The sequence below is a fragment of the Hippichthys cyanospilos genome, chromosome 6 (assembly GCF_059441005.1).
Source record: "Hippichthys cyanospilos isolate Australia breed blue-spotted pipefish chromosome 6, RoL_Hcya_1.0, whole genome shotgun sequence".
Taxonomy (NCBI): domain Eukaryota; kingdom Metazoa; phylum Chordata; class Actinopteri; order Syngnathiformes; family Syngnathidae; genus Hippichthys; species Hippichthys cyanospilos.
In genome coordinates this window covers 19,783,504-19,927,682 of record NC_142374.1, presented here as the reverse complement: position 1 = coordinate 19,927,682, position 144,179 = coordinate 19,783,504, and the positions used below count along the sequence as shown (strand labels likewise).

The 144,179-nt window shown below is 39.3% G+C and overlaps 4 protein-coding genes, 1 long non-coding RNA gene and 4 other non-coding genes across 14 annotated transcripts in view; 6 read left to right on the top strand and 3 right to left on the bottom strand.

The window, feature by feature from the left end:
• Window positions 1-58,525, bottom strand: part of LOC148422703 (semaphorin-4B-like) — an 85,927-nt gene extending 27,402 nt beyond the window's left edge. The window contains exons 1-4 of one of the 3 annotated variants that reach the window (XM_088418138.1): window positions 58,485-58,525; window positions 55,483-55,561; window positions 43,145-43,310; window positions 4,832-5,188 (exon numbers count right to left, since the gene is read on the bottom strand). In XM_088418138.1, coding sequence (XP_088274264.1) covers window positions 4,832-4,940 — 109 coding nt within the window. In that variant the 5' untranslated portion in view covers window positions 4,941-5,188; window positions 43,145-43,310; window positions 55,483-55,561; window positions 58,485-58,525. Of the gene's footprint in view, window positions 1-4,831; window positions 5,189-25,904; window positions 25,978-35,445; window positions 35,590-43,144; window positions 43,311-55,482; window positions 55,562-58,484 lie in introns of those variants that run through there. The other 2 variants (XM_088418136.1, XM_088418137.1) reach the window with 2 other exon arrangements.
• Window positions 4,804-5,272, top strand: LOC148422705 (uncharacterized). Its single transcript, XR_015865983.1, has 2 exons — window positions 4,804-5,019; window positions 5,104-5,272. It is a non-coding gene; the product is annotated as an uncharacterized LOC148422705 (long non-coding RNA).
• Window positions 45,739-45,820, top strand: trnal-aag (transfer RNA leucine (anticodon AAG)). Its single transcript has one exon. It is a non-coding gene; the product is annotated as a tRNA-Leu (tRNA).
• Window positions 58,526-77,621: 19,096 nt separating the features above from the next.
• On the top strand, window positions 77,622-87,220 carry znf710a (zinc finger protein 710a). 2 transcript variants are annotated; one of them, XM_088416175.1, is made up of 5 exons: window positions 77,622-77,666; window positions 81,255-82,703; window positions 84,615-84,806; window positions 84,891-85,065; window positions 86,706-87,220. In XM_088416175.1, the coding sequence occupies exons 1-5, from the start codon at window positions 77,622-77,624 to the stop codon at window positions 86,879-86,881; spliced, it is 2,037 nt and encodes a 678-aa protein (XP_088272301.1). In that variant the 3' UTR covers window positions 86,882-87,220. The 2 variants fall into 2 exon arrangements, with proteins under 2 accessions (XP_088272301.1, XP_088272300.1); XM_088416174.1 differs by having other exon boundaries at window positions 84,891-85,077.
• Window positions 87,221-91,564: 4,344 nt separating this feature from the next.
• On the bottom strand, window positions 91,565-103,101 carry idh2 (isocitrate dehydrogenase (NADP(+)) 2). The gene is made up of 11 exons (XM_088416945.1): window positions 102,903-103,101; window positions 97,716-97,807; window positions 97,240-97,405; window positions 96,694-96,854; window positions 96,476-96,619; window positions 96,023-96,159; window positions 94,854-95,005; window positions 94,663-94,775; window positions 93,622-93,719; window positions 93,450-93,542; window positions 91,565-91,982 (listed from the first exon to the last, which is right to left on the bottom strand). The coding sequence occupies exons 1-11, from the start codon at window positions 103,018-103,020 to the stop codon at window positions 91,898-91,900; spliced, it is 1,359 nt and encodes a 452-aa protein (XP_088273071.1). The 5' UTR covers window positions 103,021-103,101; the 3' UTR covers window positions 91,565-91,897.
• Window positions 103,102-112,322: 9,221 nt separating this feature from the next.
• gpr22b (G protein-coupled receptor 22b) lies at window positions 112,323-142,532 on the bottom strand. 3 transcript variants are annotated; one of them, XM_088418099.1, is made up of 8 exons: window positions 142,515-142,532; window positions 130,043-130,133; window positions 122,323-122,470; window positions 120,953-121,112; window positions 120,695-120,778; window positions 119,582-119,694; window positions 117,988-118,726; window positions 112,323-115,523 (listed from the first exon to the last, which is right to left on the bottom strand). In XM_088418099.1, the coding sequence occupies exon 8, from the start codon at window positions 115,517-115,519 to the stop codon at window positions 114,200-114,202; it is 1,320 nt and encodes a 439-aa protein (XP_088274225.1). In that variant the 5' UTR covers window positions 115,520-115,523; window positions 117,988-118,726; window positions 119,582-119,694; window positions 120,695-120,778; window positions 120,953-121,112; window positions 122,323-122,470; window positions 130,043-130,133; window positions 142,515-142,532; the 3' UTR covers window positions 112,323-114,199. The 3 variants fall into 3 exon arrangements, with proteins under 3 accessions (XP_088274225.1, XP_088274226.1, XP_088274224.1); XM_088418100.1 differs by lacking the exons at window positions 120,695-120,778; window positions 120,953-121,112; XM_088418098.1 differs by lacking the exons at window positions 120,695-120,778; window positions 120,953-121,112; window positions 122,323-122,470; window positions 130,043-130,133; window positions 142,515-142,532 and having other exon boundaries at window positions 119,582-119,842.
• Window positions 125,888-125,959, top strand: trnag-ucc (transfer RNA glycine (anticodon UCC)). The gene has a single exon. It is a non-coding gene; the product is annotated as a tRNA-Gly (tRNA).
• Window positions 126,270-126,341, top strand: trnag-ucc (transfer RNA glycine (anticodon UCC)). The gene has a single exon. It is a non-coding gene; the product is annotated as a tRNA-Gly (tRNA).
• Window positions 126,549-126,620, top strand: trnag-ucc (transfer RNA glycine (anticodon UCC)). The gene has a single exon. It is a non-coding gene; the product is annotated as a tRNA-Gly (tRNA).
• Window positions 142,533-144,179: the final 1,647 nt, after the last annotated feature.

Here is a 144,179-nt window from a genome sequence, read left to right as displayed (position 1 = left end):
TCTTTTTATAGTAAAAATTAAAAAGAAATAACAAGCATGTGCAGCAGAACGGTACCTTAGAGTCTACTGAGGACTCAAAAACGCAGTAATTGCCATTTAGACAAAAATAGAACCACACCTACTCGCAAACTGCCTACGACAAAATGGACTTGTTCCATGTGGAATAAATGCGCTGAGGTAACTGGTGAAGTGAATTCATGCCATATGAAATACAAAATTCAGGTGTGGTTTTTTTTTTGCTCAGTTGTCTTTAACCGGAACACAAAGTCCATTGAATAGAAGACAAAAATGTGGAAAAAACAGTTTAGTTTGTATTCTATTATTTTACATTCTCTTTCTGTCGTGTAGTGTTTTCAATATGTATTTGTAGCTATATTATTTAGCGCCAGCTATCATGAAGACAAATGAGGGAGAATGCGTGGATAACTAATTGGATTTGATTCCAATTTTTTTTGGTTTATAATTCTATTCAGAATCAAATTTCGATTCAAAACTATTTGATTTGAATTAATCAAAGTAATGTATTGATGCAAACTCCGCTTCTCTGATTTCAAATTCATCATAATTTCATCGCGTTTGTTTCAGGAATTTGAAGAACGTGTCTCATTTCCTGTTTACGGAGACACAATCTTAGCTCAAGGTTGTTTTTTTTTTAATTATCAATTTTAAGACATTTTGGACAAATCAGTTGTCAATCAAAATAAATGAGAAATGTGAATCATTTTTTTGGCACACTCCTACTTACTAGCTAAAATAGATTCCAAAGATTAGCTAGCTAGCTAGAATAGATTCGAAAGATTAGCTAGCTAGCTAGAATAGATTCGAAAGATTAGCAAAATAGCTAAAGTAGATGACGTGCATTAGCTAGTTAGCTAAAATAGATTACATGGATTGGTTAGCTAGCTGATATACATTAAAAAGATGAGCTAGCCAGCCAGCTAAAATTACTAGATTAGCTAGATGACGGATAGCTGGATAAAACAAATATAATAAAATGAATAAGAGGAAAACACTGATCAAACATACAGTAGCATGACATCGTATGGCATTTTTGCACGATACGTCATCGCCACCGGCGCACCGCATAGAAGTTTAGCTGTCATTCCGAATTTCTCACGAGCGGTTGGAAAAACCATCTTAGACGAGACAGTTTTTTAATAATGAATGAAGCGGCGCTCCCAGAGAGACTTGAAATATTGCGGCCGTCCACAAGTGGGACATAAACCGTCTCTTAAGGTGCACGTTTGAGGGACGTTTCCCTCTTAAGTCACGCAGCGCGGTCTGCAATAAAGCCCACAAGTGTTGCGGGAGAAAAGCAGATGTGGGGTTTTTCCTCAGCGAAGCCATCCGCCGTGTTCATAATTAGAAGCAGACAAGCGTTCAAACCATAACACACATATCTTCATTCATTATTAATAGCAGATTAGTCTCCTTATTAAGGCTAAGGCGGGAACAGGGAGACAGCCAGGATGAAGGGGGTGCAAAAATGTTACCAGATGACGGGCGGCTACCGACACCAGCCAAGCTTCCGGATAGAAGTAAAGGCATGCGGACGGTGTTTCAAGTTGAGGTCCCAATGGCTTAACACATGTTATTCTCTTTGATACTGTAAACACAAGTTGCAAAACGGCAGCCTGGGAAACGTCTGCGGAGTTAAATCTGTGTTTCCCACAATCTAAATACAAGTGACAAGTATTCGTTTTTACTGTAGGAGCCATCAGGTGGCAATGAACACGTCACCGGGTTACCGCCACGTCTAATAAAATGGCTACCGTAATTGGTGGCTTTTATGCGGTGGTGGGTGGCGAGTCAGGACCATAAAGTCCTGCTTTGCTGGACTAAACACTATCAGATGCACCGGTCTAAATCTACAACTTCAATTTAAAAAACAAAGGTTCTAATCAAATGAGTTTTTGGAAAGAGAGAAAGAAAGAAGAATTTAAATCAGTGCAATGAAAAAAGAAAGAGAAAGAAAGAAAGAAAAATAAAAGAGAGAAAGGAAGGATTAAAATCATTGAAATTAAAAGGAAAGAAAAAAGAAAGAAAGAAGAATTAAAATCATTAAAATTAAAAAGGAAGAGCGAGAGAAAGACAGAAAGAATAATTAAAATCATTCAAATTAAAAACAGTGAGAAAGAAGGAAAGACAGAAAGAAAGAAAGAAAAATTAAAATCATTAAAATAAAAGACAGGGAGAAAGAAAGAATTAAAATCATTCAAATTAAACAGAGCGAAACAAAGAAAGAAAGCAGGAAAGTAATAAATAAATAAATAAATAAAATTCTAAAAATTAAAAACAGAGAGCGAGAGAGACAGATAAAGAAAGAAAGAAAGACTTAATATCATTAAAATGAAAAAGAAAGAAAAAAACTCATATCATTAGAATTAAAGAGGGCGAGCGAGAGAAAGAAAGAATTAAAATCATTCAAATAAAGCGTGAGAAGAAAGAAAGAAAGAAAGAAAAACAAAAGAAAGAAAGAAGACACTCTTCCTTCACTAGAAAAAAAATATGCGTTTCAGTCTTTTTCCCTTATTTAGTAATGAGCAGCAGAACATGAGTTGGTTCCACCAAAAATGCGCCTTCTGACCAAAAAGCTGAGAAAACACCACACGCTTTTTTGAGAAGATACATTTCAAGCAGACCTGTGACTAAAATTCATATTTTTTTTTCTCCTTTGTGAAACCTTAACCCATAATATAACAAAAACAAAATTGAGAAAAAGCATAATGAACATCATGAAGTCAGCCAATCAAAACTTCAATTTCAAGAGCGCTTGATTCGATTCAATTCAAGTATTGCTGCGGCGTATTTCACAGCGTTTAGGCCGCATACCCCAAAAGCAAATATCTCTATGACGACGGTCAACTCTTATTCAGTGAGTGATTAATGGCGTGTGTTGAAATGCTCCGCCGGGGCCGAGCTGCGGGTTTTGTTGTAAGAAAGATTACCTGATGGAGCGATGGTTGGAAATGAGGAAACATGCGAACGCAGACGGGATGTAATCCGTATCCATAAAAGACGACTAACCCGCGTTGATCAACGCCATCTTGCGTGACTCTAATGAGGCCTGAGTCATTTACTGCTGCGCAAATGCTGAAAGCCCGCGCTGATGTCTCAATCCATCATTCTCCATCATTTCCCCTGAGCCGTACTAAAGCGCATTAAACCTTTTAATCCTGTTTGGCATCTCACTTGGGGCAATGTGTGGCTTTCATGAAGACAAATGATGCTGTGAAGTTCAAAATTTAGACATACAGGCCTATGGAAGGATGAATGCCTGGAAAATTAGCTAAATTAGCTAGCCTGATAGTAAGATATGGAAATAGCTAGCTAGCTAGCTGACTACTTTAAAAATGACTAACTTAAAAATGATTATCATTACGGCATTTCTTCATTTGTTTTTTGTTATACTTTAAAGTTTCACAAAGGAAAAAAAAATAAGTCACAGCTCTGCTTGAAATGTATCTTCTCACAAAAGTTTGTTTTCTCAGCTTTTTGGTCAGAAAGCGCTACTTTGGATATAATGGAAAAGGACTGAAACAAACATTTTATTCTAATGAAAGAAGAGTGTATTTCTTTCTTGCTTGCTTGCTAGTTAGATAGAAACTAGCTAGCTAAGCTAGCTAGCTTGCTAGATAGATAGACAGCACCTAGCTAGCTAACTAGCAAGATAGATAGAAATATAGCTAGATAGCTAGATAGCACCTAGCTAACTAGCAAGATAGATAGATAGATAGATAGATAGATAGATAGATAGATAGATAGATAGATAGATAGATAGATAGATAGATAGATAGATAGATAGATAGATAGAACCTAGCTAGCTAAGCTAGCTATCTAGCTAACTAGTAAGATAGATAGATGGCACCTAGCTGGCTAGCTAGCTAGCTAACTAGCAAGATAGAAAGAAAGAAAGAAAGAAAGAAAGAAAGAAAGAAAGAAAGAAAGAAAGAAAGAAAGAAAGAAAGAAAGAAAGAAAGAAAGAAAGAAAGAAAGAAAGAAAGAAAAGATAATAGAGTGGGCATTAGGACCATGCCTGTTACCCCGCAGGCAAGTTCGAACGAGCCTTTGAAGCTTTGAACCTTCTGACTTTGATGATTTGGACAATTTTGTACCGTTTTGTGTTGGCATGCAAAGAGTAAAGACATATATTCTTGAACAGCAACATGTGTTCCTGCGTTTTGCCACACTAGCCTATTTATCCAGTCAAGCTAGCTCCAAATCAATCAAGCCAGCCCTAATGTGACAGATAGCGCTCAAGCTCACCCTAACATTGGCGGCTGACGCATTGAGCTACCATGGGCCAAATTGTGGTGGCCCTGGCTCCAAAACCGGCACTGGCTCCGATTTAAAACAGTACTTAACAAAACTCACAATAGAAAGTCAGAAATTCATAAAAATCCACACACTGCACTCCCCCAAAATATAGATGTGATTTAAAACAATACTTAACAAAGTGATACAATTTGACCAATGGGATCGACTAATTCAACCATTCAACATTACGTAACATTTCTCATAACAGTAAGAAGTATGTGCACCTTTTCTATTTGCTGTAAATTGTTATGACGCCACAATGCTGCCCCAAAACTTCCCATCCAGCCTTAGTAAACAACATCCATCCAGTTTGCCAACTTCCTCATAGAAACTAAAGACCCTCCCAAAGCCAACATTACAATAAGTTTAGTCAGCCCAAATAAAGCAGCTGTTTATTTACATTGCCACTATTTGCACTAAGAAATGCCTAACTGCAGGGGATCCAGTTAAAAAACAAAAACTATGCCAAGTCACAGGCGTACAACTACAACGACGAGCACCAAGTTTGACTTACCGTAGGAGAAGCTGAGTCGAGGAGTGACGTCATGCTCCGCGGCAATCCAGTGGAGAGTCAGAAGAAGTAGAAAAATGCAGAGAGGCGGACAGAGGTGCCCCATGTTCATTGTCCACGTGTCAGAATTCTGAGGACGGGCGAGCAACTTGCACTATTTGCCTTTCATGTATAAGCGGAAGGCATGAAAGGTTTGCTGTTTTGAAGCCGGCCTTTATTTTCTTTCGTCTTCCAAGCGCCTTGAAAGGAAGCTCTATGCTGTTTGGTGTTGGCAGGTGATGCTGGTTTGAAGGGACGGCCTGCTCCTCAGCCTTTGCTTGGTCTCCATGCGGACACGCTGATGAAGGCTCCCTTTGAGATCTGCAGAGAAGGAAACACACACAGATTTTAATTGCGTTGGCTAATTTGAGGTTTTCTCAATTAAACCAATGCAGATTACACTGATTACTGTGTCATGTGATTATTTTAACCTCTCTGGCATGTTTATTTTATTATTATTGTTATTATTATTATTATTATTATTATTATTATACTGATGGGACAAAGAATCCCAGGGCCTGTTATATAAGGACGTGGGAATTTTCAAATTCATTTTCCAAGTATCCTAGACTTATAAACAAGAAATATATGCCATAAGATTTATTTTTTGGGGCAAAAAAAATGGTAGTGAAAGGGTTAAAGATGCAGTGGAAAATCAATTCAATTCCATTATACTACAAGCATTTACAGGGGCACCATTTAGTGGAGTAAATAATATTTTTACTGTATACTGTCACAAGTTTTTCATGGGGCTTCATTTTTATTATATTTATTTGAGGAAATAGCACCTTAGCTCAGTGGTTCTCAGCCTATATATTTTTTTTCAATACCAGTTCCACTGTAAAACTTTTTTTTCTAGCCAATTCATACCAAACAAAATGACTTAAAATAAAGAGATGTGCCAGCCACGTACGATTCATTATACCTTGGAACTACATTTGCAATAGTATCTCAAGGCACATCCATATAAAAATGATCAAAGGCATACAACATCTTGCAAAGAAATCCCTTAAGATTTAGTAACAAACTGCTCATTGTTTCAATTGATTTGCTCTTAATTTGGAAAGAAAACGGTCCCGTTCCTGTCACAGCATTAAAAGGAATTCAATTAGCTGATACTTGCAAAAACATGGTGAAAATTTCATGTACTCTTGAAGTGCTTTCTCGTACCCCCCATTTGAGAACCACGTACATAATTCAAATCCTATATTTAATCACATTGTTACTGTTTAAACAGCAGAATTTTGCTATCAAATGTTCCTCTACATATTAAAAAAAAGTACTGTTCCTGTCATGGCGTTAAAAAGCGTTAAATTAGATTTACTGATACCTGCAGAAACCCTGCTACCATCACACGAGGCTCTTGAAGTGCCTTCACAATACCCCCAGGAGATAACTACTTCCTTAGCTGCTTGGTGATTAGAAATACAAAGTAGCTGGAAGTACCTGTTGGGCAGGTATCAATAGCATCGATAGCGAGTTAAGCCAGATAGCTGCTGTGTCTCTAATTAGGAGGGAAAACGGTCTAAATACTAGTCACAGACATGTTTGTAGTCTATTCAATTTTAAATTTTCCGAAACTTCACAAATGTAGATGTTTATCTGCCATGCATGTTTTTGGGATGTAGGAAGAATCCAGAGAACCCACGCAGGCTCGGGGAGAACATGCAAACTCATAAACATAGACGAATCCCAATCTCAATATTGATCCCTATATAAGGCGCATCTGATTATAAGGCGCACCATCGGCTTTTAAAAAAACATAAGGCTTTTAGGTGTGCCTTATAGTGCGGAAAATAAGATATGCAAAAAAAATTAGTTGTTTTTTTATTGTGAGTGTTCATAAAGCACGGCTTTTTTATAAAGTGTCATTTTTTTTCACTTTGGTCAACAGTGCTGACGGGCCAAATATAGTTAATTTATGCTAAAAGTTGCGAGCTGGTAGAAATTGGAGCAAGGACCTCATCTGGCCCCCAGGCTGGATTTTGGGTATGTTTGATGACACATGATTGCCCCTGCATTTAATTATCGTCATTTTTAAGATCGAAAACTAATTTTGAAAAAAAAAAAAAAAAAAAAAACCTGTGACAAGCTTTCATGGGCCACATCAAATAATACGCAAGGCCCATTTGGACCGCAGGCTTTTGAGTCAAGCTGCCATTTTCATCACAGGCAACAGATGCGAGGTCGTACCGCTACCGGTTCCTTCTCAGAGGGCCACTAAACTAAAAGAACGTCTGCGATGAGTATCTGAATATTACAGATGGTGTAACATTGCTGCAGGGTGCTTCCAAGGTCGGGTTTGTTTGAAAGAGTCGGCCGCTGACTGCTTTATGCCACCGAGGCCGCTTATCCGCCCATCGGAATCGTTGTTATCTGCTCTATCGTACGCCTCGCCGCAGAGACGAGAAATCTGCAAATTCTTGGAAATGTTTGCTGATCTCAAAGAAAAGTGGTTTCACTCAGATAAGAGTAAAAAACACACATTGTAGTGCAGCGGGGACATTCTTTTGGCTGAACATTGTCGAGAAGTAAGAGAGTACAGTAAATATGGTGGCACTTAAACCAAGTGACCCAACTTTGCAACTTTTATGAAATGTTAGTCGTCCAATTTTAGGCTCTGTATTGCTAGCAAAGATTTGAGCGAATTCATAATAACCAAAAGTAAGTCGTTGTAGGCTACTTGCATTAAGACTGCAACTAAATATTATTTTAATATTATTTTATTTTAAGATTCATCTGTCGATTGTTTTATTGATTGTTCAATTGTTTGGAAAAAAATAATTATATATGTGTATATGATCTCTATTTACTAAAGTGAAAGCCAATTAGAGCTGTCAAAATTAACTAATCGGTTATCAAATTAATCTAACTTTTAGGAGAGGCGTAATCGTCTACAGACTTTTGCAAAAATGGAAATTAATTTTTCTTTTTATGAAAACAGACTGCTTTCTTTTGTTTTTAATCAAAAACCTCATAAAACAATAACTGCAACGGTAGCTGAACAAGTTTAAAAAATATTAGTGAGTAGGACATTAATCCTTCTCGTTTGATATGAGTTAACTGATCTTTAGTTGTTAATCATTAAATAATAAGCAAATAATAATAAAAAAAAGAACTTGGTAAGCAGCGAATGGGAATTTTTGATTTGTGAAAATAAAATGTTATCTGCTTGCTTAATCACGGGAATAATTGATAGAATAATAAATTCGAAAAATATTTGATAGCGACAGCCCTCAAGCGAATATTTTCACGTGTTTTATTTTGAGTGGGCTTTCATTCAAGACTGAAGAAATCAGAGATTATTTCCATTCCAAGGTCTGAAATTCTGATCATTAGATAAGCTTCAGAGTCGGTCTTAAGTGATGAATCAAGTAACAAAAAAATGAGTCGATTTATCAATAAATTGTGGCAACCCTACAATCAAACAATGCCACTCCCAGTTGATGTTTACTGCATAAAAACACAACAAACCAGAAATAAACATTTAACAAAAAACACAATTTTGCATTATCAAGCTAGCATGCTAGCTTAATGCTAACATGTGATGCAAAATGCCATGGAGGTGCGCACAAAACTAGCATTAAAGTTGCATTGCATGTTGATCTTTGTGTTTGAAAAATAATATACCTACGTAGGGACTGGCCAATAGCATTATCAATTCAAAAATGAGTACATCGGAAGTTTCATTCAAAATTCAAATGAAAAAATGTCTTGTCTTTTCTGAGGTGGCTGGGAAATCACGACTTGAAATATGAGTGATTTCAGTTGCCGCTCATTCAACATCTCAGCTCCATTTGTTTGCTACTCCACCATTGATGGACTTCCAAGTCAATTTGCACGCCGCGGCGCTTGCGTGTGGAAGGAAATTCAATAGAGACATCCCACTTACAAGTGCAAAGCCTCCATTACAGCTGCCTCGGGGAGGCCCTAATTAAAAGCAACCGACAGGAGGTTTGGTTTTATGCGAAACGGGGCGATCGATAGCGAAAGCTATTCCGGGTCTCCTGGACATGAGACATTTCCATTGAGTGGAAAGCGGCTGCAGAAAACCTGTGCCGTGTGCTTTTTTTTTAAAAAAGACTTAAGAATTTTTACTTTTTGGCTGCGTGTCAGTCAAAATGTCCCACATGAGCGAGGCTGAGGAGAGTTGGAGCGAGCCACAGCGAGAGGAAACAAGGCTCCCTCTGACAGCATAACAATCTATATGCAACTCTGCACTTTGCTGCTCTCTCCTGCATCATGCATCAAGTCAATCCTCCCTTTCACTCTCCACACAGGCCTGATAGTGTGCTGGGCATTAGCGCCCATCTTGGATGCCACCCTATAGCCCCCAAAGGAACACAGATTCCAGCCTTACTGGTTTAAACACCAGCGTTTTTAATGAGGGCGTTTCTGAGCTCATATTTGACACCAGCTAACAAAAATGTCACATTTGTGTATTGAGTGACTCACCAGATGGATTTTCCAAAACATCATCATCATCATCTTCAAAAAGCGGCTTTTTATTGCCACTTACTACTCGCGGTTTACAATCTGTCTACAGGTGATAAAACAGGTGGTGTGGTTACGCAATCTATCTTCAGCAGTTCCTGAATAAAATATACCACTGCAAAAGTAGCTCCATAGTTAAATAAATCAGAAAATTATTCTTTTTTTTATTAAATTAAAAAAAAAAATCCTTGCAAGAGCAGGATGTACTTAACTGACAAAATATTCACAATACAATACTACACATGTGGTATTGTATTGTGAATATTTTGTTGTCTTTTTTGGTCTTATCAAGAAATTGATATTTCAACACAAAAAGGTACAGAGAAAATATGACAACAATCAGTCATTTATTCTTTGTTTTCTGCTAAAGTATGACTGATAATATTATCAGTGTACCCTATGTGTACCCTTACGTCTGTTCTTTACTGACCCCTGGTGGCGGGAGCACACCAGAAGGAGCAGCACAATGTCCAGTGACTTAAAGTAAAAACGTTATGCCATATCTACTAATTAGCAAAAAACTAAAAACGGATTGTTCAATTAGCACTGACTCAACAATTTGTGCCTAGAGAAGTGTGTGTATTGTGAATATTTTGTTGTCTATTTTGGTCTTATCAAGCAATGGATATTTCAACACAAAAAGCTGCAGAGAAAATATGACAACAATCAGTCATGTATTCTTTGTTTTCTTCTAAAGTATGACTGATAATATTATCAGTGTACCCTTGTGTCTGTTCTTTACTGACCCCTGGTGGCGGGAGCACACCAGAAGGAGCAGCACAATGTCCAGTGACTTAAAGTAAAAATGTTATGCCATATCTACTTATTAGCAAAAAACTAAAAACGGATTGTTCAATCAGCACTGACTCGACAATTTGCGCCTAGAAAAGTGTTTGAGGGATTTTACAAGTCCAAAAAATAAAGATGAGAGTGAATCCCCAAGTAGCACAGATCTGACTCATTAACACATGCGAATGTGATAAAGAGAACTCCCCACATTTGGCAGCTGTCAACTGAAAGCGGGCCGAATAACAAGCTGAGTTTGGAACTGCCGTTACAAAGCCTTTGATGAAGAAGAACAACAAATGTTTTTGCATTATCTTCTCTGTGTGGTAACAACGTCGCGAGGAAGAGGAAATGTACATCCTACAGTATTTAGCCATGCAGGGTAATTCCCAGCAGTCGCTGCCAGCGCTTCCTGGAAGGCAGCTGCTACAATTCCGTCGTAAAACGATAATATATGATCGCATGGCGAGGACGGAAGAACGACAGCGCGGCTTAGGGTGAGTATTAAAAATAGCAGAGATGAAACAGGTGGCGGTGTTCTGATTCAGGTCATCTGGGCCAGCTGGAGAAGCATTTGCAGAGAAATCGAAATGCTCGCAAAAGCATGCGGGTCTCTTGCAACACAAGTTTGGGACAACCCTGGTCGCTGGCCTCCAGATGTGGCCTTCAACCTGTGAGCGCCGTTTGTGACCCTGACGACACCGCCGCCAGATAAGGCGGGAAGGACGTCGTCCGGTGGCAGGGTCGTAAATGGGGAAGAACTTTTTTTTTTTTATCCTTGTGCGTTATTTTGTCCAATTCTTTGATCTTTACGTCAAAGGAAAAAGCATTGAAAGATCACACTAGGGAGCTGAAATTTCACCCATATAGTGACAACACGCGACCGGGAGTGTGCCATCCCTTGGCGAAAATATTGCGAGAATGATGTGGAAGAAAATGATCCCAAAAACGGGTCAAAAAATTGCACAAGGGTAAAACTGTCATTATGATTTGACAGTAGAGCATAATAAATATGATTTGTGAAAAAAATGCGATTCACAATGGTGCCTAAATCAAAATTCAAATTCTATTGGAATATAAACCCAGTACGGTACCACGCTCGGTAAACTGGGGTCAATTAGTGGAGCCCAAGATACTTTTAGACCCACCTTTGCCAAACGCTTGTAAACTAAATAAAAATAAAATATTTAGGAACTTAGGGTTGAATGTCTAGACTCAAAAACAAAAAATGCGTGTTTGGGATTGAATGAGTCGATCTTTGGTTAGGTACATTTTAACAGGAAAAGTTTTCAACTTTGAAAATTCCCAGAATTGCGCAACAATACTTCCTGGGTGAGGCTTTAGTGACATACAAACTGTAAACGGACCGAACTTCTGATTCCAAGGGCGAGTCGTGCGGAGGTGTCGACGTGGTTCTGCTTCATTACAAACGTCACTCATATTATTTCTCAACCGCTCAAGTAGGAGTAAAACAAGTCCGAGTAATTTGAGTACCTCGGTTAAAAAATGTGAGGCATTTTTTTTTTCTCCCTTGCCTATGCGTTTATTTAGTGTACGCTTTCAGATGAGGTCAAGTGTTCCCGCAATGCGTGACAGTAACGGAGGCCAAAGGGAAATCAAAGCCTTATTTTGGAGTAGATGACAAAAATAAATTGCAGCATAGCAGCTGATTTTGACTCATCACCGATGTCAACAACACTATGTTGTCCTAAAATCAAGTTCAAATAAGAATGATTGACTTGAAAAAGTGAATTATGCTGACATTGTATTATATGGTGCCATTTGCCGGTGATTAGCTATGGCACCAATGCTAGCGGCTAGCAGCACTAGCCGCAGCTTGCATCAGTAGATGCTAGACGAGTTAGCATCAACCCCATACAAGCTGGTGAGAGCCATCAGATTATTTTTCAAGGACAAAAATGGTAAAAATGTGATGATAGCAAAAGTAACTAAGCTGTATTTTTATGAAATTGAAAATTGGAATATTTATTATGTCATAATTATAGTGTTAGGACTTTTGCATGATGGGAGTCCAGGCTAAGCCAATCATTGAAGTCTGAAAGGTTTGCAAATGTCACAAATTGGCCGCTAGCGCCACCAAGTGGTTTTGGGGTGTCAACACAAAAATTTCTATCACGTCCCATTCGAGAGTTGCCATTGAAAGGATTCATGCAAAAATTGGGGGGAATGCATGATAAAACTGGGTTTTCAATTTGTCCAAAATTGACAATATTTCGAATTTTGAATGGCAGTAAATGAGCCCGACATGGGCTGATGGGTTATATGTGTTGTTTTAACTGGCAAAATTGCTACTTTTGTTTTGACGTCACTTAATTTCCTAAACCAAACCAAAAAATAGTTAGGGTTAGGGTACCAAAATTGCACCACAACAAGATGTCAACAAACCTGACAAGATTCAGCCACTTTACCCGCAATGAGAAGATTAAACATAAACGCTTTCATTACCTTTTTGTGACCGGAAGTGCAGAGCCGGAAGAACGCATTCCAGAATTTAAGTGCAATCCCCTGACCCGGCTAAGATTAATTAATGGCTCGTTTTCCGCAGAATGAAGCATACAGCGGTAATTATGAGCATATGCTATTCCAAAGACTTTTAATTGGCTCATTAAAATCTTATTTAACACCATAACAGAGATGGGAGACATTTTGAACTGAGGGTTCAAGGGAGTTAACTTCATCAAGTCGGCTTCTCCGCAGGGAAACGTGACAAACGGGCCTGCGAAGACCATCGCGGCGGAATCTCTGGAATTTCAAGCAGTATTGACAGAATCGTGCCAAATGTAGCCGCAAAGGCAAATGGCTATATTTTATCACCTCTGTCGCGGAAAACCGATACAAGAGGCGGATGGCGGAAGTGCAAATATTCCTAATGATATTCCATTTCATTCCTCCCAGCAAATTTCCGTAACAGATGTGGAGAAGTCAGAAGGAGCTTGCGGATTAAATGTAAAGTAGTTCCTGGCTGTTTTTGCTATTAGGGCCCCGAGTTGGTGAAAGATGAGAAATCGAGGTAGAAAATTGGAGGAAAATTGGAAGAAGAGACAATAAAGAAAGCAGAATTTGTTGATCATTTTAACTAATGTAAAGACATGGATTCCATAAAGCGGATGTGGGCGTTTTTAGGTCATTTCAAGAACTATTTGTTTTTATATACCGTTTGGTTGCTATTAAGACAAGCTGATTTTACAACTATATTGTAGTAACCAGATAAGCTTTTTTTTTCATAAATAGTTTTTCACTTGCAGTTTAAAAAATGTACAGAGTTAAGTTACTGACTAAAAGCTTGCAATCTGTTGCCTCATTTTAATTGAGTTCATGTGATGTGTTTTCTTCGCTAAATATTAGCCAAATCAACACAAATTAGGTGACATTAGGTGATGTATATAATTTTAACATTACACATTTTTTTAAATGAATAATATACATACACAAGACAAAGAAAATTTAAAAAAAAATAGACTATACAGGGGACAGGCAAAAGAAAGCTGAGCTAACAGTTAGCCTAGCTCCCTATTTACCACTACTTTCTTCTTCTGTGTAGTTTTAAATGGCTTGTGGCAGTGTACTGCCTCTCACAGGTCAATCTTGGTACAACAACATACATTCATTTCAGAGGATGAGACTTGATTTTTGATGGCAATATTGTTTCAGTGTGGTTTTTTTTTTCCATCTGTTTACTACCAGGAGTTACTGTACTTTACCGTCACACTGTTTGGGGCAAACCTGATTTGCAAGTTGGATCGGATCGACAAAATACCCATCTGGTCTGAGGCTTACTTTTGTTAATATGTTCCTATATGACCGATGGGAAAAAAATAACTTTTTTTGGATAAAATGGACCCGAGTTCTAGAGTGAGAGGACCCTAAAACTTTACTTAGACTAGACCCAGCTTCACATCCTCGTTGGAGGAATATAGCTAATTGCTCTAATTTCCAGTTTGTGAAAGGAATACAAAAATAATAACAAATCACCTAAAAGTAAATAATCCAACCGTAAAAAGAACTCAATGTACTCTAATTAACCCAGATTGAAAATTCTCCATTTGCTGTCATGAGGCAAGAAAATTGGCATGAATTACAATCCAGTGACACATTTGTGTAAAAAGTGATCCGTTTATAGGGGGCTGACAGAGCTGGAATGACCTATTTCATGACTTGGGGCTGTTTAAAGAAAAATAAGAAGGGGACTCCCAAATCCATCGGAACGGCTGTTACTCAATAGCATCATCGCACACCAGTAGGCGAACAATGTCAGATATGACAATAAAGCAGAAAATGTGACGTGATATGTCCATAGATCCCCATTGTTTTCAAGCATACTAAAGACTTCAGCCTGCAGAAAAAACTGAACGTTACAACACAGTCACTGAATAAGATGGCTTCCCTCGTTCTTTCATTAATGTTGTTATTATCCACAATTTCAGTTTACTGCTTCCTCCACCACAATTTTACGATCCAAATAAACACTATAATTAATGTTACTCAAGCTTTTTTTTTCCCCTTCTGCCTTGAAGGCTTGAACCACAATTCCCTTTGTTGCAACAGTGGGGTTTTGGACTTTGCTAATCCTCTTCCAAGTGCATGCAAAATACAAGCGAACCATGTGATGATCGATCTGTCATGGCCTGCAAATGGACGTTAAATCCTGCAAAGTGGCCGCGAGGAAATATTCCTGGCCGTCACAATAAGTAGGGAGGGAAAAAAAAACAATCAAGCGGACCTTGCAACGGCAACGCTAGAAAGTGACATTTGTGAAGACGTTCCCATGTCAGAGTGCCCTACCGAGCAGGGAAAAGCCCATTTGAGTGGGCCGTGATGAGATGCGCAGATGAGCTTGTCATAGGACCCTTTCCATTTGTCGTTTCCATTACCCAAATGGAGAAAACACCTTTGGAATCTATAAGAAGACTGCTGACTTCACCTTGACCAGAAAGAAAAACTTTGAGAAAATCTTATAGAAAAGCTGTATTCATGAGTCTGGTTTTGGATGGCACTTTGTGAAAATCAACTCCTCGATATGAATTTATTCCCATTCATCCATAAGGACAATTTCGAGGGATCAATTACCTAGAATGCAGTTTTTGTTAATGTGGGAGGAAACCGGAGTATCAGCGAAAACCCACATGCACGATCATGGCCAAAATGATAATCACGATTATTTTGGTCAATATTGAAATCACAATTATTCATCAAGTTTGGTCAAACATGTCTATTTATTGCCCTTTTTAAAACAAGCAGTATATAAACAAGCAGTATATAAACAAAGCTTCAAGGCTTAATACTTACAAATAATGATAAAAATAAACTAAAATAAATAAGGTTAATAATTCAAGGGAAAACTTGGCACAAACGGCAACACAGCTAACTTACTTGCTGAGTGCAGACTAATGAAAAAAATCAGGCCTACTTAGAATCAAGCACATTATTGACTTTTAAGCAAATTTAAATCAATGAGCAATCAAAATGTCATTTTCGGTCATTTCACATCGAACGTATTAAAATTTTCAGATTTTTCAAAATGGGTCTCAATTGACAGCGAGCACTGTATATATGAGGAATCAGGTGCGAAACTCTCACACTAGTAAATAGTATATTAGGGTGAGAAAAGCAGAGGCTTTTGCGATGCAAACATGTGGGAAACATTGCCCCCTGGCGGTCATATGACAAAGTGCTTGATTAGACAGTGATTGATTAGGCTTTTTAAATGTTAATATTGCCAATGATCAGCATTAATCGTGGCAGTCAATATGGTGATCATGATTAAAATTGTATTAATTGTGCAGTCTTACCACATAGGCACGGGGAGAACATGCAAACTCCACACAGGAAGGCTGGAGCCATACGTGCTAACCAGTCTTCCACCGTGCTGCTCAAATCTCATTCCAATGATTTAAAAAATATTTAATTCGAAGTCATCTATATGCTAAATTAAATTGAGAATCATTTTTTCGTGAAATTGCGATTTTATAAAAGCGTCCGAATGCTGGATGGCTGGTGTACAAGACTTTTACAATAGGTACTAACAACTTAATAATGGCATTTAAATGGAGAGTCCAGTTATTTAGCCATTATTGGCAGTAAAAGTTAATAGTTTCTCGATAATTAACTCTTTTAACAGCAGCCATTTTTAGATACTCCTTTAGCTTAAAGCTTGAAAACGTAAAATGACATCTTTGGGATTGATTTAGTAAATTATGATAACTGCATTTTGATCACATACAATATATATTTAAAAAAAAAAACTACTAAAAACTAAATACCAAAAAACAATCAATCGATGACGGTTCGGCTTATGAGCATCACATGACCAACTGGTGAGTCATGATTGGTCATTATACAAGCTTTGAGCACAGGTGATGTCATTTTCATTTTAACCCTAACCCTAACCCCTAACCCTTCAACCGCAATTGTGACAAATGCGATTTTAAAGGTATCAATTGTACATAGAAAATAATTTTATCCTCAAATTAATTATAAACAAAATATGAACAGTTTTCATTATTTTTGTTTGATTACCATCCAAATTTTCTGGCGGAATTCAGATGCTATTATCGGCGGGCTCTTTTTTAGTCCGCCATGATCAAAACGGGATACCCATACATTTTGAGCGATTTTCGATCAAAGAGTAAACACAGAAAATTCCGATTGCTGACCTGGACTATTCTTGGCGAGAAAGGAAAACGATACACGGGTTTGGGCTGCCTAGCGCCGTGTTTTGAGATATCGGAGGTCTTTGTTTTTGCGAGGGGTCACATGTCTGCCAGGTGAAACACTTAAGTAGGTCAGGCCTGTTCAAACACTCCCACTATGAACGTCTCTGCTTGTTTAGCCTATAAACACGCTTAGCGGAGTGGAATATTGACACTCACGGAGGCGGCGCTGACGAAAGCATGATCTCAACACAATTGGAGCCCGCGGCACTTTATGCTGTACAGAGTTCATCAAAACTATAGTTGAATTAATTCGTTATTGTGCAACGTTTGGACGTGTGCCTAGCATTGGGGTACAATAAAAGATCACTCTATGTTCGAATTAGACGATTCTAGAAGGGAATGTGGAATCTCGCAAAACTACCATGAAAAGCTTGTGAGTGATTTGAAATAGGGATGGACACTAAATCAAATTAATTAATTAAAAATTTACGAAATCGTGAACTCGAGAAGCGGCGGAATGGAAGGGTGAACGTTGGACCGATACAATAGAAAACAAACATTACAATAAGCGGATGACGCGTTCAAATGCAGTCGGACATCTGAAACTCATTGAATAAAAGGCCATGGATGCATTAAATATGAATAACCGTTCGAAGATAACGATTCTTAATAACCGGAACCAAACCGTTGCTTCGGGTCCCTTGGATAAATGTGAAATATGTCAAAACATGTTTACAGTGGGGACTAACTACTTAATTGAGGTATTTAAAGAGATAATCGAGTATAATTAAGTGACACTCCTTGAGCCTAACACTTAAAAGTATTTGGAAAAAATATGAAAAATAAATTGCACGTCTGGACCCATAAAACATAAAATGATATCTTAGACATTTGATGAGTTAATTTGAGAACTAAATTATCGTTCATGTGTAATTAAGACTTTGAAAAACATTTTTTTCCCTCGTTATCGACTGAAATTCAATCACAGTTCAGTTCATGAACGTCACATGACCAACAAGTGGGGCCATGATTGGTCAGTACCAGAGCCTTGAGCAAAGTTCATCCTTTTGATGAAAAAAATGAGTTTTTGAAGAAGGTATTTGCAAGAAATTAAAAGATAATTTAGTTGTCAAATGATTTCTTATTTAGAATTACTTATTTAAGATCAAATAATAACTTTTAAACTGCTAAAAATGGCAAAATAAATGGAACCTTTAGAATGATAAATTTATCATTATTTTTGTTTGAATATTTTCCACAGGTTTTTTTTTTTTTGTCAAAACTTTAAATAAATAAAAAACTTGGTATATAATGCCCATCTTACTCCAATGAGTTTCCAAAACTTCTTTTTCAAACGACCTACGGAACTCAACATAAAAGAACGATCCTGCATTATTATTTGCAAACATGTTGACCTCCGGACCGTTCATTCAGTAACGAGGCGCTGAAACATTTCGTCTGCTTGAAATTGATTAGGCCCGTGTGATGTCCATGAAAGGCAGTAAACAAAGCTCCCCCCTTGATGTCCGCAGCTCCAAGCTGCACACATTCCTCTGGCTTAGAGGCTCAGACACAAGCTCGGGCTAGAGGCCATTGGGCAAAGGGCCGCACACATCCATCACTGTGTGCGGCTGATAAAAGGCTGAGCTTGTCAATTTTGTCCGCATGCCCGTCAATGACACCAACCGCAAGTCCGCTTCGCATGGCCAAGTAGACTGCTTTGAATCACACACTAATATATATATATATATATATATATATATATATATATATATATATATATATATATATATATATATATATATATATATATATATATATATATATATATATATATATATATATATATATATATAACGCACACACACAGTGGGCCCCCGCGTTACCGCGGTTGGGGTTGTAAGCCGAATTCGTCGTATGACGGGCAATCCAAACCTATGTTAAATAGCTAATGCGTTTAGAAGGCCAGGTAAAAACATCAAAATAGTACATACATATGAAAAAAATCTATATATATAGTAGACACGTATACGATCAGAAAACATCATAAATAAAGAATATAAAAATGATTTATTTACCTTTGAGTGGCGGTTGTTATGCCCATATTCCCTAATATGAAAGGTTAAGCTAGGCTAGGCTAGCTTTAGATTTCTTGAATATCTCCAGCTTTCTTTCCTTCATTCAATCTTGGGTCCCGTGACTAACCCTTTCAACTTTGAATTAAGCAGTAAAATGCACTATAAATATGATTTTGCAACCACTCGGGACAGAACAAAGGTTTACCGTTCCGCCATTTTGAAACGAGTGAGGCCGGATAATAGCAGACCAGCATTTCCATGAGGAGACGCCGACCAGCAGACCAGCGTTGTAGTGACGCGTTGTTTGACCGCAACAGAAAAATAACAGCTGCAGATGGAGACAAAACAACACAAATAAAGCCATCCGCTGGGGTCATGACAGTTGCTTTGGGGAAAATACCTTAAAGAAGGGACGAAAAAACTCAGTATTCCACATCGCAACATGAAAAAAACGTAAGCCAGGGACGCTGTAACACGGGGGTCCACTGGTGACGTGAGGACGTATTTTAACAAGGCTATGTCAGCACGTTGTGTTTGTACATTACAACGATGTTTCCAAAAAGTAAAAATGACAGCGCCAGTTGAAGTTTTCCTTAGTACTAATACACATTTTGAACACGTCGACACTTCATCCAGTCCTAATATCCTGTCTTCAAATGTCAGGAGCACAAGTTAAGTTTTCCTCTTGAATTCCCATTCAGACCACATTGAAAAAACTTTGTGGGAGAAGGCCCGTCTCCTTTATGTGGGGTCTGAGGAGTGGGCCCACATTCACTGACCCCACTTAGCGAGGATCAATAGCGGGGACGGGCATTCCTCCGTCTTGGGGAGTCACACTCAGACCTCGGCATCCCAGTCATCCGAGCCCTTTTAGCAGACAGATATGTCGAGTAAATTCCAATCATTGATATCCAGAATCCCGGACGACCAGATGTGACCTAGGAGGCCCGCGTATCAGGAGAACCATACGGGGCAGATGAGTTCTTGTCACTCAAGAGCGCCCCTCATTTGGAAAGGCTAATGCAGTCAGGCTAATGTTGTCCTTCAAGGGAAAACTAGGTGGGCCTGCCTTGCTCATTTTTGCTCTTTCGAAACCATTGGTTTGTCTTCCTAGAAAACATTACTGGATCTCCGGCAGTCTGACTGAGAACATCTGGCCAAAAAGTAGCCGGCTCAACACTAGTGCGATGTCATTTATCAATCAAGTTGGAAAAAAAAACTCCTGGATAATAAGTATCGTAATTCCTCGAATATGAGACACACTTGTGTATAAGACGCATCCTTAAATTTGGGGTCAAATTCTGGTATTTTCAGTATTATTATGTAAAAAACACACCAAAACTTTGGCAACAATGTAAAAACTGGAGCAAAACAGAATAAATCTCATCTTCCTAAAGCTCTTCATATTTTCTTGCGTTCATATCAATAAATTATGTATTTGTTACAGGTGTTACAGATTTCCCACATTGTGAGCAGTCAGTGAACGCCTCGTGAATGCGCCTGAAGTAGTTTTCCTTCTCCTCTTAACGCGACTCGAGTTCATTTTACCATAAATATCCGAAGTTGTTTTATTCAATTTATTCAGCGGTGAAATTAACACATCTGTCTTAATGTATCGTATTTTTCGGACTATAAGCCGCGACTTTTTCCTCATGTTTTGAGCCCCACTGCGGTTTATCTGTGTGTGCAAACGTAAGCAAACGTGTGCATCAGTTCGAGGTGTCAATGTATGGAACAAGTATCAAATAGAACTAAAAAGATGTGAATCAAAGGCTGTGCTCAAAAAGAGTTAAAACAATATATAATTTAAAAAAATATATACGTCTAAATTTATTAAGCGAACGTACAAAAGTTTGGGTAAATTTGTGATGTGTAGATTCTATATACAGTACACAGGATGTGACATTTTATTTATGTATTTATGATTGTATGTGAATTATGTAGAATGGGTTATGCTCAATAAAATAAACTAAAATAAGATGCTATTTTCCATCCATTTTCTATAAATCCGTTGGGAATAAACATGCAGGCATATTCCGTCTGTTAAAGAGAGGATGTTGCTGTTGGCAGGCGATTACAAAAAAATTAAATAACTAAAAAATTTCTTCAAATACCATCTTTTTGTGTAAAGATCTGATGTTATTACCAGCGGCACATAGCCCAGTGCGGCTTATCCGTGACAAAAATCAATTTTTTGCTCATATTTTGCTGCTGCGGTTTATATACCAGTGCGCCTTGTAGACCGGAAAATGCGATAAATTATACGTCTAAATTATACGACAAAATAAACATGCCCTACAATTACACTCGGGAGCCGAAGATGTCATATTGATAGAGAATTTCCCACCTTGAGTGCCATTTTAATGCCCAATGTTTTTACACCCCGTTTCCCCTTTCAGTCAAATTGGACACGCTCGGGAACAGAAGAAAATGATGGGGCCTGCATCGATCCTCAGGCGAGATGATTTAATGGCTGGCTGGCTGTTCTATTAAAGCAGACAAGCATAATAAGTGGATTAGCAGCCTATCAGATGACAGAGTTTGGAGCGCTGGCTTATAGGTAGCTCATGATATCACATGATGAGATGATCATCAACGCATAAATGCATTCAAAAGAGGTACAAAAAAAGGTCATGTTAAACCCTCAAATTTGCCAGAGATTTTCCATGCCGTGACGCTCGCACGCAAAAAATTAAGAAATTAGTGTGTGAACACTTTTTTTCCCACATACTCCTGTGGGTTTGAGATGCTATCTCAGTTGTAACGTGTCCATACTTCAACCTCGACAAGTGGAACCACGTGGGTGGGAGATGATGTCATGGAGAGATAGCGGTAAATGATCTGTTTCTACGTACTTGCAACTTGTCAGTGAGATTCAGGCAGGAACCACAAGGTGTTCTACCGCAGTTTTACATCGACATGAGTGTTGCAACCACACAAATAAGACGTGATGCATCCCCCACAACCACATTTTGTATGAAACAAACTCTGAAGGGAACTTTTCGACAGTGGAAACTAATGGTGACTGGCTTTGTGGTTGGAAGATTCATTAACTTTTACTTACTTAGCTTTTACCTGCCAAAGTGGATATAATAAATGTCTACACATCCCTGTTCAAATGTCACCTTTGTGTGATATTAACTTATTCAATCCCAAAGATGTCATTTCACGTTTTTCAATCGTCCAGACATTCAATCCAATAGACATATGTTTTCTCATTCTGGTGTCCTTGGTGAGGAGAAGTGGCTAAAGAGAATCAATCAATCAATCAATCAATCAATCAATCTATCTATCTATCTATCTATCTATCTATCTATCTATCTATCTATCTATCTATCTATCTATCTATCTATCTATCTATCTATCTATCTATCTATCTATCTATCTATCTGGCAGCTTGTTGAGTCAACTCTGCAAACACCATTGATACCGTATCTATCTATCTATCTATCTATCTATCTATCTATCTATCTATCTATCTATCTATCTATCTATCTATCTATCTATCTATCTATCTATCTATCTATCTATCTATCTATCTATCTATCTATCTATCTATCTATCTATCAGGCAGCTTGTTGAGTCAACTCTGCAAGCAGCATTGATACCGTCCCTATCTATCTATCTATCTATCTATCTATCTATCTATCTATCTATCTATCTATCTATCTATCTATCTATCTATCTATCTATCTATCTATCTATCTATCTATCTATCAGGCAGCTTGTTGAGTCAACTCTGCAAGCAGCATTGATACCGTCCCTATCTATCTATCTATCTATCTATCTATCTATCTATCTATCTATCTATCTATCTATCTATCTATCTATCTATCTATCTATCTATCTATCTATCTATCTATCTATCTATCTATGTATCTATCTATCTATCTATCTATCTATCTATCTATCTATCTATCTATCTATCTATCCATTCATCCATCCATCGTAACACAACAAATGTCCTTAAAACGGCAAAAAATAAATTTGCCATTTCTAAATTGTTTTTACTGATTTACTGAGCGTAAACTCGCCACAAGCGGCTGGCTAATATTGGTATCGGCTACCCTCACGAGTATCGAAATGTTGAAATAAGGCTCTTATCATCTAATAAAAAACTTGTGTTGACACGGGCTGTTAAGCCTGCTGAATTGCTGTGCAGTATTTATTCCAATCGTTTGACCTTTACATCAAAGGCATTTCACATCAAAGGGAAAGCATTGAAAAAAGTTACTAGGAGCTGAAATTTCACCCAGATGATGACATGTCAAAGTACAACATGTGTTATCACACTACCAAGGATCGTGCCATCCCTTAGCTAGAAAAAAAAACAAGTAGAATATGGAACAAGGTGTCCGAAAAAAAGATTAAAGATTATATGTTTTTAAGAAACAAGAAACCTCATGTAAAGATGTATGTGACACAGAATTTAGATTTAGATTAGGTTATCTTCTTTTTACGTGCTTAACCACTCAACAGTTTAAATTTCCACGATAGTGACTGCGTGACTCATCGACAGATTCACTATATTTCCATTATTTCATATGGGGGGGGGGGATTAGAAAACCCAAGCAACCTGCATGTCAGATCCCTAAGGTTCCATTGTACAGTACTGTAAATTGGGCCAAGGGATTAACAGATTTTATTTATGATATGGCTATAAAAGTTAAGTGGTTGAAAAATGAAATGTCATAAATACAAAAGCTCCACACAGAAGCTCGACTGTACGAAAAGCTAAGCGATTCCCGCAAGAGATTTGCTTGCGCGGCTTACATTGTAGCGGTCGAACGACGTCAACAGACCGATTTATCACATAAGCAGGCCTTTTATTGGAGATAACATAATCCACCCTTAAGCATGCGGAAGCCCATTTTTGACGTACATTTAACATGTACACGATCCAAACAGGAAACAGTGACTATTTTCACCCCAGTTATTGATCATAAAATGATACTCCGAGCGAGTCTAAGTGCACCTGTCTAGCGCGAGCGTGCGTCGCACCTGCCTGGCGAAGAAGCGCCGGATTGAAAAAGCAAGACGACCACGTGAGCCCTGCAGCCACTCACGCCGCACACAAAACCGAGCGTCTTAAAATATCACATCTTCCAGCCGACAAGATGAATTATTCAGACCTCGCTATCTTCCTGTGCCTCTCCTCTAAAAACACGGGCCGGTCTGTCAGCTTTGCAACATGTCCTTTTTCTACCACGGGAGAGCTTTTGGGTCACGGTGTACATGAGCCAGCGTTCCTTTGTGTACTTTCATCTCTATTTCCAGCCACATAACCGTAAGGAAAAGAGATTGTGTTACGGCGTTGAAAAGGGGAACACACTGGACATTATTACATGACATCACTGCATTTGAAATGAAGTGAAAGCCATCGCAAGGACATTTGATACCTTCCGCAAGAGAGTCGTGCTTTCCGCTTTCTTTACATTCTTTTGCTAAAGTCTGGACCGCGTCGCTCAAGTGAAACGGCAACTAAATAGACTTGCGAAACTTGGCATCGTTCAAACAAACAAAGTCTTCAAATAGCACAGTTTTTTTTTTTTGCCTCAGTTACCCGTTTATTTTGTCAGGCAGAGGTCAAGCTAACCACAATAACAAGTGTTTATGGTCTGTACAATGCTAATATGCTGCCAAGGTGGGGAGAATTTCAAAATAAACTTCACCTTTACAATGCCTTGGTACAATTTATTTAAAAATAGATCCTCGAAATGTGTCGTGGCAGACTTGACTCATCACCAATATCAAAAACGCTACCCTGTCATGAAATCAGGTTCATTTGGTAATTATACTAATTAAGGATTCTGAAACGTACTTCATTATGCTGGCATTGTAATATTTGGCGGCCGTTGCCAGCGATTAGCAGCAATTTTAGTGTTAGCAGCTAGCAGCAACTAGCAGCATTAACAGCAGCAAGCAGCACTTGAATCAACTGCCTCATAAACTGCGAATGATGTCTCGATTACTTTTCAAGGGCAGTTCGATAGTTCGATGGATGTAAATGACTCATCTGAAAGTTCCCGTTCCTACTGATCACTTTTTAACAAACCAGGCTTTTTTAAATGTGCCGTTTGATCCAGCAAAAATTGTTACTGTGGTTTCGATATGAAGAGATATTTGTCTAAAATCTCAATGTTTCTCAAAAATAAAAAAAAAATCATTAAACTGTAAGTGTGTTTTGCTTTCTTCTGTATTCATAAATGTTTTTAATCAAATGCCTGATTATTCAAAAGAATTGTCAGTAGGATATACGAATACCAAAATATTTGATAGCTGCAGCACTAAACGAAAAAAAAAATACATGAAAATAAATCGATAAAATATTTTGTTAATACTTTTAAGCTCACCTCTGAACAATCCATTCATCCATTTTCTAGAGCCGTTTATCCTCACTAAAGTCGCAGGCCTGCTGGTGCCTATCTAAGCTGACTATGGGTCCATCATTCACGCAACCAATCAAAACCTAAGGACAATTTAGTATGTCCAATACACCACTCATGAGTGTTTTTGGAGTGTGGGAGGAAGCCGGAGTGCCCGGAAGAAACCAAGGGCTCGGGGAGAACATGCAAACTCCACACAGGAAGGCCGGAGCCAATTTTGGCCATGATCCACTTTGGCGTCTTGCATGAGTTGCCTCTCACAAATAAATTTTTCACTTTATCCCTTGTGCGGTATTTTGTCTAATCCTTTGATCCGAGAAGACACTAGGGAGCTGAAATTTCACCCAGATGATGATAACATGTCAAATCTCAGCATGGCATGACCACTTAGTTATCACACTACCGAGAGTGAGCCATCCCTTGGCGAAAAAACAGTTAGTAGGATGTGGAAAAATGTGTCGAAAAAATTGACACAATAACGAAACTGTGAGAATAACGCGGAAGAAAAAAATCCTGCAAATGGGTTCAGGGTTAAATATCCTTAATCGTGACAGACTTGCAGATGTGTTCATAAATCCGCATGAAATCACTTTCACCGAGGGCATGATTTGAACTGTACCTCAATTCCTAGTTGCGCTGCAAAACAACCTCAGGCCTGTTCTGTAGTAGAAGCTTCTTTGACTTTGGCAACTCTAGAGAAAAAAAAAAAGTCTTCAAAAGTGAGAAGTTGAAGTGCAGTTGTTTTGGTGCGTTTGAAGGACATGAATCATATGCTTTGGACTCAGCGGTCACAAGATCTGTAGTTGGGACACGTAACAAGGAGAGTTTCACTTACATCATTATTACACCTAATGGCTGTTTCTTCGCCAGAAAAATGACTTCAACAAAAAGTGCCGTACCAAAACGTCTTCTTTAACCGAGATTCACTTCAAAAATGTCATTCAAAATGCCTTTTTTTTTTTGCAGCTTGATTCATTCCATTTAACTGCATTTTAGCGAGCGGCACATTTCTATTTCTAGTTACAAATGCCCCACGGAGACCTTGCGGCACACATTTTGGGACGGCAACGTGAGGAGTGTGCTCGGGCTGCTTGGGAGGGTGAGAACAGGTGCACACTGCACCGCGCTCCTCCTCCGATTGCAGTTTTGGCATCTTGGATAAGACCGTGAGATGCGAGATTCTAGAGCTCACTTTGCATTCTCAAAATGTTGGTTTTGTCTTGTGTCACCTGATTTGTAAATCATTTGGTTCTGCATATATCTATTTTTTTTTTTTTTTTGGAAAGATGATAGAATAACCGAGGTGCGACGGGATTTATATTTAATACATTTAATAAAAGTCAACTTGTCTTATTGATGGAAACGGAAATGGGGAGCAGTCGAGCTGCAATCGATTTAATGGCCTGGAATAAATCAAAACAAAGATGTATAAATTCACGTAAAAAACAGAGATGCTGTTTATCATAGAGAGAATAAACATTTAGCCCTTTTCACCATTAAAAAGTTAATATTTTAATATAAAAAATACCTCAAAAAGCACATTTTCTGTCAACTGAAAATAACATCACATGCCCAAAGCTCGGCTAACGATTTCACAGCTCAGCTGGTGAATGTCACATGATCAACATGTGAGTGGTAATTCGTCGTCACCTGAGTTTTCGGCACACGTGACGTCAATTTCACTTGCCAGCATATGGCAAAATTTTGATTTTGAAGGTTTTAATCGTATTTGAAATTCAGTTATCAAATTTACTTGACAAAAAAGTTTAACTCCATTTTTAAATAACTTTAGCTTCCCTTTAACAACATACATTTCTGCATATTGAGATAACTATGTCTTGCTCGTCAAAGTTTTACTACGTTTTTTACCAATCAGAGGGTGGAAATTTGAAATTTGACTGATTAAATAAACAGTCCCATTGCTAATGTAGTTAAAGGTTCTGGGCAGATTAGACTGACATGGCAACAAAAAAAAAGCTCAAATTTAATTGGAGAGAAAAAAAAATCTATTATGTTAACGTAACAAAAAGTTTAGCCAAGGAAATACCACAAAATGAAGAGTAAAAGTTATGGAATAAATCTTCCTGAGACCTGGCCTATTTATTTGTCTCAGCTGTACTGGACATTTGATTTTGGTCTATATCGAATGACTCTTCGAATCCTAGCGTCCTCAATAGAGGACATTCTGGACTTTCCAACAATATCTAATGTTTTTTGATGGGATGCAAACAACCTTGCTGTCTTGCTGACACAAAATGGACGCAACTTCTCAGGAGGATATTGTTCCATTTGGTTATATTAAATTGTTACAATTTGTTCTTATTACTATTCAAACAGGTTGCAAATATTGATTCGACTTCTTGACTTGGAGGGCAGAGGATTGCAAATCCAAATCCAAACAAACTGCAGCTCTCGCTCTATTAATCAGATCCGCTCTCGCACAAAAACAAGTCAGACGGCTTATAACGGCCCCGAGAGGTCAAGTGTCAACAATGGCAGCCCTTTCTTATCTAACGTGCAACAAGTGGGGCAGGTGTGAGGAAAAACATGGTTATGCAAACCCGCGCATGGGGGACAGCGCTGCCATTCTGTCATGGAGCATACACACGTGCGAACATACCCCACGTGGTTGCCCCACGCTGCTCACCAGTTTTCTGGGATTGGACATGTGATCACAAGCTAAACTGTGATTGGTCATTACCTGAGGCTTGAACACGCCAGTTGACAGTAAGTGCAAAAATGGGGTTTTAGAGGTATTAAATGTGCATGGAAAATAATTTAGTTATATAATTAACTCTGGGCAAAATATTCCCATGTTACAGCTGAAAATGGCTAAGTACATTTCGTATATTGTTCCCTCGTTACATCGCGTTCGGTTATTGGGACTCTTATTGTGGATTTTTATTTCTGACCATAAATTTTGCAGGTTTACGTTGCTATTTTCTGACAATTTTGCTTCTTTTTAAGTCCGACCAGTCAAAAGAAAATCACAATTTTATTATTTTACTTATTATTTATTCAGTTTATTTATAAAAACAAATCCCTACTTGCCACATTGATTACATAGTATTTTGCAGGTTTCCCTTGCTGTTTTTCTATATAGTTTCCTGATTCTATGGTGAAACAGACAAAAAAAGATGAATTTGATGTAATTGTATTTTAACAAAACAAACAATCTAAAAAATGGAACAAAAGATAAAAAAATGTTCCCTCTTTTGCAGATTCCGGTGAATCTGTACAATACATTTGGGACTGTAGAATGCTGTAGCCCATAAAAAAAAAATTACCGTCTGGAATAAGTCCACATTCTTAATACTTGAACTAATAATGCAAAACAATAGACAGGTTAACAAAACTAGCATCAATGTACAGGTAGGTTGAACACTTAAAGCAATGGAAATGTGAACACAAATCGGTGCAGCAACACATGTTGATCGACAATACAACAATGTTCACGGTCATTTTCAGAATTTAAGGTGCAATCCCAACAAAGCAGACCTGTTTTCATATACAGGTCGCAATAATTCTCGAATATTCCGCAGTTTAGTTATGATAGCGACATTTCTCCGTGTCGCTTGAGTTACAAGTGTGATCACGGAACAACTTGAACCCTTAAATCAAGGCAATAATACAATACAGCTACCTGAAACACCCACTTGAACGGAGTAATACCATATTTGTACTTGGTCCGTTCCCACCGTCGCAGTCATGTTTCAAAAGAGCAATGGAAAAGATGTATTCCAGCGACTTGGCCCGCTTCCACATCCGCGGCCGTTTCCCACATCGCCAAACAGCGCTGGAGTGGGAATAAACACAGAAGCCCGCTGTGCTCCCAGAATGCATGTTTGCAGAGTTCCCATCAGAGAGTACACGGTAATAGGACTCCCTCAAGGCCCGCGTTTAACCTTTAGGTTACAAGTGCATGGCCGCTCGGTGCTAGCGGGCAGCCCGCCTTGCAAATATTAACCCTTTCCTGTCGGTCCTTTCTATTAGCACGCGTTGAAACATTAACGACGATATACAGAATGTCACATGAAAAAAAAAAAAAAGCAGCAAGATTAGGGGCACTTAAGTTGTCAGCGTCTGGGTCTTTTTTTTTTTTTTTCCAGTGAAATGTATAGCGGAGAAGTTCTTTGGGCATTCGACCTAAAGAGAAGCCTTGAAACCAGCAAAACTAACATTTTTTTACTGGTTTACACCCTGTGAAAAAAACATTTCGGACAAGTAAGCGTTAACTAGTGCAGTGCTTCTGAAATAGGGAAAAGGCTCTGGTTTTGTAATGAAATTTAATTGCAATTAGGAATTTTTATCTTTTTTTAAGTTTCAGGCACTTTGATGCGCTGGGTTATATTTTTTCAGTGTTAGACTAAGGTGTAACCTGTATAAACGCTGTAAAATATAATATAGAAGCACTGAACTAGTGCAAGGCACTTTCGGATTAAAAAAACAAATAAATAAATAAACTTTGAAACTACCTTTTATTGTTGTCTCTTTCTTCAGCAACACCAAAAGCTAGATTGTGTAGCATCATCTTTTATTTTTATTGGGGAGTCACTATTTCGCAGTAATTTGCTTCATCTTCCTATTAATTTGCTCTTAATTTGAAAAGAAAAAACCTGTTCTGCCACAGCATTAAAAGCATTGGTTTGCTGATATATGCACGAACCCCATCCCAGCGCACTGTTTTCTAGGTTTGGTCAAGTTGACATTCACAAGCTAAGCCGTGATTGGCTGTTACCTATGATGTCATTTTCAGTCTATAGTCTTTATGGTAATAATTGTACATGAAAAAAAATGGTTATGAAATCAAAGGACAAAATATCAACTTTTTACGACTGAAGTTTAGCATCGTTTTAAATGGCATTAAAAAATGATTTTTGTGTTTATGAAGATAACGCGGCATAACATAGATTTGGTCATGTGACATTCGCAAGCTGAGCCGCGACCGGTTGTTATGTGAGCATTGAGCACATGCGAAGTCATTTTCAAATCGATAGCAAGTGGCAAAAATGTGTTTTGAAAGGTATTAATTGTACATATAAAGCATGAAAAACTATCAAATTCAAATGTGACGCGTTTTAACAAAAGCTTAAAAATGAAAACTGAGATATTGATATTCCACTTCTACACCCAATTCCATATAAAATGAGTTATAATACACGGGATAGTTAAAAATAAATAAATAAACAAAGTTACAGTAATTTGAACAATGCCAAGTTGGAATCGCTACTGTAGTTTTAAGAAAAACGTGTTTCATTCTTCTTTTTATGGTGCACATCGTCTAATAATCCTTTTACTTCGATGACGATTTGAAGCTTTCGTCCGGCGGGAAATGAAAGCCGAGGTTGTTTTTGTCGAAATCCCATAATGGACATCTCTGTTGATAATTTGTATAAAATAATCTGTGAAAACGCCTCACAATTCAAGACAAAATATCGCGTTTTTACTGCTGTAAATGCCTACATATTTAAAAAAAAAAAAAAAACGCACATTTTAGGTCCATCCTGAAAAGTCCAAGATGCGTAAAGTATTTTGAGGCTCCATCACAGTAAGTAGAAGATAAAACACTTGAATAGCACTGCGCTGTGTTCCATTAAGAAGAGCGAGGCAACTCCAAGTCCGCCTCAGGACATGTGGTGAGAAACGCTTTTTATTTCCTCTAATAAACTATGCCCCTTAATGTTTCCGATCAAACCAAATGACACAATCTAATTCAGGAGGGATTTCCACTGTAGCCAGGAAATTTTAATCGCATGTGCTCTCTAAGCCTTTGGGGTAAAAATAGCGTTTTGTTTAAAAAAAACTATTTGAAAATGATCTCTCCTGGAGTCAAACTGACAAAAGAGGGGGAAGTGCCCTTGGGATGCGCTGACAAAATGGAAACGCGCGCATATGGCGCCAGCGTATGGGATTAAGCGACGATAAAACACTCAGTGATTTATTCGCTTTTGTCTTTTCCGTTCCCGCGGACAGATTTAGTCGTGTGCAACAGGTTGTCCACTGCTTTGAGTTACTTGGAGAATAAGAAGAACTTAAAGATAAAAACTTACTCCTTATCCTCCGTGTATACTAAGAAGGGAATTAAAAAAACGAGCCAATGAAATAACAGCAATTTTCATCTAATTATTTTCAGAGGCGGCTTGTTGAGTCAACTCTGCAAGCACTATTCATATCGAATCATCATGGCAATCTTGGAAAAAAATCTTTTAAAATAATGATGTGATATACTGTATTTTCAAAATAACGTTGAATGCTATCACTTGCAAGCCTTAAAATTATACAGAAAGCAAATTTGCAGTGTGTTTTTGCACTTTTGTTTTGAGTTTTTGAAGACCCATTTTCAGAACCATCTTGTAGGATTCAAAAAAAGGGACGGAGGATATTTCGATTAAAGCTTCATCTAATCATCTAATATCATCAAAATTCAGTGTATTTATTGGCTTGTACATGCAAACGTGTCAAGTCCTTGAGCATGCTGCTTAGGTACTAGGGGGTTAAGATAAAAACCTCACTCTTATCCCCCATGCATGCCAAGAAGCTAAAAAAAAAAAAAAAAAAAAAACAATTGCCCTGTAATTATTTTCAAAGCGGCAGCTTGTTTAGTCAACTTTGCGAGTCGCCAATCATATTCTGCTCCGTTTAAATGCCCCCTTTGTTAGATTAAGCCAGAGGTGTCCATAGATTTTCATTTATGGGCCGCACACATGCAAACGGATGGTACAAGGGCCACTAAAATTATTCTTGCGATTATCCAATTAATTAAACAGTATGATAACATTTTATTTCTCATTAAAATGTATTGCAAAGTGATTTATTTCCAATGTAATCTACTTACTAAATTAGATAAGTGTAGAGTGGTTAGCACATCCGCTAAGTTCAATTCCAGCGCGCTCTGGCCTCCCTTTGTTTGCATGTTCTCCCCGTGCCTACATGGGTTCTCTCCAGGCACTCTAGCTTCATTCCACATTCCAAAAACATGCATGGCAGGTGTATCGGACATACTAAATTGTCCTTAGGTGTAATCGGGTGCATGAATGGGTGTTCGTCCCTGTGTGCCCCGCAATTGGTCGGCGACCAGTCCAGGGAGTCCCCTGCCTATTGCCTGAAGACAGCTGGGATAGGCACCAGCAAGCCTGTAAACCTAGTGAGTAAGAAAATGGATGGACTTTGTTTTAACATATGTTGTGGGCCACTGAAACACAGATAGGGGTCACAAAAGGCCCCCGGGCCGTAGTTTGGACACACAAAGCAAAACAAGAAAAGCGCTTATTACTGGTTATGGACAGCATTAGCGTTTATCGACATTTTAACACGGCGGTAAATCGTCAAACGACAAAGAAGCCCTTGAAAATCCCACTCAATGCAGGGAATCACCCAAAACTAACGGCGACGGTGCCACGCGATACCTTTTTCCAGCGAGGCCCGGATTTTCCAGCACTGACATAACAAGGAGCGCGCTTCCCCGACCAGCCAAAGCGTTTCTGACAGCATGACACAAGGCGGCTCATTGTGGAGGCCGTCGGCATCCAGAATGCAACTGCCAGCTGTTTTCTTTGTGGCTCCCAGCAAAGGAAAACAGCAGGCCAAGGTCAGCACAGACGGGCTTTTCTCCAGCAGGAGACAACAACGCTCCATCCACGGGGAACTAAAACAAAAAGGCTCTGTCGCCGGCCACATGTTTATTCCGGCTTTCTGCTGGAGTCATCAGCCACTCCCAAATATGCGTTGAGAGCGCCCCCGGTGGCCGCGTAGAGCTTTGGAGGATGTTATCGCCAAAGTTCATGCACCGCAGGCTTTGAGAGGGGTGTCAAGCTGTCCTCTATAGACGACGCTAATGCGCAGTCTCCTCTTTATGAACCGCGTGCTAACAAAAGCAGCTAGAAAGCGCCCGTTTTTGGCGAGCCTTGAACATTTGTGAAATCAACGTGGCATCAAAATACAGTAGTTGAAAGAGGTAAAGGGTTCATCCGGATCCTGAAACTGCAGATAATTAAAACATTCTTAATGTAGAAAGCGGGGCTGAAATGAGTCCGTAAGTAATTCGAGTACTTTGGTTCGAATAAACACTCCAGGCATTTTTTCTTGCCCTGAAAAAACATCTGCTTATTAGTAAAAAAATATGTCAAAGATAAGCCAATCGCAGCAACAGTGAGACATACTGCACATAGACGCAGTTCTTGCATGTTTGCGTGTAACACAAACAGGAGTTTTACGTCATCGCTCTCCTCTACTTCCCGCCAAAAATACCGACGATGATGGCGTTTAGACGCGGAAGTCCTTTCTGATTGGACAGAATTTGGCGAATTTATGCATGCTCATCAATGAATAAAACCACACTATGCTGATTTGTGTAGCAGCATTTCTTGTTTTTATAGTAAAATAAGCTATATGGACGTATTTTTTTTACACACGAAGAGGAGAGAACTAATAACTAATAAATAATAATAATGTATCACTTTTATATGGTGCTTTTATAGACACTCAAAGATGCTTTACAAATAGCCCTGGTTATGTGTTGTATCTGTTGTAAAATAAATCTTAGTTTACCAAAATGTATATGGACAAAAATGTCTTGGTATGCTTTTATTTTGTAAAAAAAATTATGGCTGCATGTTGCAGCCTAACAACCGATGCTCAGGGCTCCAGATACAAACAACACAATACTGTTCAGAAATCACATTCAATCAAAGGTTAGGGCACTAAAAAAAGACTTAATTATGCTGACATTGACGTTGCCAGTAGTTACCAAAGGACTGGGCGCCATTAGAGCTGCATCAAGCATGAATTAGCAGCTAGCAGCGCCAGAGTGCTCGATATAGGCTGGCGTGATAGATGTAAATGACTCTGCACACGTAGTAGTGAACTTTGTAATAATTTTTTGAGTGTTTTTTTTAATTATTGTACATAGAGAAACAATGCGTTGAAAACCCAAAATAGCAATCAAGTTTTGTTTTTCTCCATTTTTTTTCTTACTCCATAGCGCCAAGAACCCCCGTTCTGCGAGAAACTCAAAACAAACTTTTAAAGCAGTGACTTTCATAGAAAATAGCTTGAAAAATAAATTCTTCACTATCTTTAAAATAACCTCCTGCTTTTTCATCCTTTTGCCATTTCACCAAGGGGTTCTATTGGTCTGTAGCCATATATTTAACAAAAATAAAAGCAAACAATGCAATGCAAGCCACTAGAACACAATTTAGCAATACCTTGCCTCATGTTCCAATGCATTTGCTCTTAATTTGAAAGGAAAACATAGTGTCCCTGTAACAGAAGAAAATCGCAAGCATTTAGCTTTGCAGATACCTGCAGGTTCTTGTTAAAACTGCAAATACACCCTGAAGAGCATTCAGGTGCCCCCACTTAAGAAACCGCTAACCCCAACAACGTTTGTATCTACAACCGCTTCCACTTGTGGAAAGACAAAATGTTGGTGTGTCTCATTATTAATTCTGCTTAACTTTACAGACCAAAGCTGCAGCTCAAGGGCCCCAAATTTAAGAACCATCCTACGAATTGTTTACAGGAATGATTTCGAGACTTTTGTTTATATTTATTGCACACATATAATGATGCAGCAGAAAACACACAGTAAATGCTTCTCCAGTAATGCTACAGTGTTTATTGTCAGAGCCTGTATGGCTTTAGTGATAAAGTCAGCAAGAAGCTGCTGCTTCATTTCAGCTCACACCCACTTTCACCTAACACCCAAACGCACGCTGTTCCTTCGCCATATTAAATCGCTACTTAACCATTATACGGTATATTGTCAAATCCTTTGATCTTTAAATCGCATGCATTTCACATCAAAGAGAAAGCATTGAAAGAAGATACCATGGAGCTAACATTTCACCCAGATGTCATATTTCAAAACGGCACGACCAATTTAGTTAAAACACTTTTAGGAAAGTCCCATCCCTTGGCTAAAATACTGCGAGAACGATGTGAAAGAAAATGACCCCATAAATGGTCAAATAGTAATAATATTATCAGAGAAGTGGTTGGACGGGCTGGCGTCATTTCCACCCCAGGTAAGCAGAGCACTCAGTCACCTCGGTGCACATCAATAATTCATAATGCCCCAGCACGCACAAGTTACGAGCACAAGGTCTCTCTCTCTCTCTCTCTCAGATAGAGCAGCAAAACATACAGTATTTACTTACACCCTGTCAAGCCAAAGCTCACTTCCAGAAAGCCACACTGGTCTCTTTTTCCTCCAACAGAAGGCGCGCTCCAAAGAAAATCCTCAGAAAGCGGCACTGCCTCAGTGAGACACAGAGCAGGTCCACATCGTCTTTGCGTTTTCTCTCGTCTCCTCCCGGACACGGTTGTGAGCTTCCTACAACTTCAGCTCTGTCCATAGCCTGCACTGAGAAGCCACGCCCCCATTCAGAGTCCACGCCCACACTGGGAGCCTTGAGTGCCACTCACAGCGTGCACATTTGGCCCTAGAATTTCAGTTCTAACAACCCAAGCACAAAATTCCGTAATAGTGAGATTTTAACAGGGTTTCTGCAGACATCATCAGACTTAATTTAATACCGTGACACGAACAATGCAATTTTCTTTTCAAATTTATAACAAATTGACAGGAACATGACACAAGTTCACAAAATGTTTATGCCTGTTTTTTTTGCTTTTATGGCTCTGCATTGACATTAGTAATGCAAATTTCTACTAGATGAACAACAAACAAACGCTGCTTTATCATCTTGAGTTACTGAATAAAATACAACTACAAATGGAGTTTCAAAGTTTTAATTATGTTAAAAAAATGCTTCCCATTTGTTAGGCCAGTGGTTGTGAAAGTACCCATCGATGTCATTGAAAGCATTTCAGGGGGTACATGAGATTAGAACATGGTATCTGTTGGTGTCTGCAAAAGTAATTTCATGCTTTTCAATGCCATGGCAGCAAGAGTATATTTTTCTTTTCAAGTTAAGAGCAAATTAAATGGAAAATGATGAGTTCATTTTGTCCTAAAACAATTTATTGATTCAATAATTACTAAAAGCATTTTTTGCATGTTTTTTGTTTAATTTAAACTCTCAAGCACCCCCTGGTGTTCCTTCAAGTACCCCCAGGGGTACTAGTACCCCCATTTGTGAATCACTGGCCCAGAGAAACCACTAAAAATGTGACAGTTTCATTTTTGTTTTGTTTTTCCATCAAAAAATGCTTAGTGCTGTGTACTTGACTAAAAAAATGATTCATTAAAAATAAAGGTTGACAAACACTGCCCCTGACAATCAAGACCAACAAGTCTGCCAACTTCAAACTGAGCATTTTACCGGGGAAATCTCATTTTACAAACATTGATGCGCATTTTCCTACAGTACTGCAACTTGTTGAAAGGGCTTTTTCAAGTCAAGCGTTCTCCAGAAAACATTTCCCGGGTAAACAGAGAAGTGTGGGCTGGGCACGGCTGTTTCTAAAATAGCAGATGCTAATTATACATTTCAGGCGCGCGCTGAGGAAGACGAGGCGTTTGAGGGGTCGGGGTTTTGGAATTAGCGCTAAGTGACAAAAGCCCGCCTGTTGTCGTTGGCTGTCACGGGTCACGGCCGACGTCTTCTTCTCTGCCCAATCGTTCCTGTGAGCACACCTCTGTTTGAGCGCTAACACCTGCTTCAGAGATCCGACACAGCTTCTCCCTCACTAGACGTCTAAACACACACCGTAGACCAAACAACACGCAATGCCTGGACTTTTTTTTTTTCCACACAGATTTTTGACCCTGCTACCGGAGATAATGTTTGCCACACTCTCTCACATTGCTACCATCTGTCCCCCTTTTTTTCCGCAGCCAGTGAAAACAGACCAGACTGTACTACTAGAGGTGGAAATTGCACGACTGCAACAAACAGGATGCAAGTGTCAACATCAATGGCGTCCCCGTGATGATGCTTGACCGTGTCATTGAGATTACCATATTTTCCGCGCTATAAAGTGCACCTAACAGCCTTCAACTTTCTCAAAAACTGACAGCGCGCCTTATAATCCGCTGCGGCTTATAAACTGCAAGTTTTCACTTTTAAGAGATGAAAAAATAAAATAATCGCCATGTAAATTCTTCAATTTTTACCTCTGCTTTTCAGTTATGAATGTATTTTTTGCAATTAAAAATTTAAAACACCTTGTTTGAATGTATATGCTATGTATGCTACAATTTTGATGGAATTTGTATTTGTAAAAAAAAAAACGAATTTTATAAACAATATATATTTTAGAAACAATATATTTGAAAGTTTTTGGTTGCAATTTCATTTAAAAAAATCATATTTATTTTAATCATAATTCTATTTTTTTTAAACTCTTGATGCCTCTTGACAGTGATCCAAACAGTCTTTTCACAGAATCAAGAGGTATTTTTTTTCCCCAATTCTTCAGATAGTACAAAAATAAAATGTCTGTTTATTCATTTTGTGTGTAACCAAGTTGTGAGAACACTTATATACTATTAATAGCGTTTGACAACTTATGATTGCTTTGTTGACATTCCCTTTAGCGCAGCTCCATCTAGTGGATGCATAGCGCAAGCCCAGCCACTACAATAGCTTCTATTCTATTCTATTCTTCAAAATCATACGCTTGTAAGTTGAGTTGAGTTCACGGCCATCCTGCAAGGCTGGTGGCCCAAATTAATGCTTAAAAATCACAGCAAAAAAAAAAAAAAAAGTCCAAACACTGTTGGGTGACGTCTATCCGTAGGCACCACTGTATCGACATCAGCATTAAATTGGAATTTAGTGTAAATCCACCATCAGAGATGCATACACCCAAGGCTAGATCATTTGGAAGATTTTTGTTTTCGTTATCACCGGGGGAGAAATTGTATTTGTGATGGCTCACCTTAAGCACCTGTATGGCAGAAAATGCCGAATGGCCCTCACCCACCCACGCTGGCAGGGAGGTAATCCATCCAACCATGTGACTCACCTCGGGGCCTTTCATTAGACTGCTGCACACATGCTCATTTTCACTGTGACTATTACTCAGCAGGCTGAAACTACGCCCGGAGTTCCAGGCAGTGCCAGTCACATGTCACACTGTGTGTTTTACTATCCGGTCACTATGGGCGTAAATAATGGAGGCAGGCGGGGGGGGAAATCCCTCTAATTTGGGTTTTTGATTGGAAAGATGGAAGAAAATTGTCAAATACCTTAAAATTTTAATAATTACAGTAAAATTCACCCTGATTCCTTAAGCCAGTGCTTCTCAAATAGTGGGGCGGGCCCCCCTGGGGAGGGGGGGGGGCGCGAGGTGATGCCAGGGGGGGCACGGATGATCCCAGGAAAAAGGCTTTGTTTTTGTCATGTGGAATGTAATTGCAATAAAGTAATCATTTTCATCATTTTCTTTTAGTTTCAGGCACTTTGGTGCACTTGCTTCTTTTTTTCCGTTTTAGACTAAGCTATAACCCGTATAAACATGATAAAAATAATTAACAGTTGTTGAAAGTTGATTTATATTGCGTTTTTTTGTTGTTAATGTTAAAAAGGAATCATGTGTAGGTATAATTATGAAAAATTTCATCAAAACACTGGTTTAAACCAATCTATAGTGTTTTGCAATTTGTGCTAGCAGACAACTTTAAGGTTAGTTGATGAATTCCGTTCACGTTAACTGATAAAAACTGGCAATTAGGGCCAAAAAAAATGTCCTTAAGTAATCGTTATTTACCGAACTTCTTTAGAAAGAAGACAAGCTAACCACATGCTAATTAGCATGTGGTTAGCTTGTCTTCTTTCTAAAGAAGTTCCAACTTCAAAATAAAGTTTACTTCCCCCAGAAAAAATAGGGGTATAAATGGTTTGCACACTTTTATTTTGACGTAGATCCCGGCAAATTGTTGCCATCATTGTGTTTTTCAGTTGCTAACTATTCTTATTAAGAAGGCTCAAAAAAAGACCTACGAAGTTATGGTGACATTGTATTAAACGGCGCCTGTTGCTAGCAACTAGCGGCAGCACCAACGTTAGCAGCTAGCATCTTTCGAAGCGGCGCGCGGCAATAGATGCTAGCTGTGTTAGCAGCTAACAACACTTAACTCATTCTGTGCCATTTACACGAATTCTCGTCCTTTACAATAGTAATAACAATAATAAATAATAAAACTGTAGCGATAATTGTGACCATTGGATGGCAGCGTTTCTACACTTATAACACAGCTATTATCTACATGTAATTCAAAGGAATGGAAGTCAACTTTTAATGTAACACCACCCATATTTACATAGACATGTCACACAATATTCCGTTGGCTTTGAAAGTTTAGTAAAAATGCTAAAAATACTGGCCCTCTAGAGGTTTCATTTTCCAGTAACACTTGGCACTGAAAGAGTTAACATCTCCTTGTAACATCTCCTGTGGCCTGTTGGATTACTTTTCAAAGACAGTATAATAGATGTAAATGAGTCAACTGGCAATGTTGCTGTTTCTACTGATCAATATTGAACAAACCAGCTTTACGTAAATATGAAGTTTTATAAGAAGCAAAATTTGCTACCGTGGTTTTGATGTTACTTTATTTCGCGAACCAAATGGGGAGATTTTTGTCCAAAATCTCCAATGTTGCTAGGGTGTAAATTAGCCTGCTGCTACGCACAGTTATATTCAAGTTTTTAAAACATAGTGATTATCTAAAAATGATGGAAAGGTATTTTGTTGTTTTATTAAATTTTTGTTGTTTTACGCTTTCATCACTAACTAACTTCAGTAGCATATCTGAAAACAAAGATATTTGCTAGCTAGACTCCCAACAGTGCTCTTTTTTTCTGCCCTTTGATAGTCTCCTTTATCAGCGTTTAATCTTTGCAAAAAAAAAAAAAAGACAAATATTTTCACAGTCAAGCCAATCTATTAACTGGATTAACAATTTGTTAAACAACAGCCGCTAGCGGAAACAAGTTGGCAACTCAAAGGCCACCAAATAAAACAGGAGGAAGGGCTCAGATGCTCTTTAGGTGGCCCAACATGTCCATGGCAGCCGCTCAACATGCTTGTATGGTCTGTGTGGGGTTTCCCCTCCCCCACGCATTCACGCACCGAGAACAGACGATCGACATGGGGGGGCATTTAATCAAGCATTTTCACAGAGGGAAAAAAAAAAAAAAATTGGATTCAGCACTGTAACGTTCAACCATTTCTCCGTGTCTAACATCTATAAGCTGAAAATTGGATTTTAATACAAGATGGCCATGTGATCTTTTTTAATAACGAGATGACACAAATGTGCTGCCGCTTTTCCTTTCATTTGCTTACTGCAGTGTCAAGGCAATTAACTCGTCTACCCGTAAAAAGAAAAGTATCAATTAAGCAGTTTATCAAGCTCAACTGACAAAAGGGGATTTTTACACTCTTACTTTATTAATTACGCGATCATGACTCATTAGGCAAACAAATTCCCCATTAAGTAAAAATAATGACTATAGTAGTACAAAAGAGTGATAGACAAACGCTTCTATCAGTTGGCCAAGTAATTGGTTATAGACCACCATCAATAATGACGATCTTGTATAGCTAATTATGGAGCCTTGAAGGGATGATTATTATATGACGCATACACTGTTTGGGTCATTGAAGGCTTTATAAAGCAAAAATCTAACTGATACTTTCAAATAAGTTGACGCAAGTAGAAGTTAGAAAAAAATATTCCCCCCCAAAAATACTTAGTCCTATGTATAAGTTTTGAATGTGATAATATTAGAGTAGGGCTTTTTGAGAGGCTCTTTACAACAATAATCGACCACATCGTTAACTGCACTTGTATTTTCGTGACGGTTGTATGATATTGTTAAGTAATATTGTAAAACTAAACTTAATATTATATTACTTTAGGGCTTGAGTTATCAAATATTTTGGTATTTGCATATCCTACTGAAAATACTATCAAATATGGTTAGGTATTATTCTAAAACCAAACATACAGTAATAATATATTTTTTAGGGGTGTGGCTATCAAATAATTTGGTATTTGCATATTATACTGAAAATTATATGGAATAATGAGGTAGTTGAAAAAAAATGAAAGATAGAAATATTTTAGCTTGGTTAAAAACAATTATGAAAACACAAAACACATTTCCACTTAATAAATGTAAATAATTCATTTTTAGATAAGTTTTTTTTCCTTATTATTTTAGTGGGAAAGCGAGAAACATTAGTGAGATTTTAGACGTATTTCTACCTGTTTGGTTTATGGAAAAAAAAGAGGCTCTTTACAACAATAATCAACCACATCATTAACTGCACTTGTATTTTCGTGACGTTATATGATATGTTTAAGTAATATTGTAAAACTAAACTTAATATTACATTACTTTAGAGCTCGAGCTATCACATATTTTGGTATTTGCATATCCTACAGAAAATTCTATCAAATATTGTTAGGTATTATTGTAAAACCAAACATTCAGTAATATTATATTTTTTTAGGGGTGCAGATATCAAATATTTTGGTATTTGCATATTCTACTGAAAATTATGAGTCTAGTTTAACTGTTACGTGATCTACTTCAAAATAAAAGTGTCCCAAGGCATCGATGCCCCGATTTTATATGGTAACGTAGTTACAATCTACAATTAATTTTGCAGTTCACACCAAGTTTACAGTGCGTTACTGCTTAGTGTTCCTATCCGCGGACGCTTAAATGAGTATCAGACATAGAAAAAAAAATGCTTGAGCATTTCTCAACTTACTTGACGGCTCATTTTGCCCCTAATTGAGAACAGCGACAGTAACGCTCCACGCTTTGCTTTTTTTTAAGATATGTAAATACACATTTTCAATCAAGTTAGGTATAATTATAAACCCATACATAATACTGTATTATTATAAGCTGCTGTGTATATTGAATCAGTCAATAGTCAGTTCTCGGGGCACATTTAAGAACAGACCGCCACTCTTTTATTACCACCGAGTGGAAAGTGAACCCACACTGTCTGCACAGGAGTCAGTCAATGAACCATAAAACCATCAGTGACCTATTGTATGCATACATACAGACAGGCTGTGGTTACATGATTTGTTTGCAAAAGGAGGCTAACGTGTTAACTGGAAAAATCAATGACCCCCCAACAGGAAACCACCGCCTCCCCGCCAATGGCTGTAAAAGTACAAATCCCCCTATATCTTTTCCGTGAAGTACGCTCAACCCCAAAAGCTTTATTTCTTCGAGTACATGAGAAGCTAAAACAATCAATTGAAGGCTTCAAACAAAAGAAGGTTAAAAAAAAAAAAAAAGTGCGATGTCAAAGAGGGAAAATCCTGAGGATGAATTAGTCATGACCGTCATCTACATGTGGGGCAGACGAGCCATGAAATATTAACTCCGCATCTGACTTGAAGGCAAAAGCAACTCCTGACTAGTCAAACGCTCCGCGAGGAAAAGTGAGCGAGAGTTGACGTAATGCACCAAAGCGCGTCCCTCGTTTGTGCGGCTGTCAAAAAATCTGCATGCAGATAACGACGCACAAACCCTCAGCTGGACTTCTCTTTGCACACGCCCAGTTTTTTTCTTTTCTTTTCTTTGCAGGGGACATCACCAAACAAGTCACTTCTAAAAAACCTTTCAAGTGCTGGACAATGATGTCATCTCCTAGCGGGCGCTTGAAATATGCAAATTAACACCATACTCCACAGCGGAGTAGTTGCAGTACGAGCAAGCAGGTCTCATCGTTTACCATGGAAACCAGAAAGCACACACACACACTCACACACACACACACCGGGGAAGTGATTGCCATGGCAGCCAACGCCGTGGCGACCAAAAGCTTCCAGCGACTGGACCGATTCAATCAAACCTAGTCTAATACCGCCTCTTCCATTTTTTGCATGCAGAGGGTTCCCCCGAACATTACCTTTTAGCAGAACAGGTGTGGGGCAAGCGCTCAAGCGCTGACAAGCCGCCAAGAAGCTCCCGCAGTCATCCCCGAGAGTAACCCGGCGGAGGCGGAGGAGGATGCTGCTGCTGCTGCTGCTGCTGCTGCTGAACCGGCGTCTCACACATGCATCCTCAACAGCAGACTGGAAAGGGGAGGGGAGGGAATATATAAAAAAATAAAAAGCAAAAAAAAAAAGCAAGCAAGCAGGAGTGGGGGATGCTGGAACATCAGCAAGAGCATTACATCATAGGCTGCGCTCAGGATGGGGAGAGGAGTGGACGTAGGCGAGGAGGCACTCCTTTGGAAGCGCTCCAAATCCAATGTATCCAATAATAACTGTGAAATGCCCTCAGTGGTCAAAAGTAGACCGGCGGATGAATGACATCACCTCGGACGTGCGCTGTCGCAATGGATTATTCAAAGCCTGTTTTGAGGAAGATGGTTGCGTGACCGGTGGTCGCGAAAGCGCGCGGATAATCAACCTCTAAATAAGGTCATCTGATTGACGATGTGGAGTCAAACGTTTGGATTGGTAAACTCGCTTGGATATGCGCTGGGTGTCAACTGTCATTCGGGTCTCGAAAGTAAACTTTGCCGTCGAATACATTCCATTTGCAACATTTAGGAATTTAGGTTTTGAATCGCTGTAATTTTATAATCCATAGTCAATTTTAGTCTCAGTGTTTTTTATGCTTTTTTATTCAATGTGTCTAGATTAGCGGCCAAAACCGGCTCAAAATCGACACCAAGAGGAAATATTTGCAAAGTCCTTCAAATTTACTTGCAGGCTGATTGCTAAACACTTTTTTTTGTCATATTTCCACCAGAGCATTGGCTTGTGCACACCCCATGGCGTGGTGTCAAAAAAAATTCTAACAGATGTAAAGTGGCAATTTTTTTTCATAATTTGATCGGGGGTGCGACTTATACTCCAGAGTGATTTATATATGCAATTATTTCGCTCATTATTATATAATTCCGTGCTATTTTCACACTGAAAACCACAAGATTGCGCTCTAGGGGTGCTAGGTACTTTAGGACTGAACGAAAATGGCATGGAAAACAAAAATCATATTCTACAGATTACAAACTACAAGTAGTGAAATATGTAGCCAAAAACGGTGATCGAGCAGTAAAAAGAAAGCTTGGAGTGAGTGAGACAATTGTAAGTTAACTGACAAAAAGCAGAGGTTTTCTCTTACTTAAATAAAGAAAACAAAAAAAAAGCTCATCACGTGCTAAATGCTTGGATGGCCACAGCTCTATTCTAGTTTTATTTTAAACTGCCTTTCAAGATAAAAAGTCAGTTCTTTGTATTGGATTTTATATAAAAAAAAAAAAAATCCTCCAAAAACATACTCCAGTGCTATTTTATATTTTATACTAATTTGTTTTTTTTCTCTTTTTATTATACATTTACTGGCTCGTGCAATTTATACTCTGGAACAACTTATAGTAGAAAATTGCTAAAACCATTGCTAACTAAAAAATGATGGTACAATGCTAATGCTAACAAAACTCCTTTTTTTATTTCCGTAAGCCATGATTGGTCATTGGCCTTGAGCACATGTGATGTCATTTTCAGTCAACAGCAAATTGAAAAAATATGTTTTTAAAATAAAACATACGAGAAAAATAAGTTAGGTGTCAAATCAATTGTGGACAAAATATTAGCTAATCAAGTTTAGCATCCCTTTAAAACATCTTTTCTCAGGCAGGTATGAACATTTTCTCACATTTCTCTCTTTTTGAACACCCTAGTTCAAACCTTCATAGGAGGTAGGTAAAATTGCACTAAAAAAAAAAGAAAAAAAGCTGTGAAACTGCGAAAACAGCGTTATAGCAAGCAAACACCATACTCCACATTGGGAGCTCCACATTTCTGTAATCTGATGATCTCTGTAGTGAGCAGTGAACAGTTGTTAGTGGGTTTGCATATTTGACAACACAGTTGTCAGGATGAGCCTTAAACTGACTACACACACACACACACACACACACACACACACACACACACACACACACATCCCGATTTTGAACATGTGAGCAATCCGACTCATGATGACGTACTTGACTGGACCGACCGGAAAATTGTTGTGTTTGAGGTTGTGCAGATATTCCCCTAAAGGTTTAGATTTTTCTTAAAAAATAAAATCATCAATGAAGAATAATGCAAAAATCATCATTCAAGATACGTCGGCCATTTTCTCCCTGCCTTAGTCAGGTAACTAGGAAGGTCTGCTTACTGGTGGTGCCATCTGATATCACCAAAGCTTCTGCCATCCGATCATAGTACGTATGACTTTGGGCGATTTCAACAGTTGCCAACAAGCTGACTAAGACCTGCCTAACAATGAGGTACATTTTTTTTTTTTTTGCATTTGTAAAACTAGATCTGTTACAAACCGAGGTACTATTCATAAAGTTTCTCTCACAAATATGTTTTTGTGAACTGTGAGGGCTATGAAACCCCTTTGAGAAAACATGGCTGTAAATGAACGTCACGCAACTTGAAATTTCTCGTTGCATTTTATTGGAGTGTGTAAATGAAAGGTCGAGATTAGCATTAAGGTAGCGTGGCCGAGCGGTCTAAGGCGCTGGATTAAGGCTCCAGTCTCTCAGGAGGCGTGGGTTCAAATCCCACCGCTGCCAATTCTTTACTAAAATAATCTATACTGGTTCCAGTTTAGCATATGGAGTCATTACTGTTTCCATTCTTCTAATCTCTCAATCTTCATTGGGAATTATTTTGAGTCCAGACACCAGAATCACAACGATTCTTGAAGAAGAGGATGAAACAAGCAAGATTTAATTTGAACAAAACGCAACCAGGCCTTTCTAAAATAGACGGACGCCGCGTAATGCATCCGCCATGTGTTTGGTATCCTTTTTCCTTCCGATACTTATCGAGGAAAAATCAACGGATAAAATCTCTCAAATAAGATTATTGAACCCAAGTGTCCAGAAAATAGTGGAAAAAGCTTCAAGTTCTGACATCATCATTTGCAGGCGTGACCTTTAAAAATAACAACAATGTATCCAGCAAATACTGTATGTGCTGTATGAAATTTAACCCTGAAAACAGGGATGTTAAACATAAGGCCTGCGGCCGAATGACGCCCGCAAGGAGGTTTGATCCGGTCTGCAATAAGATTTGGTAAAGTAGTACTGAAAAATTAATGGGACTGAAAAATCCATGTCCATAACCAATACACAATCTCAATAAGGCTTATACAAGTTAAATTTGTACAGCCTAATTGTCATCCTTTTACCCTGAATTAATGACATTCCTAAGCTTGAAAATGTCAAGTTTGATCTGAGTCTTTGCTTGACAGAAAGGAGTGACCCAGAAAAAAAAAAAAACACTACAAATTGTGTTGTTAATTTCAACCAACATTTTGGGTTCCAATGAATAAACCAAAAATGTTAACCGTCCCTTCCATTTCTTATTTTTAAGATTTGGTCAGCATTCCCGCCGTGCCGGTGACTGTAGGCTGACTGGAATGTGGACCGCGGTGGGACGAGTGCGACTCGGGGTGCGTGCCGCGCCGTTCAGCAGGCGAGGAGGGTTAGTGTAAACACAGCACCCCGTCGACCCGAACCCGGCAGCCTAGAAAAATGATTGCGTGCGTATTTCATTGAAAGCCTCCCCGCAAAGAGCTACAGCTTTTCAAAGTTGCCAAACAGACACACGTTACATTGCCGCGCATGAAAGAAACAATGACACCATTGAGAATAACGGCAGGAGAGAAAGTAAGGAGCGGCGGGGGATGTCTGACCTTGACTTGAGACCTTCCAAGTGGAGACGCATACAAGAGGCCAATTCTGCACATTCAATTATGAATTACACACAAGTGAAAGCACCTCCTGTAAAGAATAAAAGCCCATAATGAGCACACCAGCACATAAACATCAACTTAGTATGGACAGATACTTAGAACTGATCAAGTTTCTCACCTTTGTCAAATAGCTGACAAAGAACTGCCGTGCAAATTGTGGGAAAAGTGTTCAACCACCCCCAGTTTGTGTCAGTTCCCAAGACAAATGCAAGGTAAAAGAAAAGAAAGTTGATAATGAACATACTGTATATAGCTCAATAAATTCAAATTGAATCAAAATCTTCCTCCCAACAAAACAGGAATTCCTGCAGGACTACTGAAAATAATTCGTAATAATTACTTTGAGGTACTTTGTTTAGGTTCCATGCTAGTTATTTTGCGTTTGGCCCCAAATGCTAAAAACATTTTGCATTGTTCTGAGGCCAAACTATTTTTAGCACTGAATATAAAATTGTTACGATAATTACAGTAAATCAACACAGAGAGATAGCTCGCTAACTAGCTAGCTAGATAGATAGCTATCTAGTTAGCGAGCTATCTCTCTGTGTTGATTTCACCAAGTGGTCTCCTCCTATAGGCCCGTACCCTGTTTGTCAGAATCCATGTTGTGTTTATTTCACACTTCCAAGCAAATTAGCTTGTGTAGCATCTTTTTTTTTTTAAATGTCACACATTTAAACGATGGCAGTAAAGAATAATGCATAAGTCATCATTCAAGATACGTCGGCCATCTTATAAACAAATCAACACAGAGAGATAGCTTGCTAACTAGATAGAAAGCTAGCTAACTAGCTAGCTAGCTATCTAGCTAGTGAGCTATCTCTCTGTGTTGATTTACTGTAATTATCGTAACAATTTTATATTCAGTGCTATCTAGCTAACTAGACAAACTAGCTAGCTAGCTAGCTAGCTAAATAGATAGATAGATAGGGCTAGCTAGATTCGAACTCAGGTCCCTTACATTTGAAGTGGACGTGTTAACCACTACTCCAGCGAGCTACCCACAAGTTATAACAGTGGTTCTCAAACTTTTTTCAATGGTGTACCCCTGTAAAATAGTTTTTTTTGCGAAGTGCACCCTGACAGGCGCAAAGCATTTTTAAATGGCAGAGAAAACATGTCTTAAAACAGATATATACATATATATATATATATATATATATATATATATATATATATATATATATATATATATATATATATATATATATATATATATATATATATATATATATATATATATATATATATATATATATATAAAACTAAGCTAATATAATAGCATGAACAACAATATGAAAGCACATTTCTTGCGGCAACTTATCCATAAAAAGCTTGTGACTTGATTGCAGATGCCGCCATCAGTGTGTATATGGTGGGAGCCAGGATGAAAAGCAGCAGTTGCATCTTATTACCGCCTTGGAATAGTTCCTTAATCCCCAGCATGGAGCACTTTTAGCTGCGAGATAAGAGGCGTCTGCAAGATCTCGCTGGCTCCAGGGCAGCTGGCACAATCAAGTCACAATAGTCAAAGGTATACTGCAGCTACGCCGTACACGGAGCTAACCAAGTACCAAATATCAAAACAATAGACAAACTTTTTTTTTTTTCTGTCGTATCATCAACTATTCCTCCATGATCTATTCCCACACCGACTTGAGAGGCTAAAGGTATCCGGCACCTTGTTTACCCATCCTCAGCGACCTATCAAGTTGCATGTTTCCGCGGCAACCGCCCGATTATGTTCCTTGCAAGCACCTCTCTTCGACAAAGCGCGGCTGAGAACAAAACGTATTGTGGAGCTGGCGCTAAAGAAAACTAAGAGGCAGTCCCCCGTGTATCCGCTTCAAACAGCTGACGTGACATATTTTGAAAAATGACTAATATGTTTATTGAGCGTGTTATTGAGCGCTGCATAGTATCTTGTCACTATTTATTCATTGTTAAAATAGTACACTGTGGATTTATGGATCATTCCGCAGTTAGAGGACAATTTAGAATGCTATATTTTGGAAAAACAGCTTTTTTTTGTTGTTTTATGTTTAAAAAAATATATATATATATATATATTATATTTTGTTTGTTTGTTTGTTTTGTTTTTTTGTTGTTTTAAATTGACTGAGGATGTATACCAGTACTTAAATTTCTTATGCATTGGAATAATTTGGGGCAAATGCTAACAAAACAGCTTTTCTCCGTGCCTATGCACAAATAATTATAGGGAAAAATGCAGTTTTTAGCATTTAGCCTACAAAAATGAAAGTATGATTAAACTGTGATGTTCAATCAATCCATTTATTTTGAATAATTTGTCATTTTTAATATTGATATATGACAATGAACTAAAACGTCAAAGTTTTGCAAAAGTTGTAGATTGCTGATGGTTTACAATATTGACTTAATACGCTACTCAATTGTGCCTTTTAAGAAAGTCTTGTACAATCTCTGAATAGCAATTTTTATTATTTACTCACTTAAATTCCAAATGTGTTGCTATGATGTTGAAAAAGTGTCGACAAAAAAGCTTTTTTTAACTTGCTAAGTCCAAGTCATTACAGGGAAAAATGTTGTTTATTTGCCTAAAAAAAACTGCTATATATTCAGCATTCAATCTCCAAGCATTTAATGAATCAGGAAAGAATACTAAAGGATCCCAAGAGTGTAATCACAAAAAAAACAAAAAATGAAAATTAGATATGATTTTTAAAAGGAAAATTCTGCATTATTCTCAGTTAAATAAAGCCCGAAAAAGGAATGCCACAGTTAGTCGACATCAATAACCAACCAGTTGAGCGCCGAAATTAGCCCTCGCCAGATCAGAAGCCGCTCGGCCCGCCGCAGGGTCAAGTATACGTTATGCGACAACTGCTCACATTCCGCATAGTCGAGCCGAGTGACGAGACGGAACCGCGACAAACGTTTCAATCTGCACCAGTAGGACCGGTATAGTGAGCCGCCCCAGAGGAAATTTGCGCGCATGGGGGATACAGTGTGACACTTTGGAATGTGGATCTGCACCGTTGCAATACTTGACGCAAACGCATACGTCTACAAATGAACCGTTAGACGAGGGTCCCCAAACTTTTTCTCGAGGGCCAACAAATTTTTCCCTTCTCTAAAGGAGAAGGGTCAGTTTGTAACAAACTAAGTGATGGTTGCGGAGATGTCTGAGCGATTTAGTCAAATTGAACCTGTTTTGTTTTTCAGCAGCGGAATTAAATACTAGACTATGTAATTCTCTTCATAGGAAATGTCATTTTTCCTTTGAACACGTTTTTTGGCATCCTTGCAGCTGTGGGCTGTTTTACTAGCTGATGTGTGTTGAGAAGGATTGATCACTCAGTAGCAGAGTGGACTTGTTTGTTTGGCATTTGCAGCGGGGGAGAAAAGACGTGGGTGAGTCGTACATGCGAACGTGGACGATCAGCTTTCGGCTTGGCTTGCTGCTAAAATCAATTTGAGAACAAGAATCTAAATAGGAAGTGGCAAATGTAGTAGTAGTTATTTGAGTGAAACCAGTTGGCTGCTACTTGTGATTGAATTACCATGACAAGCATGGATAACCAACTGAAGTGGTCTATAATAGTACCATTACGGGGTAGCAGCTGCTTTAAAAAAGGAAAACGTGACATCGCAACTAGCGTTTTGCTTTTTCTTTAGCTGAGGCTGGAAAAAGTGGATCAATCAACGGTAAATACTGTATTTACACCTAAGCTAAACAGAAGTCATTTTCATCCTATTCCCTTGAGAGCCAGCCTCAAGGGATATATATATATATATATATATATATATATATATATATATATATATATATATATATATATATATATATATATATATATATATATATATATATAGGGCCCATGAAGCAGTGAGATCTTGAAGAAACATCTACTAGTTTGTTTACTAAAACAGACTTACCTCAATACCACAATAGCAATGTTTGATGACTAAAAACACCACGTTTGAGGACACGTAACTGTCAGTTGAATCATTTACGTCTATTAAACTGCCATGAAATGTAATCTGACAGTTCTCGCTTGTCCATGTGGGGCAGTTGAGTGCTGTTACCCGCTAACGCTGCTAGCATCAAGTACTGCTTGCTGCTGCTAGCACTGCTAGCAGTTAACGTTGGAGTTGTCGTTAATCACTGACAAAAGATGCCGTATAATACATCGTAAGCATGATTAAGTCTTTTTTAGCATCTATAATTAGCATAATTAGCTAAAGGCTTTATTTCGGAACAATATGGTGTTGATATTGGTGATGAATAAAGTCAGCTGGTGACACCAGGATGTATTTCAACCCCCATGGCAGGAATTGCAATCTACTCCCGCCCCAATTCCCACTTGTTAGGTAGACCAAGAAAGTAGTGCTGGTCTCCCTCATGAAACACACACGCTGCAGGAGCAAAGGCAGAGAGGAGCGGAGCATTGTAAATCTCTTACCTAGATTTATTTTGTAATACATTGGAATTTCAAATGTATGATAGTTATCATGTTTGGTCAACTACAAGCTTCACTCTAATTAGACTTCCGGGCGCCGCTAATATAACCGCATCTCTCCGTGAAACTACAGCCAAATGGCGGAGAATGGGAAGGGACAACAGTACAGCTACTGTACTGTTTGAGGTTTGATCATTTAAGGCTTAAGTAAATATGTGCAACATGCGAAGTAGTGAGGGATCACTGTATACAATATATATGAAGGAGAGGAGAAGTGGCAGTAAAACAGGCCAAAATCCAGACGTCAGTAGGTTTAGTCGCTCACTTATATGAGAATTTGTCACCGTCGAACGGGCTGATTTCAGGAAGACAGGAAATAGGCCGAATATCACGGCAATCTTATGAAGACACCTGGGAAACGTTTTCAATTGCTGAGCACGTCTGATTCCAATCAAAGTCATGATGACTTGCAGACAAATATTTGCAGCATATGGGGCCGCCAATAAAGTGAAACTTTGCAACAGACAAAAAGATCAAAATAGAAGAGAGATCGATGAGATCTGACAGTTCAGCCCTCCATCCGACTTTTGGCGTGTCATTCACAGATGTTTCTGCTTCAAGCATGTGGAATAAAACATCCACATATGACGAAAGAAGATGGCTGCAAATCAGATGTTACGAGCAAACTAGTCTGGTGCGTTGGTTTTCCTTTTTTCTTTAGTTTCAAAGATGACTTAATGGCGAGGATGTATAATTTGACAAGACTCAACCTGCAAAGTACAGTGGGCAGCATAGATCATTTTTTTTGGAGAGATTCTTTGTTGGCAACTTACAATTAGTTCTTTCAAGAGGCACAAAAATACTGTAGTGACTTTAAATTTCCAGCACCTTTGTTAAACGTCTGAAAAACAAGTGCAAACTAGAACCGCTGAGCACAATTTATGACTGGGGACATTATGGCAAGAAGAAGAAAAAACGAGAGGTGACGAGAAAAATTGATCTTTTCTTATTGCGTTGATATATTTGAAATAACGAAAACAAAAACTATCAGAATAAATCGTCTATTTTGCAAAGTAATCTGTAATTTTTTAGCGATCTAGGAAATGATTTGAAGCCAATTTCAAGAAGGAGACATGTTATATCATTGAGGTGTATCCAATTTCTACAGACTCGGAAAAAGCAAAGAAAAAATTTGCTTTGATGAGTTTGCTGCCTTACCTAAAAATTGGAATTGAGTAACATGTTGGTTTGTCTTATAACTTATATATAACTTATACTTCCTATTTGATCACATTGAACTTCATTTTGCAATTGAGAAAATTTTTCCGCAATAAAAACCATCAAAGCTATCTACTGCCACCTTAACTGAAGCATAATCACCAGTAGATGGCAGCGATGCTCCATTTTATATATGCAATCAAGGTAGCTTGAGTCCAATCTAAATAAAGTCAAAATGCTCTAAAATGTTAAACGGTGAATGAGCAAATTATGCATATTTATAGCTATTTTTTGTATTAAATTTGTTTTTTAGGAAAAAAAAATGGGGGGTACATAAGGTCAACTAAAGTTATCCCAAAGAGTAATCAATCCAAAATGGCTGATATATTTAGTAAAAAATTTGGAGAGGCTGCTGGCTTCACTCAAAATTTATTTATTTTTTCTGTAATTGGGTAATACATTGGTTTGCCTTCAAATAATACAATTCCATCATTTCAAACTTCATTTTATGCTTGTGATACTTGCAAAATTTGCCAGAGTAGAAACCATCCGAGCAGACCAATGATGATCATATTCCTCGATTACATTTTTCAACAGGGATGTGCAAAAACGCAGTTGATCCGCTGTGAATTAAAATGTTGGAAACAACTCTTCCCATGCACACTCACCAGTAGATGGCATTGATGGTCCATTTTAAACTGGATTATCATCGCTTTCGAGTCCATTCTCGATCATGTGAAAATGCTAGCTAAAAGCGATAAAAAGCAGCCGTAACTGCCGGTTGCGGCCGGAACGATGGGCCGCTATGCAGGTGAAAGGCATGATCAAAAGTACTGTGTCAAATATCAAAGTGCTTAGCTGACTGCTGTTTCTATGTCTCGCATCCTCGGGCTATCAATCTCACATTTCCCACATAAAATAACCGCAATTTCACCCGCTTCATTCCAGGTCTGCTACCATGAAAGGGTACTAAAGCTGAGTCATGATGAAAACTGCGGATGAATAATACCCACCTTCAAAATGTTAAAACAAAAAAGGGGGAATTTCGGTAAAGACGATCGGCCGAGGGGTAACTGAAGCGCTCATCAAAGCAGCCTTTTAGGGAGGTGGTTCAGAAACTTTTTTCATTGATGAACGTCATGTGAATTTTTTTTTTTTTTTAAGCAAAGTACCCAAGTACCCTCTAACCAGCACAAAGCGTTCTAGGCCAAAAAAAAAAGACTTAAACCAGAGTGATGTTTGATTTATTTAACTACCGTAAATTTTTGAACTATAAGGCGCAACAACAAAATTTTAAAACAAAATCTATTTTTTGTCATGTATTGGCCGCACCATATTATAAGCAACTAGTAGTAACATCAGATATTTATTCAAAAAGATGTTTAGATCTTTGGAAATAACAGTAGCAACAACATATCAACAAAAATGACATTTTTTTAGAATACTGCACCAACACAACAATAACATGCCTGTTTTTATTTACTAGTGAGTAAAATAGTAGTTCAACCTCAAAATCTATACTTTGATAGTGTGTTCTTCTCCCTGCCTTTGTTTACTAAAGGATCGCCCTCTGGTGGCCAGAAAAAAACTCCAGCTACACTGCAGACTATAAGCTGGATGGTTCAAAGCAAGAAAAAAAAGTTGTGGGTTAAATTTACGGTAAAATACGTTCATAGTGGTATTTCTAGTCGTGACAATCCCAAAAGATATACTTCACAACATAATCTGCATCTCTGTAAAATTTAACAAAGGAAAGGCAGAGCTTGTTTTGCAAAGGAGTCACAATAACACATGGTTTATGTTCCAATTAATGTTCCAATTAATTTGCTTTCAATTTGAAAATAAAATGACTGCACTGTTCCTGGCGCAGCATCGAAAAGACTTAAATGATCGGCTGGTTAGAATTTGTGATACTTGCAGAAACCCAATTAAAATCTCAAGTGCCTTCATGTAAACCGCTGAGGTACTTGCACCCCCATTTAAGAAGCCCTGATTTAAACGATTTACCCTTGATTATGTCTTGGAATGAGCAGCAGGTTGTTAAAGTGAAAAAGCAAGAACGGCGCTCATTTTGTAGACCAAATAAAAGCCCTTATAAAATTCAAAGACTCGTCGGCCACCCTGGGAGCCCAGATTAGTGGGCGCACATGGCTGATAGCATCTCTCACATATGCATGCGCACCCACGCTCGCGTCTATATATCAAAGAGCCCTTCTCGAAGCTCTGCGCAGCCAACAGGTGCTCCATGAAACGAGAGGGGTGGAGACAAAAGCGTGTAGTGTCTTTTACTTGGCAGGTCACCACACAAGTCCGCTCAAAGTGCCTCGTAACCATAAAGCGCTCCCTGTGTTTGCCCAGAACCAGTATACAGTCCTGAATGTCAAATAAACCCTTCATACGATGATCCCGCGCAACCCGAAATTTGTAAATTTGCCAAAATCGCCATTTGTACTATAATAGTATATCATAACACCACTGCTGTACAGCAATGACAAACAGCTCACAGAAATCTTAACGTAATTTAACATTAATACATAACGCTTGTGTCATTAGCTGCCACTTGGGGGCAGCAGTGACACTAGAATAGAAATCACATTATGGTTTTCCTTCGGATGAACGAGAACAGTCTCCTCAAATTAATGTTAGTAATGTTCCTAGAGGATAAAAAAAAATGAACCTCAAATGCTTTTGAGTGCTGTTACATTGTCTGTCTACAAATGTTGCTGCACCATTTGTGTTCAAACATCTGCTCCTTCTAAATAGCTTGAAATTTCTCGAGGCAAACAGAAATCCTGGGATGATCTCATCTTACCTCCCAGAAGGGTGAGTGCGTGCCACGTCGTTGACCCCGTGATCTCGAGCGCGGCTTTCGGCTTTGAAGCGGGCGGTCTCTTCATGGAGCAAAAAAAAAAAAAAAAAAAGGTGAATCAACAACAAAGTCTCAGTCAAGACAAGTCTGCACCTGCCAGAGCGTAGCTGCAGGCCATGAAACCATGCAGGCTTCACTATGCCATTGCACCCTAACATAACACCACGAGCATGAAGGTGTGTTATGGAGCAACTCAAAAATTTTAGTGTTTGTTTGTTTTTGTTTTTTTAATGTTTGCGCCAAAGTACTTCTCGTTGGCAAAAAATAAAAACAAAACCTCCATAATAGAACATGGCAATGGCATCAGTGCAATATTGTAGAGTTGTGGGAGTTATTCAATTGTGTGTAAATACTGTGACTTGAAGGACTCACCTCAGGCTTTGGTATCTTGCCCCCCCCCCAAAAAAAAAAAAAAAAAAAAACTGAGGCTCACTCGCTATGCTAATATTGCTTGTACTTATGCTCATTTTTGACTGACAGATATTTAATCACACTAAGGGGTTTTTTTTTTTATAAAAGATGTCTGAAAAAAAGATTTTATGAATCCAATATGTTCTATTAAGTTGTTATTGTTGGATATCACGTAAAAGTACTGTCAATAATTTACATTTGGAATAGTGTTACATTTTTTCAGGCTTTAAATCACGTCTCTATTGGAATTCGATGTGACACTGTCGCCATCTGCTGGACAAAACTTGAAAGCACATGTTCAAAAGAGAACCTGTTCCACAATTATACCGAATGTCATAGGAAAATAATAACTAACTTCTATATCTATCCTTTCAGATGCCCATTAAGTTTTAATTTATGTTAATATAGGCATTTTATAAGGATCATAATATCCTTATAACACAAATATTATATATTATATACTATAACACCATGTACACTAATAAAGCAATTATTGTTTTATTGGTGTACAGCTACAAACATTTACATGTTTATTTGCAATTTTATTTGGATGCTGTGATCACTTCTCCATTTCATGTAGTCTTGCTTGACACATTTACTTGCTTTCATCAACCGAGAGAAAAAAAAATGATGTTGTTCATTGTGAAGTTGCCTCCTATTGAATGCAGGGCAGACAACAGAAGGACTAGGTTATAAAAAATCAATACAGGGTCTTCTTTTTAATATAACGCAGTTCACATTTCGCGGCCTTTCTGTTCCATGAATTTTATTTGTGCAATTCTTTTGCCAACCTTGTACAAAGGTTTGAAGTAAAGTTTACTTCAAACAAACATGTGAGTAAAATGTTCATGCCTGCATTAAAGTGTATGAAGGGTTTATGAGGCTTAATATAGAGCTTTTAGCCCCCCAAAAACTCATATAATAGTAGCATGGGTGTAAAAACTTTATATTCAAATTATCATTTAATATGCCTATTGTTTTTATATGCGCATTACTGTGTGTCTTGTGTTTTTTTTTTTTTTACACTGCACACTAAATATCTTTCTACAAGGCAAATAGTTGGGATTTTCATGATTTTTTTTCATGTAATATTTTCACATTTTGTACTCTGACACAGAGCCAATAGTGGAGGAAACCATTTAGCTTATAAAAATCAACTATCTTCAGTCACTACTGTTTAGATGTGTATTCAAAAAAGCTCGACAGCAGGTGTGTCCAAACTTTTTCCCCTGATGCCTGCGTGCAGATAAATCGAAAGATGTAAGAGCCAGATCACTTTGTTTTTACTTTAACATATTAAACGTGACAAAAATAAATCACACAAGTAATTATATACTGCATTTTTTTTTTAAATGCTATGTCAAGGCTTTCGGTTAAAGGTGATAAGGCAAATTAGGATATTTTTTGCACTTCTAATGCGGTTCACCATGCCATTGCCGGCAAGGTTGTTTTAAATTTAGTTTATGTTTTATGTAACTTTTTAAAAATATTTTTATTGAATGCGTTGGGCCACAAAATGTGAAGGCGGGCCGCAAATGGCCCACGGGCCGTAGTTTGGACACCTCTGCTCTACGGTATGTAAAACAAACTTATTAGTAGCAATTTTGGGGGGACATATACTATATTGCAGGCTGCTTAAAAATGGACAGAGGGCCGCAAATGGCTTGGATTTAATCTAATTTAGGTTAGAGTTCATGGAATTTAAAAAAAAAGGAATAATAAGCGAGAAAAAATCCATTTGTATTTTATTTATGGCAGGTGTTTTAGGTAACATAACATCAGCGATGATGGAAGGAACACTAGTTCAACAAATTCAATTGAATGACACTTTCATTATGAAACATTTTTCAGTCTGGACAATAAAGACGTATATATACGTCTTTGGTATACGTTGAGTCTCCACTGAAGCCCCAGATATTGATTTATTTGTTGTGCATTGTGGCATTGTAACTTGCGAGTGTACTGAAGAAGATCAATGGCGTCGACGGAGATATCGCGATAAATAAAAGTGACGTTCCATGTGCATGGTCTATAGCAGCCTGCAGCTATGCAATTCCCACAGAGGACATTTTTTTGTTTTTGTTTACAACAAGTACATCATGTACTGACCCCTCCTGACGTCTTTTTTGACAGACGTGGCAATTTAAGTGAAGTGAGCCGTCATCTTGGTGTGACATGATGATGATTCACAAGTGTCGGAGCCCCGATTGCTTATTATGAACGGAGCTGCGCACGCACGCAGGCGAGAGGGACTGATTTCAGGCTGCTAGCTTCATCGCTAATTGACTGAGTGCTAATTTAGTCAATGTGCTCATGATTGGCTTAGCATCATGCTGCATTTACCTTGAGTAGCTTTTTCAAGGTAGAACCATATGATTTTGACCTTGTTTCATGAGTGATTGCCACGTCTTAGAATCTGGTTCTCATGTGTGGAGTTTGCATGTTTTCCCCGTGCTTGTGTGGGTTTTTTTCTAGCTAGCACGATTTTATCACATGGTCCCAAATTGTATTTCTTAGCTTTATAAGAGACTCACCAGGCACGCCCCTTCAACTGGTCCGCAGAGTACCTCTTGGCAGGCGTGGGTTCTTGTGAAGATCAAGGGCTAAGGGATGAGAAGTCAAATTAGGTCATGTTTATTATCGCTCGTGCAGTATTTTCATAATTTTTGGGTCATTTTCTTCTCTAGCAGTCTAACAGTATTTTAGCCAAGAGATGGGACACTGGTAGTGTGATAACTAAGAAATTGTTGTCACCATCTGGGTGAAATTTCAGCTCCCTGATGACTTCTTTCAGTGCTTTGCTTTTGGTGGGAAATGCCTTTGATGAAAAGATCAAATGTGGAATAACTACAAAATTTAATCGGGTCGGGATTTCGTCACATTAGGGAGAGCAGTGTGTAAGTCTGAAGATTTATGTTTTATCATAATACCAAAAGTAGAAGATGTTTTCTAAAAAGATTAAAATACCTACAAATTAAACCCGGGGTGTCCTAACATTTTCCTCTCTAGAAATTAAAACTGGGGTGTTCTCTGAGGGCCACATATAAAAAAAATTACATTAGGGCCATTATAAAACAAACAAGCAATTACCAGTGTTCTATGTAAGAAATGTATTTAAATAAAAAGTGATAAACTAAGGCTTTCCATTAAGGGTGATGAGGCAAATTACATTTTTCTTCACACTTATAACACTGCCTACCATTTTTATTTCTCAAAATTGCAATGTGAACATGTTAAAACGTAATTTTAGTTTTTATTGTGGTCGGCTAAAATAGGGATGGAGTGCCGCAAATAGCCCCTGGGCTACAGTTTGGATAGCGATTAATTAAACAATTTACAGTATGAGTATGTAATTAATTAACGCATTCAACTCTTCGATTGCCAAATAAGCAACATATGCAAAAGTTTTTTTTATTGAATTTTTCCTCGTGTATATTGATGTGCAGAAAGTGTGTGAGGCAATAAGATGAGACTTTACTTATGAATCCATTTTAAGTAGTAAAACGTTGATATTTCGTTTATAATTAATTTGATAACTGAACATTTTCTCAAGTGTAATGAATGCTTTAAAAAACATGTTTTTCCACTCGCTGTCGACTACAACTGACATCACTTGCGCAAGGCTCTGAATAAGTTTAGCATTCCTTTAAATTTTCATTTTCCAGGTTGCAATTTTATGAAGTTGTGGTTTCAGGATAAAAAAGAGCTGTGGTGTATATTCAATCATTTGATTGTCCTCTCAATTGAAGCCTTAACAGATATCAAGTTTAGTTAATAATTGACCATCTTTGAGTGAGATAAACATTCATACTAACTTAATTTAGCTTCATATTTCACACACCTAACTTACCAGCATCTTAAAGGCGACGGTATCTTCAAGTTTCGAGTCTTATAATGTTGCTCGGATATTTTTCCCAGTTTCCAAATACAAACGTTCTTTCCTTGGGCTGCGATTAGTGCCAAAAAAACAACAACATTTGTTCTTCTTCAATCACTTGTCTCAAACTGAATAAATGTGCCGCCATCTCGTGGTAAATTGTAGAATTACAAGAGGCTTTTGGCAGGGCCCACAAGACTGATTAAATAATAATTAATAATACATTGGTTTTTATGGTGTATTTTTTTAAACATTCTAATGTACAAGCCTCAAGTCTTGTAATGCTGCTCAAATATTTGTCTCCAGTTTTATCAAAACGAATCCAAATGTCCTTCCCTTTGGCCGAGGTAAGCGTAAAAAATAACAACAAAAAAACACATTTGTTCTTCTTCAGTTACTTGGTTTCAAACTAAATAAATGTGCCGCCATCTCGTGGTCGGTAGTAGAATTACATCATTATAGACGAATATTTTGACGAGCATATTCCACGGTGGAGTTAGAAAGTCCAAACAAAAGCCTGGGGGCTCTTTGCGGGCCGCCATTCACTTTTCAGTGCCCCAGTATAAACTAAAAAGATGTTAATAAATAAAAAAATAATACATTGGTTTGTATACTGCAAATATTATCTAAATATTCAAAAATATAAATGTTTTATTTTTATTTACAATTATTCAGTAATGAAATAGTCACAATTTCTCTTACGAAAATGAGTTTCATCCACTTTGGGTGTCTGATTAATGAATATGTAATATTCATGACTATTTTAAAAACGAACATCCTACTACAGTTTGTTATTGTTTTGAATCTGAATGTGGAATCGGCATTATAAAAGTTAGTAGCAGTTTGTCAAATTCATGCCAGCTATAAATAATAAAGTTTAATTCCTTGATTTTAACACGTTTAATAAATTAAGGAGAACAATTTTAAAGCGGTCCTTGCATCCCTCTTTCCTGTCACCAAAATAAAATTCTAACTGTCATTTTTTTACCTGTAGACCGTCAAGAAAGTCTGACAAGCTTTATGAATTGCAGGCTGTTTTCCTCTTTTATTTTCATTTGATTTGGCTCCTCCTCTCTCATCTTGCAGTCTTGGTCTTTTCCCCCGAGGTCATCCATGATGCTCGTGTAAAAGCATGACTTCAGTTTATCTAGCCAGCCATACAATTGTAAGACAAATAAGCCAGTGATGTTCCTCCAAAAAGCCCGGGAGGTCAAACAGCAAGTGTTACAACAGCTCAGTTGGTATTCTCATCATTCTTGAAGGCTCCTCTAACCATCTGGATGAAAATACTCCCTCTGTACTTCCTTGTGTTTCCTGTCATGGTAGTCAGCAGGTTGCCATGTTTTTGTTTGGGGATAGAAGCAGAGGGGCATCTTGAGGAATGGATTTCATCTCATTCATATGGAAAAAGAGGGGGAGGAATGTGCTATTGCATCAGTTTGTCAAAGACCTTCAGAGTCTTTCAGATATTGAAGTCTCAGGGTCCGTCTCCGAGACGAACGTGGGACGTGGCTTCTTGTGTCTGCTGAAGTTTCATTGTGTCTACAAGGAGTAGCCAAGGTCGTCGCGTGCTCGCCGGGCAGCATCACTTCCTGGTTGCTGTGCGGCTGGCTAACTTTCAAATAGTTGACTTGCGAGAGGCAGACTTGAGATACGAGCGCTGCTCGCTTCAGGACAGAGGTGTCCACACTACGGACCGGGGGCCAATTGCGGCCCCCCCGTCCACATTTTTGCGGCCTGAGGCATATGCTGAACATACATCTTGACATGGCCTGCAATGCTATTTTAAAAAGTAATAAACAATTTGACGGTAAACACGGTTACAAGCGTGAAAAAACATCTTAATTCATCTCATCACTTTTAAGAAAAAAAAACTTGACATAGCAGTTTTTTTTCTTCAAAAAACTAGAGTGTAACATGCTTAAATTTCAGTACGAAAGCACTAAAAGCAATTGCTTGGTTTTATGAATTGATTATTAAAGTAATTGATTACTCTGGTACTTACTCATACCTCCTAAAATGCCTTCATGTCGTCGCATGTGCGAGCCACTGTTTTTTTTTTTTTTTGGAGGGGTCGGGGAGTAGGAATGGATTTGTGGCATTTACATTAATTTCAATGGGGAATGAGTATTTGAATCACGAGTGTTTTATGATATGAGCCTATTTCAATTAATTTGCTTTTAATTTGAAAGGAAAATGTACTGTTGTAATACATGTACATGGCAATAATTTAGATTGCTGATACCTTCAGAAACCCTGCGCGATTCTCACATACCACCTGAAATGCTTTTTTGTATCCACAATTTGAGAATCGCTGTTATAGGGTACTGTTTTTTTGGGGTTTTTTTTGGAGGGGTCGGGGAGTAGGAATGGATTTGTGGCATTTACATTAATTTCAATGGGGAATGAGTATTTGAATCACGAGTGTTTTATGATATGAGCCTATTTCAATTAATTTGCTTTTAATTTGAAAGGAAAATGTACTGTTGTAATACATGTACATGGCAATAATTTAGATTGCTGATACCTTCAGAAACCCTGTGCGATTCTCACATACCACCTGAAATGTTTTTTTATATCCACAATTTGAGAATCGCTGTTATAGGGTATAATATTACGGAGTTAAAAGTTAATAATTTTTTTTGTTTCGGGGGGTCAGAATAGAGTCGAGCGGATCGCAATTTAGCCTGCATCTCTATAGGGAAGCATGCTGAAACGTGCATTTTGGGTACAACGACAAGGAGTGAAAAAGTGAAAAATCCATCCATGTTTTTGTCTCGGCTGAAGCAAAAGCGTTGGCTCATTTTCTCAATGACAGCACAGCAGCAGAGATTGTCTGGTTCATTGTTGCGCATGTGCTGCAAATGTCATTTTGAGAGCAGCTCGACTGAAGCCAAAACAGTCGAGTTGTGGCGAAGACGGCGGAGGAAAAACAATGAGTTGAAACTTGCCAGCAAGCTTTGAAGGGGAGCCGCTTGGTCGGGTGATAAATCTCAGGTGGTGCTTTTGCTCCCGTGACACCGCTGACATCACGCAATGTCATTGAGTGGGCGGATTCGCAGTCATCCGGCTAATGTTAGCGAGGGAGGAGTGACTCAAGGTGAACAGAAAAGAAAAAAAAAACCTCTTACCAAACAACCTCCAAATGCACTTGCAGTAACCCCTGGTGGACGAAATAAACATCAATCAAGAAGCAAGTCTAACTTTTTACATTTACTATTTTTTGGCAAAAAAAATGTTAGTATTTTGTGCTTATGATTAATTTGATGCAGTATTTGTTTTTCATGTACAATTTTTGTGTCTGAAAATATTTTTTTTCACTCGACGACTGAACGTGACATCACGTGTGCGCGAGGCTCAGGTAACAACCAATCACGCCTCAGCTTGTCACATGACCATATTCAGAAAACAAGTGAGCCTTATCCGGTGTGTTTTTAAAGGTACTAATGAACAATAGTTGCACTTTTTACTGCAAAAATGGCTAGATAACTTTAAGTTCCCTTTGTAGAGTGCGTAAGTCATTGTTCCGATGACTAGTTTTATATTAAATTAACTCCAGGGCTTCAACTAATGATTATCTCAATGACGGCATATATTTTTTTCGATTAATCATTTTTAAGCTTTTTTTTTTTACTCAAAAAAAGACAGTGCAGTAAATACAAACACAACAAAATTACGATTCCGTTTTTTATTTGCTCCATAACATCAGAAAACGACATGTGCTATTAGCATATCTGCTCAGGGCACAACCAATCAGACTCAGCTTGAGAATGTCACATGACCAAATACATAAAACAAATCATTTACGAACGAACATTTGTTACTTACCAAATTATGTAGACAAAATATTAACTTTTTACAACTGGAAATGCTTGAATAAATGTAGTAGGTTAAGTCGTATTATTCTCACGTAATATTGCTTTTACTGCAATTTATTTCGTCACTTTGTAATAATACTAAGTGTCAAAACAGCAGGTGCACCCAAAATTCCGCTGTTGCAAAAATGATCATATTAAATTGAGAAATGAATTGAGAATGTTTATTATTGCACTTGTAGATGGCTGCGTTGCAGGGGTGCACTGCGTCATGCTGAGAGACGTTTTTAATATTTCATACCGTAACCGACATAAAACAAACACCTCTCAGCCCAATTACTCTTTTCAAAACCAGTTGCATTTCATTTCGCATTGGCTAATGCAAAATAAAACAAGTCTTGCTTTAATTCTTTCTAGCTCGTTTAAAATCAATGGATAAAGCACAATTACTTCAGAATACTTTACAAGACTTGAAATAGTTTTTTCTTTTCCTTTTAGCGGCACAGCATGTCGAAAATGTCTCATTGTGGCTAAATCTAAATCAACACAACAGATTTTTCAGCTTCAACTCATTTTTTTTAAGGCCTCCAGTGAATTATCTTTTTTTCCCTCTCTTTTTCTTTCCGGCTTCTTTCCATTTTATTTTCTCTCATTGTTTTCCTTTTCCTTCCCGCCTAGGGACCCCATTTTTTTCTCTCTCTTCCTCTATTCGCTGTTTCTTTATTGTCTTGTGAATAGTGGCACTTTCTGGGGAAGGGAGAAAGCGAGGGTTGACGGGAGGGAGGGAGCGAGGGAGCGAGCGAGCGAGGAGGTTAGTTTCAGTCAAAGCTGCGAAATAAAACTTCCTCCCACACCGCATGCAGTGTCTCTGGGAATGAGTTTGTCATTGGACTTGAAGACACATTTCCCATCCTTCTGCTTGTCCTTCGAAGATGTGCGCAAGCGCGTATGACAACCTCTCAGTGAATAGGTAGAAGTCAACATTTTGGATATTAAAAAAATTGGTTTGACACAATGACAAAAAAACAATGATTCGGGTGATGATCTGCCATGGTATAGCGCCAACTACTGTCGAGGAGGACTTTTCTTGATGTCGGATTTTTTCTGAGGGAATTATCGATGGCTGGCATCGGCAGCCTCCGCGAGTATATAATAACTTAAAACAGGAATGGCAAAATTAATGCTAGAGAAGGCCACAATTTTTTTCATTGGGGGGCCAACTAGGACCAGAAAGCTCCCAGCCAGATATGATAAAATGCCATTTTAAATATGGACTAACTAACTACTTAAGAAAAAGAAGTTTAAAGGGTTTAGGAGCGTATTTTACTAACCTTCCATGATGTGCTTTGAATTCCATGATTATTATGCACTATTATTATTTAGCGCACCTAAAAGCCTTATTTTTTTTTTAAAAGCTGATGGTGCGCCTTATAATCAGGTGCGCCTTATATGTGGATCAATATTGAGATTGGGATTGGTAGATGGGGAACGAACTGATAAAGTGAGCTTTACCTGTTTCTTTTGTGTGTTTACAGTTGAACAAGGTTGCTCATATTGACATTGAGTTATCATGCTATTGAGAGTTTAGAGTTATTATTTGAGTTATTGTTGTTATTACTTTGAGTATTACTATATTGTGATTGAAAAATTTTTAAAATATGTCATTAATTGAGGGGGCGCCTTATAATTTGGTGCGCCTTATACATGGAAAAGGTTTTAAAATATGTCATTAATTGAGGGGGGCGCCTTATAATCTGGTGTGCCTTATAATGCGGAAAATACAGTAATCCTAATGTGTTTTTTTTTGTTATAATTGGGTTAAGGAGCGTTTTTTTCTGGGCTTGGAACGGATTAAGCTATTTACATGTAAACAGCAACTCTACTTACGAAAAATTCACATTACAAAATGACTTCCAGGACGGATTAATTTTGTAAGTAGAGGTACCACCACTCTACTTGGAATCGGTACCCGCTCGCTTGTAGCGAATATGTTTACAGCGCAACGGGTCATGTAACAGTTAGTCCGGTAGTGCAAGTTCCACATAATGAGTTGACGCCGTAGCACTCCCAGCGTTGCGTGAATACAATTATCTCCCGGCCGAGGTGCGCGAAGGGGAGTCGAGAAACATCTTCATCTCTGCGGGAGAAAGACGACGAGAGCTACCTCGGCACGGGCTCCGGTCTGGGGTTGCCGCGAATTCGAGTCAATCAAAAAGAATCCCGTTGCGCCTTTTCTTTGTGTTGCACGTTTTACAGTAAACGACGGTATATGGAAATGGGAGAAGGGGTTCGGGAGGGGAAAAAAATCCATCAGCGGAAGACAAAACCACGGCAGCCGGTTAATCTACCGATATCATGACGGAAATCGCGGGCCCGCCTTTATGATGGCAAAAGACGACGGCAGCCTGCACTTTGGGCTTCTATCTCAGCGCCGCACATTCGGCGCGCAGACAATTTAATGCATGACTCCGCGGCATTGAAAGTGGGCTTGGATGAATTGGAAATGATTAAAAATGTAGAATTGACAGGGAAACTGATAAAAGTCCCCCCCCCTCCCTCCCTCGCCTCTCGATATAAGTAAGAAGCAGAAAAGGCAGCATGATGGAATGGCGGGCTTGAAGGGGAGAGAAAGGTGAAAGACAGATGAAAGTGAAGAGAGATAAAAGGCGGAGTGAGGAGGGTGCGGGGATAAAGCAGGAGGAAGGGAGGCAGAGATGAAAGCAAAATGAGAAAGATAAGAAGAGAGTGAGGGAGACAGAGAGGCAAACGGAGGAAGAGATAGATAGTGTACGCAGCCGGGAGAGAGGTAACCATGGAAACAAGGGGGAAGGTACAAAAGGAGAGATAGACAAAGGGTTTGATTTGAAAAAAGAATGAAACTTGGAGGGAAAGAAAAAGTCATTCCGGCTGAGATTTGTTAGCGCCGGCTGCGGGGAGACGAAGACGAGCCCAAAGGGGGACGCCGGCGTCAAGTGCGCACTCCGGAGACCTCTCGTGTTAATGGGCTTCTGGGGGGGGGGGGCTCGCTTTGAGTAAATCTGGATCCGTGTCGCCGTTTAGGACACCCCAAAAAAAAAACGAAATGTAAAGATGCCTCTTCATTTGTGTCCACTGTCGTGGACGTTTGTTTTTGGTCTCTATCTTTTGAGTTGTCACTACCTCTTGGCCTTTCTAATGATGTCATGCGTTTGGCCGGGATGCAATTAACTTTGCTGTCTTGCCGAGACAAAATGGACACAACAGTCAACACAAATCGATAGAGTGGGCCTCACGTTTGTTTTATTTATCAAGAGGGCGTGGCTAAAACGGCTACGACAGTGGCGCCATTTTTTTCTTTCAAACGTACCGTATTTTTCGGGACGGTAACACGTAACTTTTTTCTCATGATTTGAGCCCTGCGGCTAGTCCAGTGCAACTTATCTGCAGGTTTGTTTGTTTTTTGCTAGCCACCAGGAGGCAATCCACCGGGAAAGCAAAAGCGTGTATCTGTTCACAGTGTCAGTTTATGGAACAACTATGAAATAGAATTGAAAAGACGTGAATCGATAGCTGTCCTCAAAAACTGTTAAAAATATAGTATTAAAAATACAAAATAATAAATAGTAAAATAAAAATCATCTATAACTTCAATAAGATCTTGTATAAAAGTTTGTGACATGCAAATTTTATAAATATACAGTAAATATACAGTAAAAAAATATCCATATATATATATATCCATATATATATATATATATATATATATATATATATATATATATATATATATATATATATATATATATATATATATATATATATATATATATATTCTGCCATGATTAATTAAGTTAATCCTCAATTGATTGCACACAGCAAGTAAGTTAGCTGTGTTGCCTTTGTGCTAAGGTTTTGCCATGTCCTGGGTGAATATTTTAATTTTTGTTTACTTTATTTTAGTTTTTTATTATTATTATTATTTGTAAGTATCAAGCCTTGAAGCCTTGTTTGTATACTGATGGTTTAGAAGAAAAAAAAGGGCAAAAAGCAGACATGTTTGACTAAACATGATGAATAATCGTGATTATTATTTTACCCATAATCGTGCAGCCCTACACATATAAATAAATAAATAAATATATATATATATATATATATATATATATATATATATATATATATATATATATATATATATATAAAAACCAATTTAAGTTTGAAGCAAGCACAAAAATGCACAATAAATACGATATTGTGAGCACTCACACAAGATCAAATCTTTAGCATATCACCATCTCAGCGACACCGACCAATAGCAGACCAGCGTCTTAGTGACGCATGCAGTAACACGCATAGAGACTTAAGAGCGTGGCATGACTCGCAGTCAGGCACGCTGACCGCCAAGTTTGAATTTTGTAATTGTTGTTGATGCCGGTGGGAAAAACGCCGTAAAAAGGGGATGAGAAAACTTCGTATTCCACTTCGTAACATGAAAAAAATGTAAGCTGGGGACGCCGTAACGCGGGGGTCAACTCTGCCGGAACGGATTAAGTGCATCTCAACTCATTTCAATGGCGGAAGATGTTTTGAGGTAAAACTGTAGTATAGACTCCTGTTTATTTTTTCATCGGAAGGACCATGGAAGGTTTCTCTAGTCTGTTAATCATCTAAGTGGCGAATAGAGCAGGAGTCCAAAAAAGGTACTAGACCACCTGCGGAAGACGAGTCTTCCATTATCCACTTATTGAATTAAGTTATTTGCCGGTGTAACAACGTGTTCCAGGTGACTATATTCACCCCCCCCCCCATTCAGTATATGAAGATTTGCTATTTGTACATCTCCATAGCAAGTTGGATACAGACAGAGGGGTTTTTTATCCTGTGGTTTTTGAGTCTCTTGTGACTATCCCTCCTTCCCCCCTCCTCCCTTCCTCCTCCTGTTTTTCTCTTTCGTCCTCTCACTCACTCACTCACTCCCCCTCCTTTTTTTTTTTGCTCTTGATCTCTCTCTCTCTCTCCATCTATTTCTCGCTCTCTCCCTTCTCTTTCTCCGCTTCCTTCCATAGCCGTGTCTCCCCCTCTCCGCACCCCCACACCCATTCCTTTTATATCCTCCTTGCTGAATGCTCTTCTCCTCTCCTCCCTCAACTCTGTCTTTCCTCCTTTATATTCAGTGATTCTTCTTCTTTTTTTTTCTTCCTCCTCGCAGTCCTTTCTCCAACGTTGTCTCCAAGCAGAGCTTTTTCATCGCTAATATTCCGTCTTTGTATTTAGGGCCTTAATGGAGGGAGGGTTGTCTTTTATTTGGATTTTTTTATCGGTATTTCTTTGAGGTCTTTTGGTCTGTAAGAATGTGATGGAAGGGCAGGTTATTGAAAAAGGCGAAAGAACGGGACTGGAGATGAGAGATGATTGTTTGTTTACAAGGCTAGACTTTGCTTTCTAAGTGTGCTCGCCTCGTGTTATAAATTGAGGAGCGAGGGAAGCGTCGTTGATTAAAACTAAGGCGGTTTTTTGGGGGTGATTTTATTTTGAAGCGAGCGCGCAACCAATTCAAGTGAGCCTGTTTTGATTCCAGTTGACGATCGTTCAAGAATCGAGCTTTCGGGTTTGAGCTCGTGAAAAGGGGGCCACTCGGACCTTCTTCTGTGAATGGAAGTAGCGGGGAGCTGTTTTTTTTTTCCTTCTTTTTAAAGAGGGACTAAATTTTGAGTTTTTTAAGATACGGCCATTTATATTGCTCGGCAATTGCGTATTTGAACATTTCGTTTAACACTTTGCACGCACGGCACAAACTACACACATTGCATTTTTTTCATTATTTTGAAATGTTTTTAAATGTGCGGTGAATAAAGTTATTTATGAATATTTTTTTCCCTTCGATCACTCAAATTGTTCAGTGGCATGAGTTTTATCCACACAAAAAACTGTCTTTGTAGTCCGGGACGCGACGATGACACTTTGAGACATAGCCATGAAGTGGTCTCTACTGCCACCTACTGTCTAGAGGTGGACCACAAGTCAATAAAGAATTTTCTGTTTGCTGACATACTTCAACCGCCGCACAACTGAATGTTGCAAAAATCACAGGAAAATTAATGTAATAAATCCCTGTTAAACATACTAAAGATGATGAAAATCAATGAATCAATCAAATTACATTGTCTATACATAATGTAGTTATCTACAAAAAATGCTATGATAACAAGACAATTTGTTTAATGTCTTTTAATGCTACCATCAATTTTGTTACTTTTGAAGCAATGTGCTATGACTAAAATCTATTTTTAGGATATGCCACGGACCGCTAAAATGTGGATGGCGGGCCACAAGCGGCCCCTGGCCCGCAGTTTGGACACCATTCGTCCAATTCATTGTTTTTGTTTTTTTTATCTTTTAAATTCCTTTTCATTTTAACATACCAATCATGATAAAAATCAATGAATCAAATTACAGTTTGTCTATATACTGTAATATAGTTACCTAAAAGAAAAACTGCTCGTCAAAGATTTCTGTGAACGATAATAAGGCAAATTTGTTTTTATTTTTCAAAGTCTTTTAATGATACCATCATTTTTTGTTAACTTTGAAGCATTTTGCCATGTCAAAAATGTATTTTTAGGATATGCCACGGACTGCTAAAAAGTGGATGTTGGTCCGCAAGTTGCTCCCACGCCGCAGTTTGGACACCCCTTGTCCAATTCTTTTTTTTTTTTTTATCTTTTATATTCCTTTTCCTATTCCTATTCCTATTCCTTTTCATTTAAACATACCAAACATGATAAAAACCAATGAATCAAATTACAGTTTGTCTATATAATGTAGTTACCTAAAAGAAAAACTGCTACGTCAAAGATTTCTGTGAACGATAATAAGGCAAATTTGTTTTTATTTTTTAAAGTCTTTTAACGATACCATCATTTTTTGTTAATTTTGAAGCATTTTGCCATGTCAAAAATGTATTTTTGGGATATGCCACGGACCGCTAAAAAGTGGATGTCGGTCCGCAATTTGCTCCCACGCCGCAGTTTGGACACCACTTGTCCAATTCTTTTTTTTTTTTTTATCTTTTGTATTCCTTTTCATTTAAACATACCAAACATGATAAAAACCAATGAATCAAATTACAGTTTGTCTATATAATGTAGTTACCTAAAAGAAAAACTGCTACGTCAGATTTCTGTTAACGATAATAAGGCAAATTTGTTGTTGTTTTTTAAGTCTTTTAACGATACCATCATTTTTTGTTAATTTTGAAGCATTTTGCCATGCCAAAAATCTATTTTTAGGATACGCCGCAGACCGCTAAAAAGTGGATGTCGGTCCGCAAGTTGCTCCCACGCCGCAGTTTGGACACCACTTGTCCAATTCTTTTTTTTTTTTTTTATCTTTTATATTCCTTTTCATTTAAACATACCAAACATGATAAAAACCAATGAATCAAATTACAGTTTGTCTATATAATGTTGTTACCTAAAAGAAAAACTGCTACGTCAGATTTCTGTTAACGATAATAAGGCAAATTTGTTGTTGTTTTTTAAGTCTTTTAACGATACCATCATTTTTTGTTAACTTTGAAGCATTTTGCCATGTCAAAAATGTATTTTTAGGATATGCCACGGACCGCTAAAAAGTGGATGTCGGTCCGCAAGTTGCTCCCACGCCGCAGTTTGGACACCCCTTGTCCAATTCTTTTTTTTTTTTTTATCTTTTATATTCCTTTTCCTATTCCTATTCCTATTCCTTTTCATTTAAACATACCAAACATGATAAAAACCAATGAATCAAATTACAGTTTGTCTATATAATGTAGTTACCTAAAAGAAAAATTGCTACGTCAGATTTCTGTTAACGATAATAAGGCAAATTTGTTGTTGTTTTTTAAGTCTTTTAACGATACCATCATTTTTTGTTAATTTTGAAGCATTTTGCCATGCCAAAAATCTATTCTTAGGATACGCCACGGACCGCTAAAAAGCGGATGTCGGTCCGCAAGTTGCTCCCACGCCGCAGTTTGGACACCGCTTGTCCAATTCAAAGTTTTGTTTTTGATTTTCTGTACCTCAGACTGAGATATATTCGAAGGCAAAAAAACATATCGCGACGGCGTCTCCTAGCAGGCGAGCCATTGTTTTCGCTCCATTCCTCAATGATAAGCAAACATTTTAAACACACCTGTGAGAAAATCTTTCCGAGCTATAAATTGCTGCGCGAATCAGGCTGTGACCTCACGCCCGTGCTTTTATTGGACACGTTTCGGGCCGGAGATAAAAATTCCCCCCAAAATGCGCGAAGGCTAAGCGAACCCTGCTTTTAATGTCTTCCATATGCTTTGATGGTCAAGCCAAGCCACTGGCTCAATTACTCAAAGTTCAAACTCACCCACACCTCGCTTCTCTCCCTCTCGTTCTCTTTCTCTGTGATCATAAGAAAACACTCACCTGAGCTCCGTAGCCATAACAACGCTAAACACAAGCCCACACTGCTACCAGCACGCCCGACTGTGAAAAGATGTTGAATTATCACCATCACCTCGCGTAGAAAGACACACGTACAACACGCACAAGCACACACTGTGCTGGAAGAAGCTGAAGATATGTAACATTTCAAAAAAAAAAAAAACAAGCGCAGTGACAAATACGCTCGCAGTTCTTCAACCGTATCATGCAGATTTGTCACAATGCACTCCCGGACAATATCGAGAAAACCGAGCGTTGTTATCTTTACTGAACATTTCGAATACCCGACGACAAACGCGTGGAACCTTCTGTCAGGGAGGTTGTTCTCTAAAACGCCGTTTGGGAAAATTTGGGGTCCACAGGATTCGCAATATTGAAATGCTATGGAGCCCAGCATAAATAGAGTCCCAAAAATTGCGCAGCAAAAAAGGCAAAGGAATTCTCAACTGCACTTGCTAAATGTGAGCGAAAAACAAAAATGGATTTAAATAATAGAAAGAACCTTCCTGTACCATCTGTCAGCAGCTTAATTTCGCAAGCTATAACTTTTATGGTAGAAAAGTCCAATTTTTACTTTGGGTTTTCATTTGTTAAATTTCAACATGTCTGTTTTGTTCCTCCTCTCGAGCTTCCAAAGCGTTTGGTTTTCGCTTCTTAACGTTCTTGCTCATTGTTACCTGATTGGTAAAATTTGTCACAGATACTGAAAAAGTTGACATTGTTTCAGGCCTAAAAATAGACCTTTTAGGAGGTATTTTTCCCCGCTAGCGAGATGCTGTAGACGAAATCTCACGACAACAAAATGTCAGGTAAAAACGAGACCTGCGATATATAAAAAATACGGCGACAAAAACACGGTGAGTAAAGTTGTCAAAAATGTTCGCAAGGGGTCAGGTTTTGCCGAATTAAACAGTAGATGGATGATGATTCATATTTTGATGTAAAAAAAAAAAAGGTTGATTTGAAAGTATGCGTCCCTGTCAAAAATGATGCGTATAGGACGCAGGGATGCAGGCAAACAAGAGAACGGTGAGTGCTTATAAAAAAATCATACATTTTATTTGTGATGCAGTTTTAAAAATAAAAAAATACAAATCACAGGGTGCCTCAATTTAGAAATAAAAGTTCAAAACTTGACTACTGTAAACAGTGTGATTGATTTTATTGCAAATATCTTTTTTTTTTTTCTTCATTTAAGTTAATAAAAGTATTCAGTAAGTTCCACAGATAGGAATCTGGAATAATTTGTTTCCAATAGCTTAGTCTGAATAGCATTAGCCTGCTAGCACGATTGCCCAAGTCAACACAATGAGAATACAACATTTAAATGTGCTTGCATTTTTTTTTTAATTTTCTCTCACAAACCATTGCAATCTACAAAATCTTTTTTTTAGGAATTTGTTGTTAAAACACGTCAAATAAATTTGCATATGCAATAAAATCCTTTGCCCATGTAGTATTATTGCTAGGTCATTTTTTAATTATTTCAGAAAACATAAAACAGTGGTACTTCTCCTTACGAACACTGCTTGTTATGAAAACTATTCTACTACCATTTATTAATTAAGCTTTTTTGTGCAACAAATGAGATTTTTGTGTATTTTTGTGACCTTTTGTTTGTATAGCAAAGATCACTGTTAATATTATAATGCTTTGGGATTAGAAAAAAAAATTCCTAACATTCTGTATGCCACGTTTTGTTTTGTTATCTTGCGCACGCGTGACAAATTTTGTGTAAGATTATGTACAGATATGTGAGGGCGAATTTCATCTTTGATGAGCAGCTTGTTTGTTAGCAATAACGTCGTTTGTCGTGGATGAAAGTAGTAAGGGCACGCGACGTTAAGCATCAGGTGATTTTGTCTCGCACACGTACCTCCGTACCACTTATGTGCACCTCTGGTCATTATAGTGCAATTTGGCACTAACTTGCTGCTTGTTCCATGTAATTTGCTTTCGATTTGAAAAGAAAAACATACTCCTTCTGTTATGGCAATAAAATCATTAAATTAGGCTTGTTGATGGCACTAACTTGCAGCTTGTTCCATGTAATTTGCTTTCAATTTGAAAAGAAAAACATACTCCTTCTGTTATGGCAATAAAATCATTAAATTAGGCTTGTTGATGGCACTAACTTGCTGCCTGTTCCATGTAATTTGCTTTCAATTTGAAAAGAAAAATATATTCCTTCTGTTATGGCAATGAAATCATTAAATTAGGCTTGTTAATGGCACTAACTTGCTGCTTGTTCTATGTAATTTGCTTTCAATTTGAAAAGAAAAATATACTCCTTCTGTTATGGCAATAAAATCATTAAATTAGGCTTGTTGATGGCACTAATCTGCTGCTTGTTCCATGTAAATTGCTTTCAATTTGAAAAGAAAAACATACTCCTTCTGTTATGGCAATAAAATCATTCAATTAGGCTTGTTGATGGCACTAACTTGTGGCTTGTTCCATGTAATTTGCTTTCGATTTGAAAAGAAAAATATACTCCTTCTGTTATGGCAATAAAATCATTAAACTAGGCTTGTTGATGGCACTAACTTGCTGCTTGTTCCATGTAATTTGCTTTCAATCTGAAAAGAAAACTATACTCCTTCTGTTACGGCAATAAAAATCATTAAATTAGACTTGTTGATAACAAATCCCGATAAAATCTCACATACTCCCTGAAGGGCCTTCACGTACACATCTGAGAACCACGATATAGAAAATTTACGGATGGAAATTTGCATAGTGACTAAAACTTAAATACAATGCTAGGTGGGAAAGAGGCGTTAGTTTCAGCTAGCCAAAGTCAGCGGCCAAGCAAGCAGGTTGTACCGCCGTAAGAATTCTGGCCTGGACCGGCGCCAGTGTTTTTCTTCTTCCTCAAACTTTTGTTGTCTGTGTCTTTTTCCTTTTCCCCATAGGCTAGCTCTGTGTTGTTTTATGTACGTGTCCCTTGTTGTTTCTTCCCTGTGCTTTCTTTGTCTTTCAGCCTCTTATCTCTTTGTTTCTTCCCTCGCTCTCCTTCTATTTTCTCTCCCTCGACTTCCTGCTATCTACCACCCCCCCTCCCCACACACACACACACACACACACACATCCACTCCTTCCCTCCCTTGCACTCACTCTCCTTCCCTATCTCTCCCTCCTCCCCCCCATCCACTCCCCTTTCTCTCTATCTTTTTCATTCTCGCGGCACTCCCAGCCGCTGATGATTGATCAAGGTTTTCAAGGTTTGCCCTTTCCTGTTATTTAGTGGGGAATGTTTATGCACAGTACTGGCCATTTGTCCACGCGCGCGCACACATAAGCAAACGCGCACCTGTGCAGGCACGTCACTCATTTTTCTCTTGTTTTCGGACTCGCGGGTGTCTGACGCACTTAGACGGAGAGGACTGTCTAATTATGAGGATGCGTCTGACCCCAGAAGGGCCGCTCGCTATCTGAACTTGGCTGCCCCCCCCCCACCCACCGCACGGCCTCCCTCACCCCCACAGGTACGGCAGTGTTCCACAAGGCTGCCTGCAAGAGAATCTGGAAGTTCAATAGTTAATGTCTTCCCTTTTCCCCTCACTCTCTTGGTCTCTATCTCCTTTCCTCTCGCTGTTCCCTTTGCTCTCAAACTACCCCCCCCCCCCCCCCCCCCCCAACACCATCTCCACTGCCTCTCCCTCTCACTCATTCCGCAGCCTTACACTCCTTCTTCTTGATGGACTCGTCTTTTTTTTATTTTCACACCTCACCATCCCCCCTTTTTTTTTATTCTTCTCTCCTTCTTTCTGGGCATTGTCTCATGCCTCCCCCTCATTTTTCTTTTTTCCTTTCTTTTCCCCACATGACCACCAACACCCATTCCCTCCTTTCCTTTCATACACCTCTTTTTTTTGCTGCATTCTCTCTTTCCCTCCCCCACACGGCTCTCTTTCCTCTCTATCCTTTTTCTTTCTGTCTTTCATGCACCCCCCCTCCTCCTCCTTCTTCTTCTTCCTCCACTCAGCCCCCCCCCCACCAGCTTCTGCTTCTTTCTTCCTTATTCTTTCTCCCTACACGCCTCCCTCCCTCCTTATGCTTTGCTCTCCTTTCTTTCTCCTTTTGTCACCCTTACATCTCATTTTTTCTCGCACTGTACACACTTTCGATAGTTAATTAGTTGTGCGGCGTGATTGGTGAAATTTGACATACTGTGCAGAAAAGTTCAAATGTCAGCCGGCTGTTTTGCTATTGAGGGACGCATCTGCCATCACTGGGGAGGCAACGTTGTGTGTGCACGTTGGACAAAGTGCGCGCACACACATTTGTGAGCAACTTAGCAAAGGGACTTCTGATTGGCCTTTGAGAGTGCTCAGACAAGAGAATGATGTGCGAAATACAGGGGGGCCTTGAGATAACAGGGGCCCACTATAAGAGGTTGTTTTTTTGTTTTTTTTTTCAAGATACGAGCTGTCCTTCAGCCTATCATTTTTTTCTTTGCGTTGAGTTTTTCCAAGAACGCAAACTTTTGGCACGACCACTTTTGGTACGGCGTTAAGCGAGAACGGAGCAAATATTGAAGAAAAAGCTTTAAGCTGTTTAATGTTACTCCCAGTCAAACTAACAAACTCTACATGAAACTAAAAAAGTAACGACACTTATAGCTTTTCCTTTTGAAATGCGCATTTAGCTTAGTGCTAAAAGTCAATCGAAAATGTTGTTGGCATGCTAACAGCTAGCGTAGATTAGGACCACTTTGAACACAAACGGTGAGGCAACACATTGAAACTGATAATGGAAGAATTCTCACAGACATAAAAATGGCTTTACCTTTTATATTATATATATATATATATATATATATATATATATATATATATATATATATATATATATATATATATATATATATATATATATATATATATTAGTATATCAGTAGGAATACTGCAAAACCTTTTCATCCTATTTAATATTGTTATATTGTTATATAGTAATATTGTTATTAGGGTCTGCCTTGATGAGCTACAATATTGAGGAGTGCTATTGCTACTTTTTAAAGAAAACCTAAACTTAAAATGGTTGCTTTTTGAGGTGGGTCTAGCGAGAATGAATCCGTGCCACTTCCATTCATTCCAACGGGGAAAATATGATCTGAGGTGCGCGCGTGGTGACGGAACGGAAGAAAGTCGTATCTCAAGGCGCCACTGTATTAAGTGTGATCAAGTCAAGATAGAGTGTGTATGTGTGTGTTTTCGTGTGTGTTGAAGGGTCATGGTGGATTGTATGTGGTGAGGGAGGGAGATAAGATGTGTGTGTATGTGTTTGTAAAGGGAGAGGAGAGAAAGAGAAGTGAGACGGGAAGGAGAGGGTGGGAGGAAGAGAAAGAAATGGGGTGATGCTGTGTGTGTGTAGGGCTGATGGGGCGGGGGGGAGGAGGGGGTGGGGGGGGTGGGGAGTAGGCACAGTCAGTTCTGATAACAGCAACAGTAGGAGGAGGATGAGCCGTGGGACCGCCCCGCTCGGCCGCGGATATAAATAGGAGGCGGATTGTTTTACTCCACTCAGTTCTCCTGAAGGATGAGATCCCTCAAACACCTCAAGCATCACTCCAGGAACAATGTGGTGAGTTCCTATCGCAACTTTTAGATGATTTCAAGGAGAAGTGAGCGGACGGGCTTGTTTCGCGGCTCGACCTTTACACTCTTGTGTACTTTTTTTTTTTTCGCGCGACGATTTTTGTCTTTTCCGCCGGCAACTTTAAAAGTGCGCAATTACCGAGCCGTCCTCCCTCCTCCGCCTCGTCGTTTGTCTGTTTCTCTTTCATTTTTGTCAGCCTTTCATGACGCTCAGCTTTCTCTTCTTTCTCGCTCACTCCGTCTCCCCCGGCTTGCCCTCCTCACCCCCTCCTCCCCCCTTTTCCCTTTCCTTTCTGTCTTGCCACCTCTCACATGCTTCCCCTTCCCTCCTCTCCCCTCTTTCTTTATCTTTCAGCCCCTCCATCTCATTTCTCTCTTCGTCTGACTACATCCCTCCCTCCCTCCCTCCCTCCCTCCCCCGCCCACAGCCCTTTCTCCTTCCCTCCCTTTTCTTTCTCACTCACACACGCTTTTCAAACACACACCCGGTTCACTCTTTCCTTTTCTTTCACACACAAACACGCACAATCTGTCTCCGTCTGACGACTTTAAAAACAGTAATTATAAATGACGTGCTTATCAGGGCATCCAGGTCCTCTCTCTCTGCGGCCGGCCACTATTTGGCTTTCATTCATTTTTCTTTTTCAGCGCCGGCCCCAAAAAACTCTTCAATGTCCGTAATAAGAATGGAGAAAACTAAGGATCGGCGCTCGCTGCCACACATTTACGCGCCAATCAAAAGTAGATATAGCGAAAACACTCCTGAGAGCGACAGCAGTTCTCAAATGGGGGTACATGTACCCCAGGGGTACAACGAGGCACTTCAGGGGATACTTGTGATTTTAACCCTTTTTAAACCGCACTATTTGGTCCAATACGTTGAACTTTGCAACAAAGGCTTTTCACATCAGAGGGAAGACATTGAAAGAAGGCACTGGGGAGCTGAAATTTCACCCTGATGGCGACAACAAGTCAATAGTTGAACATGGCATGACCACTTAGTTATCGCACTACCAGGAGTGTGCAATCCCTTAGCGAAAATACTGCAAGAATGCTTTGACCCCCCCCCAAAAAAAAAAAAACATTGTAAAAGTACTGCACAAGGGTTATGTCTTACTACGAGACATTTTGGGCCATGTTTGGGTATTGTGTCTAATCGTTTGGGCTTTGCATCAAAGGCATTTCACATCAAAAGGGAAGGTGTTGAAAGAAGCTGAAATTTCACCCAGATGGCGACAACACGTCAAGGGCTCAACATGCCACGACCACTTAGTTATCACACTACCGGGAGTGTGCCATCCCTTGGCGAAAATACAGCGAGAAGGATGTGGAAGAAAATGACCCAAAAATCGTCAAAATACTGCACAATGGTTGTGCAGTTTTTTGACCGTTTTGAGGTCAAAATATTGGACAAAATACTGCACAAGGGGTAAATTGGTGTCATCAGCCATCAGATTTAAAGAAAAAAAAAAGGCTTGATTCTAATTCAATCATTTTTAATGCCGTAACAGGAACAGTAAATTTCTCTTTTCAAATTAAGAGCAATTTAATTGGAACATGTAACAATGTTTTGCCAAATTTCGTTATATTTTTTATTATGTTAGCGATGCCGTTTTCCCAGCTGAATAGCCGGAAATAAAACAAATGTTTTTACACAATCCTTCTCCTGGAGTTGCGGAACAACATGCACTAAGACATACCACCACAAATATAGCTCCAAAGTTTTACGCCTTTTTCTGATTTTCTCACAATACTTTGCAACGGTCAGGGGGTACTTGGGTGAAGAAATACTTCACAGCAAAAATCACCGAAAAACGGTTGAGAACCACTGGCCTATACTTTGTAGCTCATCCATTGCATACATTTGGATTTGGCGTCCGCAACCCTCTGGAACGGCGCAATAATTTCCCAGAGAGTTACGCATCAGGCAGGAATACGGAATGAGCTCGGGGCTCAATCAAATGTCTCTTATGGATATGAGACTGCCTGCTGCTATATATCACCTCATTAAGGCAGCAGGCAATATGAAGTCCTCCACGCTGAGTGAAAAGCAAAGCTGCTTTTGACTGTGCCTGAATGGGACTCCATAACTCCAGAGAGTCCGCCTGAGGACTTTCGGGCCGGCTCAGAGATCCCACAGGAAGTCCCGGGACAGTCCACGGAAGTCGACTTCCTGGCCGGACTCGCATCCCTTCTTGTGTTCTTTATTTTTTCTACAGCACTTCGAGGAAGGAAGTGGAGCGTTACGCATTTCTTTCGTTTTATCTACGTCTCATGTTTTGTGGATTCAAAGCGAAGAAACAAAGCTAAACTGTTGTGATAGAGGAATTGTCTACTTTTCTACTTAATCTGCTAAAATCATTTTTCATACATAAATACAGTGGGCCCCCGTGTTACGAGATGAATCCGCGGTTGGGCTCGTAAAACGAATTCGCCGCATGGCGGGCAATCCAAACCTATAATGCGTTTAGAACCCCAGGTAAAAACATCAAAATTGTACATACATATTAAAAATTGTTTCCAAAATAGTATAGTAAGTGCTACATATATATAATATACATGTATACAATCAGAAAACCTCATAAATAAAAAAGATAGAAAGGATTTATTTACCTTTGAGTGGCTCTTGTTATGCCCTTATTCCCTAGTAAGGCTAGGCTAGGCTAGGCTAAGCTAGCTTCGTATTTCTTGATTATCTCCAGCTTGGTTTCCTTATAAATCATCTTCTTGCTTCTTTCTTTAACATCACTGGCAATCTTGGGAGCCATGGCTAATCAATTCAACTTTGAATTAAGCAGGAAAAATGCACTATAATTACGCTTTAGTAACCACTGACAATCGAACAAAGCTTTACCGTTACCCACCCATATTTTGGTCTTCATTTTGGGGAAAAAAAGTCCATTTCATATTTGGGTAATTGTGGTAATTCAGGACAGACGATCATTGGCGCAGATGTTCGGTAATTCGATAAATATTAGTGTATGTTTTTTTTTAAATATCTGATGGCCGCTGAAAATCAATTTAAAACTTGTAATTTCAAGAAACAATTTTCAGTTAACTTTATAGGATATGCTGAGGACCTTGAAAACTCGCTGCACCTTTTATTTTTGTTTGAAATGAAAACACATTTACTGTATATGAAAGTTTAACATTTCAATTACTTTTATTTGTATTATTTACCGTCTAAAACCATAGGGGAAAACGACATCACAGGTACTCATGCTAAGGTACTAATCATGACTCAGCTTGTGTCACATGACCAAAACCAGGAAACAGGTGAGCCGCGTTGTCATTTGTCGACAGAAAGTGAACAAAAATATGTTTTTAAAGATATAGCTTGTACCGAAAAATAATTTCATGGAAATGAACTTGAAACAAATGAGTACATTTTTGACTGTTGAAAATGACTAAATATCCCTTTCATAGAACTGTTACCAAAACCGTGAGTCTAAAAAGGGGAAATGAGTGTCAGGGTGGAACTATTGCGTAAGATCAGGTTTTGTAACAACTGTAAGACAGCAGCGCACTGTTCGATGTATCCGTTTTCCTTATTCAAACTGTTTGTTTCTCGCAGGAGGAGGAGAGCGGACAAATGGTGCGAGCTTACCCAAAGGTGACCGTAGGCCAAATGGATGCGGGCACGCAGACGGAACCTGTGGTGGTTCTATCGTTGGCTCAGGCTGCAGTTCTGGGACTCATCTCCCAAAATGAAATTTTTGGCGCCACGATTGCTCCGAATGGCTTTTACACAGGAGAGTCCAAAGAGGGCCCGGCCCCACAGTCTGAAACCATGGAGTACGAGTACGCGGACCAGCTGATAGGGGCCAACGGGGACTACCTCCCTGAGCCCGCCGGGGACCCGGCGGCTCAGCTCGAGAGGGCTCGGCCAATCCCCCGCGGACTGAGGGCCAAGAGACCAAGGGGCGACGGCGAGTTCGCGGCTTACCCGCCCAAAGCTTTAAGTCCACAAGCTCAGGTTAAAGGTGAACTGATCGAGTCCGAGACGTCTCCGACTTGCGTTCACGAGAACGACCGTCGAGGGGATCCTATTCCCGATCCGAAAAGCTCTCCAAAAGAGCAAGCCTGTGCAAACTACGCTTCAAGTGAACCACAAGATGGCGGACCACTGAGACAGGACCAAGAGGAGAGCGTTATAAGAGACCAGAAGCAGGAAGAGTCAGCGGTAGAAGAACCGGAGGAGGAGGCCCTAAATCTTAAGACGGGCGGAGATACCGCCGAACCTCCGGACGCCAAATATTTCGAATCCAACGAGGCGGCGTTCGAGTCTTCGGGCGCGGCCCTGCAGGGGGAGTATGAGGAAAACGGCCAGGCCATGCTGTGGTCGGACCCCGAGGGCCTCGCCAGGAGGATGCAGATCGACCGCCTGGACATCAACGTACAGATCGACGAATCTTACTGCGTGGATGTGGGCGAGGGTCTGAAACGATGGAAGTGCCGAATGTGCGAGAAGTCGTACACGTCCAAGTACAACCTGGTCACGCACATCCTGGGCCACAACGGGATCAAGCCCCACGAATGCATCCACTGCGGGAAACTCTTCAAACAGCCCAGCCACCTTCAAACCCATCTGCTGACCCACCAGGGAACGCGACCTCACAAGTGCACCGTCTGCGAGAAGGCCTTCACGCAGACCAGCCACTTGAAGCGGCACATGCTGCAGCACACCGACGTCAAGCCCTACAGCTGTCGGTTCTGCGGCCGCGGCTTCGCCTACCCCAGCGAACTGCGCACCCACGAGAGCAAACACGAAAACGGGCAGTGCCACGTCTGCACCCAGTGCGGGATGGAATTCCCCACGTACGCCCACCTGAAACGCCACCTGAGCAGCCATCAGGGCCCCACCACGTACCAGTGCACCGAATGCCACAAATCCTTCGCGTACCGCAGCCAGCTGCAGAACCATTTGATGAAACATCAGAACGTACGGCCTTACGTTTGCCCCGAGTGCGGGATGGAGTTCGTCCAGATCCATCACCTGCGACAGCACGCCCTCACTCACAAGGTAACGACATCACCCGGGAAGCAGTCTGGATTTTATGCGCGGACGGTAGAGCGTGGAACGGGTCGGTGCTGACCGAGTCCACCATCGAATTTTCTCATAAGACTCAAATGCGTCTTCAGGGAGGAAGTCCATTTTATTCTACTAATGGGCAGAATATCAAACTGTTAAGCTAGGGCTGTCCGAACTTTTTTATCTGAGGGCCACGCGGAAAAATGGAAAGATGGCAAAGGCCAATTTAAAAATGTTCAAAAGTCATTTCTTGAAGATGAAAAAAATGAGCAATTTTATAACGTTAATAGATATTTTTTGACTGCTACATGACACTTTCTTTTAAAGGGATAGTGTGTAAGATTTAGACAGTTTTTCATTACGGCCAGCAGGAGGTGCTGCAGGTGCTGCATTTACCATTTTCCATAGCTATAACAAACATGGCCGCCTCTGGAGAAGTGCCACCCCCCATGTAATATCACTTAATGATAACTAGGCCTATGATTATATTTAAAACATATTGTTGGTCATTGGGAACACATTCGTTTGCAAGTATTGACATTTTTAAAAAAAATCATTAAATGTATTCCTTTTTGATGAAAAACGGTCTAAATCTTACACACTGTCCCTTTAAAGATGAGAGGGCAAATAGTTTGTATTGTTTCAAGACTTTCAAACTAGTGATTGACAAACGAAGCTTCATGAAGCACAAATATTTTTGACACCTCTAGAGACCAAAATGTTATTTTCTCTGCATTACTGTTTATCTTTAAACCAAGAGCACCATCTAGGGGGGAAAAAAGTGTAGTAAGCTTATAGTTTTAAAAAAAAAATACTTGAGAATGTGAATTTGTTTTCATTAGCTGTGCAAAAGTGCTCTGTGTCCGATTGAATCGCCCTTTTTCTCACTATCTCGTTATCTCACAATGAAGTCATCATTATCCCGCTGAGAGATCTGGTGAATTCTGATAACAGAATAAATTGAATTAAAGCGGCAACTTGAAAAGGGAAACAGGAAAAAAAAAAGAAAGCAAAAAACTTACTTTGTAGCTAGGGTTTGAAATCAATCTTTTTTGGCTGCAACTAATGATTACTGTGTGTGTGCGCGCGTGTGTGTGTGTTTGTGTACATATGTACAGTGGGCCCCCGTATTACAAGATTAATCCGTTCCATAGTTGGGCTCGTAAGGTGAATTCACCGCATGACGGGCAATCCAAACTTGTGTTAAATAGCTAATGTGTTTAGAACCCCAGGTAAAAATATCAAAATTGTACATACATATTCAAAATTGATACCAAAATAGTATAGTAAGTGCTACATATATCTAATATACATGTATACAATCAGAAAATCATAAATAAGTAATATAGAAAGGATTTATTTACCTTTGAGTGGCGCTTGTTATGCCTATATTCCCTAGTAAGGGAAAGCTAGGCTAGGCTAGGTTCGTATTTCTTGATTATCTCCAGCTTGGTTTCCATATAAATCATCTTCTTACTTCTCTCTTTAACATCACTAGCAATCTTGAGAGCCATGGCTAACTCATCCAACTTTGAATTAAGCAGTAAAATGCACTATAAATACAGTTTTGTAACCACTCGCAATACAACATTTTGAAACGAGTGAGGCCGACCAATAGCAGACCAGCATCTCCGTGAGGAGACGCCGACCAATAGCAGACCAGCGGTGTAGTGGCGCGTTGCATGGAAGCAGATTGACGGCAACAGAAAATAAGTGCAATTGCCTAAAAGCGCCTGCAGATGAAGACAACAAACAACACAAATACAGCCAACCCCCTGGGGTCATGACAGTTGTTTCTGTCGCAAAGCGGCGAAAGTACCGTAAAGAGGGGACTCAGTTTTCCACTTGTGAAATGTGTCAACGTGCAATACTCAGCCAGGCCTCCTTTTCCTCCTTTGTTAGGGAATGAAAGAATTCAAGTGTGAAGTCTGCTCCAGAGAGTTCACCTTGTCGGCCAACCTCAAGCGACACATGTTAATCCATGCCAGCGTGAGACCCTTCCAGTGCCACGTGTGCTTCAAGACCTTCGTCCAGAAGCAGACCCTTAAGACGCACATGATTGTCCACTTGCCTGTGAAGCCCTTCAAATGCAAGGTGGGGCCACGCTCCGCTTGGACCGAAGCGGACCGGGAAGGAAGGCGGTTCCAAAATGGCTGCGTTCTCTCTCTGGTCTTGCAGGTGTGCGGCAAGTCCTTCAACAGAATGTACAACCTCCTGGGCCACATGCACCTCCATGCCGGCAGCAAGCCTTTCAAATGCCCGTACTGCAGCAGCAAGTTCAACCTGAAGGGCAACCTCAGTCGACACATGAAGGTCAAACACGGCGTCATGGACGGCACCATCGAGGGCCACGGTATGCTAATCGGTTAGCATTTTTTTTTCAACTCATTCAATCCCAAAGACGCATTTAATCGTCGTTTCAGAGTACAGACATTCAATCCCAGCTACATTTTTACATATTTTTTTTTCAAATATTATTCCTGAAATAAAATTATCACACGAAATATAATTCTCAAAGATAATTACGCTTATTTTTTTATAGACACAAAAGACAGAAAAAAAAAGATGTGTTTGCTAATATTTTCTGCAATCAATTAGCATTTTTTTCATCTATTTCAATCCCAAAGACATATTTATTCATCTTTTCAATCAATCCCAGCTACTTTTTGAAAGTGTTTTTTCTCCTCAAATATGAAGGTAAATGAAGGTTAATTGCCTCAAACTGGTTCACATAAATGTATTTAATTGTTGTAGATATGATGATTAAACATGATTTAATAAAAAGGAAAAAAAATCATTTCTGTATTTATTTTAATAATTTAAAATTATTTAATCTAAAAATGTAATTTAATTATTTTTATTGTAATTAGTTAATTTAAAAACAATTCAATGAATTATAATAATAGTTTTCGATGAAAAAAAATATAAAACATTATTAAATGTCAATATATTTAAAAATCTCAGAAAAACGTTGTTTTACATTGTTACAAAAAATAAAAAAGCGTAACCAGGTGCGTGAGCAAATTAGTGAAAAGAAAAAAAGCTCCAATAAAAATTCCACTGTGTGCTTTGGTATGTGTGTTATGTCCTCCTGAATCCAAATCTATTTATTTACGTCCATTCTAGTGGACATTTGATTTTGATTCTCATAAGTCCTAGTGTGCTCAGTAGAGGACATCATGGCCTTTCCAATGTTGTCTCATGCCTTTGGGTGGGATGCAGTTAACTTTGCAGTCTTACTGAGAGAAGTGGACACAAACGAAAAGGTTGGGTCTCGGGTGGAGATTACATAAATTCTACAAACAACCAAATTAGGTAAAAATAAAAGGTAACCAAATTAAAAAAAAAAAAAAAAAGGGAATTTTGTTTTGTCAGGATTTTTCTAGACAGCGCATCTGTAAGTAGAGGGTCCAATGAACTCTTTCACTGCCAAAAACGTTTTTTTACATCTTTCTTTGTTTGATTGATTTTTAAATACGAGTCCATGTTATTATATTAGTCTAATTAAATACCTATTTATACATTTTGTTTTCATTTTTCTATCTTGGGTTTGGCAAGGGTCTAAAATAGTCTGGCACAAAATAAATTTAGGAGATTCTTGAACCCCAATATGGTATTTCATCATTGATATGAACCGGTTTCTCAAGGCCCCTTTTCAAGCCCTATGTGCCAGTTCGGTCACTGATATAGGAGCATGTCAAACATTCGTCGGCATTTCCTTGTGGCATTATCGTCAGCGTCTGTCGCTAATGCACTTTGACTCGGCATGAACCGTAATCTAGCATCCGTGCGTTTTGATGTTGGGCTGTCATTCCCGCGCTGCGTATTTAGCAAATATCGCAGCCTCTGGATTAGACGTGGCTGTCCGGATGAGAGGCGAGCGATACTGACGCGCGCGCACGGCTGTCTCCGGCGTCTTCTCGGAAATAGCCGCGGGGGTCTTGTTGAGGACGGGGCGGCTTGAATCCGATTTTTCTCTGCTTCCTCCTTCAGAGCCTCCCCAAGTTACAGAAGTACAAGAGGACTATGAGGAGGAGAGCTTTGAATTCAGCGAGAGGGAAAACCGGGCAAACATCAACAACAGCAACGCGGCAGACATTTCTAAACTGTCGCAAATGGAATATTACGACACGTATGGCAAGGGGGCGGGGCGCTGCAGTACTGCATGAGTTAGCGAAGCCACCCCAAAGTGAAGAAGACTGACCTAACTTTTTTTTTGTGTTCAATAATTTGCTTGGATTGTTCTTGTAACTGAGTATTTCTGCACATTTGTATGCACTGGAATTACGTACAAACCTACTTTTACAACTTCTCACTGGCCACAATTAGGTATAATGCACAGTGGTAATGGTGTAAAGCAGTGGTTCTCAAATGGAGGTGGGTCAATCCACTTGATGGGACGCGCCAGATTAGCACATCGAATTTAATGCTTTTTAATGCCGTGACAAGAATACTGCAATTTTTTTCAAATTAAGAGCAAATTAATTGGAGCATGAAGCGATATATATACATATATATATATATATATATATATATATATATATATATATATATATATATATATATATATATATATATATATTTCAAATTAAGAGCAAATTAATTGAAACATGAAACGATATATATATATATATATATATATATATATATATATATATATATATACTGTATTGCTAGTGTTTTATAGTGACTTCTTCGTGATTCATGACACAATTTTCCAGCGGATGAGTCGGAAGATGGTACACAATCTATTTTCAGGAGTTGTTGGATAAAATACACCTAGAAATACCGCTGAAAATGTTGTTCCAAAGTTTATTAAATCAAACATAGATGGCACAGAATTGTGTTTTAGGGCTTTTTTTGTTTCCCATAAAAAAGTGCTTTCTGCTGGTAAGGGGAGTACTTGGATGAAAAGATATTTCACAAGGTTGCATCAATGAAAAGAGTTTGAGAACCAATGGTGTAGAAATTGATCAGGGGCTGTCATATTTTTAGACCAAGTATGACCTAAAAATAAGAGCTCTCCAAGCAACATCATGACCTTGATTAAGTGTGTGTGTGTATGTGTGCGCGTGTGTGTGTGTGGAGGTAGGGTCCACAAATAACGAGATTTATAAAAAAAAATAAAAAATAAATCAAAATAATAGCTTTATCAGCAACATTGTGACCTTGATTAATTGTGCGGTTCCACAAATAACGAAAAAAAAAAGTGAGCTAAGCAAATATTTAATGCTGTGACATGATTAGCACAGTTTTCTTTTCAAATTAAGAGCTAAATAATTGGCACATGAAACAGCTTACTAAAAAGTTATAGTGACTTTTGCAAAACATCGCCTGCCACTATTGTTAAATTTGATATGGATGAGGGAATACGGAGTTATTAATAAAACCAAGAATCTTACAAGATAATCTATCTTCTGAATTCAATGTATAAAATACACAAAAAAATTCCACTACGCAGTTCCAAAATTCAATAAATCAGACCCAGACGGCAAAGTGCTCTGTTTTAGCTCTTTTTTTGTTCCACATCTAAAAATGCTTTGCGCTGGTTAGGAAAAAAAAAAAAAAAAAAAATAACCGAGGGGTACATTATGAAAAAAACGAATGAGAACCACTATTCTATACCATAACAACCACAAAATTATTGCAAAATGACTGTATGACTTGAATTGGATCAAATCAAAATAATCTGCAAGTGTACCTAATGAAACGACCGGTGAGCTGAGATATATATATATATATATATATATATATATATATATATATATATATATATATTTTTTTTTTTTTTTAAGTGTCGTATGAGCATCCTGTGTGTCCTCCAGCACATTTGAAGAACAATGCGTCGATGTATTGTAATGTGCTGAAACAGTGAGACAATCTGGAACTCTCCATTGTATTGTGTGTAAACTAATGCAAAGCATTGAGGGGGGGGGGGGGGGGGGGGGGGGGGGGTTGCCGCATGTTAATGCGCATTTCACTCACCAAAGTTTAACATGCTGCACAGGATCAATTCAAACATGTCTGCCACGTTAGCTTATTAGCACTGGAATGACCACCAAGGTTATGTTGTATATTCTTGTACAGAATGTATGGATTGTTTGTTGACTGGTACCGTAGTAACCAGTACGGTGCTGTCCACCACTTTTTAGCTTTCAGCGTTAACTGTGACCCCCGTGCCCATTGAATAGTCTATGAATGTAATTATTGGAAGCAAATGTGTAATGAAAACAGGAAATGTAGAAAAAAAAATAATCGGACGCCCGTTACCAAAGAATCCGAGCTAATCTCGCTGCTACGGGCGCCGTGAGTCTTTTCAAGTTGGGACACTGGAATTCTTTAGGTCTGATAGCAGACCTTCTAGTGCTCGTTTCAAAGTCTGTTGTTTTTTTATTTAAATAAATGAAAGTCAACGAGAACTGTCCTTAAGAAAAAAAACAAACAAACGTCAAGACAGAAATATGAAGTGCCATGGTGTGTTTCGGGACAGGCCGCCATCCATCACACTGTGCCACGGTCTCAAGTGATGAATGACAACCTCTCGCCGTATGACGGGGCGAGAGACCTTGCGCAAAATCATTCAGGAAGCCTTCAATTTATTTCGCGTTCCCAATCCTTAAACACAGTTTTCATGTGCAATGTCCATCATAGAGTCCAAATAAAAATGCTAATAAGGAGGTGTCTGTTCATTCTATTTGTGTCTGTGATGAATCATATGGGAAGATGGCAAGTTGAATAGTATTGTGTCATAAATCTGTGAGTGGCCCAACTTCAAAGTATTTAGGACAGTTTTTTTTTCTTAGTTGTACAGATACAACCAGAGAAATTAAAATATCAAGTAAGAGTTATTTTATTCTGGCTTCTTAACATAAAATTTGAAACCGCTTTATTGAGCAATTCCGCGCAAATTGACATATTTCAAGCAATTCCTTGTTTGGTTCTTTGCACTTTACTGTACTCCTTGAAAAGAAGTTGGACAATCACATATTTTGATTGGGATATTTTTCTTCCATTGGATATACAGTATGTGTTTCATTGAAATATTTATTGCGTTTAGTCATTTTTTAATCAAATTATTTATAAATAGTAAATTTTATATGTTCTAAACAAAATATTTATGAACAAATGGGGGAAAAAGCGCGTAACATTTTATCTTAATTTTCAAGATTGGGATATTGAGGGGACCAAAACGGAAGCTGTTGTGTTCAGCTTTATTATAATATATTTTACAATATACAGTGGGCCCCCGGGTTACGAACTTAATCCGTTCAGCGGCTACGCTCGTGTCTCGAATGTCGTATATGCATCGCGCGCAGAAGCCTTAGGTAAAAACGACACACTGTATACATATATTAAAATTGAGTGACATAATCTGCTGTACACTTGCATTTTATAATAAATACATTGGATAAATAGCTTTTACCTTTGAAACGACGAGACTTGAGCTGGGTGTAAGCATAGGGGGCAGAGTCCAACGCTCAAAGTTAACACGGCGGCAGATATGCTATTGGTCTTACAGTGTTACAGTAACTCTTTCAGTCAGGGTGCAAATCACGCAGATACTAAAACATCATCCTCTTATTTCTTTCTTTACCGCTGCTAGTAATTTTAGAAGCTATGTCTAACAGATAAAGTTTGCAAAGTCTTCACAACATTCCGTTTTTCACTAATTTTCTCTCCTTCCGTTCGGCCAATAGCATATCGGCATTTCTGTGATTGACGTGTGACGCCGGCCAATAGCATCTCCGTGAATGAGACCGGGTGACCTTAATCGACCAATAGCATATTCGCATCTCCGTGACTGACTGATAATTATTCGCACTTTTTTTTTTAAACGGTTGGAATGTATTGACAATTAATTTAAAAAAAACACACATTTAAACCAATGACAATTCTTTGTCCTGCAATCGGCACATTTAATTTCATGTCAGCTGTTTTTCCCTTTTGCTGTACAAACACTACACTTAAATGGTAATATATTTAGACACCGTGAGTGAGACAGTCAGTGTGACGTTGTAAGACCAATAGCGTTCACGTTACTGCCGCAAGTATCTACTGATGATTGATGATGTCGCTACTGTTGATTTTATTGACGCAATTAAACGAGAACATTTCTACATACTCAATGGCCGGCATGTCGAATTGCTCGTGAGGTTTGTTCGTAAGCGGAGGACAAAAATCTCCCTGATCCACGCTCGTAAGGCGAGTTGTTCGTAAACCAGGGTGCTCGTAAGCCGGGAGCCGACTGTATTTACATTCCATAAGTGACACTAACCGTTAAATGACGTCCCATTATTTTGCCGGTCCGGCCAACTTGAGATTTTCCTAAGCTAGACTAATTTAGACACCCCTGATTTAAAGGGACAATGTGTAAGATTTAGACCGCTTTTCACTAAAAAGGAATTCAATGATTATACATTTTAAAAAAAAAACATTGTCCATTCACTAAAACCCAATTAGCTTATTGCTAACGAGACGCTGCCGTATAGTGCATGTCTTAGTTTATAGCCTTTCATAATAACCTTATGAAGAGACAAACAATATAAATCCTATTTTCTTTTGTCCGTTGCGAGAAACGATACTGTACTGAATTACTGAAGTTTACGGAATGCATTTGTGGCTTTTTGTATTATACTGCCCTCAAGTGGCCAAGGCGGGCACATCAGGAGGAAGCAGTCAAATTATGCACGAATTACAATGACGTTACAAGTACTACGATGGAGTTAAGAGAGTAATACATAAAGAGAAAAAGCTAGTTTTTGGGCGAAAAAAACAAAACATTTTCGTCTTTTCGGAACATTGGAAACTCCCTGCAAAGATGCATTTTTGTTTTTGAAAGACCTTCCAAGATATAGTGTGGGTCAAAGAAAAGGGTTTATTGGCAAACAAGCTGCAGTCTTGCCCCAGGCATTACACAGTATCGAATACAGTACTTCACATTACAAAAATAAAACCTTGCAAGACAATGGAGAGGTGTTAAGGTGGCATTAAGTGCCAGGGCGACCTGCAACCATTTGATAATCCCTAAAAGAAGATCAAATACTTCGAACTGGAGATAACACAAACGCTTGTCCTTCCTATGAAAATGTCTGTGAATTGATTGACCTTTAAGTTAAAAATGAGGTACAAAAACAGAAGAGTGACGCCGCCATCTCCGTGTTAGCTAGAGTCCGTCTTGGAGTCCTTCACTTGCCCAGGGCTTTGTCCAAATTTGTCTTGATGGCGTCGAGGAAGTCCGTGGTGTTGACGTAGTGCTCGTTCAGCTTGACGCTGTGGGGGGGGAAGACGAACCGGGATGAATGCTAGTTCCCCATTTAAAATAAAAAATAAAAAATAAAAAAACTCCGCGATCACGTTAACATTTGTGTTAGTGAAATTATGAAAGCACAATATATGAATTTGCTTCTATTATAAACATGTCCTCGCGCGGTGGTTTTCAAAGTTATTACAATTGTCACCTGCAAAACAATTTTATCCAACTACCATTTGACCACAAAAAAAAAATTAAGACTTCAGTGTGTAAACTAACAATATTCTTCAATCTAGAAGGTAAGAAACATTGAAAAAAAACTTACATTTCATTCCAAGCGTGAATAGCACAGATAAGAATCCATCAATTTCCTTGGGTGCTCCTGATCACATGACCTTGTGGTCTGACGAGCGCATTACATAAAGGAGACGTCTGCTGCAGCAAAATGAGCTATTGATATCGTTGATGTTTTATGATTCGTACGTTTGATGGGCCAGCCAGAAAGTCCAAAAGCAGTCATTTGAAATATTATAGACCCAAAAGCACTAATTTGAAATATTATAAACCCGTTAGCATAATACTCCTCCAAACAATCCATTTTTGATCATTATAGGAGAATACAGTAAATGCTTAGAGTTGCTGTAAAAAAAAAAAAATAGCTGATTCTGTGAAGATTTAGATATTGTGAATAAGATTGCTGATTTTTTTTCTTTCTTTTTTTGGTCACATCAGAAATCCTTGACGGCACATATTGAAACATGAGTAAGATTAAAAGGCATTCAAATCTGAAGGTGATTAAAAAAAAAAAAAAAGAATGCAATAAACGAAGAAATAAAATCAAATCCTTATATCCAGGGTTTCCACTTTTTTTAAATTATTATTTTCCAGGTCTTTACTAGAATCCCCCCCCCCCACCCCCCCCCCCAAAGGATGTCAATTCATCCATCCTTTCTTTTCATGAAAAATACGATTTATTTTCAAATAAAATTTTTGTGTGTGAATTCATGTTAACTATTTAAATGAACAGGCAAAGCATTGAAATGTCCTTTTACTATGAAGAATGAAGGTACACAATGAAGCTATAATTTTGCCACTTGGTATACTGTGATTTTTTTTTTTTTTTGGTACCTCGCAAACTGAAATATGCACTTTGGCTCAAAGGTCAGTACTAGTCTGGCTACCTAAACATACACCAATCAATTCCGAACCCATCTTAGGAGGAGTGTTTTTTTTTTTCTTTCAACGTACTTTATATTTTATGCTGTTAACCAGATTGCTTCAATATTTCTACATTTTGTGAAATCACCTGAGAGACCACTGTACATATCTGTTCATTGTGTTGACCCACAAGCAGAGAAAACCAGGAGGAGGAAAAAATAATGCTCCAGGATAACTCAAGACTGTCCAGATCATTTGACTACTTTTCTCATTTTTCAGGACGCGTCCCAATCCTGTTGATCCCGACTATGAAGTAAAGATGAACTTACTTGGACAGGCCATGGATGCAGCCAGCGAGGTCCTTGGTCATGGTGCCGCTCTCCACCGTCTCCACGCACACGCGCTCCAGCGTCTGGGAGAACCTGACCATTCAAACGCAACTTCTCGTTAGCAAAAACCAAACTTTTATCTTGGTGTGCTGGTAAATTAAACGTCTCTCACTTGATGAGGTCTGGGTTTCCGTCGAGTTTCCCGCGGTGTTCCAGGCCTCTGGTCCAGGCGAAGATGCTGGCGATGGGGTTGGTGCTGGTCGGTCTTCCCTGAAATAAACATGGGGGATTCAGCTTAATGACACCTATTATATTTGCGCTGGAAATAATATGAACGGTGACAGAATTAATACACTAAGCATGATATTGACGGTATGATAACCTGAGCAAAAAGATCTCAGTGTCATGATATTAAAATGACAGCCACCAAAAATACCTCTTATCCTCCACGCATGCCAAAAAGAGAGGAAAAAAAAAGCACTCCCCATCTATTTATTTTCAAAATCCAGCTTGTTGAGTCATCTCTGCAAGCACATCACCTAACTGCACGGCGCTTCTATGGCTGAAGCACACTAGACTTTGGCTAAACCAATTCCCTAAAATAATGATGTGATACATAGTTCAGAAATAACTTGAAAACGAAATTACTTGTAACCCCTTACAATTATTACAGAAAGCAAGTTTGTTTGAATAGCATGAGCATAAATGTGTTGGCTCAAAAATGTGCATTTGCATTTTTATAAGTCCAAAAATAAGACAAACATGCTGAGCCTCATAACTTGATTCGGATTTGTTGAGCTGCGTCCAATCATTTTCCAGAGGTGGGTGATATTAAAATTAAGCGCATTTATTGGCTTACATATGCCAACATGCCATGTCCTTCAGCGTGCTTGTTAGGTAATAGGGGGTCAAGACAGAGACCTCTTACTCATGCCCCATGCATGACAAAGTCAAAAAAATAAAAAAAATAAAAAAGCAGCCAATCATATGCTGCGTTGTTGAAACATTCTCTTTGAAGCAAAACAGAAAAGTGCTCATTACTGCTTAGTATTAGTGGTTATTGAAACTTTGACTTTGACGTAACCAGTCCAGTACTGCAGTACTTAACTGAAAAAAAAATTCATAGTCACCACACGGGGGCAGTATAACTCCACAACATGAATTCATGGGTTGAAGCAGATTTGTGTTTGTTGCTGGAGTCAAGTGATCCTACCTTCTGGTGTTCGCGATAGTGCCTGGTCACCGTGCCGTGGGCCGCCTCCGCCTCAATCGTCTTGCCGTCAGGACACACCAGCACGGAAGTCATAAGCCCCAGAGAACCGAAACCTGACAAACGGAAATGCAAATTTAGATCTTTTGGTCTCAGTGTAAGCAAAAAAAAAAAGATGAGTGGGTTCATCTCACCTTGTGCGAGGATGTCTGACTGAACATCGCCGTCGTAGTTCTTGCAAGCCCACACAAAAGCACCAGACGATTTTAGTACTTGAGCGACCATGTCGTCAATAAGCCTGTGCTCGTACCAGATCTTCAGTTTGTCAAATTGGGGCTTGTAGTGCCTTGAGGAAAAAAACAAAACAAAACAAAAACAAAACCAAGCATGGTGAGGACACACAAATAAATACAAAATGTCAAAAGTGATGCTTCTCAAATGGAGATATGTGAAGGTACTTCAGGGGTAACGGGAGATTTTAACCAGGAAAGGAATTAAGAACTGAAATTTTACTTCCAAGCAAATGTCTAAAATTCTAAACATTCTATTGTGGCAAACGGATAGGGTAGACATTAAAGGGTTTAAAATATTTTAACAGAAGAGTTGTTTTTTTAAATATTGATGTCAATATTTTTCCTGACACCGAAAACAAATGTCGGCTCCAAATAGTAGGCCCCTTCGACGACTAATAATTGGTATAGGCCAGTCCTTCTTAAATAGGGGGCGCAATGTGATGCTTGGGGGTGGGGCATATGTGTTTGCCATGCGGAGTGTAATAGCTCACCCCCAGCACTAGGTGGTGCAGTGGCGCTAGTTGTGAAAGTATGCAAGACTTGTAAACTTTTTAAATTTCTCTTAACACCTTTTTTCCCCTCTAACTCATAATTAATGTGAGTAAAAGAAACTTTTTTTTAGGTTTAAGATATTGCTGCTCCTGTGTTGAATGATTTGTTCCTGTATTAAAGTGTCTTTAAGCTATTTTTTTATATTTGGTCTCAGACTAACATGTAACAACCCTGTCAAACTTAAGTCAACATTTGTTGAGAGTTGGTTTACCACTTGTCTTCTTTTGTCAATGTTAAAAAGGATGCAATTTTAGGTATACAATTTTTAAAAAATAATTCTCATTTTTTGTCACTGTGGTGGGTGTGGGCGGGACTGTTTCTCTTTCCCACCCCTTTACGATGCAAAGGGTGTGACCGCTTTGCATTTTACACTGGAGAACTGTACGATCTCGACTTAGAAATGACCCGTAGATTGAAACTGTTTTGACTCCGGAGCATGAATTCAACTTCCTTTCTCGACGGCGGCCGGCACGCCGCGACGGGTTTTCCGACGGCCTTGAACTTGCGCTCAAACTCACTTCTGAAAGATGTCCTCGAAGATGTCTTTAAAGCGCCCGTCGTACGCTTTGAGAATGGTGTTCTTTGTGCTCATGTATAGCGGCCACTTCTTGTTAATGGCGTACTGGAAGCAACTGTGCGCAAAGCCTGTTATGGACTGATGAGGGGAAAACAAAAAAAGGACAGAAAAAGAAGCAATCAGTTGTCAGGTGAAAGTTTTATCAGAAGAGGTTAAAACAACCTCCCCCCGCGAGAGGTTGAAAGTTATCTCATCTGACCTCTGATGCCGTTAAACCAAACAGAGCGCTACGGACGGAAAGTAAAAGGAAGCGGAGCGGTTGCAGCCACTTTGATACTTGTATGCAAAACGAGGCGTTAAAACGATTGCGGCTTAAGGGATTAGCGGCGAGAAGATTAGGGAAAGCGACGCTTTCCCTTCTTCAAACCTTCCTCCAATCGATGCCTTTTCTCACCTCGTCCGTGTTGTACATGCCCATCCCGCAGCCGCCGGCGGGGAAGTCGTACACCTCCCACTCCTTGGCGGCGCTGCCGTCAGCGGGGGAGAAGATGATTTTGAACTTGCCGGGCTGGTCCACAACAAAGTCTGTTGCTCTGTACTGGAAGAGAAAAAAACAAAAAGATTTGCATTGATATGATGCGCTCATTGGAATTTGGCGATGCGGTGGCTCACCTGGTCGCCAAAAGCGTGTCTGCCAATGGTGATGGGCTGCGTCCAGCCGGGGACAAGCCTGGGGATGTTTTTGCAGATGATTGGCTCGCGGAATACCGTGCCGCCCAGGATGTTCCTGATGGTACCATTGGGGCTCTTCCACATCTTCTTCAAGCTAAACTCTGTACAAGCGACAGACTAAAGCTAAATTCACACTGCAATCTCAAGGGACCCAATTCCAATTTTTTCGTCCTCATCCGACCGGTTTTTGATCTTTAATAGCAGTGTGGTCGACACAGATCTTTTTCCAAATACGACCATCATCCTTTTATCCATCCATACAGTATCTGACGCAACGTCAGTGGTTGTGTGATGATTGTATGAATTATTGAATGTCAAACTTCCCCAACACTTTGGTGAACCTTGGATTAGGAATGACTCCATTTTGCCAAACAAATTACTTCAAGGCGACTGACTATAAATCGCACGGTCCCTCTTGACGTCAGTGAAGCATTTGTCAATTCGGTGGCGTGCACTTTGACCCGGATTGGAGCGCTTCTCACAAACCTTCCACTCTGGCTTCGTCGGGCGTGATGGTGGCACATTTCACCGCCACGCTGTACTTCTTTGTGGCCAGGGCGGAGTCGATGGTCACCTGGTCGTCTGTCTGGTCGCGGTAAGGAAGCCCCAGGTCAAAGTACTTCAGCTCAACGTCCACATTGGACAGGATGAGCTGCGAGGGAGCAAAGTCAGCTTTCAAAATTTCATTCCTGGATATTTTTCCTGGCTCCAACTATGTTCAAGTTCATTTCAAGCTATTCTTGTTTGTGGCGACGGAAGAAAATGTTCACGCGGAGCTCAGGCGCCATCTGCCGTCTCCCCGGCAACATGCAAAGTTTCTGAATGAATCACCGCTCAGGCCCCGCCCCCTTCACATTTTACACAATCTCCCCGCCTACTCACATCCACGTGTCAGCCCGGTTTAAAAATAAAGCAGCGTCAGGAGAGCCCGAGGCCGCTCGACGGAATATTCCTCGTCTCACCTTTTCCTTGATGAACTCCCAGATGATCCTGGTCATCTCATCTCCGTCCATCTCCACCACCGGCTGGGCCACTTTGATGCGCTTGTCGCCATCTGTCGAGCGCAGCGGTGGAACTCCATAAGCCATTCGTAAAACTGCTTATGAGAACGTTCAAGACACTCCCTTGTAATTACCATTGGGTCATGAATTTGAATAACCAAGAAAGGGCATTTAAAGGAAACTGTTGGATGGTTTTTAAATTGTTCCTCCGTGACCCAGGGACAAACTGAAGCAGGTCTAGTTGGCCTATAATCCTGCCAGCAGACAAGCTAACAAATCCACGGACGCAGGTGACAAGATAACCTTCTTATCGGCGCTAAGCTTGTTTGAGGGTAGTAACGTTGTGTCGCATTCCAGCATGTGTTCTCTTGCATAAGGGGGGAAAGAAAAAAAAAACAGGATCATCAAGTGGAATCCACAAAATTGTACACACATTTGTCCTTCAACAGAAAACAATGCCTATAGAGTATGTCATTAGTTTTACATTTTGTGGAGCATTTTTGCACGTTAATCTCAGGGACCTGAAGCAATGTTATTTTTGTTAAACAATATGACACTGTGAACAATTATTAAAGAAATTAATGTCAACTGAGCTTTTTTTTTAATGTATTTGAAATGTCCAACTGCATTTGAATACACCATACGTTTCGTCTGCATACGTCTCCTACTTCTTCTTGCAAATATGCAAATCAGACTTTATCGCAGGGGTTCTCAATTGTGGACCTGTATGTATGAGAGATTTTAACAGGTTTGCGGCAGGTGTCAGCAAAGCTAACTAACACTTTTTAATGCCATGACAGAGGTGGGCGTTGTTTTTTCAAATTAAGAGCAAATTAATTGGAACATAACTTAATGTTTAAAATTGTTATAGGCAATCCTTTGCAAAATGTTGCATGCCTTTGATTAGGTTTCACATAAATTAGCATTGTCATTCGTGATAAAAGAGATAATGAATAAAATACTCATTTTAGGAGTTAGAGGTGACTGGAAAAAAATAATTGACGAGGGATACATCATCGAAGAATTTGACCACTGCTTTGTTTGTTTTTAGGAATTTATCGAAGCTATTACCCACAGCTTTTTATGATCATTGTTAATTATATTTGGGGATTGTTTGTTTGTGTCTTGCTGGCTGCACCACAAACTGCCCCATGGGGACAATAAAGAACTCTTGAACCTCGATGTGCCGTTCTTCCAATACGTTACGACTTTGCAGTTGCACTTAGTAGTCTTATTTTTGTGTGTGTGAAACGATCTTATTTTGGACGTAGCCTTTTCTTCTGGCTCGCTGCCATTGCACTAACTATTTCTTCAAGGACAAGTGCTTGTCTTCCACATCAGAAACCAGTGTCGAAAAATTAACACTGTATTCATATATTGTTTCAGTCTTATTTTTTTTTTACACTGTAGCGTTCAACCTCTTTTGCAAAGTTCAATTTGATGTCAAAACAGACGCCGTGGCTCCGTTTGTTTTGCATGTTAACAAGAAACAGGTCGTTCCATGAATGCTGTTGATACAGATGACAATTTTGCACTTTGGCTGAATTGAACGTTTCAAAGCACGAAGCTTCTCAATTTCTTCATTATGCGACAGCAGAACAACTTCAGCTAAGTGGAAACAGTACAAAGAGTACTTCACCCCGCCCACTCTCCCAGTTCTCCCCGATTGTGGCTTGCCGAGACATTTGACCCACAAGCAGCCATGGGAACACCTGTCCAGACAGTCGCCGCTCTGTTCCCAGGCCGCCGGCATGCGATACAAACGTCAGCGGAAGGCAGATGAACCAAAAATAGACTTGAAGCAAAGATAAGGTTGATACTACGAAGAGTGATCACAAGACCAAATGATTTCAGGTCAGCACACTGAGGAAGTAACTCGAGTTTGATCATTAAAAAAAAACGAACATTTGACTGAATCAGCATTTTCTCTGTTGCTGCAGCCAAGCGTCTGTTGGTTTTATCTGATGACATCAATGATCACAGGAAGCTTCATGATCGGTTTGTCAAGTCATGACAACACACTAGTGATCTAGGGTGCAAATGGGTAGAAAATTTCGGAGAATTGAAAGTAATTTTATGGGAGGTTATCACATTCAAGCATAAAAATAAAAATGCTGTTAACCTTCAAATCATGGAGAACACCCATGACATTTCATTAACATGTTTTAAATATTTGACTAAAGATCTAATCTTATGGAGTTGATCTCACATCTGCCTCCCCCAATCCATTCAAATATGAAAAATGCTGACAGTCCCATTAAAAAATGTTAGGATCCTCATTTAAAACGCAAAAACTGCAACTGGGAACTGACAAAAATTAGACAATGAAATTCATTGATATTTTTGTTCAATTTCACGTTTACTAAATATTGCCATAACACCCTGAATTTCAGCTGCAAAAAAAAGTGTAAATAGTCTCCAATTCATGTTGTCCTCTATGATAGAAAACAGTGTTGAATCAAAATCAAAACACGCGTTGGAAACCAATGATCATTTTTGCTTTGAGTAAATTAAAAAGAAATCAGATCATTTATGTTGTATGCGCAGTTAATTTGAGAAAAAAAAGGTCCTGCATTTGAATGACGGGATAGAACATGTTTTTTTTTTTCTGATTCATCAATTATTTGACAAAATATTGCGGTTACATTTACTAAATGGTTTGTTGCAACCATACATGCATACTCTTAGATTACTTTTTAGAAGCAAATCTTAAATTTTGTAAATTCTTGGTTTACAGTCTTCTGAAATGGACCAACTTTGAAAATTCCTGGAATTCTTTGTTTTTCTTTTCAAAGATGAAAACAACTTGCGCATCGTCTTCTTGGAGTAGAGGATGAGGCATCAATGCCTCAAATCAGATGATGCAGTTCTAAAACTGAAGTTTCTGCCGGTATCAGCAAATCTAATTTAATGTACTTTAATGCCGGGACAGCAACAGTAGTTCTTTTCAAATTGAGAGCAAATTCATTAGAAAATGAATCAACTTTATGTTAAATTGTGTTGTGACTCCTTTGCAAAACACTGCATGCTTTTATTTTGTAAGTTCTACCTGCGTACTTATGTGCATTGTCAATAAAGAGGCAATTTCCCAATGGACAAACCGACAAAAGCAGGTAAATTAAATCAGATCTTCTTGGAGCTGCATAATAAAATTTGATTTTTCATAAAATCAGGCTTACGACTGCGAAAATGAAAATTGGAATATCGATGTATTATAATTCTACACCTAATTCTCTTTAAAGTGATATACAATACAGAGGTAGCAATTTCTAAGAAAATTAATAGCAATTTGAATGTTGACATCAAAAATTGAGGAAAAAAAAACCTGTTTCACGTTTTGGCACATTTGTCTATTAATGATGCACATCTACTAGTCAGTCGCTTTCATAAACTTCGATTACAATTTGAGCCTTTTGGTTGCTGGGAACTGAAAGTTGACATCTTAAGGAAGTTGTTTTTGTAGAAATCCCATCATTACATTACATATTTACATCAACAACTCAAAACGAACCTCAGGGAAAAAGGCCTGTTTTTTAAAAAAAGCATCACATATTCTTACAGCTGTAGTTCCAGTTTAATAAACTCGAAATGGGTGGCATTGTTTTTGACCCCCCCCCCCCCCCCAAAAAAAATACTTTGCGCTAGCTCGAGTTTATTTGGATGAGAAATATTTCCCAGGAGGAACGTCTTTCAAAAAAAGGGACATAGATGCACTGTCCTACTCCTAATAGTACGCTTGATGCAATGCATCATGGGTAAAACCATATTAATACTCCTCCTGGATGACAACCCGAGTTAAATCCGCACAACTGGTCCTCTGCCATCACAACGCAGAAGAGTGGGGGCGAGTATGTTACGTAAGCGGGGACGGCTCAACACAGCAGGCTCTGAAGGGCGAACGGGCCTGCAAGCCACCGTGTGAGAGTCATAATACACAACTGCGCTTCTTAGTTGCATCTGTTGTGAAAAATTCACACCAAACCGTACGGACATGCCAGAATGCAACCGCAAGGGCAATGCTCAAGACGAGGCCAAATCTGAAAGAGACGCTACGACCTCTGTCACCTTAAATGCCCTTTCGAGTTCACTTTCACCTGACACACAACCTGAAGCCATTGAAGGCCAAACACACACGCTATGAACTTAGAATGTTGTCTTTGCAAACCGTCAATAAAAACCCTGTAGTGTTTACTCCCTAATGGGAAGGTGATGTTAAATATTTCCTGCTGTTAGCAATTACTAGGTGTCCTTCAAGTGCCCCTTTAAATTGATAGGACTGCAGTATGTGCAACTTGAAGAGTCGGGGTGAACAGTCTCGGTTTGCAGTATTTGGGTAGCCTGCAGAGATCACGTGACCGAAGCAGTCTCCCTGCATAAGTAATAGAACAGAAAGCCCTTTTTAAAATTATTGTAAGGGGTAGTTTACCAACTCGGAGTGTGAAACCCCTTAGCTTGTTTGAGTACTAAAAATAATCAGTTGTAAAAAAAAAAAAAAAAAAATCACGATATGTTCTCAGGGAGCAACATGAGAGAATTGCAGTAGTGAGGAGAGTGGATGGAAAAAACGCATGTAGGACACCGGCAGCCATTTCTGGCCACGAAGGAGCCTCGTATGCGGCGACTGACCTTGGAAAAACTTTGCCCCCAATGACACCTCACAGGGATGACAGTCAATTTTATGATAGGTATTCATTTTTCATAACCGGGTTGACTTGCCAATCATGTTTAAAAGACATCTTTGGATTTTTTTTCAAAGAACGATTCGTTTATTTCAACGATGCTAGCAGACTACGTAATGCCTCCTTAAATGGAAACGACGTCATCGCCTGCCCGCATTTTGCCCATTTCAGCGCCTAATTTTCTCATGGGTGCACCCCGAACTTTGAATGGGGAAGACAATGGCGGTCGCTACCGACAAATCAATGATAGTCGAAGCTACTCGCATAACGGCGGAAAATTGATGGCCAAATATTTATGACATTTTAATACGTCTTGGGAGTAAAAATGTAAGCGCTGAAGGCGGTAAAATGACACCGAGCGCAACCCGGCTAGCATGGCTGCTAATCAGGCGCCGCCGCCGGCGACTAACGGCTGACGTCCAAATCAATTCCCATCCAGCCGGTTCAAATCGATCCCCGATTTACTCACAGTTCCTTTGTTGCAAAGTCTGGCACTGGGCAGCCGGGGCGAGCACCGCGGGGTTTCTGGCGAAGGCTGCGGAGGCAGACCTCGACAGGGAGCTGAGGACTTTCAGATAACCAGCCATGGATCACTGAGCGCTTGCTTGACACTCGACGAAACGCGGAGCGAAGAAGAAGGAAGGCGCACACTCTTGCACCGCAATTTAGAGCAGCAGTCAGGCTGGATAAGCCCCGCCCTTGCCTCTCCTTTCCCTCCCCCTTCTCCTCCCCTCGCCTCACCTCCTATGCAGTCTGCATAACAGAGGGAGCCCGCTAGAGGGAGCCCGCGACGTGTAGACGATTCCGCCATCTTGAACCGGGACTCGCTCTTTTTTCTGGCTGAAAGTGCCCAAATCAAATTAATAATAATAAATATGAATTTAACTGATTAAATATTTCTGTTGTATCTTTCACTCTTCTTGTTACTTAATATATCAATGATACTCCAGACTACGAGGTAGTGTTAACTGTTTACTAGCATAGCGCATAGTTCTAAACAAAAAGCGGTACAAACACTACCCGGAGCCAGTTTACCCATCATGCATTGCGTGACAACTACGGGTAGCATTCCAGCTCAAAATACATCACACTTTCATTGATTAAATACGTGTTTAATTAAATAAATAATCACGTTTCAATAAATGTGTCGGTAATGAGCTTAATTACCAATATTTTAATATAGTACAAAATAATGTTGTTGGTGAAAAGTTGAAAGCCATTCCACATTTCAACCTGTTAAGTTTGTTTGCAAAGAATAGCAATAATGTCCCTGAGTCTAAGTGACCCGGGGCATATTGAATCACTCAAACTTAAAATGTGCGTCATCCAAACCCAATATTTAGTTTCCAACCAGTGTTTCATGTTAATTTCTCTTGAAAAGCATTAATGTCTCCATGATCCTGGTTTGAGTCAGGTGTCTTAGAGCAGTTATTTTTAAATCCAAAAATGCTTTGCACTGGTTAAGGGGTACTTGGCTGAAAAGTTATTTCCCTAGGGGTACGTCACTGAAAAAGGTTGAGGAACACTTAGAGGATGTAAACATCAAAACATGCAGAATATCAGCCCTCGAGAACCAGATTTGGACACGCCTGCTTTAAGGTCCTTAAAGTGTCAAATTCCTGTCCTTGAAGGTCTGTGTCCAGCATGTTTTCCGGGTTTCCCTATGCAACACACCCTATTCAAATGATTAGTTGTGATTGGATGGAAGAAGGGATGCTCGTCTCTGTGTGCCCTGCAATTGGCTGTCAACCATTTCAGAGTGCCGCCGGTCTACTGCCCGAACTATTACTGTACAATTTTTTACTGTTGAAATTCACAATGCTACTGTCTGGGTCGACCTGGAGGCATTGGTGCAATTATAGCATATTATCCTGTGATGTGACCTTTGAACTCTGGGTAGGAAGAGAAGCCTTTACACATACAACTGAACGACAAGGCCTAAGCTTCTTACAGTTGGGTTAATATTTAACACTCTATTAAAATCCAACTTGAAACCATAACACTACTCAACTCAAAATTCCTATTTAAAACCCTACTTTCAAACCCTAACTCGAGTATTCAACACAGTTTTTAATTTGAACCCTAACCTGAAAGTTAAGGCTGTTAAGAGTTTTCAGTCAATTTCATCGTAGGGTTTCAAATGAGGGTTCAAGTTTTAAAGTAGGGTTTCAAACGTGGGCAGTGCAAGATTTATTGCAATACACCCTAATAAACACTAGAGAGAGCTATTCATTAACGCATGGTTTTTGCAATACACCCTAATAAACACTAGAGGGAGCTATTCATTAACGCATGGTTTATGCGTACGTCTTTGAAGTCATAAGCACGCAGACAAAGAGGGAACGCTCTCAAATATTATATAGATTCTCATTCAAATGCTCTAAAAATTCTTTGGTTTATAAGTGCATTTGATTGTCAGGTTTCTTTTTTTTTATCCAATAAGTTATACAATTCAAATTTGTAAGTGATCAAAGCGCCCCAAAAGTTTAGATTCTATTGTAATAGTTTAATATATGCCATAAAATCAGCGGGAGATGACTACTTTTGTTTTGTAACTTCTCAAATCAGTTACGCACAAACAGGCCACTAGATGACGCTAGAGTAATTCCGCTAAACACCTTAACCCAGGTTCAGACACAATACTGCATTTCATTGATTCAATAATGTAGTTTTTTAATCTACGGCTTTATTTGCTGTTGATGTTAAACGCTTATCTTTTGTGTATGTTTTGACCTCAACCGCGTTGCTTAACGTAATTAAGTAAAAGTTGTCAGTGGTAAACTCAACTAATTACGCCAACGTATTTTCATTTTGTACACTATCTTACAAAACAATAAGTTTTTATGTTTCAATAACTGGAATTTTACTGCCAATATTAGATATCAGATGCATACACTAGTTTCTCCTTTGTCACAACTCATTTGTTTCACATGTTGGTTGTCCCTCAGAGGCCACCGTACTTAAAGGCTTACATTTCTCAATTCTAGCGTTTAAACGGAGTCCTTTCAAAAGTCGAGGTTGTAATGTATTTGCTCATGGATGCCACCAGACAGCAGGAAAGATAGCATTTTTTAATTAAACTTCTCAAATTACTTATCGACTAAAAAAGCCACTAGAGGGCGCCAAAGCAACGTGCTCAACACACTTTCACCCCGTTTGAGTTATTGCATTTTACTGATTCATATATTTTACTTAACAGTTTCATCTGCTGTATAATACAATTAACTTCACACGCTGAGCTTAGGTGGGGACTTAATTGGCATTACTTTTATGAATTGACTTTTTACATAAATTGTATTTGTTTCCACATCGTTGTCCCTCAAAGGCCACCATACTCAGAGAGTCTCACAGGCTTCTAAAATACTTAGCTGCTAGGTCCAAATTGAATTGAAAGCGAATGCGTTTCCAGATGTCATTAGCGTGTCATAAACCCGTTTTGATGTCAAATGAGCTGCACGAACGCTAATGAACAACTGTGCTAACAAGACAGGGGACAAACTACCTGGCAGCCTGCCAGCTACTGTCACAGAACTCCTGCACAGGGTCACGTGACCAGGAGTGAAAAGACGCATACGAAAATAAGTTAACATACCTAAAAATACTTTTATTGTGTTCATGAGCGTTGTCTCCCCCTCATATAATGTTCCTGCAATTTAAAACAGCTCTGTTCTCCGGTTGTCATGGTAACAAAAGCCAGCCTCTGCCATTGGTTTAGCAGTAAAAGGGGCGGGGACAAACAGGTTCTTAATCCTTGAGCTAGTTTCACGAAAGTGTGTCGCAGACGTGTGATGCAGACACATGGGAATTGTTGCGAAAAAGGCTAAATGTGTCTGCTTGAAATTAAAACGATCTTTGGAGCATCGTTCGTTTTTTTTTTTTTTGAGGGTTACTCCAATGTCTTTTCTGCTTCTCCACTTTGGAAAATGTCAGACTAGAGTACACTTGCATCAGAAAAACACAGCCAGAGGCCAATAAGAGCTTCAGAGGTGTAAAAATGCTTCGGGGCATAATAACGAATTTGCTTTACATTCAGGTTGCAAACTCGGTGTTTTATCATATCCTATATTGATTGAAGCAGCCTTGCATATGGAGCAAAGTTGATATGAAATGTCACATGCTTACATACGCTCACTTGCTACTTGGGAGTTATGATTGTTATGCTGTAAATAGATTTAATAAGCCTCACATAAGGCTGACAAGCGACCGGCAGCTGCCTTATGAGTGTTATTTGTAGCTGCATAAATAGATTTTATGTACAAGAGCATGTGATTGTCAGGCCACATATACAGTAAATTTAAATAAATAAGTCAATTTGTTCCTTGTCCGTCTTATGTACTGAGCTTGAGATACCACAAAAGAGTCTGATTATTGAAACAAATCAATTATTGTGATGGTTCATATAACCCCTGTGATTTTTTTTTTTTTTAGCCATGTACAATTTTACCAGCCCATAGCATTTTTGGATGAAAAAAAAATCAGAGTTCAGTGACATCTATGTGTGATTTAATAAACTTTTAACCAATATTTGTCATGCTTCCCCTAGGCATTTCTTATTCAGCATCTCTAGAACAATTTGTTCTCAAATGGGGGTAGGTGAAGGCACTACGGGGGCAGAATTCTTTTCAGATTAAGAGCAAATCAATTGGATCATGAAGCACCTCGCTGTAATGTAAGGATGCCATTCTTCAGTTGACTAATTTATTATCTAAAAATATTGCAACCCCCGAAAAAAAAAACGTTTGAGAAGCACTGCTCTAGAACATTGTCTTATTACTACTTCATCTGCTAGAACAATGTGTTGTAATGACAATGCCCATAAGTACAAAACGTAACAAAACAAAGGTATAGAAAGTTAAGTAATGGAATCGCTACAACACAATTTAGTAGTGAGTTGCTTCATGTTCCAATCAATTTGCTCTTAATTTGAAAATAATGGACTCTTCCTGTCATAGCATTGAATTATATTTGCTGATACCTGCAACAACAACAACAACAACAAAAAACGTTACCCCCTTTTGTGGACCGCTGGTTGGGATGCTAGGTTAGTGTTTTTTTTTTTTTTTGCAGTCTCACTTCTTACTTGGACTTGGTTGTGTCCTTCCAATCCGCTTCGTTCTTTTCCCATGACAGCAGCATTACAGGTGAGTGTTGGCTGGCCTAATGCGATTGAGGCGACGTAATGTGATTTTGCCAGGCTTTTATGATGTGTCTGCACCGGGGGTAGAAGAGATGCCATCTCAACGGTGGAGTCATTGAGCCATCGAGCGTGAGAGAGGGAGGGAGAGAGAGCGAGAGAGACAGACAAGCAGACAGAGAAACAGACTCACAGTCACACCCTCTCACATACACATTCTATTAGTCACTCTTTCACTAAAACAAATGCAGTCACTCACACGCAGAAACTCACACATAGTTACACTCACACACGTCACACTCTTGTTCACTCTCACAAATTCACAGTGACTCCCACAGATACTCTGTCAAACATACACACTCACTTATTCAGAGACAATCACATAATGCTCGCTCGTAAGCTCTCACACACTAAAACATACATACTTTCACGCAGGACCACATCGACAAAAACATTTTCGCACTCACATACAGGCACTAACATCTAGGCACAAATGGTACCTCACTCAGACACTCTTTTACTCACACAATCCCTTATGCACTCTCACACACATAGTCAAACATTTATACATACAGTCTCACAAACACACACTCACTCACACTATTGCACATAAAATACAGTCAGTCTCTTACTGTCTCTCACACATACACATAGTCAGGTATCTGGTTCTGAGTCACACATTCTCGCTTGCACTCTCACACAAAGATTGTTGGTCACACTTTCACTAAAAGATACAGCCTCTTGAACAGACTCACTCACATCACACTCTCATACGTAGTCACTCTACCACATACTCTCTTGAACGTACACACTCATTTATTGAGACACACTCAATATTTCAAACTCCAACGTAGATGGTTTCACACAGAATGACTCATACAAATACTTCTTCTCTCACATTCATACACACTCACTCAAAATAATTGAACATGCATTTTGACACAGAATCAAACCAATCTCACACATACTCTGGCAAACATGCTCACTCACGATCTCGCTTGCACTCAAACATAGTTTCACATAGAATCACTCAAATACATTTTCTCTCAAATGTGCTGTCACACAGGCATACACACATGCTCACTCACAATCTCACATACTATAACATGCACAGTTTCACACAGAATCATTCAGACATACACTCTCTCACACACATGTACTATTACACAGACACATTATCCCTTAAACAGTCACACTGTCTCACACCCTCTCTCATACACTTTTATAAGCATACTGTAGAAACAGTCAAAAAAATAAACAATTATTTACAGATACACTCTCTCATACACACCAACAGACACACATGCACTCGCTCTCACATAATTCAGTCACTCTAACACTTGGACACACTCACTTTCACACAAGCTGTCACGCATACAAGCACTATAAGAGACACATTAGCCCTCACACAGTCACTCTGTCTCTCTCACACTCTCTCATACACTCTTACAGGCACAGTCACAATCACTAAAAAAAATCACAAAAACGAAAGTCATTCTTACAAATACACTCTCTCTTACACACTAACAGTCAAACATTAACTGACACATTAAATACAGTCACTCTCACACGTGTTCTCTCAGGGTACACACTCACTAAGACAACATCACACACTGAGGCTCACGCTCTCACACAGTCACTCAGTCTCACTCACTCTCTCTCATGCACTCTTATAGGTGCAGTGACATTCACTAAAAGTCACAAAACAGTCAGTCTTAAAAATACACTCTCATACACACAAATGGACACATACACTCACTGTCACATAAATACAGCCACTCTCACACTACATATTCACTCTCACACAACTCTTGCGCAACATACCCACAATCACACATTCAGACTCACACACTCACTAAAACGGATAAACAGTTGCTCTTACACACTATCTCACAGGTACACTCACGGTACACACCTGCAAACGCATCTGATAGAGGTTGTGTGAGATAACCAACAGCCCTGCAGCCTGACAATCAAAAGGGCTCTCGAGTTCTGCCGTGTTGCCAAAGCCAGGAAAGGTGCGATAAGCTCATTAGTGTCATATATAGTGCGCACGTATACGTCCTCCCCGTCGCGAGCATGTCATCTTTGGTCCTCGTATCGAAGCCAGCCCCCCAGGGTTATCAGAACCCAGATTGACACGCAAATGGCCTAGCGCAAATCCGCATTTAGATTCCCTATTATTGCACGGTCAGACCCCGAGCTTTTTAACCTCTGACAATCGTTTGCAGCTGGATGAAAACGCTTTGATTGTCTAGGTTCGTGAGAGTGAAAATAGTAGCCACCTGAGGAGTGCTTATTCTTTGCTCTTCATCAAACGTAGCAGCCCGTAATTATTATGATTACAACACGGGGAAATATGAGTACATGCTGATTTTTTTAAATTTGGACCTAACGTGAAAGAAACTACATGTGGAAAAAAAATGGTTGTGTTCTTATTTCCTTCCCCGAAACATATCTTAGGACCAGAACGCCCCAGCTGTTTTCAAAGACGGACAGGCAGAAGAAAAAAAAAAAAAAAACTCGTGGCGCACCCCACACCACAAGATAATCAGTTTGGATAATCTGTGGGCTGGTTCAATAATTAGGCTTTCGTTGTTTTTTTATTGATAAGATGAAAAACGCTAAAATTGTATCCAGTTGGTGTGTCCCCACCTTTACATGCTAGAAAAAAAAACTCAAAAAAATTGCTCAAATCATAAAAAAATATTATCTTGTGGGGTATGTTGCGTCAAAAGTGATTTTCCTCCATTACCAGCTTGGAAAACATCCTGGTCATAGCCGACAATCGCAAATGTGAATCCTCTAAGACAAAGAAGAAAAACAGGAAGTTATTGACCTCATAGTAACAGGCAGCTCCATTTTCAGATTTACCCATAGAATCTTGTTGTAACATTGTCGATAAGTGACTTTAAATACACTATTTTATATTTGTAATGTACATGTAACAATATGTATGTGTGAACTAAAGGGTAGTCAATGTCTGATGACCTTAAATGGTAATTGCTAACATGCTAATCATGCTTACTAACTAGTTGGCATAAACAAATTTACCAGCTTGGAAAATGGCATGGTCATATTCGACAATCGCAAATGTGAACCTCCTAAGACACAGGTGTCGAACTCCAGTCCTCGAGGGCCGATATCCTACATGTTTTCAAACCTTTTCCCTCAAAAACACCTGATTCAAATGATTGGGATCATTTTGAAGCTCCTGCAGAGCTTGCTAATGAGCTAATCATTTGAATCAGGTGTGTTGAGGAAAGAAAACCGGAAAACATGCAGGATGCCGGCCCTCTAGGACTGGAGTTCGACTTAGGACCTAAGACAAAGAAGAAAAACAGGAAGTTGTTGACCACATAGTAAAATAATAGGCATCTCCACTTTCAGATTTACCCATGAAATCTTGTTGTAACATCGTCTATTAGTGACTTTTAAGACACAGTTTTCCATGTGTAATGTACATATAACGATATGTATGTCTAAACTAAAAGGTAGTTAATGTTTGATTACCTTAAATGATAATTGCTAACATGCTAATGCTAATCGCGATTAATAACTGGTTAGCATAGGCAAATTTACCAACTTGGAAAACGCCCAACTTGGAGCTGACAATCGCAAATGTTAATCCTCTAACACCAAGAAGAAAAACAGGAAGTTATTGACCTCACAGTAGCTACTCATGTTTACCTGCGGAATCTTGTTGAAACATCATCTAAAAGTGAATTTAAATGCACTGTTAGATGTTTCATGTACATATAAATTAATGTACGTGTAAAGTAAATCAAAGTTATCACCACAGCACAGGATTACCACCCGCCATCATCTTGGAGAGGTGTGATAAACAAGCCTTTGCTGACTCATAAGAGTAAAATGTTGAAATCCTTCCCGATTTTTTATATGTGCACAGAAGGAATTGTTTAGTCGTCCCGGGGGATGTGATTACGGCAGGTATAAAAGTAGTTTTGTCGGAAGTAGTAGTGAGGTAAAAACACTAACACTTTCAATTGTTCCCCTCCGTGTCGTTAGCGGGTAAACATTCATTAGCTCTAATGCTTATTTTGTGCAGGCTGGCGGGATGGAATGGGAGCCAGGAGTCTGTTTAGCCAGGGACTGATCGCTACTTCCTTTTTCCAAGACAGACCAATTATACGCACTGGAAGTGGACTCGAATTTTGGGACTTTTGTGTTTCTGCATTGCGCCGACAAGGAGATATATTTTGAAAAAAATGCCATTTCTGACTGCTTTAAACAAGAATTTAACAGAATTTGTAAGCAAGATGTTTTGCACTATTGCATCATACTTGAGAAAGACTGCATTAGGTGCAGATTAAAAAAAAAAAAAAAAAGACGCCAATGGCGCTCCTCAGTAGGGTTCCCACTGACGTCCTTTTACGTCAATGGTACTCGGTGTTTATAAAGGTTTTATGATGACATTTCTATGGAAAAAAAAAAATCTGGGTGAGAACTGAGGCATCAAAACGAGCCAAGTGGCGGAGAAGTCGCAGTTTGTGGCTAACATCTAACCGTTATCCGAGAGTCAATTTTCTTGACCTTAATTTCTCCCTGTTTCAACTGCAACGTCTTAATAACATCACTTTCATTTCCGTGTGAACCCGTCCTCTCTCAGAGGACAATAAGGTCAGCGGTCTCTGGGGGAGGGGGGGCGGGGGACGGTGATGGATAGGCCTAATCTCACCGAGTCACAAACACTTGACTTGGAGGTTGGGGCTACGACAGAAAATGCTCTCCCGCTTTAGGTGAGTAGAGAGCCAATTTATTATTATAAATGTGCATATACACAATTCCTATTTCCTTGGCTAAATTGTACACGTATCATGTATGGACACACACTGTGCTGTAAAGTTACAAAAAGCCATGCAATACCTACAGTACAGTATACTGTATGTCCCGTCTATGAAACCTACATTTGTTCTCAATAAATAGTAATAAATTATCTTGTTTTTTTCTTGTAAATCCTATTGTACGTTATTTACAAAGTGGGCTTTGGATTAACATTTTCCCTTTTGTGTGGAAGTGCGGCAAAGTACCGTGTTTTCCGCACTATAAGGCGCACCGGATTATAAGGCGCACCTCGATTAATGACATATTTTAAAACTTTTTCCATATATAAGGCGCACCGGATTATAAGGCGCACCTCAATTAATGACATATTTTAAAACGTTTTCAATCACAATATAGTAATACTCAAAGTAATAACAATAATAACACAAATAACTAAAGTCTCAATAGCATAATAACTTAATTCCCCATCTACGAATCTCAATCTCAATATTGATCCATATATAAGGCGCACCTTATTATAAGGCGCACCGTCAGGTTAAAAAAAAATAAAAATAGGCTTTTAGGTGCACCTTATAGTGCGGAAAATATGGTATACCTTTTCGATTGACAAAGTCATTCAAACGTATTTGCAAATACATTCTAAAACAGTTGCAAAATATGTCTGAATGTCCTTGTAGGCAAATGCTAAAAACAGAGCGTTTTTCCCCATAATGCCACAGGGTATTAATTTGTGATTGGGACATACCAATACAGTCAAAAAATTTAAAAAGGAAACATTTATTAGTAATTTCTTCGTTCTCGTCATTACTTTCATTTGGAAATTTGTCCCCATAATGTCACGGTGGAACCTATTTGCAGTTTAGTCTGAACATATTTGCAAGTATGTACCTTTAATGACCTTAAATACATTCAAACATACTTACAATTATCTTGCAACTTACTCGAAAATGTTTGACCATACTTGCAAATACTTTGGAACGTGCTTGGAGGCTAAAAGCTAAAAACAGTTTTTTTTTTTTGTGTGTGTTTTTTTTTCATGCCACAGGGTATTTATTTGTGCATCTGCTGGGATTTTTTTTTTCATATTCATCCAACATTACATCAATACGTTCAAAATATAAGCATTCTTGTTCTTATTCATTACGTTCGTTCGGGATAACATTTTGAGCAATTAGCCAACACTTGCTTTGAAAAGTATTTGCAAATTCGTAAGTTTGAACATAATTTGGAATGCACGAGTAAAATAGACACTAATTAAAAGCTAATTATTATTTTTTATGCCTGTTTGTGATTTCATTTCCACGATGCCACTGGGGATGTGTATGAGCAAGTCAATATCCTGTGGCATCATGGGAAAAATGGCTAAGCGTTTTTTTTTTTTTTTTTTAGCATGGAGGGAAATAATCCATTAAAAATGGAATACAATTTTAATTTGTCATTTCTGTGTTTGTAGCATTTTGTCCGTTTGAGACAATGTCCCACGTGATGTGAAAAAGACAATATTTGGAGCCTACAATTACGTTCAAACGAATTTGCAGGTTTCGCCACGGAGTTCGCGCGAGTCAATATCTTGCGGCATTATGGGAAAAAACACGACGGCGATAGCATTTAACCTACAAGGCGTTCGGACGTATTTGCGCGTACATTCGAATGTATTTGCAAGTACGTTGACCATCAAATACGCCGGACGCGAAATACGTTCTTGCAAATAGTTTTGCGCGTATCTGCGAGTACATAGGAATGGGTTTTGCGAGTCTCCAAAATGTTTAGTCCTCCCTGGCAGCGCAACGTTTCCGTCCTTTGGAAATGGTGACGCGACGTCAGTTTCACTCCACGTCCTCCGAAGACAGACATTTCTGCTGGGCGTCCTTGTCCTCGAAGGTCACCTTTTTGTTCCTCTTTGGGTCGATCCAGGAGTTGTGGATGACGGCGTTGTTGGGGGTGGGATCGGCCTCGATGATGGACACCACCCTCTTCTTCATCTTGCTCTTCAGGACCTTCTGGAACTTCTGCCTGGTGAAGGCGTAGAGTAGCGGGTGAAAGACGGTGGTCCCGTAAGCCATGACCAGGAAGCCCAGTCTCAACTTGACCATCAGGTCGCTGGGGCCAAGGCTGAGGATGATGGTGTTGAGCACCGTGATGGGCGTCCAGCAGAGCAGGAAGGTGGACACGATCAGGAGAGACATCCTGAAGACGCGCTTCTGCCGTTCCCGCCTCTCCCGGTGGCGCTTGACGGCCCTGCGCAGGGCGATGATGACGGAAACGGACGTCCGCATGCCCAGCGTGGTGGGGTTGCGGCTGCTGCTGCTCTGGGACGCGTCGGTGGCTTCCTGCTGCGGCGTCATGGCCGTCATGGACGGACGCTTTTTTCGGCGCGCCTTCTTCTTCTGCGAGGTGTGGAAGCGCGTCCCGATGCGAATATTGAGAGCCTGCAGGATTTTGGAGTAGGTAATGAGCATGACCACGGCGGTGAAGAAGAAAATAGGAATCTGAGCCAGCAGATGGTAATAGAGGCCCAGTTCCGTGTAGTACTGGTTGGAGTGGAGCACGTTCTCCACCAGCGTCTGGTTGAGTTCGGCGTGGCCCTGGGCGAAGAATCCCACCTCGATGAAGGGAACCAGAAAGCTGACGAAGGACAGCACCCAAATGCCGGCCATGAGCGCCAAGGCCCGGCGCATCGTCAGAACGCGGTTGGCCGGCTTGACCGAGATGTCGTAGCGGTCCAGGGTGATGGCCAGCACGTTGGCGGCCGTGGCCACGCTGGCGAAGGACACGCAGGCCTCGTGGAAGCAGCACACCAAGGCCGCGTCGCCCTCCAGGGAAAGCAGGACCACCACGATGGTGAGGGGGATGCAACACAGGCACACCAGTACGTCCACCACGTGGAGGTTCATGGTCACCATGTTGCTGACCGAAGTGATGAGGTTGGACTTCATGCAGTAGAGGGCCAGCACGGTCAGGTTGGAGCTCAGGCCCAGGAGGATCTCCAGCATGAGGAATCCCGTGACGGACACTTGGAAGCTGACGGGGTAGCTGTAAGGGCTGGGGGGCGCCGGGCTCATGGTGCGGCTGAGGGGCTCCGTATTGTCGGTGACTGTCACGTTGCTCATGGTGCCTTCTTGCTTTGGGCAGGGGATGATATGCATTATCCTGTCGTGTTAAAAGGAGACAAAGGACAGATGATGTCTGGATTTAGGAGTCTCTTAAACGCTTCGCACCAAATTTTTAACCGTACGGTGAACCGCCGCGTGTCTCCTCAGATATTTTTTTTGATGGGTTTTTACTGTGTACTGAATTTCGAGTTGTGTGCCTTCACCGAGGTCGACCCGTGGCCATGCGGCGACATGAAAAAGCAAGTAGGGGCAGAGAAAATATTTGTACGGCGCAGAGAGAATCGTCTGCGGAAGAGAATGAAGGCCGGGGTAGGGAAAAAAATGGCAGGATTCTTACTTTAATCTCGGAATTTTGACTTTATTGGCAGAATTCTGACGGAGAAGTCCAAATTCTGACTATTGTCAGGATCAAATTTGAATTCGGACTCAGAATTCTTCCTTTGATGAATGCTGACCAGTGAGACTATTTTGATGATCAAAATTCTCATTTTCAAAATTCGAGTCAGACGTCCGACTTTGATCTCAGAATCGATCAAAGTGAGAATTTTGACTTCATTCTCAGAATTCGGACTTTAAAGTCTAACCTTAGAGTCCAACTTTACATTTTTAAATCAGTAGTCTCATTTCAATATTTTGACTTTGAAATTCAGACTTAAAGTTTGACTTTAAATTCTGAAGAATTCTGACCTCAAATTTCTTTATTTTGAGAATTGATCAAAGTATGCAGCAGTAATGATGACGTTTACTCGAAGTAAAATTCTAAGCAAACGGAATAATCTTACTTTCTTTCTTGATTTTTAAGCCTGAGTTCTTCATAAATTCAGAATTTTGAGAATTAAATCAGAAATTTGATCTAATTCTCAGAATTTTCACTTCTGAGTCACGTTAAAATCCAACTTCAAAGTCAGAATTCTCATTTTACAGTCCGAATAGTTATTTCAAAATTTATAAAACTGAAAATTCTGAGAATAAGAATTCTGAAAAAAAAATCTGAACCCGAACCCGAGTTACCACAAATTGGGTAAATCAAATTAAGCTAAGCCACCGTGCTATCAATTCACGGGAAGACAATGGCGGCCTTAAACTCACCTAGCTACTGTATTTGTAGCATTGTAGAGTGGATGTTTCCTCTGCATAATTCATGTGCAGCAGAGGTCAAGAAAGACGACACTGTGGGCGCATTTTAGCTCTGTTTGGTTCCAAATGTATATGAAAGCGTAGAACTCTCATTGTGAAGGAAATGTTTTTGAATATGTTAGCAAGTCCAATCAAACGACTTGAAATACATTTGAATGTTTTTGCATATATGCTTGAATGTATTGTCAAGTTTGTTGGAATTTATTTGCAAGTAAATTCGAATGTATTTAGAATTCCTTGTACGATCGCACGTAAGTGCAAAATATGTCCGAATGTACCCGTATTACATTTGCGTTTTGTTCAATGTTTTTATAATGTGGTTGTATTTACTTGTTTTTTTTTTTCCTGTCCACTCCTACTGTCTTTTTTCATCACATATAAGAACTCAGGGCACTTAAAAAAAAAACTGAAAAGGCCACTCTGTTCTGTCTTTTTTGAAAAAACATTTGTTTCTTGGACAGATGTGCCTGTTAACTCATTCACTGCCAGTACAGTAAAAATTCGTTTTTTGAAGTCTATAGCCATGGCATTGGCACTGAATGAGTTAAATGCTCAAAATGCTGCAAAATGTTCAAAACAGTCATTTTTAGCTAGTAAAGCATTTTTATTCCTCAACATAATCCAGCAACCTGGTGAGAAAGTTGAGAAATTAACTCATTCACTGCCAGCCCAGTTAAAACGGATCTTTGATTGTTTATAACCGTCAATGGCAGTGAATGATTTAAGGTTCACTACCAGTGATTTAAGACCATTTTGACATTTTTCAAAACCTACAAGAGTTTGTTTTCGATGATTATATGTACACGATATCTGCTGAATAAAAGAATAGACTCTTTACATATGCTTGCAAAAGATTCAGTTGTTTTCCGTACAAAAAGCAGCAACTTCTACCAACTGACCGACAAAATCTGCTAATCTCATATCTCAGAGCATCAGCGCCATCTACTGGCGATTATGAATGAGTAAGGTTGTTTCCATGTTCGAAATTTATTGTGGAGTAGCATCAAACTGCTCCCCCGCCAATCACCGTTGAAAAACCCAATTAACGACTATGCCCGTCAACGGCAGCGAATGATTTAAAATCAAGTTCGTTGCTCGGTTCTCTTGTGCATGTGCAACGATAACAAAGAGTTATTGCACTGCAAATACGTTTGATCGCGTTTTTAAATACATTCGAATGAGTTTACCGATCAAAAACGTTCACTCCACATCGGTAGTTGGTCAAGCCTCTCGAGGTGCCTTCAAAAGGTTAAAAAACACCATCGGAGATAATTCTTATTAAAACGGAAGGCACTTGCGCGGGTTTAAAATTAAGCTTCAGGTGGCACGGAAATATCTGAAAACGAGGTTCCAGTTGTATTTACCCTTGCCTCCAGCACTATCTGAGTACCGGGATGGTGGAATCAGGCCAGTGAGTCTGTGCGGGATCTGTCCGACTGAGCATCACGTCCAAACATAACCGTCGTCGGGGTTTTCCTTATCGGGGGGTGTGCCTGTCCGTCTGGAGGGCTGCAGGCTTTTGCACAAGTCCCGTGACAGACTCTCGGACTGGATTTTCGAGCGTTCACGCGGTCAGAAGCACTTGGCGTCCTATCGCTTGATATCCGAATCCAGGAGGGGGGTGGAAAAAAACCCGACTCCCCTCGCTCATGTCGGGATCCCGGGTGGTATCCGCGAGCTTTGTATTCCAAGAGTCGGTCAGCCGGATTGATCAGCCTCCAGCGTGTCCGTAATCGTTGCTTACGAGGTCAGCGCATCCGGCCGGCGGCCCCGGCCCACGCCTCCCCTCGGGAGCACTAATGGAGCAGGCCTTCTCCGTCCGCCTCTTCTATCCGCGCGCTGGAATCCAGAGGCGTCGGACTGGCATATCCAGCGCAGGTCTCCCGCCGGCCCCTCAACATGCCTGAACCCTCAACGACGGGAGATTGCGTGAGCGGGGCAGATTAGTGGAGTGTCCAACGGGCATGGCGTGTGACCACCGTGACATTTGAGATAGCGGACTTTATCTGGGTGGAGGGATTGGTCCCTTGGAAGGTCATCCCTAGGAGTTCAGTGGCAAGGGGATTTTCCTCCCTGTCCTTCAATCTTGCGTCTTGAGGGGACCTGAGGAGAGAAAGAGCCAGTTAAATGGATGAGAGAGGATGAGGAGGAGGAAGAGAAGTAGGAGTGGGGGATGCGTTGGTGAAAATAAATACATCCCCCTTGTAGAGAGGCGTGCAAGAAGGTCTAATTTGCATTGCGGCGAGCCTCTGATGTCTTCCCGCGTTCCCCCGCGCCCCCTCTTTACATTTTCATCAATGCAAATCCTCCCAATGTTTCCCATTAGCGGGGACAATTTACGTTTCATTTTTTGCCGCGCAAATCATCCGGTAGAAAAAGCGCTGGTGTGAAATGATTCTGTGACACTTTTACAGCCCGGCTGATGAAACGCTTGCGCAATTTGTCATGATGTCGGACTGGCTAAGAGCCTTACAAGCGCAGCGTGATTCCTGGGGAAACTTGTCAAGCAGACACGGACGGCTCCTCCCATGACACTCCATATGATCTATATAATCCCTCCCTGGAAGGAACATGTCCACTATTCTGCCAATGTTGTGACGGACGACCCCGTGAGCTCATCCCTAGCTTTTTTCGGTGACTGCTTATCATGTTGAGCTGACTTTGGGGCAAAAGGCAGACTACACCCTAGGCTGACTGCCAGGAAGCGTGTACATCGATTTGGAAAGACCACTACCGAATTATCACCCCGTGCCAACGAGATGCGGACGAACTGAAGTCTTCTCATATTATATTCCGTCATCGGTCGTATATTTTTTTCCGTACATACGGAGCACGCATACTAGATCTTTCTGACAAACTACAAAAGTTACGGAAGCATGCCGGTCCGGTTTTTACGAGGTCCTTTGACCCGTAAACGAATGAGTTGCGAGTTCTTGGTCCTAACGCAGGCGAGCTCACCATGCCAGGTAAACACGGACACTCCACGTTGTCCTCCAGTTTCCGCTCGGCGCTCCGCTGACGATCAAGGTCGGCCGGCTGCAGTAATCCAACAGTTCTTTTCTTTCTCAGGTCTGACGGGAAGCCACGAGGGAGTTAGTCTGTGGCGGGCTTCTCCTCGGCCGCTCTCTCATCCATCCCGGCAGCCGAGTGTGTAAACAGTCCTCATCCTCCCTCGGCTGTCTGGATGGGAGTGCGGAGCGGCGGACTCCTGCTATCTCGATCTCCGCTACGCTCCCTCCCTCCCTCCCTCCCTCCCTTCCTCACTCTCCTGCTCCGTCTCTCTCTTTTACTGCGGAGGTTTGCAGTGCTCCCCCATTCCTGATTGGTCTGCTGTAATGGGTTTAACCCCTTGCGTTTTCCCCAGGGGGAGGTATTTCCTTTTGTTCTAACTCGGTCCGGCCAAGTGTAGCATCCTGAGGAGAGCTGTAGCGATTAGAGCAAAAATGGGTTTCTCTTTTTTTTCGGGCCACTTGGATGCCGCTGCACTAAGCCGGCAACCGGTGGTGGCAAGTAACCAAGTACAGATATTTTTCTGACGTACTCAAGTAGATTTTTCAGATACCAGAGGCTCAGTTGGGTGTTTAATTTTCCAATGACTTTTTACCTATAAAAAGTAGCCGTGTAGTCAAGACCGCGTCGGCGGAGACCAAGTCATTATCGAGACTACAAAGTATGCAAACCAAGACAAGATGATGACTTTTGGAGGTTGAGATAAGACCAAGAGAAATCATTCGTCCCCAAAATGAACAGAAGAAAATGACAAGTACTGTATGTTTTTTCATTACTTTTGCAACAGAAGAACACATCGGCTATTGCTTTGCAAAATAGTACAATGAAACCGACCTTAAATCCAATCAAATTGGTTAATTTACAACTTTTACAAATGATGCATTATTTCCTCACTGAATACAGCAGTAGGAGCCGTACTGGTCTCGACCAGTCTTGATCAAAAATACACACACTGTCCTGTTTGAGACAAAGACAAGACCAAGTAAAATGCCTTTGATTCTGAGACAACACTGGGTAAAAATTACTCTGGTTCTAAGATGAGAAAGGAACTTAAGAAGTGACCTTGAGACTGGTCTGAAGTCCTGATCACAGCTGCAGTATTAGTAGGGTTCTCAACTAGTCTTGATCACAAATCCAAAATCCGTCCTGTTTGAAACAGAGACAAGACCGAGGGGAAAATACATTTGATTTTTGAGACTGACTACAAATGTTTTCAGATCCGAAATCACAGGAGCAGTAGTAGTAGTAGGGTCTTAACCTTGTCTTGATTAAAAAGCCAGAATGCGCCCTGTTTGGTGACAAAAGTCTGAATAGGAATACCTTTGATCCTCCAATGACGCTGGGTAAAAATGTCTTTGAATCCAAGATCAGACATATACCCTGAAAAGTGGTCTTGAAGCCAGTCAAGAGACCTGATAGCAACGGTAGTAGTAGCAGCAGTAGTAGGGCTCCCAACAGGATCAAAAATCTAGAATCCCATCTGTTCGAAACCGAGACAAGACAACGCTGTCAATTCCAAGACCAGATCAGGCAAAAAAAAATGCCTTTGATTCAGAGACGAGCCAAAAAACCTTCAAATGTGATCTTGAGACCCACCTAGAGAACTACAACACTACTAAACAATGTCCCAAAACTCACTCACTATGCACGTCCTTTCCGCTATCCCAAATCAGGTAGCCTTCGGACAGATGAGAGGCCATTAGCATTAGCGACATTAGATTTTGCAATCTGCATCAGCTTGTCATCATTCTCCTGGCAAGTGCTCACCAGTTGACATTGGCGCAGCATTGTAAAACTGCTGCTTGGCAGAGAAGTTTTTTTTTGGTTCCTGAGTTCAGTCCAGGGTGAAAAGCTTTATAGGCATCACGGTGATTCAAGAGATACTATTTAGCACAAGTTTGTCTTTTTAACCAAAGTCTATCTGGAGGGCTGCACTCAAAAAAAGCTGGATTCAGCAGATGCTTTAGAGAGTGATAAAGCTTTACCTAGATCGACCTCAGGTTGCTCACAGGGCTTCAAGTGGAGGATTATGATGCTCAACAACCTGATGTGTGTACGCGCTGAAGCAGTGGCAGCCATAAAGCTTCTCAGACTGCTGCTGAAGTGCCGTATGGCAGACAACACTCTCATGCCTGGGGCCAATTTCGCAGCCCTGTACCAACGCTGAGCCATGGGCAAGGGTATCAAAAACTGCAAAGCCAAACCTTCGAAAAAAAATCTGAAATATTCCGTGTGTATTTGATTTAGAAACTAGTACAACCTGTGAGCCTGGAAGGGGGCTCCTCCCACCTGTGGTCCCTTCTGAAAGTTTCTGATTTTCCCCAAATTGGGGTTTTTGAGTTTTTCCTTCCCCTTCTGGAAGCTTCGACAGGGGATGCTGTTGTGTACCTACACCGAAAAGATGTCTCTGTATGGTTTCTTTTTCAAAAGAAGTCTTGACATGAACTCTTTTCACCTGTGAAGCCCTTTGAGACTTTGGTGATTCAGGGCTATACAAATAAAATTTGAGTGACTGATTGAGTAAAACTCAAATGAACAGATATTTGTCGGATACATTACGGATAGTGAAATCGAGCAATACTGGCCTGGTTGTTTCATGTTCCAATTCATTTACTCTTAATTCAAAAAGGAAAATGAACTGTTCCTACTACGGCCTTAAAAAGTATTACATCATTTGAAATTTCACGTACCCGCTGAAGTACTTGCGCGTCCCCCATTTGACGACTGCACAAGATGAGATTGAGGTGCAGATTGATGCTCTCAATTAAAATGCCCACCCGCCATTCTGCTGTCCAGCCTCATTTGTCTCATGCAATTATGGAGCGACGGCCTCGGGGGCTGCAATGAGAAACAATAACAACAAGCACCAGGTGTCATCAGCTCCATAGTTAAAAAAACAAGGCCCTCCAGCGAACAATCCTTGGGGTACCCCGCCCCTCGGCATAAAGCAAGCGTGTACAGAATCCAGCTCACAAGTAACCCTAATGAAGGTTAAGGTTAGTCACTATCTAGTGGTAGAATCCGTAGTTTGCTAATAATGTTATGTAATGTTATTTTCTACTGATGTTAATAATTCATTAAAAAATCTATTCTAGATATTTTTTATGTATATAATATATGTATTACAATTATTGGCTAAAGAAGAAATAAAGTAATCATTAAATGACTTAGCACTATATAGTAATCAATTACTTTAGTACTTAAGTATCTAGTAACTAATTACTTTAGGACTTAAGTGCCAAGAATGAATGATTACTTTAGATCTTAAGGACGTAAGTAAATTTACTGATTGTAATGGATTACTTACTTACTTTATTTAGATTACTTTAGGTACTTAAATACCTAAAGTAGGTGCCTAAGTACCGAAAGTAATTACTTTAGTTCTAATTTCCTTTAGTGATGTACACGCCATTTTTAGATTCTCCTGTACCCAAATACTTGAAATAAATAAATAAATAGAAGCATTGATAGAATGTCTGAAAAAAAATTAAAACTATATCTTCAGGATTGAATGAGTTTATGAAGCACATTTGTGGTAAATGTTTTGATTAATTAGCACTCAGTTATCTAAAGTAATCGATTACTCTGGCACTTAATTATAGTCAATCAAAAATCATTTAGAAATCAAAATACTAGAGTAGATGATTACTTCCTGAAAATAATCGAGTTCTCAATTAGCGGGAGAAAAAATATATCTTTGGGATTTAATGAGTTTATGACCCACATTTGGGGTAAATGTTTTAATTAATTAGCACTTAGTAACGTAATCAATTACTCTGGCACTTAATTATAATAGATCAAAAATCAATCTGATTGGGGGAAAAAAAGGGGTGGAAATAATTAATTCAATTTCCTGCAACTAATTTTATAAATTAACTTGACAATGTTGGTCTTTGTTTTCAAATGCGTTTAGGTCAGCAGGCCTTGAAAATGTTCTGGCAGGTCAAACCATATTTTATAGATGCTAGAAGAAGTTGGCAATGTTGGGGTAGCCATGGCAACCGCTCAGTTGCCATCCTCCAATCTACACGCAATCTTATCATGTCTGAGCTTGGCAATCATCACTAATGACAAAACTGCATTTAATTTGCTCAAAACGCTCAGCAAGAAATCCTTTTCCCGACTTTTCAAATGTGCTTATTTACATAGGGGGAGTTGGGGCTTCATTTTGTTGTGCTTGTCAAACAAACAAGCAGTGGGCGGAGAAAAAAAAAAAAAAATCACATCGCTCCGAGGCGCTGGAAAGGCAACCTCTTCTCCTCCGTGACTTTTACAGCCAACACACAATGTTTACTCTCGAATTATGCGTACTGGGATCTCGCTCTCAGAATATGCGGGAAATATTTCATCCGCGCTCTTGAGGTTCGTCCCGATCACGGACGCCGACTTCTTGCGGGATTAAGACCGGCGAATGACCGGACCTTGACATTGCGGGAAACGAGGCTCGACACGTGCATGTGCGTGCCGGGGATCCGGATTGATAAATGACATGACAGATGGATGGAGATGACTGGCCTTGCGTCTTTTGCTGTCAGCACCTCAAGTCATTCTGAAATCATGAGACTGTAAAACGGTAAACATCTATACGCTCTTACCACAGTTATTTTTTAAACACCCTCCTCTCAAAAGTTAAAAATGCATACACACGTACAAAATGTCAACAATTTTTATATGTGGTGTACCTCAAGGGTCAATTCTGGAACCCTAATAATTTTTTTATCCTTGAGGCAGTATGTTACAAAAAATGTTGCTTTTTGAAATTTTACATGATTTAATTATCGGCTTCTTGATGTTTTTCTTCTCCATTGATTCTTTTGTGATATCATAAAAAAAAAATCTAAAGAATTTCCATCATTTGTAACATAATGCCACAAGGGTTAAGTTGCAACCCTTTTCGAGGACACCCCCTCCATCTTTTTAGCACGTGAGACATCACACATGATCAGGAAAAAAAAAAATCGTCATGCTCTTATTGTGTGCGGCGCGCACGCATAATAATGTTTGCCATTGTACCAGGATAATCATTGAGACATCCGAGAAAAGACTGGAAATTGGCCTGATTGTGGAAATGCGTGTAAAATCCCGGCGCCGAAACGCTACATGCCCAAGAAGCCTCAGCGTTAAATAGAAGAATGCCTTTAATATTTCATGGCTTTTAATATTTAATTCCGCTATTTCTCCCTGTCACCGCTCTCCACTGACTGATACCCACCAGCCGCTGCTGTTTTTTTTTTTTTTTTTTTTTTTTTTTCCCACTCAACAGACACGGATACGCTGCATGCCAGTTGTCAAGTGTGCACATTCGTGCGCTTATATGTGTGCTTACAAGCGTTTTGCCGGAGTGCGTGTTAATGTGCGTGTGTGTGGTGCGTCCCACTCGGGGATGCAGATGCGTCTTGTCGCATTGGGCCAAGTCGCTCCGAGTCTGGCTCCGCAAGCTAAATAACCGAAAGGCATTTTTTTTGCGCTACTGGTGGGCCGCAGAGGACCCTCCACGTGGGACTTTATCTCTTTCCGGCAGCCGGCACTCCGGTCCAGCGTTTGGCACCACTGTGATATGCTCCAGATTGGACAAGCTACTCAACTAGGCCAGCGAAAATCAAGTGGCTCCTTTCAAAAAAAAAAGAAAAAAAAAAAGGTGTCCTGTGATGGGATGCCTTTTGTTTACCTTGGAAGCCCAATGAATTTTAATGTATGTTGGAATGAACTCATTTAATCCCTAAAACATTTTCGCATTTTGTTTTAAGAGGCCAGAAATTCAATCCCAGGTCATTTATATTTCTTTCAAATGTTTTTACAAGTTTTTGGTTAAATGAGTGCCTAAAAATGGCTACTTTTATAGTAATACTTTGTAGAGTTAAGTACCGGAAAGCAAAGTAAGAATTTTACTGTATGGAGAAATCTGTCTCTTCATTGTGCACGTGGCAATAAACACTTTAACATGGCTTGAAAAAAAAAAAAAAATTAGTTCAAAAGAGACAGACAATTATTGAGTTATTTACTTATTTTGAAAAATGGGTGCACAAAATTGATTTGGTCAAACAAAAAAAGTAGTGAAAAAGAGACTGACACTTGGGTTATTTACTTAACCCAAAAACGTTGGGTCAAAATGTAAAACATGTTAGGTCAAAATAAATATCCCACAAAAAACAAATTTGGGTTGTATTATGAGTTACTCATCATGGGTTTCTTTTATGGCGTTATATAATTTATTCACATGTGTACACTCTAAAATTCATTTGAGGAAAAATAACAGCATTGGTGGTATAGTGGTTAGCATAGCTGCCTTCCAAGCAGTTGACCCGGGTTCGATTCCCGGCCAATGCAGTCCGGATATTTTCTCGTATGTTCAGCAGCAAAGTTGGGACATCATTGTTTGGAAAAATCTGTCTTTTCACTGTGCATATGGCAGTAAACACTTTGACATGACTTTAAAAAAAATAGAATTAGTTCGAAAGAGACTGACACTCATTGGGTTATTTACTTAACCCAAAAATGTTGGATCAAAATGTGAAAAAAGGCAGGTCAAAAGAAATATCCCACAAAACCCAAAGTTACTCTTTTTGGGTTTCATTTATGGCATTATATAATTTATTTATGTGTGTACATGCTAATATTCATTTAGTCAATAGTAATCGCATTGGTGGTATAGTGGTTAGCATAGCTGCCTTCCAAGCAGTTGACCCGGGTTCGATTCCCGGTCAATGCAGTCTGTGTTTTTACCTTATTAGGTTTTTTACATACCCCAAAAGTGTTGGGTCAAAAATGAATAGAAAAAAAAGCTAGGTCAAAATAAATATTCAACCAAACCCAAATTTGAATTGCTTTATTGGTTACTTATTTTGGGTTTATCTTTTGGCGTTATGTAATTTATTTACGTGTGTACATGCTAATATTCATTTGATCATTAATAACCGCATTGGTGGTATAGTGGTTAGCATAGCTGCCTTCCAAGCAGTTGACCCGGGTTCGATTCCCAGCCAATGCAGTCTGGATCAAAAAATCAATCAAAAAGAGCCTGAATTTATTGGGTTATTTATTTAACCCCTGAAAGTTGTGTCAAAATTAAGTTAGGTCAAAATGAATACCTCACAAAACCCAATTTTCTTTTTTTTTTATGGGTTATAAATTTTGACCCAATTTTTCGTGCTGAAAAGAGTTATTGGACTAATACTTACATTTTTTGTACAAGCCCCCAAATTGTATTGTTTTTTCTTTTATTCGTATGACCCAAAAGTTGTGTCAACATTAAGTTAGGTCAAAATGAATACCTCACAAAACCCAAATTTTGTTTTTTTTTTAATGGGTTATTCATTTGACCCAATTGTTTCGTGCTGAATAGAGTTATTGGACTAATACTTACATTTTTTGTACAAGCCCCCAAATCATATTGTTTTTTGTTTTATTCGTAAGACCCAACATTTTAGGCGAACTATATACCTCCAAAAATGGAGTTGCTCCTTCAATTTGGGTTATTTTTTTGAACCATGGGAGGCTCTCACCTTGACTGAATGTCAGAATGCACGCCCACATCATTTCCTAACCCCTTTCCACGAGTATTTGGAAATTGACCCATTACTTCACCGTCATTACCGGTGTGAAAAATGGTGGTGGAGGAGCTTGCCCAGTGTATTTTTGGTGCGTGTGGCGTTTTTTTCCGCAGGGCTCCCATGCGGTGTTCCTCGCAATTCATGCTTGGTTAGCGAGGGCTGCGTTTTCGGTATGAGGCGAAAGGAGAGGCGAAGAAAGAAAAAAGCCTGTTCACACCTCCTCCTCCTCCTACATAAAACACTACTAGAGATTGATGTGAAGTGCCTGAAGATGAAATGCATCCTAAATCATAGAAGAAAAGTTCACGTATCCTCTTTCACAGCAGCACCATTCCCAAGTGACCTGACTTTGAACAAGATATTTAATGCGCCATAATCTGTAAGTTTCTTTTTTTTTCCCTCGGGCCGTTGAAAAATGTATTCATAAATCACTTTGGTGAGGGAAAAATATGTCATGAAAATATCATGGGGTCAAAAAAAAAAAAGTAGGTACATTGCAAAGAATTGAAGGCAAGGTGAGCACAGGTGTTGGTGCAAAAAAAAAATAAAAACATATCAGCGCTGATATTAACCAATGTGAAACCTACTCAATATTTAATGAGAATATTTCACCAGCACTGAAAAAAGGTTGAGAACAACTGAATGTGTTTAAGAGCTGTAATTTGAATACGAGGTAAAAAATAAACACAACCCTTGTGAGGATAAGCAGCCAGAACGTCAATAATTAAGTAAAAATATATGCATAGTAATACAGTGGAATCCCGGGTTACAGCGTCCCTGGCTTACATTTTTTTCACGTTACGATGTTGACTACTGATTTTTTTCGTCCTCTCTTTATGGCATTTATCCCGCTTTATGATTAACATCAACAACTGTCATGACCTGTGGGGTTGATTATGTTTGTTTTGCCTCCCTCTTGAGGCGTTTTTAGATAATTGCTCTTATTTTCTGTTGCCGTCAAACTGCCTTCAACGCGTCACTACAATGCTGGTCTGCTACTGGTCGGGGTGTCGACTTCCTAAGATACTTGTCTACTATTGGTCAGTGTGATGAGGTCACGAAGATGCTGGTCTGCTATTGGTCAGCGCACGGGGTCACAAAGATGGCTGCTAAAAGACTTGATCTCGTGTGAGAGTGCTTTCAATATCGTGTTTTCTAAGCATTTTAGTGCTTAATTCAAACTTGAATTGGTTATCCATGAGTCCCAAGATTGCTAGTTATGTTAAAGAGAGAAGTAAGAAGATGATTTATATGGAAATGAAGCTGGAGATAATCAAGAAATCCGAAGCTAGCCTAGCCTAGGCTACCCTTACTAGAGAATATGGGCATAACAAGCGACACTCAAAGGTAAATAAATCCTTTAAATATTTTTTATTTATGATGTTATTTAATTGTATGCATGTATATTATATATACGTAGCACTTACTATACTATTTTGATACCAATTTTTAATATGTATATATAATTTTGATGTTTTTACCTGTGGTTTTACACGCATTAAGCTAATTAACATAGGTTTGGATTGCCCGCCACACGGCAAATTCGCGTTACGATCCCAACCGCGGAACGGATTCATCTCGTAAACCGGGAGCCCACTGTACCACACCATTAAACACTTAATCTGTTCACTTCTCCGAGCAGCCTACATTCCATAATTGAGCAAATAATAAGGTAGGCAATAAAACAAATAAAATGAGACTTATAGTCTGAAAAATACAGTACCGTAGTTCTTTCCCACCACTTGTGGCCAGTTAGTGTACATTGACACTGAGGTGAGCGCTAACAAGTACGGGGTCAGGCAGTGTTAGCGGCCTTGAGTGAAAAAGGTCACTCTTATCGCACGGGGCACTCGGCGGGGTTCAAGGGTCTGAGTCACCGCCTCATCCAGGAGCACTTTCAATCGCCTTTCAGCGGCCACACAAACGGGCTCTCAGCCAGGAAAATTGCTTCCAGAGTGGCACCAACACTGCCGGCCCGCAACAAAGAGATGCTCACATCAGCGATGCAATGTGTGTGTGCGTGGTGAGTGTAATGTCCACTCTGTCGTAGCCAAAGAGTGTGAAACAAGGAGCAGCAATGTGTCGCCCCAGTCATGTTTTCACTTCTGTTGCAGGCTCACCAAGCCACAAACAACAGTCTTGTTTGTGCACTATTGTCCACCATTGTGGTCATGCCGTGCGTATTGAATTTTTGTTAGAGTGTCGGTAGCGTTAGCGACAAGCTGGCTGATTTTTATTGGACAAAATCACAAAGCTTTGGGGAAATTTGGAACCAACTTGGGTTTTTTGATGTTTTTGATGTGTAATATCAAAGGAAAAACATACAAAAAAAAAACGCTAGAAAGGCTAAAATATTGCATAGATTGTCAAAACATGACGACTTTCAATATGCCACGCTGCATTCCCTTCTAAATGCTTGCAAACGGGAGGTCGAGAGGTACCCCTTATAGGTGTCAAATTTAGCCCATGTCAGGCTCATTTACTGCCATTCAAAATTGAAAGTATACTGATACACCTATATCTTCCAATACAGCATTTTCCTTAATATTTAATGAAATATCAATTGCAATTTGTAATTTCTTGTTTGTGATGGCAAAACCGCTCCATTAGAGTGAACAATATCGGCTACCAACGCATGTATAGCCAGGTACCAGCCCAATATTGAATAAATTCACAATACTTTCACAATTTAATATCAAATAAAAAGAAATCAACATACATATATATTTTTATTGATAAAACAAATGATTTCACAGAACTGTTATAGAGTACGTTAAAATGCGTCTTTTAACATATTTAAATATGTTCAAAGCGTGTGGGAGGGTTAAAACTCTGGAGAAAAAAGAAAATGCTCTCTCACCTATTGCGGGTGGGTCTGGAACATAATTCCGCCATGATGTCTGTTTGTCTTCCAGCATGAAGGGGAACTAAGTGTGTGTTCTTGTCTTGGGCTGAAGAACAAAACACAGGACAGATGGCGTCACAATGCGGCCAACATTACAATGGTCTAATTATCGTGCACTCACACTCCCAATCGTTTCAAATCATGAGAAAGTGCCTTTCAAACGCCAATAACTTGATAAGTTATCCTGTTATCGATATTTTTGCGGTGCTTGGACACATCCAGAAATAACATCTATTGCCACGTCAGTGAATTTAATTGCTATATCGTTGCACACATTTAAGCACCATTTAAAAGATGATAATGCCTGTAAATCTCATTTCATCTTTTGAGAATTACTACGCAGAGAGCCTGCACAAGTGCACTTGACTCACGTGTGCAATTTACTTCATTAGTCATTATTGTATTCCCGCAGCCGTTACTCACGTTGATTATAATAAATGTGTTTCTTTTAATTGTCCTCTTCCCTAGACATGCACACATTTTTTTATAATACCAAGTAAAATAGAGCTTGATTTCACTGATACAATTTAAAAAAAAAACATGACAGAATATGAGAAATAATCAATGTAGCAGTTTTAGTTAGTTATAGCTAGTGACGCAAATGACTCGAGACAAACATTCTAAAAAGTAGGGCCCGGCCGATTAATCGGTCTAGACCAGGGGTGTCAAACTCATTTTTATCGTTGGCCACATTGTAGTTATAGTTACATAATGTAAAGTCAATTCAATGTTCAAGTTCGTCACACGCTTAGCCGGTTTTGAAATTGGAAGTCAGTAAAAACTGTTCAAAAGCGAGATTGGGAACAAAAAAAAAAAATGCTGAATTGCAATTGTTTTCCCCCCCAAAACTTTTCAAGGTTGAATACAACTTGCAAGTTATGTATTTCAGCCAGAAATCAACATTTGGTGGGCCACATAAAATGATGCTGCGGGCTAGATCTGGCCCCTGGGCCGTGATTTGGACACCTATGATTTAAGGCAAACTAAAATCTGCACCCATTATTATACGGAATAAACAACAAAGCTGACAATTGAAAAAATATGCTGAAATAATCGCTAGCTAGCTAGCTTTTCCTTAGCTAGCTAGCTAGCTAGCTAGATGGATAGATAATGAAAATCTGCATAGAATTGACACCTTTTAAAATGCATTGGGAAGAAAACTGCTATTTTTTTCTGCAATTTTTCTAATTAATTGGCCAATTAATTGGTAATATGTATTTTTTCTGACAGAAGTTGGAATCGGCCAAGAAATAATCATTATCAGTCACACCCTACTAAGAAGCATAAAAAAGTCAAAAGTGGAGAAAGGAGGTTCAATTCATCTGAGAAGACAACGACTTGACCAAGGTATCCCCCAAGGTTCAATTCTCTGCCCCCTTCTCTTCCCTACCTGCTTTTTTTTTTGTCAGAAAATCCATCTAAGACTGTCTCCTCTAATCACTATTCTGCTCCTGATTTTTACCCCATCTCACACAATCTTGTCAATGCAAAGGCCATCTTGGAGTCTCTGTTTATTATTCTCGTTATGAGGGATTACTCGCTATTTGCGAGGCCTAAAAAGGGCCCAATTTGTGTGGATTTTGCTAAGGTATTTAAACGCATACCCTCAAATCTCTCTCAGTAGAAATCCCTGGAAAAAATGTTTGCTCTTGGCACCAGCTGTGCCAATCAACAAGAAATTGGGTGGACACTTCTGTTACGCACACGCAAAAAAAAAAAAAAAGGTTTTGACAGGGCATGCCCGAAATTGTGCAGGGACTTTGCCAATTTGGTTTGAAGCTGTCATTCTGAGTGATTTCCAGGGTTCATAAGTTATTACACTTTGACTTATTATATGACTAGTTTCTTTTTTTTGGTTGAGTCTATTGTGGGGAAATATTGGCGCTCAGAGGAAATAGCTATGCACAAAATTGTATTCATGTACCCTTCACTCTAATAACAATTGGGTTAATATATGAATAAACTGAATGAACTGCTTTTAGTAAAAACTAATTATGGTTAAAAAAGGGCCAAATCTCACTTGGGTCACTTTGACCCACCCCTGTTCAGTTCCCGCCTCTTCCACGTGATCACATGACCATTCAGCGTACGATGAGCTATGGCTGGAACACAATTGCAGGTCAGTTAGGTGAGAGTCATCAAGCAAGGCCGGGTAAAATGGGCTATTTAACCCCGACCCCGGGGTTTAGTGATCGTAAATGCAGCATGCTCACAGACACCTTCAACTAAGGATGATTACGTATTCCCTCCTCCCCCGTTTTTATCTGCTTTACAGCTTTGGCGAGCCATGATTGGTACCTGAGCTTTCAATGGGGAATTATCCAGCTTAGTATACTTCTCTTAACATTCATTGCCATTGACGACTACAGACGTCAAAGATCTATGATCTACTGAGCTGGTCGTGGCCTTTAATGCCATGACCGGAACAGTAAAGTTTTCTTTTCAAATTAAGAGCAAATTGATTGGAACAAGATGCAAATTATTGCTAAACTGTGTTATGAATCCTTCACAAAAATTTTTAAAACTTTTATTTTGTGAAGTTTACTACGGAGCTATAAGCCACAACTTTTTTTCTCACAATTTGAGCCCTGCACCATATAGTCCAGTGTGGCTTATCTGCAGGTTGTTTTGTTTTGTTTTGTTATTCACCAGGAAACAATCGCCTGGGAAAGTAAATGTGTGCACCTGTTCAAGGTGTCAATTTACAAAAGTGAAAATAAGTGAATCAATGGCTGTACTCAAAAAGAGTAGTATAGTATTAAAAAATGTAAAATTGTGAAAAATTGTATGTAAAAATTACATACAAATTGAATAAGATCTAGCATATATATATATATATATATATATATATATATATATATATATATATATATATATATATATATATATATATATATATATTGCTGCTGCAGCTTATATACAGGTGCGGCTTATAGTCCAAAAAAATACGGTTCAAATTTAGTGTTTGTTCGGAAATTTCTAAAGTTACCGTAAAAGTATGAAAGTGGCTCTGCAGCCGTATGTTGCGGACCACTGATCTAGCAACACAAAGAAGCTGGAACCTGATTGGGTAAACAAATTGTGCAACCAAGCGAAACCACAAGTAGAGAATAGAACGTTTTGGGGAAAAAAAATACAAAGTCATGGATCAAAAATTTGAACGTAGGTAGTAAACGTAGTCTAGCTGAGTGTTTTAGCCAATCACGGTCGGAGAGTGACCCCCTCACACGCTCTCAGATTGAACGCATCTCAGAAGTGGTCTACTTCCTGTCACGGCCGCCACATCTGTTTATGTTGGTGGTGTCAGGCGAGGCGTGGGAACACAAGGGAGCACGCTGGGGACACACACTCACGTAGCACGGTGACAACAACCTCACACGCACACACACGCATTATACAGTCACAGATGCAAGCACGGACAGTGCGCTCCTCCCTCAGGGCGCTCGGCCATCAGAGGGTTCAGCGTTAGATGTCTCGTTTTGGACGCTCGTTGCGGCCCCCGCTTGGGGATTGTTGTTCCTAGAAAACGTGCAGCTGCTCTCCTTGGACAAACTCGGACAAAAAATGGGCCATGAAGGAAGCTAATTATTCATGACTGTTTGATACGAGAAAAAAAAAAAATGTCGAAATTTCAAGGCAACGTCTTTCAAGGACGGGCGAGCGCCGATATCAAGTAGCCGATACTTTATTTCAACGCAATGGAAGCCAATATGAGTATTGGTAGCTTTCTTGGAGCAGTTTTACGATCATGAATTAGAAATAAAAAATTTGAAGGGTAGAAAGAGGGCAATTTCATGAAAATTTAAAGAAGGTGGTATTTTGTAATATATATTTTTTTTTTAATAAAATGATCTGGTAATGTTTTTTGGGGACAACATTGTTTTGACCCGTTTTGAATTATTTTTGACCCAAGAGTTTTCAATGTATGGTCATTCTACCCTTTCAAAACAGTTGGGTTAAAAATAACCCAATTATGATCAAATATTTTGCTTAGTTTGACCGAATTTTCTGGGTTGTTTAAAACAAAACAACCCAATTTTCGGGTCATTTTGGGGTTATTATTATTAATGTAACTATTGCTGTACATTGATTTGACCCAACCTTCTGCGCATTCATACCAAACAACAAAATTTTTTAGATTGTCTTGCACAAAATGACCAATTTCTGGAGTTGAGTGAAATTCGACCAAATTTTGGGTTGATCTTTTTCTTTTTAACCAAACTCGGGTTATTTCTAACCCAACTGTTTTTGGTTATGGTCACTGCTGGATCTGTAACGTACGGAAACGATGGACGGGAATTGACTATAAAGGTCACTTTTCTCCTGCCGCATGTGAGTTTGTGTTGCATTCTGGGAGTTTTTGCTACTAAGATTTGAAAGTGACGAGTTGACAAAGAAAGACACAGTGTCTTCATCGTCGGTTAGAGAGTGGGGTTGGACCCCCTCCTTGCCGGAAAATAAATGACCTGCCAAGGCATACTATACTAGTACGTAACAAAGACCATTAGGCTGAATGGACATGGCGTCTTACAGTAATGGAGCACAATGACATTTACTGCCATTTCGTGCGGTGTTACAGCATTACGAAGCTCCAATTGCCATTTCCTTGCAGTAATTTGTAGGTTAGTCCACTGCAGCTTTCAGAGTGCTTTTAAGCAAAAATCTTGCTCTACTCCTACACAGTTCAGTTGATTTGAAGCCACTGTATTAATAGGAAATCAAAAGTAAATGCGCATTTTTTTTTTTTTTGGTAAGATGTTTGAGGTCAACTTTTCTTCACTTTAAAAGAAGCTGCGTTTCAAAAAACACATTTATTATATGATTGTTAAAAAAATGGTTACTCCCTACATTTGATTAATGTAGTTAGATGATTGGATACGGACTACCGTATTTTTTGCACTATAAGGCGCACCCGCAATTATTGACATATTTTAAAACTTTTCCATATATAAGGCGCACCGGATTATAAGGCGCACCCTCAACCATCGACATATTTTAAAACTTTTTCCATATATAAGGCTCACCTGATTATAAGGCGCACCCTCAATTAATGACATTTTAAAACTTTTTCCGTATATAAGGCTCACCAGATTATAAGGCGCACCCTCAATTAATGACATATTTTAAAACTCTTTCAATCACAAGCTAGTAATACTCAAAGTAATAATAATAATAATAATAATAACTCTAAACTCTCAATAGCATAATAACTCAATGTCAATATGAACAACCTTGTTCAACTGTAAACACACAAAAGAAACGGTAAAGCTTACTTTATCAGTTCCTTCCCCATCTACCAATCCCAATCTCAATATTCATCCATATATAAGGCGCACCTGATTATAAGGCGCATCATCAGCTTTTAAAAAAAAATAAGGCTTTTAGGTGCGCCTTATAGTGCGGAAAATATGGTACTTATAAGCTCAAGAAAAAGAAGCTTTTTGACCTTTTGCAACAAATGAAAATGCCCTTTTATTTTTCACATAGAAAGTAAGACGTAATGGGGGGGGGGGAACGACTTTGGAAAACGATGTGTGCGACACACTTTAATTAGGACATTGTGTTATGCCGCACATATGCCGGCTTCCGTTCACAGCTTTTGGTGTTTGTAGATTCCAGACAGTTTTATGTTTTTTTTTTTCCAGGTAACAGTTGCACAAGTACATCTCTGATGCTAACGGGCTGACAAAAATTCAGCACAAAAGTCTCAAAGGCAAAATAGAAGGGATTTCTGTAGGGAATGACATCCTTTTCTTTACTCAAAAAGAAAAGTTGACTTTGCCTCAAGAAACCTTAACTAAACTCGTTCACTGCCGTTGACGAGTATCCTTGTCAAATGTGTTGCATGCTAAAATGATATGATTAGAGATGAGTTGACTTTTATCTTGAAAAGTCATTGATACTCGTTGATACCTGAAATTTGAAAGGGGTTTCTGATGGTATCTGCAAATCTAATTGAAGGCTTTGATGCCATACAGTAAATTATTGCTAAATTGTGATGTAATGACCTTTACATGGTAAAGTTTTATTTTGTCAAGTTTTCTGTGGATGCGTAATGTAATTAGAGATGCAATTTTCTGGCACATGAGACAGAAAAAAAATCGGACTACTTGCAGTAATCAGCTTTTTTACGGAATGACATTTAATTCATTCACTGCCATTGAGGGCTATAGACGTCAAATCAGTTTTTACTGGGCTTGCAGCATTTTTCATTTTAAATTAAGAGCAAATTGATCCAAACATGAAGCCAAAAATTGCTAAAATTGTGTTTAGTGACAGCTTATGAAGTTTTCTACGACTGCGCATTGTCGTGAGTGACACAATTTCTATAAGATGATCCATGAATAGGAATGAATCGGTTGCAGTAATCTGACTTTTTACAGAAGAACATTTTATTGATTCACTGCCATTGACAGCTGTAGATGTCAAAGATCTCTTTCTATTGGGCTGGTAGTGAATGTAAATGCCAAGACTGGAACAGGTTTCTTTTCCAATTAAGAGCAAATTGATTGGAGCTTGAAACAATTTATTGCTAAACTTGTAGTGACTCTTAAAAATTTGAAACCTTTATTTTTTTACGCTTCTTAAGGATGCACACTGTCATTAGTGGTGCAATTTTCTAGTGGAAGAACCAGAAATAAAAATGAATTACTTGCAGTAATGTGCCATTTTCTAGATTCATATTTAATTTATTCACTGTCACTGATTGCTATAGATGTCAAAGATCTATTTCTATTGGGCTGGCAATTAATGTATTAATACCAACAGTACATTTGTTTTCTTTTCAAATCAAGAGCAAATTGATTGGAAAATGAAGCAACTTACTGTTATTGTATGGTAAAGATTCCATACTTTTGACTAAAATGAAAAATACTGTATAACCTCATTTGAAACACTAAGCTAATAAAAGAAGTCTTCCTTTTTCCTGTGTACACCAGTTTTCCCAACTCCTCTCGTACGCCCTCTATGCCCTTTCCCCTTCTTCTTCCCGCTTTCATGTGACGCACCTAACCAAACATACATTGTGCAATTAGCAGGCGCTGGCTGGCTGTCTTCCTGGGCTTGCGCCTTGTCAGCGAGGCGGATCCCGTCGCCACTAATGGGACGTCGCCTTTGTGCTGACAGGTGGGGATGAGAGCGTCTTCTTCATCTTCCAGCTCTTCATTAAGGGAGGTCGGCGCACAGATCGACACCTTTGTCTCCATGGCGGGCGGCACCAGCTGGGAGCCATCACAGGGCCGCTGACATGTATGGAGGCAGGAGGGCCAAAGTACTCACACTTTGTACTTAAGTACAAGTGTTGGTACTTGTGGGGGAGGGAGATGACTCAAAATCAATGATTCAACTTGAGGGTTCGAGTAGAAGTAAAAAGTACACACTATGAAATGTACCTGAGTACAACAGCAGGAAGCAGATTATGAAAGAAAAAAAAAATAAACAAAATGAGAAGCCACTTAACGGTTGACATATTAACAAAAGTTTTCAAAACGAGAAAAAGAAATGCTAGCAAGCGTTGGCTAAACCTTTATGATATCAACGCAAGGTGTTCAATATAACTATGCTAACACTGTGATCCAAAAAACAACAAAAACAAGAGTAGCTAATGAAAAATAAGAGGCACTAGCAAGCGTTAGCTAACCTTTTATGCAATCCGAATAAATTGTTCTCAAAACTTTGCTAACACTGTGAACAGACCAACAAAAACATCCAAATTTGCTAATGATAACTGAAAAATTATCAACCACGGGAAAGTGTGGGCTAACTTTAAATGCTAATGAACAGGAAAGTGTTAGCTAACCTTGAACGCTATTAAGACAAAGCGTTCGCATAATTGCGAGTATTGTGACTTGACAAACAAAAAAAGTTGCTAATTTAAAAAAAGGGCTGGCAAATGTTGGCTAAACCTTATGCTATCAAAACAAGGTGTTCCCATACCTTTGCTAACACTGTGTACTGACCAACAAAGGATGCTAAATAAGCTACTGATAACAAAAAAGCACCAGCAAGCATTTGCTAAACTTTTAACATTTTGAGTACCCGGCCAACATAAATTATGAATTGATAATAACTGATAAAAAGTACAAGTGCTAGCAAGCATTGGCTAAACTTTTATGCTATCAAAACATGGTGTTCACATAACTTTGCGAACACTGTCAACTGACCAACAAAAATTCAAGAGTTTTATTGTCATATGCATCGTAATATGACAATAAAACTCTTGAATCTCGAATTAGCTAACGATAACTGAAAAAAACACGAGTATTAGCAAGCAATAGCTAACTTTTTATGCTATCAAAAAAATTTCATAATCCTGCTAACGTGAATTGACCAAGAACAACAAAAAATACTACATTTGATATTAAAGACAATTAAAAAAAAAAAGCTAACATCTCCACTATTACCGCAAAAAAATGCTGAATTCGCTAATGATAACAACTTAAAAGAAAACTAATAAAGTAAGAGTACACTTATGAATGATATTTGATGATTCAATCTTCAGTCTTCGAGAAGTGCGGCGTGCGGTGCGCGCCTCACATTGTTGACAGCGTGTTTTCATGTCACCGTCACAGTTTGAACAGGAGGAAGGGGGAAAAGATGCCAATCATATGCGGGCTAAAAATAGCGCCGTGCTGCTCGCTCGTCTGTGTTTCCGAAGCCGGTAACAACAAACAATTTGCTGTACGAAAAACCCTAACCTAAGTTCCTGTACCGCGCTGACTACAAAACTCTTGTTATCCTTCCCTATAGTTAAAAACCCTCAAGTTTTTATAAACGGAACGGGAGGCTAAAGTGACGCACGTACTGTAGGCCACTGATCTTCTGAGTCATACCAGGCTAGACATTTTCATTTTCACGCTAAGATCCAGTATGGAATTTCTTGTTGATTTTCAAGCCGCATGCTGCGCCGTATCGGGGCAGACAGAAGTGATTGACTTTTATGCCATTAGCACTTTTGAATATAATGCGTCACCTTCATGTGTATTGTATGAAGTGCTTTCATATAATCAATGATGGCTGACTACAGGCCGCACGCTTCCATGTACATCCTGACGTGTGGGCCCAGATAACATCCTGCGATCAAACGCTAATGACTCACTTCCAAAGAGGAAGGAAGCAAGGTTAATACTATTACAGTACTATTACTCGAATCTGATTGAGTCTTTCAGTGGAGGTTTTGGTTTTTGGTGATAATTTCCTATTAAATACTATTTTCTCTAAACGCTACTTTTTAACGACAGGTACTTATGAAATTATAAATATAGTTTAGTATTACTATAAAACATATATCATATTAGGTCTGAAGAATGTTGGAAATGTACAATTCAAGGGCCATTCCTAATGATTTTTCAATCGTAAATCTTTATGTCTATGTCTCGAATCTGATTGAATCTTTCAGTGGAGGTTTTGGTTTTTGGTGATAATTTCCTATTAAATACTATTTTCTCTAAACACTACTTTTTAACTACAGGTACTTGCGAAATTATAAATATGGTTTAGTATTACTATAAAACATATATCATATTAGGTCTGAAGAATGTTGGAAATGTACAATTCAAGGGCCATTCCTAATGATTTTTCAATAGAAATACTCTATGTCAATATCTCGAATCTGATTGAATCTTTCAGTGGAGGTTTCGTTTTTTGGTGATAATTTCCTATTAAATACTATTTTCTCTAAACGCTACTTTTTAACGACAGGTACTTATGAAATTATAAATATAGTTTAGTATTAATATAAAACATAGAACATAGTAGGTCTGAAGAATTTTGGAAATTTACAATTCAAGGGCCATTTCTAATGATTTTTCAATAGAAAATCTTTATGTCTATATCTCATATCTCATTGAATCTTTCAGTGGAGGTTTTGTTTTTTGGTGATAATTTCCTATTAAATACTATTTTCTCTAAACGCTACTTTTTAAGGACAGGTACTTATGAAATTATAAATATGGTTTAGTATTACTATAAAACATAGAACATATTAGGTCTGAAGAATTTTGGAAATTTACAATTCAAGGTCCATTCTTAATGATTTTTCAATAGAAAATCTTTATGTCTATATCTTTTAAAAAGAGATCAGATCCATAATGCATTACAATATTTCCAATTACTGTAGATATTGCAAAAATTACAGGGGAATAAAAAAAAAAAACAACCTACATTTAAAAATACAATTTTGTGGATATTTTAAATGAAAATGTATATATTTTTAAATATATATTGTTTTGCATTAGTGGAGATATGTGGAATAATTTAAAATTTAAATGGTTTGTCAGAAATGTCAAAATATTTGAGAAAGTCTAGAACACAGGTGTCGAACTCCAATCCTCGAGTGCCGCTAGCCTGTATGTTTTTCAACCTTCTCTCGCCAACACACCTGATTCAAATCATCAGAATCATTAGCAAGCTCCTGCAGAGCTTGCTAATTAGCTTATCATTTGAATCGGGTGTGTTAGGGAGAGAAAATAGGAAAACGTGCAGGATACCGGCCCTCGAGGACTGGAGTTTGACAAATATGGTCTAGAAAATGTATTTTGAAAGTAAAAATATCAAATTTTGTGTAAGCGTGAATTTTTGCAATTGTATGCAATAGATAAGCTTAACAATTTGACTTGGAAAAGTTTGTATTGGTCAAAAATGTAAAACTTTGGGGAAAATCTTAGTTTTCTATAGGGATAAGATGAACAATTTAAACACACCTGTATTATTAATTATCGCCATTAGCTCAGAGGGTATTAAAAGGTTCATGTTGATGCTGTCCCAAAGATAAGTAATGCTCAGATCATTTTAGTCTCACAAGGCAAGCTCTTCTTTTATAAAAGACGATTGACTCAGCTTGTGTTCTTCTGCTCTCTCTTATTGATAACTCTGGCAGGTAGTGAAAAATGAACGGCAATAAAGCCGCAAAGGCTCAGAGTTCAAGTGGGAACAAGAGCGCTCCGGTGGTGATTGTTCCGTGCTAATCAGCGATGGTGTCATGCTTGTTACACGCAGACGTCCACCAAGCCCGTTTGATATATGCGCCCAAAGCGTGCAGACGACAGATGTTGGAGCGATATTCTTCCGGAGGCCGCTGAGATGCGTGCGGCAACGCCGACGAGGCCGCGCCACATCGACGGGCTGTTTAGCGGAGGCTCGCGCCATTAAACAAACTGATTACATTTTGGTTCCACTCCACAAAATGATTGTAATTTCTTGGCCTTGCCCGGATGATCGGTAAAGATTGAATTTTCTTGCGGCGGCCTCGCTCGGAAATTCACGGGCTGCAATTAGCGAGCCAAACGTGCTGCATCATCCTTTTGTTCTTGAATCAAACACTCGTTCGCTCCCTCCCTTGAATTATATAAAAACTGCAAAGTGCTTCTGTATGATAAAGTGAACCAGCGTTTATCGAATCCCACTAATTCACTATGCGCGTCCGTAGAAAACTTACAAAATAAAGCAGAAAACGCAGAAAATGTTTTGCACTATAACACAATTTTGCAATAATCATGTTCTAATCCATTTGTTCTTAATTTGAAAAGAAAAGTACTGCTCCTGTCATTTAGTGAGCATTATTAACTGCTAGTCCCCCCAAAAATGGATTTTTGACATCTTTAGCTGCCAATTGCAGTGAATAGACAAACAGTTCTTCCGTAAAATGGCAGATTAATGCGAATTAATGCAAATTTCGGACTCTAAACCACAATGTTTTTTCTCATGCTTTGAGCCCTGTGACTTGTAATCCAGTGTGGCTTGTCTGCAGTTTTTGTTCTAGCCACCAGGGGGAAATCCATATGTATACTGTTTATATCAGTGCTCTACTTTTTATCGCCACAGGCCAAATTTCATGGGGACAAAACAATATGTGTGTCACTAACAGACTGCCCTCAAAGCCACACCATCCTTCTCAGTATATAATGTAATATCAACAGCCGCCAGAGGGGGTGCCAAAAACAAGGATCAAGCCAAACAAAGGACAAATGAATGAACTGTTTAACTAAATCAGTTCCAAAACATTATTTCGAGTGCGGCCTATGCGGCCTGGTACCAGTTGATCCACGGATTGGTGGTTGGGGACCAGGGGGAATATATGACTTTTTTTTATCCTTTTTTTCAATCTTTGCTGCAGTGGTTTATACTGTATACCAGTGCAACTTATAAATTATATTTACGGTAATTATCAGAATAATTTGTCCCTTTTTTTTTAATTGACAATTTGAAAATTTTGGCATTTGAACAAGTTCTGCAAGTTACAAATCCCGCTCACGGTTGTTATTTTCTTTTCCATGAAAAAAATGCTTCACAAGGGGGTGGTACATCACCGAAAAAAGTTGAGAACCACTGCTTCAATATACTGTGCATAAATAAACAAAAGAGATCGATGAGAATTTGTGATGAACCTGAGCAGAGGAATGGTGATGAAATCACCAGAATGAGCGATTACCTGTGTGCAAAATCCAAGCAGGAAAATCATGAACGGGCGCCAAAGATGACGAGCAGATGGCAAGCACCGGGGTCCTGTCAGTGCAGCGTTACATGCTCACTCTCAATTGGTAGAGGGAGGAAAAAAAAAAAAGAGTGAAGGCATGGATGAGATCAGGCCATCTGTCTGCAGAACAACAAGGTGTCATTTTCAAGAGGCTGCAAAAGTCACTCCTACACTTTCATCGAGTTTGTCCACAACACCACACACAACAACAACTGCGCTTTTGCCTCCTCTCATTTTTTTATTTTTTTTTATGCAACCACATCCCACTGATGCTCTGTAGTGGTGGAAGGTCAGGGCCAGCGAGGATTTCTCTACTCAAAAGCAACTGTCTAAGATTACAATCCAAATTCAGATTCTGGCGAAATCACACTCATTTTATGCCGACAATATTGTCTTTATTTTATAGTGTTTGTATAACAAGTAAATATCAATTTCCAGAGCATTTAAAGTACATTTTTTTCTTGTATTTTTTACATTTTGTCACCATTGATGTAAAAATATGCAAATTATTACATAATCAAGCTCATGTGGTAAAATACTAGCTGGGTTGTTTAAAAGACACATTAACACAAACTACCTAAATTGGGAATTTATACAAGTTCAATTAATGAATAGCTATTTTTGCACATGCTAAGAACGTTAAGTTAAAGTTGTTTTTTTTTTTTTTAATGACAGTACAAAACATTACAAAAGTACACTATTGATGCCTAAACATTTTATGCAAGGTTTACAGTAGTTTAATATATATATATATATATATATATATATATATATATATATATATATATATATATATATATATAATTTATACATATAATATTTATAATTATTTTGCTGTTCTTTTCTTTTTTACTCTGTAATCCCTGTGCTCATGTACATCATATAATCAGATATTTTCTCTCAAAGACTACAACACTGTAAAAAATATTTGCTGTTTTTTCAGTAAAATACCACCAAGTCGGTTATCAGAAAAGTACCTTTAAATTACGGTAACACATTTTTGACGTTCGCGGTAAAAATTGTATTGATACTGTTGATTTTACACAGTACATTTTGTAATTGTTAAATCAACAATATCTTACCATAAATGTCGAAAATGCGTTACCGTAATTTAACGGTACTTTTTTTTACATCTCTGAGTTGCCGTGTCAACCTAATCTCGGAATCTCACATCAGAATCACTTGCGCTGGACCATTTCAAATGTATTCTCTCAAGGTCAGATGGCTGCCTTTGATGACATCGGCATTTTCGCGCATTCTGATTGGTCGACGAGAACAAAAGTGCTCAAGAAGCAAAACAAGCCATTTGATTGAACCACGTTCTATTTTTGTCATGCAAACACATAAATATTGATTGTGAAAAGCTCCATTTGTGATTTTTGTATAATCTTCCCGCTGAAAGTCGAGCTAGCAAACACGACCCCCGCCACTGATGCTCCGTTAGCATCTTTTCTAATGCACCTTGTCCATGCTCTCCTTTTTATATTGCACTGCTTTCAATCGCCCCCCTCCGGTGATCCTGCAGTGTGTTGAGATGAGGCCAGTTTTTCTACACACACACACACACACACACACACACACACACACACACACACACACACACACACACACACAGTTCCT

Excerpts from the sequence above, each read along its gene's own strand:
- gpr22b (XM_088418099.1), bottom strand. The coding sequence starts at position 115,519 with ATGCATATCATCCCCTGCCCAAAGCAAGAAGGCACCATGAGCAACGTG.
- idh2 (XM_088416945.1), bottom strand. The coding sequence starts at position 103,020 with ATGGCTGGTTATCTGAAAGTCCTCAGCTCCCTGTCGAGGTCTGCCTCC. Across the intron at positions 97,406-97,715 it reads GGGAGTTCATCAAGGAAAAG|CTCATCCTGTCCAATGTGGA; the intron begins GTGAGACGAGGA and ends GCTCCCTCGCAG. Across the intron at positions 91,983-93,449 it reads TGCATCCATGGCCTGTCCAA|CGTCAAGCTGAACGAGCACT; the intron begins GTAAGTTCATCT and ends CCCCCCCCACAG.
- znf710a (XM_088416174.1), top strand. The coding sequence starts at position 77,622 with ATGAGATCCCTCAAACACCTCAAGCATCACTCCAGGAACAATGTG. Across the intron at positions 84,807-84,890 it reads TGAAGCCCTTCAAATGCAAG|GTGTGCGGCAAGTCCTTCAA; the intron begins GTGGGGCCACGC and ends CTGGTCTTGCAG. Across the intron at positions 85,078-86,705 it reads GGGCCACGGTATGCTAATCG|AGCCTCCCCAAGTTACAGAA; the intron begins GTTAGCATTTTT and ends TTCCTCCTTCAG.